This window comes from Artemia sp. Qi Xiang Cuo, chromosome 16, assembly GCF_049724085.1.
Source record: "Artemia sp. Qi Xiang Cuo chromosome 16, ASM4972408v1, whole genome shotgun sequence".
NCBI lineage: Eukaryota > Metazoa > Arthropoda > Branchiopoda > Anostraca > Artemiidae > Artemia > Artemia sp. Qi Xiang Cuo.
In genome coordinates, this window is record NC_142809.1 from 22,472,652 (window position 1) to 22,598,880 (window position 126,229).

The window sequence follows — 126,229 nt, forward strand, 5'->3', positions numbered from 1 at the left end:
TCCTTCCCATCACCTACATGTAGGCAGGGTTTATTTATTTTGTGATGTACTTTGTATGGTGTTTACATATTTTTTTTGGCTGACTTTTCATTATGTTTTGATTTTGTATGTTGATTTCTCCACGTCAAAGTGACCGCAATTGGGTGTCAGGGGGTGGCCACTTTAACCCAAAATGTTCCGCCCCCCCCCAATTTTAGTGAAATACATTTTTGGCATTTCATTGAAAACTGCCCGTCTTTTGTATTTCCATTGAAAAAGAAACTAAAATAACAAAATTACCCCCTTGATTAAAAAAAAAGTTTTTCGGTATATAATTGGAAAAATGACGGTCTCACTTAATTTAAAAATACTCTTTGCCTTCCCTCAATTTTGGGGAAATGACATCCCTCAAGGTCATCCACTAAATTTGATGCTCGCTAGAAGTGCACTGTACCTCTAGGTATATTAATTTTCTAGGTATTGTATGTTACTTTTCTTCCATTTGTTGATTTTTGTATTTTCGACGTAACACCTTTAAATTAGGTGCTGTTTTCTTAGACCACACTGGCGTTCTAAGACGAACAAATAAACTTTCAAATGGGGATAAATCTATTTATTTAGACAGGGAAAAAACAGGTACAAAAGTCCAGATATTTCGGTCACATATTTCCATCCAATCCATACAGCGACCGTCTTCAGTAGAAATACTAAAATAATAAAATTCAAACTAGCATATATGTGGATGCTCTGCTGCAAAACCCTGTTTAAGGACAAATTGCCACTTTCTACGTTTGATAAGCCAGATATGAAACAGCTTATTAAAAAAAAAAAAAAAACGGGGGGCTTGAAAGCACCATTTGGGGAACCGTCCATCGTCACATAGGTTTTGCTGCCAGAAAAAAAGAAGTTCAGAAGGCTGCTTTAAGATCTTCCACTCAGAGTAGCTTGACTTTTCACTGCTGGTCTGCAAAAGGATCTGACTTTATAGGTATCACTGCCTATTACCCCTGGAAGATGAAAAATGAGCAGAGGTTTTACCACTATCTTTCACATTTCAAGAAGCATAAGCATTCTCATACAGCTACTAACATCCTTTCAGCAATCCAAGTTGCAATCAGGAAGTTTTCAATGACAGATAAGATGTTCCGCGTTGTGACTGATTCTGGGAACAATGTCACCAAAGCCTGTAGGATATGAGCCCTTTTCTGAACTTCAGGCTTTAAAATTGTCTTCATTCATCTGTTGCACGCGTTCTTGGATTTTTGTCCACTCGAAGCTTAGCCGATGACATCCCTGAATAAGATTGCTTGGAATCCTTTGATGAAGTCAAAAATGTCGATCCAACTGTTGAAACGATTCAGAGGGTCTTTCTGTTTCTTGTTCAGAAAACTCCAGAAATGAAGATACGCTTGCGGAAAAATCTGAGTAAACCGATGCAGTGTCTAAAGAAGAGGGCGGTGAAAGTAATGGAGAAAAAGAGTGGGGAGCTGGGAGTCTGTCAAATAATGAGGTTGCAACACAGGCTATCCGATCCGAAGACACATTACACTTGCTCAAACATTGATAGTCGAGTTTGTCACTACCCCTTTTCCTTTGGGAATGGACCATGAAAACGTGCCTAAATAATCAAAAGTATGCCCACTCGTATTCTTAAAACAAAAGTTTGTTGTAGTAACACTTTCTATAATTAAGAGATGAGAATGCTTAAAGAAAGTATAGTATAGCAAAGGGTCTAAGTTTCTTTGAAATTCAGAATTTGAAAAACTTTATTTTACATAATTACTTAAGAATGAATTCTGTGGAGGGCCTAAAGCATTATTTTCTAGCGCAAAGCGCCGTAAAAATATACAAAGTACACTTAAACCATGAATTTTCCTTTTGATTTGTCTCTCACATACATTGGCTAGGAAATAATTAATCTTAAAAAGATATTTTAAGCTGCGAGGCAACGAAAATTTTTGACTTGGTGATAAGAAGTGTCATTTTCCCGTGCATTTTTCTTCTTTCATACATTGTTTCAGATGGCTTCCAAACATCAGGATGGGGGAAGGGGAAAGCATGGTCTGGAGGGGGAGACTGTCCACCGCCAAAGCAACTATGGGCTCTGCTTAAACACTAATGACTTTGAGCTGACTGTGCAATTTGACGACGAAAATTATTTTATTTTCAAAACGTCTCAAATAATTAGTATGCATTACCGCGAAATTCGAGGAAATTCTGTATAATCATAAAAGCGCATTTTTGGAAAAAGGAACGGGAAAATGGAAGAAAATACCCATAAAAAAGGGTGGCGATGTTGTATGCATAGACAGTTTTTCACCCCTTTATTGAAAAACTGTTCTTTTTGGCGGAAAATGCTGCAATAGTACTGATAATAAACCAAAACTTATCATTTACAATTTTTTTCTTTAAGCTTTAGGTGTTCGAAAAACAGCTGTTTAAACAGCTGTTTTTTTAACGAAAACAGCTGTTTTCAGTTTTTACCAAAAAACAGAAACAGAAACAGGTCATCTGTTTTTTTTGTTGACCTGTTCTGTTTCATTCAAGCCCTGTTTATTTTTTTCCTGTTTCTTCAGAAAAACAGAACAGTGCCCATGCTTGATCTGGACTTTTGTACCTGTTTTTTCACTGTCTAAATAAATGGATTTATCCCCATTTGAAAGTTCATTTATTGATTTTTGTGTATTTGTGCGTGTGGAAAAGTACATCGGATCGAAATTAACGAAAGTAAATTGAGGCATAGAGTCTCCAACAACCTATTTACCAATATCAGCTAATCTGTCTTTTGTCTATCAAGATAGATGTCAGTAGCAGGAATACAAAAAGTTCCAAAGCTGCCAGTAGCATAACTCGACAGAAGTCCAAAAGCTATGAACTGTTTAGATGAACAGCTTGTATTTTGACTGCTTGCTTTGAACAAAAAGTATTTTTATGGGTAAAATTTGTAAAACAGTAACAAATGTAACTTAGTATAGGTTACAGTTAGAAACATCAATAGCTTCCTGAATTATGTACTAGCCATAAAAATCATGCTCCATGTTGTTTAAATAAACTTTAACCTATATATTAAACAAAAAAATAACTGAATTAAAAATAAAAATAGATAAATAAAAATACAAAAATTAATAATAACAAATCCAGTTTCCATCGCTCTTCAATATTCAACTCCCCCTCCTCCACTCTTCCCTCTGAACCCCACATTACCTCCCACCCAAGCACCTTTAGCTTCCTAGCCCAACCTTACCTCCCCAGTTCACCCTCTCTCCCCTACACACCCTATCACCCATTATAAAATTTAGCAATATCTCGTTTTAATTGTCTCGTTTTCTTCCTTTTTCGCGATTTTATGTTTTAACAATATCCCCAAAATAATTGTTCAAATTCTTTTTAAACTGAGGTACATGTTCAACTGCTCTAATACCCAATGGTAGCTCATTTCATACAGAGGGACCAGGTGTTTCAGCAAAGATGAAGACCTGGCACCACGACAGAAATCAGCAACTATATTATCCCTTTGCATACTTCCATAATTATGCAGGTCACTATTAATTTGGTAAAAATTTTTTGGACATACCTACCAATTGTTCTAACAGATTTATTTTGTAGAATCTGCACTCTTCTTTAGTCACATAAGATGGTACTTCTCCATAAAAGGCAACCGTAGGAAATATAAATCAACAAATAATATATAGTTAAAAGCATTCTTTGAGGGAGAAAGTGCTGACGACGTTGAAGTGTGCAGAGCCTACGGGCAATATTTGATGCAATTGCGTCACTGTGACATTTCCATACCAGGTGGCAATCAAAATAAAACCACGGTAGTGGGGATGATCAACTTTTGAACGTGATGACGATATAAAGCTACCTGGCCAGACACATTTCTAGCGGTGTACCAGCTATACAGAACGTCACTAAAAATTTTCTGCGAATATTTACACACAACAGACTTAATAAAATGAAAATCTCCAGCCTTTTCAATTCAAGATTTTCTTTTCTTACAAGCTTCTTCACAAAACGGCATTATCAGCAAACGAAGCAAGACGCACATCTTTCAAGTAAAATGGCATGAGATCATCATAGATGAGGCAAAGCAGCGGGCATAACACTGACCCTTGTGGTGCTCCACACCTGACTAGAAATGTTGCTGAGCTCACATCATTCGACACTACTTTGCGATCTCCCTGTGTGATAGTTTTCAAACCACTTTAAGTACTTTCTGCAGACACCTAACGACTTCATCCGAATTCGTAACGTTTGAAAATCAACAGTATCGAATTTGTTGCGAATGTCTAATAAATATAGACAAAGGGGTTTCACCTCTCTCCATACAACTATTAATTGATTCCACAAGTTGTTACGAAGCGTTCATTGTCGAATACCCTTTGCAAAATCCGAATTGGGTCTCACTCAGCAAACTATTAGCTTGCTGAAAAAGCAATAGAAAACGCTGAAAAAGAAATAGAAGAATCGAAATCGGTCTCCAATCCTCAATTTCCTGTTTAGAGCCACCTTTATGAAGTGGCATCACTTTCGCAACTTTTAGCTGATCAAGGCAAATGCCCTTTTCAAAATCTTAATTAAAAAAAGAACTTTTCGAAAAAGAAGTTTTTTAAAGACTAGTAAACGCAACATTAAAATTAAGATAAAAAGAAATAGAAATGTACAATAATTCAAAATCAAAACGACCAGAAATTACTATTTAAAAATAAATGAAACCCAAAACGAATAAAAATGAAACAAACAATCATAGTAAAAATATACGATGGGAACTAATATAAATTAATAAGTAAATCTTAAAGAGAGTAAAGCTTATATAAAATATGAAAATCAAGCATAAAATGAACAAAAATATTTTGCTATTAAAGCATAAATGAAATCCACAGCGAGCGGAAATTAAATAAACAGTCGTAGCAAACTAACATATAATAGGTACTAGCATAAATGAATAAATATATCATGAAACGACTGAAACTGTTATTGAATAGGCAAATCAAGCTTGAAACGAACGAAAATCACTATAAAAAAGACTTTGGGTTTTACCTACTTCTCTCACCGCAAAAGTCATATACCTAATGCGTCCGTGACGATTTACTAAAGCGCGTAAAGTCTAAAACTGAAAGCTTTAATAGTCAAACATAAAAACTAAACTTTAAGAGATCCTTTTAAAATAGAGTTTCAAAACCAAAACTTAGAAACTAAAAGTTTAAAACTAATCTTTAAAAATAAAACTTTAAAACTACCAAAATTTACGACTAGAACTTTAAAACTAAAACTTCAAAACTAAAATCTTAAACCCAAAACTTAAAAAGAAAACTTAAATAACTATAACTTTGAAAATTTAGACTGAAACCTTAAAATTAAAACTTTAAAACTAAAAATTCAAGCCAAAGACCTCTAAAATTAAAACTTTAAAGCACTCATAAACATACACTGGAAACAAAATTGTTCTTATTTTGACGGGGAATCACTTCGGCAGGATAAGTCTTTAAACCGCTGAATAAAATTCTAGATATTTCTTGCTCTCTGAAAACAGGGTTCCCATGTTTTGAGAAAAATATTGGTACTCAAATGGAATTTTTGGCCCATATATATAAAATTTGGCTTTCAAATCAATCAAATAGGCCTACTGTTCTTTTGTTAGGTTAAGCCTATTATAGTGTTCCCTTGTGAAGTGTCAAAATTTGTAAGGATTACAAAGGCTATCCTGAACAAGGAGTTAGTGCAAATTGCGATGTTTAAAAACTCTGGTAAAATCATAGCTTTGAAGTTTTGTTATCTTGAAAAGGGTTTAGGTTAGGAAAATGCAACATTCAGGGATGGGTCTACAGACTAAAGTATGTCATAGGAAGGTGTTCTGAAGTATCTACCTCAACTGCTTCTCCCTCTAGAGGGCCCAGACCTTTAAAAATAGTTGTGTTATAAATAATAGATCTCCTTGCATATTAGATCTTCTGTTTAATTGAAGTACAACAAGTGTTCATAACTTTGTTCAATCCCAATTTCTGAGGTTTCAAAGATCTGCAAATACATTTCCTAAATTTAGAGGAAAAACACTGATATGGCTTAAAATTTTATTTAACCAGCAAAAATTTCATTTTGAGAGATAAAATAAGAGAAAAAGAAACCAATAGCTAAATGTTAAGGTAAAATGAGGTTTTGTCAAAGTTTCAATAGTTATAGACCTGTCAAGTATGCGAAATTCTAAGACTTAGAAATCAGAAGCTTAGTGATACATTTCCAGAATAATTTTTGGCCCTGGATTCAGTACTGTATGTTTCATTTTCCTAATCTAACCCCATTGCATGATATCAGAAAGTACCTAAACTAGAATTTGACCTTAAAATTTATCTAGGCTATAGCCCTGTAGGGTAATACCAAATTTCAAGCAAAAAGTAGCTAAACTAGAATTTTATCCTCTGTTTATGGTAGCTCAATAAGGCCAAAGTCATATCATTTAGAATTGTTTATAGATAAATTTGCTTTTACAGCATAAATACAAAATTTACTAAAGTCTTTACCTGAATAATTTAACTAAATATTCTTGTTCTAAAGATATTTATAATATTGACCACTGTATCTTAGGCTTGCTATGAATCTAATGAAAAAAGAAGGGTTTTATCACGTACATGTACCATTACAGGAAACTAGGGAGTTACAAAACTAGGTGACTAATTTAGTCATTTCCTATTTGTTGAAATATACCAGACTAGGTTCGATCATATCTCAATTTATCCTGACCCCAAATTAATATGAAATATGTCAAATCCAGAGGGAAATAAGCCACTGCTAAGTCATTCAATTATAGCAGAATGACAAATTCAACATTTTTGCAAATGTTTTAGGGGTAAAATTCTACTTAAGCTACTTTTGGCTATGTTGAAAAGGTTGCAAGTTATGCCCTGGGGGCATATGAGATTTTTTATAGATAGTGTTCTCGTAAAAACTTCATAAGGGGCTCATTCACTTGAAAATTGAGAGGGTTAGTGCCCTTTTTAATAATCGTAAGTGATTGGAGGGTAATTAACCCCCCTCTCAAGCCCGCCATTCCCCAAAATACATCCAATCAAAATTTTCAGATAGCCCTTTTATTCAACGTAGTGAAAAGTTCTGGAAATTAGGCCCTTGAGGATGGCAACCCCCCCCTTCCCAGCCCTAAGGGCAAGGGTTGTAAGTCATGCCCTGGGGGCATATAAGGTTTATATTGAAAGCGTTGTTGTAGAAACTTAAAAAGGGCTCATTTGATTGGAAATTGAAAAGGATGGTGTATTTTCTGATAGCGATTGGAGAGCAACTAGTGCCCCACTCACACCCACCATTTCCCCAAACACGTCCAATATCAATTTTGAAATAGCCATTTTGTTTAACGTAGTTGAAAGTTCTGGAAATTAGACCTTTGAGGATAACAACCTCACTCACAGGCCTTAGGGTAAGGGTTGTAATTTATGCCCTGGGGGCAATAAGGTGTTTATAGAAAGCGTTATCGTAGAAACTCAAAAAGGGTTCATTCGATTGGAAATCGAACGGCCTAGTGCTTTAATTAATAGTTGAAAGTGATTGGAAGGCTTGACATTTTTATAGTAAAGATCGATGTGGGTACAATGTATTTTTGTTTTTGTTTAGACCAGGGCACTTCGTATCAAAGGGGTTGTCGTAGGAACTTCGAAAAGGGCTCATTCGATTGAAAATAGAAAGGTCTGATGCTTTTTTTAATAGTCGAAAGCGATTGGAGGGCAACTAATCCCACCCCACTCTCCCATATGCCCATTATGTTCAAAAACTAAATGTTGTCTTAACATTAAATCAAAATGCACTGTGTTAATGCTAATTCCCAATAAAGCATCTCAGCAGTATCCCAAGAACGACTGAGGGTATTATGTTCAAGCTTTTGGGCCTACTTCTGCTCTTAATATTTAACCAAATCAAAATAATGTAAGTGTATCCAAGCTATCAAAGAAAGTAGATTTTTTTGCGAATGGTATCAAGTTTTCCATTTCAGGTCAAATAGAGGAGGTATGAAACTAAATTAGACACTACTATTGTGTCCAAATTTTTAAAAGAGTATATGTTGTTAAAATCTGCTGAAAATTTTTCTCCAGCATGCAAATAGCAGGCCAAACAGTAAAGTCTTAAAAAAACGAAAAGATTTAAAGTGTTATTTTCTTTCTCCCTGAAAAGAGTATGTCAATATAAAACGAACAGAGATTAATTAAAAAAACTTTTTCCACAAAATAATTTTTTCAAAGAAATGCCAAGAACTCAAATAAACCAACAATGAGAAAAATAAAATCAAATAATCTATCAAGAGTGAAACTACCCCAAATCCCCGTCGATAAATAAATGATACCCAAAAAGAACAGAAATTACAATAAATAACCGAGTCAAAATCAAAATGAGCAGAAATTAACATGAGCTGGGCTCAAAACCCCAATGCTTTCCCAAGACAAGAACATAATTTGCACTTTACTGAAAAAAATACAAATGAATGTGCATTGTCTGTTTAATATACATATGTTGATAATTAGTAATCAAACCGTTAATGTTATCTGATTTATTAAATTTATAAAGTAAAAACATTTACATTTTTTCAGTAAAGCGCAAATTATGTTCTGGCCTTGGGAAGGCTTAGGGGTTTTCAGCCCAACTCAAGTTAATTTCTGCTTGTTTTCAAATTGACTCAGATATTTACTGTAAAATCTGTTCGTTTTGGGTTTTATTTATTCATCGGTGCTGAGCTGTGGTAGCTTCACACTTGGTAGATTATTTGATTTCATTTTGGCTCATTTTTGGTTTAATGGAAATCTTTACTTTTCTTTGAAAAACTTATTTTGTGGACAATTTTTTTTTTTATTAATCTGAAAAAGAGCTTGACCTAGTATAAAAACATATCTATAGAAATGAATTAAATTTTTTGTACAGTGAGCAGAGCACGCTGAAGTTGAAATAGCCTTAAACTTTGACTTGAAACTTCATAACTCGACCACTTCTTCCAGAAAAGAAATTTGGAGAGTTATTCCGTGTCGATGAGAAAAGAGGGTGAAGGTGCAGTTTAGTTCTCCCTGTAGTGTAGGACACAGGGGCCCTATGGTAAAGGTGCAGATTAGTTATTCCTGATAAAAACAACTTATTTCAGCAGATACAAAGAAGAAGCTCATTTGTGGCATTCTGTGGGACTCCAAGGTCCAATGCTTGTATCAGATCCCGCAAGTGGCAGTTTACGCTCGTCAAGTTCTGGCTGTACCAGCTATAATTTCCCCAGCTAAACGGCTTTTTAGCACGACAGGACTGATATTGACTGCAAAAAAATCAATGCTGGCTCCAAGCAGAGTGAACAAACTCACTTTTGTCCATGACAACAATAAATTTGTTCAGAGTGTCATCTCTGAATTAAACTTCTTGTAACCGCTGATTTGAAATTTTTGGTGTTAGTAAGCCATGGTATCTGACTTGTAGGCAGTGTTTTTTCGCTGTTGTTATTTTTTTTTTCACTTCCTTTTCGTATGTTCCCTGAAGCCATTGCCACTGTCACTTGGGCGAAAGCGAGAGTCAAACCCGGTCTGCAGTAACCATGTTCATTTCTCGGATCGCCAATATTTACTAGATTATTTATATTTTTGTTTGTGTGATTTGTACATAGATTAGACCGAATAATATGACAGATCTTCAGCTGTCCCGTTCTGCGTTTGATTGTCTATAGTGTGATGTAACTAATAACACTATTCACTGCTTTATAAACATGACATGCGTTTTATCCAAATCTTGCTACATAAGAGGTCTTCACACCTTGAAAGCTAAATTGAGACTCGTTTTCCCTTGCTCTAGTGGCTAAAAATGAGAATTCTACTTGGTCTGATCGACGGTGAACTTAAACACTTTGCGCACGGCCCAACAAATTCCTGTCTTGTCATATTGTTCTTGTATGTTTTTAGTCAACCATTTAAAAATCCTTACTAAAATCAAGTTGATGTTAAACGTGCTTGTGGAATGGAATTATTATTATTATTTTCAATCAGGAAAATCGCTGGTCAGAAATCGGCGGCGCGCCGCTAAAAAATTTCGGTGCGTCTGGCGGCACGCCGCCGTCGATACTAAATCACACATTCGCCACCTTCATGTCGGCGCGGCGAGGCTTCAGGGACTAATCATGAAAGGTCTATAAGCCCCTATACTAAAATTTTACAAAAAAGTTTTGAATTTTTAAAGAGTTTAAAAGGGGTTCCTTCTTCAGAGGAATTACTGTAAACTAGGACCAGGAATTTATTTCCATATGTGATTGCAAATTAAAGGTAGTCAAAGCTTAGAATTTGGGCTGTTGAGAAGGAAACATTAAGAAAACAATTCTTGCTTCATAATATACAGAATAATTATAGTTAACACATTTTGACTGTTATTCATGTTAACCCAACCCCTTTAATAAGCAACAATATAGGCTAGTCTAGCCCAAAGTCTGTATTCCCAGTGTATTTTTTGTATCTTGATTTTGCCATGTTGATTCAATTTTAGGGCAGTGGGTTTTAAAATGTGTGGGAAATATGTAAGGTAGAATTCTAGACAGAAAAGACAAAGGATGTTCTTCAACTAAAATTGAAGAGCTGCTACATTAAATTAAAGATGAACAGAAATAAAGTCAAATAATTGTTCAAGTGCAAATTTTCTGTAAACTTACTTCTAATGATATATTTGTTAGAGTGGTAGCCAACTTTTTTTTTCCACAAAGGATGTTTTTCAACTAAAAGTAAAGAGCTGCAACATTAAATGAAAAATGAGCAAAAATAAAGTCGAATAATTGTTCAAGTGCAAGTTTTCTGTAACTTACTTCTAATGTATATTTATTAGAGTGGCAGTGACTTTTTTCCACAAAGGATGTTTTTTAACTAAAAGTAAAGAGCTGCTACATTAAATCAAAGATTAGCAGAAATAAAGTCGATTAATAGTAACTTACTTCTCATGATATATTTGTTAGAGTTGCAGAAACTTTTTTTTTCCACAAAGAATGTTTTCCACTAAAAGTAAAGAGCTGCTACATTAAATCAAAGATGATCAGAAATAAGTTTGAATAATTGTTCAAGCACACATTTTCTGTAAACTTACTTCTAATGATACATTTGCTAGACTGCGTAGAAACTTTTTTTCCACAAACGATGTTTTCACCTAAAAGTAAAGAACTGCTGCATTAAATCAAAAATGAGTAAAAATAAAGCCGAATAATTGTTCAAGTGCAAGTTTTCTATAAACTTACTTCTAATGATACATTTTTTAGAGTTTTCGAAACTTTTTTTTCCACAAAGGATGTTTTTCAACAAAAAGTATAGAACTGCTACATTAAATCATAGATTAGCAGAAATAAAGTCGAATAATTGTTCAAGCCCAAATTTTCTATAACTTACTTCTAATGTATATTTATTAGAGTGGCAGTGACTTTTTTCCACAAAGAATGTTTTTACACTAAAAGTAAAGAGTTGCTACATTAAGTCAAAGATGAGCAGAAATAAAGTCGATTAATAGTAACTTACTTCTCATGATATATTTGTTAGAGGGGCAGAAACTTTTTTTTTCACAAAGAATGTTTTCCACTAAAAGTAAAGAGCTGCTACATTAAATCAAAGATGATCAGAAATAAGTTCGAATAATTGTTCAAGCACACATTTTCTGTAAACTTACTTCTAATGATACATTTGTTAGACTGCGCAGAAACTTTTTTTCCACAAATGATGTTTTCAACTAAAAGTAAAGAACTGCTACATTATATAAAAAATGAGTAAAAATAAAGTCGAATAATTGTTCAAGTGCAAGTTTTCTGTAAACTTACTTCTAATGATATATTTGTTGGAGTGACAGAAACTTTTATCCACAAAGCATGTTTTTCAACTAAAAGTAAAGAGCTGCTACATTAAATCAAAGATGAAAAGAAATAAAGTTGAATAATTGTTCAAGCGCAAATTTTCTGTAAAGTTACTTCTAATGATATATTTGTTAGAGTAGCAAAAACTTTTTTTTCCACAAAGGATGTTTTTACACTAAAAGTAAGGAGCTGCTATATTAAATCAAAGATAAGCAGAAATAAAGTCGAATAATTGTTCAAACGCAAATGTTTTATAATCTTACTTCTAATGATATATTTGTTTGAGTGGCAGAAACATTTTTTCTACCAAAGCATGTTTTTCAACTAAAAGTAAAGAGTTGCTGCATTAAATCAAAGATGAGCAGAAATAAAGTTTAATAATAGCAACTTACTTCTCATGATATATCTGTTAGAGTGGCAAAAACTTTTTTTCCACAAAGGATGTTTTCCATTAAAAGTAAAGAGCTGCTACATTAAATCAAAGATGGTCAGAAATAAGTTCGAATAATTGTTCAAATACATATTTTCTGTAAACTTACTTCTAATGATACATTTGTTAGACCGCGAAGAAACTTTTTTTTTCCACAAACGATATTTTCAACTAAAAGTAAAGAACTGCTACACTAAATCAAAAATGAGTAAAAATAAAGTCGAATAATTGTTCAAGTGCAAGTTTTCTGTAAACTAACTTCTAATGATACATTTGTTGGAGTGGCAGAAACTTTTTTCCACAAAGCATGTTTTTCAACTAAAAGTAAAGAGCTGCTATATTAAATCAAAGATGATCAGAAATAAGTTCGAATAATTGTTCAAGCACATATTTTCTGTAAACTTACTTATGATGATACATTTGTTAGACTGCGCAGCAACTTTTTTCCCCAAACTATATTTTCAACTAAAAGTAAAGAACTGCTAAATTAAATCAAAAATGAGTAAAAATAAAGTCGAATAATTATTCAAGTGCAAGTTTTCTGTAACTTACTTCTAATGTATATTTATTAGAGTGGCAGTGACGTTTTTTCTACAAAGGATGTTTTTCAACTAAAAGTAAAGAGCTGCTACATTAAATCAAAGATGAAAGGAAATAAAGTTGAATAATTATTCAAGCGTAAATTTTCTGTAAAGTTACTTCTAATGATATATTTGTTAGAGTAGCAAAAAATTTTTTTCCCCAAAGGATGTTTTTACACTAAAAGTAAGGAGCTGCTATATTAAATCAACGATAAGCAGAAATAAAGTCGAATAATTGTTCAAACGCAAATGTTCTATAATCTTACTTCTAACGATATATTTGTTAGAGTGGCAGAAACATTTTTTCTACCAAAGCATGTTTTTCAACTAAAAGTAAAGAGTTGCTGCATTAAATCAAGGATGAGCAGAAATAAAGTCGAATAATAGTAACTTACTTCTCATGATATATCTGTTAGAGTGGCAAAAACTTTTTTTCCACAAAGGATGTTTTCCATTAAAAGTAAAGAGCTGCTACATTAAATCAAAGATGGTCAGAAATAAGTTCGAATAATTGTTCAAGCACATATTTTCTGTAAACTTACTTCTAATGATACATTTTTTAGACCGCGAAGAAACTTTTTTTTTCCACAAACGATATTTTCAACTAAAAGTAAAGAACTGCTACACTAAATCAAAAATGAGTAAAAATAAAGTCGAATGATTGTTCAAGTGCAAGTTTTCTGTAAACTTACTTCTAATGATACATTTGTTGGAGTGACAGAAACTTTTATCCACAAAGCATGTTTTTCAACTAAAAGTAAAGAGCTGCTACATTAAATCAAAGATGATCAGAAATAAGTTCGAATAATTGTTCAAGCACATATTTTCTGTAAACTTACTTATGATGATACATTTGTTAGACTGCGCAGAAACTTTTTTTCCCAAAACTATGTTTTCAACTAAGAGTAAAGAACTGCTAAATTAAATCAAAAATGAGTAAAAATAAAGTCAAATAATTGTTCAAGTGCAAGTTTTCTGTAACTTACTTCTAATGTATATTTATTAGAGTGGCAGTGACGATTTTTCTACAAAGGATGTTTTTTTACTAAAAGTAAAGAGCTGCTACATTAAATCAAAGATGAGCAGAAATAAAGTCGAATAATAGTAACTTACTTCTCATGATGTATTTGTTAGAGTGGCAGAAACTCTTTTTCCACAAAGGATGTTTTCCACTAAAAGTAAAGAGCTGCTACATTAAATCAAAGATGATCAGAAATAAGTTCGAATAATTGTTCAAGCACACATTTTCTGTAAACTTGCTTCTAATGATACATATGTTAGACTGCGCAGAAACTTTTTTCCCCAAACGATGTTATCAACTAAAAGTAAAGAACTGCTACATTAAATCAAAAATGAGTAAAAATAAAGTCGAATAATTTTTCAAGTGCAAGTTTTCTGTAACTTACTTCTAATGTATATTTATTAGAGTGGCAATGACTTTTTTTCCACAAAGGATGTTTTTTAACTAAAAGTAAAGAGCTGCTACATTAAATCAAAGATGACCAGAAATAAAGTCGAATAATAGTAACTTACTTCTCATGATGCATTTGTTAGAGTGGCAGAAACTCTTTTTCCACAAAGGATGTTTTCCACTAAAAGTAAAGAGCTGCTACATTAAATCAAAGATGATCAGAAATAAGTTCGAATAATTGTTCAAGCACACATTTTCTCTAAACTTGCTTCTAATGATACATTTGTTAGACTGCGCAAAAACTTTTTTTCCACAAACAATGTTTTCAACTAAAAGTAAAGAACTGCTACATTAAATCAAAAATGAGTAAAAATAAAGTCGAATAACTGTTCAAGTGCAAGTTTTCTGTAAACTTACTTCTAATGATATATTTGTTGGAATGGCAGAAACTTTTTTCCACAAAGCATGTTTTTCAACTAAAAATAAAGAGCTGCTACACCAAATGAAAGATGAAAAGAAATAAAGTTGAATAATTGTTCAAGCGCAGATTTTCTGTAAAGTTACTTCTAATGATATATTTGTTAGAGTAGCAGAAACTTTTTTTTCACAAAGGATGTATTTACACTAAAAGTAAAGAGCTGCTCTATTAAATCAAAGATAAGCAGAAATAAAGTCGAATAATTGTTCAAACGCAAATGTTCTGTAATCTTACTTGTAACAATATATTGGTTAGAGTGGAAAAAAGTTTTTTCTACAAAAGCATGTTTTTCAACTAAAAGTAAAGAGCTGCTGCATTAAATCAAAGATGAGCAGAAATAAAGTCGAATAATAGTAGCTTACTGCTCATGATATCTTTGTTAGTGGCAGAAACTTTTTTTCCGCAAAGGATGTTTTCCACTAAAAGTAAAGAGCTGCTACATTAAATCAAAGATGATCAGAAATGAGTTCAAATAATTGTTCTAGCATATATTTTCTGTAAACTTACTTCTCATGATACATTTATTAGACCGCGCAGAAACTTTTTTTTTCCACAAACGATGTTTTCAACTAAAAGTAAAGAACTGCTATAAATAAATCAAAAATTAGTAAAAATAAAGTCGAATGATTGTTCAAGTGCAAGTTTTCTGTAAACTTACTTCTAATGATATATTTGTTGGAGTGACAGAAACTTTTATCCACAAAGCATGTTTTTCAACTAAAAGTAAAGAGCTGCTACATTAAATCAAAGATGAAAAGAAATAAAGTTGAATAATTGTTCAAGCGCAAATTTTCTGTAAAGTTACTTCTAATGATATATTTGTTAGAGTAGCAAAAACTTTTTTTTCCACAAAGGATGTTTTTACACTAAAAGTAAGGAGCTGCTATATTAAATCAAAGATAAGCAGAAATAAAGTCGGATAATTCTTTAAACGCAAATGTTCTATAATCTTACTTCTAACGATATATTTGTTAGAGTGGCAGAAACTTTTTTTCTACAAAAGCATGTTTTTCAACTAAAAGTAAAGAGTTGCTGCATTAAATCAAAAATGAGCAGAAATAAAGTCGAATAATAGTAACTTACTTCTCATGATATATCTGTTAGAGTGGCAAAAATTTTTTTTTCCACAAAGGATGTTTTCCATTAAAAGTAAAGAGCTGCTACATTAAATCAAAGATAGTCAGAAATAAGTTCGAATAATTGTTCAAGCACATATTTTCTGTAAACTTAATTCTAATGACACATTTGTTAGACCGCGCAGAGACTTTTTTTTTCCACAAACGATATTTTCAACTAAAAGTAAAGAACTGCTACACTAAATCAAAAATGAGTAAAAATAAAGTCGAATAATTGTTCAAGTGCAAGTTTTCTGTAAACTTACTTCTATTGATACATTTGTTGGAGTGGCAGAATTTTTTTTCCACAAAGTATGTTTTTCAACTAAAAGTAAAGAGCTGCTACATTAAATCAAAGATGATCAGAAAAAAGTTCGAATAATTGTTCAAGCACACATTTTCTGTAAACTTGCTTCTAATGATACATTTGTTAGACTGCGCAGAAACTTTTTTTCCCCAAACGATGTTTTCAACTAAAAGTAAAGAACTGCTACGTTAAATCAAAAATGAGTAAAAATAAAGTCGAATAATTATTCAAGTGCAAGTTTTCTGTAACTTACTTCTAATGTATATTTATTAGAGTGGCAGTGACTTTTTTCCCACAAAGGATGTTTTTTAACTAAAAGTAAAGAGCTGCTACATTATCGAATGAGAAAATATCGAAGGGGAGCCTCGCTACCGGGACTCTTCCCATTGGGGGGTTAGCATAGCCTTGGGGGTTTTTTCTTAAGTTACACGCTTCACATGTACTTACAAATTCTTTCAGTTTTGTTAATGCCGACGGCACATATAAATACCGTTTTAATTTATGGAAGGTTTTCGTTATTCCTAAATGCCCACCTGTAAGTTTTGCGGTAATAAAGGTATTATTGAAGTTTGGTTTCTATTTGCCTCAGTAGTTACAATTCTGCATAATATTTCTTCATCAAGATCATAGTAAAAATTATCTATTTCTTTTCTAAGAGTCTTGAATTTATCTAGTAACGCATCGTCATTAAAAAAATAATTGATAAATGCTAGAGACATTTCATCCTTTTTTTATTTCTTTTTAGATTTTCCAAGGACAAGGGAAAATAATTATCCTTATTTCCTTTTACTCTATCTTTAACTTTGTTTTTCTTATATTCATGTTTACTCTTAGTATTGATAGCATTGATTTCGTTTTGTTCGGCTTCCGACGGCATATTTTCTGGGAATCTACTCAAGAAATCACAAGCTGCATTTTGTCTGCCTTTCAAATATTCAAATTCATAATATAGATCTTGGATTTTCAGAATCCATCTAGCTTGAATTCCACTGGGGTTTTTAAAAGTGCGATGGTACTGCAAGCTTTTATGGTCTGATCGTAGTATAAATTTTCTACCAATTAAATAGTGTCTAAATTTGTAACAATGGTGGATTTTAAACAATAATTCTAAGTTTGTGGCGGAATAACTACTTTCGCCTTTTGATAAAGTTCTACTCGAATAGCATATAACTTTTTCCCTTACTTTTTGTTTAGGTGTTCCCTCTATAGGATTAGGGTTTTCTACCTGGATTATTTGCGAAAGAATAGCACCAATGCCTTTTGAACTAGCATCGGGTGTGACCACAAATTGTCCGTTTTCGAAATCAGGCAACGATAATATTGGTTCAGAAGTGAGTGCCTTTTTGAGACTGTCTAGGGAAGTTTGAGCTTCCTGGGACCAGGTAATATTTTGGGAGTTTCCTTTAGTTAATTCCGTGAGGGGTTTCGGAATTTGGGCGTAATTGCGCACGAATTTTCTAAAGTAACCGGTAAGACCTAAAATTCCTCTTAACTCTTTCATAGTTCGAGGGGGTTTGAGGTTTGAATACATTTAATTTTATCTGAGTCTGGGGATATCTCTCCTTGCGTCACTACTACTCCTAAAAATTTAATTTTAGGCTGAAATAAATTTACTTTTTCAGGCCGGCATTCTAAATTGCCCTCTCTGAATTTCTCGAACACTTTAGGTAGTCTTGCTTAGTGTTGTTCAGTGTTTTCTTCTACACATATAACATCATCAACAAAATGAATGATATTCCTTAATCCTCTTAATAGATGCATTAAGGGTTTTCACAGTGCGTTTGAACTTGTCTTAAGTCCAAAAGGTACTCTTAAGTATTCATATGAACCACAGTCAGTTGTAGAAAATGCAGTTTTATATACGTCTTTTTCGGCTATTTTCATTTGGTGGTAGCCTTGGGTAAGATCTAAAGAAGTAAAAATTTTGTTTTTGCTTGAGATAGAGTCAAGGATTTTGTCTATTCTTGGCAGGGGAAATTTATCACTGACTACTTGTTTGTTAAGGGCTCTATAATCTACTACAAGTCTCAGGTCACCATTCTTTTTTGGGACTAAGATCACTGGTGCGGAATAAGGACTTATACTGGGGCGTATAATCTCATTTTTCTAATTCATGAATTTGTTTTTTAAACAGCTCTTTGTGCTTATACGGTATCCGATATGGCTGTTTCGCGACGGGATTACCGGTTGTTAAAGTTGAATATTCATAAAATGGTATCAGTCCGATGTCATCTTCGAATGCGGAAAATACATCTTTAAAATTCCATAATAATTCGCCTAGTTTTTTCTTGAGTTCCAGGTCAGTAATATGATCCATATTAAATTTGTTTAAGAATTACGATTTGATTAGTGGGTATTTGTTATTTGAGGTTTTAATGCCATTTTTAGGTTTCTTTTGGAATTTTCCCACCTATCTAACTCATTCTCCGATATAACTTGGATTTGAACTAAACGTGTTCCCTTTTTTATTGTAATTGTATCATCCAAATAAAACCTTCTCCTTTGTCGTAAGATATAATCTGTTCTTCGCATAACAGATTTTCAGAAATTTCATTCGACGGTGCGAGCCATATTTTGGATTTGCTATCCACTGGTCAAATCATCTGTGATATTTGAATTCTTTGCATCGTTTCGGGAGGGACTTTTGTTTTCTGTATTGCGAATCCATAATATTTTTCTTTATTTTCATTGTCTATTAAATTTAGACTGGCGCTATCCGCCAATAACATTGGTAGCGCCTGAACCGCATTGGGGCTCACTACTATGTTCCATAATTCCACTATTTCCTTGATTTCATTTGACCTATATCGTCGCACATCTCCTATTTTTATTTTTGCAGATTCATTCCACTTATTATCTAAATTTACTTCACTTCTCCGATATCGCTCGGAATAATAAAGCGAATTTCTGGTTATGCCACGTCCTTTTTGTAACGAGACATGAGGTTCAAATGATTGTGACATTATACCGCCAGAAATTTTATACACTGTTACATTCTCTTCGTAACCTCCGTTACGTTTTCTTAGAGTAGGGGAAGGGGTTTTTGCCGGGTACACAAGCCTTTCGTTCGCTACGTCTAATAATACTTTATTCGACCTTAAAACATTTGCGCCGATAATGGCTTCATACGGAAAATTGTTGCATATTATAAAGTTTGTCGGAAAAATTCTATTATCTCTTCTTACGTCTAGGCGAATGGAACATTTTGAATCCAATTTATGCCTTGTTATGCTAGTTAAACTGGGATTATTAAATTTTTTCCGTCGCCAAATATGCGGAGTCAACTTATTAATTACGTATGAGTTTGTGATATTAACCTTTGCACCAGAGTCAATTAGTGCGTTAAAGTAAACATTTGTCTCACTAAAATCATTAAATATAGGTAACTAATCATTACTATCACTACAAGAAGGTACTACTATTGGTTTGGACCTATAAAATATTCTGGGCCCCTTCTGGGTCCAATTTATTCTTCTGAGGGGCCTGACACACTTCCATGCGGATTTATTTCGTACGTCGGTGTTTACAATAGATATTCAGATATGCCCATGGAATCTCTAGCTAATTTATTTACATTTGTTTGCCGATTTGGCCACGTATTATTACGGTAGTTTGAATTTCTTGCGGTAGTGCCGGGTGCTGGCGTCGACTGCAAATGCCGTCGGCTTGAAAAATTTGCATTTCCCTTCGGCAAATTTTCGTGATTTCTATATACAATTCTTGTATTATATTGGCTTTGGCGAGTAAAGCTAGGACTTCCATAACCTATCTAATCCTAAAATATTTTTCATAAACAGAAATTCTGTTTTACGCTTACAAATCAGTTTTTTTGGCCAATGCCATAAAACAGTTAAAAAATTAGATTGATATAAGTTAATATAACAAAAGAGCCCAAGTTAAAAGTTAGAACGCCCAAACTATTTTGCAAAAAATAAAATAAAATCGTAAATAGATGAATTTTGCAAAAATAAGTAAAATTAATAACAAATTAATTTTAGAAACAAACAAAAAGATGAGGCTTAAGAATATCATTAGAATCCTCGTTGTTCCCACAGCAGCCCAAGATATTGTAAAACATGGAGTAATATTTAAGCATGAAAATTCACTCCTAGCCAGCCATAATGCATAATTTTTTTTTATGAAATTGGACCCCAAACCCTTCGAAACCTTGCTTCAACAAGTAACAAGACTAGAGAAAAATACGAATGAACTCAAAGAATCGATATTTCAATTCCTAAGGTTGGATAAAGGATTACAGACCAGTAAAATGATGCACAGTAAATATAATAAAGAGATCCACATTCCAGTTATCCCAAAACTAAAATCAAAATTCGTAATAGATGACTTTGAAAAGAAAATGGCAGAAATCGACATGGCACTAGGAACCAGTACCAAAGAAAACAGAAGGAAAAAATCAGCAAATAATATTGAATACTCGTCAAGGGATTTTACTACAATGAAATCTATGGAAAACCCTAAATTATTGGCTACGAAGAAAGAAAAACTTTATGATGGAAATTACGCAATGCTAAATGAACTACCAAGCCTATGGCATTTTCTCAAAGAATTGTGGCAAAGTCATACCGAGAAAAACGTCACGAAACATATATCATCCAAACTAAGGAAGGAAAGTGACAAAAGACAAGATTCTAACCTAAAGGAATTAGACAAATCAAGAAACAAATTCCCAAATACCCAACAAGATAATGAGTATATAAATCCTACAGAAAGAAAAGAAAAAGACATCACGACAACCACACCTACATATAAGACCCCAGTAAAAGAGATGCAATCTTCGATATCGGAAACAACGGCAAACACAGTGTCACATTTTATCGAACTTAGTAAAGAGAAACCTGAAAATTTAACTATATTTACTTCTCTAAAACCTACAACGTTTACAAAATGGACATGGTCAACGGGGCCCACGTTTCCGCATACCCAACCAATTGGGATATTCCGTATAAATGCAAGGGCAAGAATCCCGGTAAGACATAACAAAATACAAACGATAAGAGTACAAGGGATTAAGCCAGAAGAAAAGAAAAATAATGATAAGAAAGAGGAAGAGGATAATTACGCACATAAGAAATGTTGGAAAAAAGACAGTAAACGTACTTGTGCTAGATTAGCCATGGCTGACGAGCTGACAAAAGAAGGTATCGAACCATTACCTGATCTAAGCGAAAAAAACGCCCAGAAAGTGTCAACTCATCAAGCCTTCTTAATATTATACAGACAAAGATTACAAGCCTTATTTGAATGATTTAACACGGAAATAGAAAAATTGAAACAAAGCATAAGGACAATCTTTGAAGTATTCTTTCGAAGAAGTAAATACCGAAGGTCTACAAGCCTAATTCCCATCATTGGAGAACTCGCCTCCCGTCTTTTTGGTTTAACAACGAAGGAAGACTTAAACATCCCGAGGGAAAATGTAAAAAAATCGCATAACGCCATGAACTTTACGTTACACGTTCAGAAAATATAAGCAAGCATAGCAAACTACCAAAGAGATAAAGTCAAAATTATATCTAAGAAAATCTCAAAAACGGTAAATGTAATGAATTATTTGAGGAATGAAGTGGATCGTGTGGTGACAGACGCGAGCCTTACCATGGTATCACTCGATATAATTACAATGTCATTAATAAATCTAGCGACCGATGTTAGTATGTTCGAATTCACATTATTTGCCCTCACGGGAGGAACCTTGTCATACGACCTGGTAGACCCTTCTAACTTAAAAAGCATTTTAGATGAAATAAAAACACATCTAACGTTTGGTTTACACTTACCCATAGAACCAGAAGTATCAAATTTATTCTTTTATTATACAAAACTAAAAGTACACATCACGGAAATAAATGAACAATTATTCGCAGTAGTAACGATTCCATTGATAAACCAACAATCCATATATGACTTGTACAAAATGTCGACCTTCCCTGCTAATATAAAGAAGACGAATTCATTTATGACTATCACACCTGAGGCAGACTATTTACTTGTTGATCAAGGTAAAAGAAAATATGGACTAGCCAATCCACAAGACTTAAAAGAGTGCGTATCATTCAAAATCTAGTATGCCAGCTTACGTTACCCATTTATAACGTCAAATCTGGATCTTGTATGTTAGATATATTTTTGAAAGACACACAACAGGAAAAAATACCTAATTCGTGCGAAGCTTTGATAGGAAGTACTAAACGAGAAATATTCATACACTTTAGAAATGATCTTTGGTTATTTTCTGTTCCAAGAGAAACTGTTGGAACTTTGTCTTGTTATAATAATACAGAAAGAATTGATCTAAGTTATAGGACCGAATTACTATTACAAGACGTGGGTACGACAACCATAAAACAAGGATGTCGACTTGTAACTAAAGAGTCAACAGTTCAAACACCGTTAATTACCACGAGCACACAAATAATAAGTCCTAAAATAATCAATTTTAAGGCAATCAAACTGTCGTACACTATTCCCAATATAGGTAGTGAGGAGCTGAAAACCTCAATATGGTCCAAAATAGAAAAGAATAAAGGGACATTACCGCTTACAAAAATAAGAGAAGCATTAGACTCCCATATTCCCCTATTTACAAATGGAGACCAAAGATTAACATACGTGGATAATAGATACGGGTTATTCTCAACCAATTTATGGTGGAACATATGACTGACCGTATGTTTCGTATTCGCGATTTTCCTGACTATGAGAACCTTACTGACTCTCAATTATGGAAGAATTGTGAGACTAAGAAGGCAAAACCCAAAGGAAGAACACGGGGAAACGGCTGAAATGCAGAAGCTAAACCCGGAACCCCATGAAAACGTCTAAGCCAAAAAAGGGAAGACATTGAAAACGAATGGGTATAGAGGTCTCCACTCGTCTTTGCTATGTCTAGTTCCCTCATTGTAAGTGTCGTTTACGTGAAACCGTGCAGTTACGACGCTGCAATATGCGTTTCTTAAACAGCACGGACTTGCATGAATAATTAAGGCATGAAATTTGTAGTAAACTGAGACTTCTAATTTAATGATGTAGCGTAACTTATGTTTAAACGATTGTTTTAAATCTAACGGGGAATTAAATAAGTGTTGAAAGAAAATCAAATGTGTGTAATAGCGTATACTAAAGAGCATAATAACAGACCTTAATTAAAGTTAAAGGAATTAACCTCTTATATCGTCGTTTTTCTAAAACAGCTTATAATAAATTTCTATGTTTTAGATTTCCCAGTGGAAACTCTATATATTTGAAACCAACCTGGTAATAATTTAAATTTGTTAAAACTAATATAAGTGTAATAATGTCAGTGTATTTATCAATGTTGTTTGTAGCATAATATTCACCGTTAAATGTGCCCAATCGTATTACTTACTATCGCTTTGATGTATTATGACTCATCTGTATAAAGAACATGTGATTCTGCCGAGTTATTTTTGTTCCAGGAATTGAAACGACATATTAGAAACTAATCATGACAATACGTAGTCCAGTGCATTTACAACCTAGTAGCATCTATTTTCATCATCCCTCAACCAACGAAGAGTACTCACCATAAATTCCAGGCGAGGAAGCTAGGACGAAAATTACTGTTACCTTTTGATCGCTGTTTCCTCGATCGCAAACCATATTATGTATCAGGTAACACTATCTAATAAATCTCAGTATCCAGTGCATTATTGAACTATATAAACATAACAGTCCTGAGAACCCCATCGACCAGCACAAGATATAAGTGCATAAACATCACCCTTGATAAACCCTTAGGACTGATATACCATATAACTGCATAGTTATGATATTCGATGAGCCCAATTTATTTATATGCCGCAGATTCACGAGTCGAATCCCTTTCGACCATTTCTCGGAATCCATCCTATTGCGCCTATCAAATAATCAAAAAGTTCCTATCTCTGTAATCCCGTAAATGTTACAAGATAATTTCTGAAAAATGGACTTGGAAACCAACCATTGAATCATAGAAATTAAAATTAATTCCAGTGAATAACCCCTGAGCGACAATATACTCCTCCCAAAAGTTAAAGACAATATGTTGAAGGAGTCACTAAAGTTTGATGTCGACCCATTCCAAATCCAAACATCAATTCCCCTGTGATTAACCAAGGAATCACCGCAAAAGCTAATAGATACAAGCCATGCACGAACAATTTTATAAGAGAAATATAATCTCTAAGTGCACGAACGAACAATTTTATACGAGAAATACATTCTCTATGTGCTTCAAAATAGCCCAAGAATGAAATGCTAAGAAGAAAGTCAATCCATTTATTACCAACGCGATCCCAGTGTTCAACCCCTCAACGATAATAAACTATCCAAAAATAGCAGGTGAGAATGAACTCTAATATCAAAATTCCACACACCTGTACCTGGAAATATCATTTCCCGTTCGATAATTAGAGAGAGCACTTCTTCCAAGATGAACATAACCATGCTCGAACTATTCTGTGAAGAAACTATATTGTAGGGTTTTTAAGATTTTTTTTTGCACAAGACGAAAATAGTGAAGGACCATAATTTACAACAGAAGGAGTGAGTACGCTAAGAGACACGTAAGATAGTGAAGTAGGTGTGAAATTACATCACATTTTTATTAATTTTGAGAACCTAACAATTTCGATGACCTATCATTAATATTACATAACAAACAGTCCCAGTGAAAGTGTTTTAACGTCTACCAGTGAACGTGGTACACATAATATTGTGTGTTTTAAATCGTTCATATATGTATTGCTAATTGCTTAGATAGTGTTATGTGTAGTGTTATCGTATTATTCCATTAATTTAGAGTAGATAGGAAACACAATTATCCCATAGTTAGCGTAAAGTAAAAATTTATAAAAGGTGAATTTTCAAAAAAAAATCTTGTAGTAATAGTAGAATAATCCCAACCTTTCCAAACATTGTGGGAAATGCAGGAGTTTTCAGTGCTAGATGTAGAAAAAAAACAAAGAAAAATCTATTGTGTATTAGATAAGCTGTATCCATAGATAATCTTAGTCCGGTAGAGGAAGCTTAGAAAAGCACATATAATAAAATAAGAAAAGTAATACAGAAAATTTTTAAGAACTCCTGATTAAGCTTAAACAAGGTATAAAATAATGCAATATCAATTAAAATTTATAGGACAAACAGTAGATATATTTCGAAGTACTTTAAAACTCAAGGGCAAGCAAGTCCTAATGACGGGACGTCATTAAATAATGGGAAGGGTAATATGTACCGTGAATAAAATGTACTCAAAATATGAAAAATTTATTTTTTTATAAATATACTTCCGATGTAAATTAAACTCCCCCTAATTGAGTTCAAATTCCATTTCAAACTCTCGTCTAAATTCATAAACAGAAAAAAACCGCAAACTTTGTAATACACCGCTGAATTCCACATTCTTTGTATTACAGAACAATAGGGACTTGAACATTCCCAGACGCTATTGACAGATTTGAAAAGCAAAAAGCTACGGATTTTTTGCAAGTACAAAGCTAAGGAGATGGATTTGAATTTCGCCAAAGTATTCGATAAATATAGTGGGACATTGTTTGAAACTTAGTTTGGAATTTCTCTTAGGAATATGGGCATTTAATGATTTAAAAGAAATCATTCTTTTAAATATGCTGACGTAGTTTGTCAGCATAATGGTCTTATTTTTTCAGCATAAGAGTAAAGTGGGGAATCCTCCAACAGGAGTTGGGCCAATCGTGAAATAGTGATTAATGCTCAGAATCAGAACCTATGGTATAGAGGAGTAAAAAAGTATTTTTGTGGCATTATTATGTGATCGTTCGATGATTCGACATTCGGCATTACTGCTATTGACATTGCTTAAGTTTTGCTTATATGCGTATGTTGCTGTACACCTAAATATGTAAGTCTTATAAGCCTATTACTTTTCTATTTGTGTTTGTTTTACTTATATGCCTGTATCTTATCGCAGAGTAGATAACTAGTTCAATTGTCTCCATTGGAAACGCTCCTAAGGAATACGAAGTATGATTACGCTCCTGGATTGACGGCTCCCCAGCCTAATTAAGCACATCACAAGGAAATTCAAATTTATTATTTAATCTATTTTATTTTCTTCCATAGGAAGTGGCGCGGTTACCCAATTATCTTTCCCCCCCCCCCATTATAAGTGGCCTAATCTTTGGCGGCAAAAGGTAATCTTAACGGCACAAGTTTAAAATCGTAACGGCGTAATAAAACTTGACGAAACAAGTCGCGAAAAACCTTACATTACAACTAAACTGCACCTTTCCTGTACGAAATAAGTTGTTTTTATTATGGGGAACTAATCTGCAGCTTTACTCAAGACAGGAGCTAGGCTCCCTTTAGGCTTGGATTGCTTGAACCTGCAATGTCAAAAGATCACATAATAACCCAATTGCTTGAAGTTTTACCATCTGCCAAGAATATCTCATAGTTTTGATAATTCTCTGTTACTTGAATAAGGGATCTCAATGAGCAAACTTCATGGGCTGTAAATTCAGGATAGTTAGCCATTTTTGAATTTATCGCCAATGAAAAACTTGTGTTTGAACCTGGTATTTCTGTGGGTTCCAGATTCAAGGAACCAGGGTTCAAACATGGGGAGAACCTGGCAGATGAATACGCTAAGAAGCGGATTCGTGTTGAACCCACAACCCTAAAAACGCATGATACAGAAATCGATAGCAACCTGTTTTCGAACCCCGGTGCCTGAAAACAAGGCTTAAGGGCTGGGCCCACGTAGCTGATTTCAGGAACTGATTTCCAAATCAGCGCCGATTTTAAAGGAAATAGGCGTTGATTTGAGCTTGAAAAATTTTCAACAGATTTACAAAATCAGCGCTGATTTTCATCATGATCATCATCAAAAATAGGGATACAAATAAATAGTCAGCCAGGGGTATCTGTGGGGAAAGACCCGACTACTGAGCTCGAGAATTAAGCTGAGAACTAAGCTAAGATTAATCAAGTAACTATTAATAGACTCCAGTTGACTATTTGTATCCATGATTTTTTGTTTTGAAAATTTTTCACAATAAATTTTTCTTTCAACAAAATTTTTCTTACCGCTATCGTTTGTCCACTGATGCTGAAATCAGTTCCCGAAATCAGCTACGTGTGCCTAGCCCTTTATAGTATCAACTGAAAAGCCCGCCTGCTGTGAAATACGAGCTATAAGAAGAAAAAGAACTGTAAAACCGTCCTGTCCTCGAAACGGGGACGTCCTGCCCTGGAAACTGAAACTGGGACACACAGCAAATAAATGCAATGAAATTCTCCTAGCCTGTAGTAATTGTAAAGGGTCCCATCCTAAAGAGTTGACAACTTGCAACAACACTCAGCCCATATATATCAATTGTAAAGGCCCACATGAATCCACCAATAAATCACAATGCCTTGCATATAAGAAAAGAACACTAACACTCCAATAGCAACAGAGAAGGCCATTCCACACCCTTTTGCAGCAATGGAAGCAAATGCTGCCCAATCCCACCAAATAAAACCTATATTGAAATCAAATAAAACTCCCAAATCAAACACTCCCAATGCATCAAGTACTCCTTACAAAACACCATCCTTTAAGCCCCCTAGCTCACATCTCTATCAGAAAGAATTACCAAGCCAACAAGCCTCCTTGCCTAGTGAGATGAGGTTGGCCTGGCACCCCCTCCCAACAAGAAACAAACCAGCAACACTACCAGGAATTAATCCCTTAACTGACAAACCGGATGCACAACCAAACATGCAAACCCCAAATATATGCTTTTTCATTCTAAACTGCAATGCAGTTCAGGCCATGGATATACAACAACAACAGAAAACAAAAATCATTGCTAAATTGGCAAAAATCTACATCCCTAATCATATCCTCATTCAAGCGAAAGAAAAAGATCTTGCTTTACTATTAACAAAGCTGAAAATTGATACACAGTCATATGAAAAATAAATCAACAACACAACACATATCAATACTCCAGTGAAACGTAAGGTCATTTACAGAAAATAAGTTAAATGAACTAATATCTTTTATGAATAATAATTCCATCAATTTTGCTTGCCTCCAGGAAACTCATTTAACCCAAAATCAACAAATTAAGTCTATGGGATACACTATCCTGAGAAAGGATATATCATCAGAGAGAAAAGGAGGTGGAGTAGCTTTAATAGTTAAAAATAATATAAAATTCTGTGGCATCAACTTTCCAGATTTTGTAAATGATGTTGATGCAATTGGTATCAGCGTTTGGCTAAATAATACAAAAACTTACATAATAAGCTTTTATAACCCTAATGGCTAAACTACAGATGCCATGGATTTCTTCAGCTATATAAATAATTCCAATATGCTGAAAAATATCCTTATTTGTGGAGACTTTAATGCCCACAGCCTTTTGTGGGGGAATAAACCAGCAAATAAAGCTGGTAATTTCATTGAGCGTATGACTTCAAATAATAATGAATTAGCTGTTGCTACCCCTCCAAACCGGAATACATACTTCAACTCCAAAAGTGGCAGTTTCTCTACAATTGACCTACAAATTGTGTCTTTAAGTATTTTGAATAAAGTTTATATAAATAAAATTGATAGTCTATATACTGACCACTTTGCCATAGCTTGCTCCCTAAACGAACCTGCTGAAACCCTATCACATACCTCCAAATATATCAACACTAAAGCAAACTGGCCTATGTTCCAAAATAAGCTAAATGATGAAATTACAAGTTTCACCCAAAATTCATGCATTTCAAACGCAACAGCGGACACACATGCTGAAGTTTTGGCATCTTTACTAATAAATACCGCTAATCATGCTATCCCCAGGACAACACACAGGAAAACTTTCCCTAAACATATTCCCAAAGCATGGGGAAAATGAGTGCCAAAATAAATGGAGAACAAAAAAGATAGCTAGGAGAACATTCTTTAAAAAACCATCACCTACTACATATTTTAAAAAAATACAAGCAGAATCTAATCTAAAAAGGACCATAATAAATGCTAAATATAACTACTGGAATAATTTTGCAAATAATCTCTCCAGCAAAACACATGAGCCAATTATACATAAAGTCATAAGCCACATCTGTGGGAAAAAGACTTTCTCCAACCCACTCCTGTATGAGCTTATACATAATAATATCCATTATGACAATGATAATGAAAAAGCTAAGCTATTTGCCACTCTTTTTAATAATAAGCTAACATCAAATAATTGTAGTAAAATACCCCCAATTCCTATAAACCCAAGTTACCAACCTCGCCCAGGATCCGAGTATATAACCAGCCCATTTTCAATCCAGCAAATGAATAGTGCAATACATCATATTAAGACCAAGACTAGCGGCAGCTATGACAATATACACCCTACATGGATAAAGAATCTCACCCCTTCATACAAACAGGAACATCTAAATTGTTATAATCATGCTTGGGCTTCATCTATGTTCCCCAATATCTGGTAATGTTCGTCCCTCCTACCAATCCTAAAGACAAATAACCCTGAGTCTTATAGGCCCATAATGATTACTCCTGTGATGGGAAAAATAATGGAGAAAATGATATATTACCGACTCCTCTGGTTTGTTGACAAAAATAATATGATCCCTCACACTCAAACTGGCTTCAGGAAACACCTTTCCTCAACAGATGCTTTCATATTGTTAACAAATGCAATAAATGAATCAGTCTCAAATAATAATGTCCTAGTTGCAGCTTTCCTAGATTTTGAAGGGGCATATGACAATTTGAAGCATCAGATACTTTTAAATAAACTTGCAAACCTTGGAGTACCCCCCAAGCTAGCATCTTTTATAAAATCTTTCACACAATTGTGAAGTTTCATTGTTTTTGTAGGTTCAGCCTCTTCACCACAAAAGCCAATAACCAAAGGCCTTCCTCAGGGAGCAGTCCTAAGCTGCCTCCTTTTTGCCCTGTATGTATGGGATATGAATCTTCCCCACACGAATCTACAATATGCTGATGATCTGGTACTATGGTCATCTGGCAACACCTTTGAGATTGCACAGTCAAAGCTGCAAAAGTCACTTTTCCAATTTGAAAAATTCTCTCGACATTCAGATTTACCCATTGCACCTACCAAGTCAAAAATAATCCAATTTCACCGAAAGCAAAATCATGTTAATGCAAGACTAACTCTAAATAGAACAACTATTCCAGAATATAATTATATTAATTACCTATATCTCATGCTTGACAAAAAACTTAATTTCCACCTCGACATTTTAAACACAATAAAAAAATGTTATAGAAAAACAAATATACTAAAAAGACTTCTTTATACACCCTGGGGCTGTAAGGAGAAAGCCCTACTCTAGTTTTATAAATCACATATAAGACCCCATATTGACTATGGGCTCATCGTCTATGGTGCATGTGCAAAGATACAGATGCAAAACATCGAAACAATACAAAACGATATAATACGTCTCATATTTGGTCTTAGGAAACCCACAAGCACCAAGTTTTTGCTTATGGAGAATAGATTAACAAAAATAAGGGAGAGACGTAGCTTTCTCTTGATAAAACATCTTACAAAAACTGAATCAAATAGCTCACACACCCTACATAATTGGTTAAGAAATCCAGCCATGTATAGAGGCATTGCAGATGAGTACGCCAATATTCAGAAGAAGTTTCCTGTACCCGCAAAGTCTATTGCACCTACTTTCCCCTAATCCCCTCCATGGAATCGGTCAATCCCCATGATAAATACTGATTTCTCAAAGTGGACTAAAGGTTTAAACCCCATTGCTTTTGTCCAGAAAAAATTCGCTGACCTTAATACAATTACTTATAAAAACCATTTCCAAATATTTGTTGATGGGTCGAAAATGAATGAGAAGGTAACAAGTGGTGCCTTCCTTCCTCACCTGAAAATTGCAATGGGTGAGAGATTGTATATTAATGTATCTATAATGTCTCCAGAGTTAAATGCCATAATCATGTCATTAGAACATCTTATGGAAAATAAACCCTTGATTGCTAATTCAAATAATATTATAATTTATTCTGAATCTTTATCAAGCCTTGAGTTGCTCTCTTCAGCTCCTCAGTATAAGTTGGATATTGACACTTATCATTGTCTTAGTATTATAGACAATCTTGCTTCAAGTGGCATAAGAACTCATCTTCAGTATATTTCTATCCACTCTGGTATAAGTGGTAATCATCAAGTTGATGAAATAGCAAAAAATGCTATAAATATTGACCAGCCAAGTGGGAGACCAATCTCCATTAGTGATATTTACCGATGGAGACTAGGCCTATCAGATATTATGTTTAATAAGAAAAATCCTACTCTTTCCACCTTTCCCAATAAGTATTTTTCTAAAAATTTATCATAGAATTCGTTCTAGAACAAACTGACTAAACTTTCTTGCATTCTTGTATCAGTTTCCTAATTCAAATGGTTCAGTTTCCCTGTCCCCTCTTTGCAGGTATTGTATTATGAATAATGAAACAATTGACCACTGCCTATTTGAATGTAATATGCCGACGTCTGCACAGCATACCTTGCATTGTAAACTGTTAAAGTGCTTCAAACACTACAAAATCTCACTATCAGCCAAGAGCCTAACCGACTATTCCTGCACAAAGAGCACAGAAATCGATATCTATCATCTTATATTTGAACTCCTTGAGTCGAAAGATCTACTGAAAGATGTTTGAGAATATCTAATAAATAAGAGACGACCAAGCCAGTAGCTCTGTAGCCCACAGACTGAAGCAAAAGGAAAAGGGCTAAATAGTATCAACTGAAAAGCCCTCCTGCTGTGAAATAGAAGAAGAAGAAGAATCAATATATTGGAAATTGCATATTACTGGTATTGTGAATAGGCTGATAGTAATACTGATAGACTGGTATTGTCACTCACTAAGGCCAAAACTTGTGAATGGGCTCTTCTGAATAGCCTAACATAATAGGCCTATAGACTTAAGCACAGTAGGCTACTCGTCTATTTGACATTGCTTCCAAATAGGCATATAAAGGTTAGCCTACTATCATGACATCCCATCCCATTTGGGTAAAATTCTACTTTAGTTACTTTTGGCTATCTCGGAAAGGGGTTGGGTTAGGAAAATGAAACTTTCAGGGATGGATGTACATGCTAAGGTTTGTCCCGGGAAGGTACTTTGAAGTACCTACCTCCACTCATCCCCCCTCTATATAATGGTAAATTACTGCACATTACTAGTTGTTTTTAACTCATATTTCATCCTATATTACTATCATAAATATAAATCACTGCTTACCTTACACAACTTCTGCTTTTAACCTTGTTCATTAAAATATATTCCAAAATCCTATTTAAATCCTAAGCCATTTAATTTTCAACCCATGCCGACTTTCTGTATGGTATATGAAACCAGGTTTGTTGTGATGTCACACTTTCCTTATCAGAAACCCTTACCTTTAAGGGTAGCAGGCACATACCAAACAACTCTGTTGATAAGACCATTTAAACTGTATTAATTAGGGAAAGGATTTGAAAACACCAGAATCGACTTCAGAGGAAACGTTATATCATGGGAAGATGTTTTTGAAATCCCCTTCCCCCCAAACTCAAAATTTTCCAAAATTCTGCTTTAGAAGCTTTTTAAATATTTCTAAAGCGCTAATAGATAGAGTGCTAAAAACATCAGAATCGACTTCAGAGGACACGTTATATCACGGGAAGATGTTTTTAAAATCCTCCGTCCCCCCAAACTCAAAATTTTCCAAAATTCTACTTTAGAAGCTTTTTAAATATTTCTAAAGCACTAATAGATAGAGTGCTAAAAACATCAGAATCTACTTCAGAGGACACGTTATATCACGGGAAGATGTTTTTAAAATATCCCCCTACCCCCCACACTCAAAATTTTCCAAAATTCTACTTTAGAAGCTTTTTTAATATTTCTAAAGCATTAATAGATAGAGTGCTAAAAACATTAGAATCAACTTCAGAGGACACGTTATATCATGGGAAGAGGTTTTGAAAATCCCCCTTCCCCCCAAACTCAAAATTTCCAAAATTTTACTTTAGAAGCTTTTTTAAATATTTCTAAAGCACTAATAGATAGAGCACTACAAGTTTCAGAATCAACATCAGAGGAAACATTATATCACGAGAAGAGTTTTTCAAAATCCCCCTTCCCCCATAACTCAAAACTTTCCAAAACTTTATTTTAAAAGGATTTTAAAGAAGTATAATGCACTAATAGATACTGTTAAGAAAATCAGAAGCGACTTCAGAGGACACGTTACATCTCGGGAAGAGGTTTTTAAAATCCCCCTTCCCCCCAAACTCAAAATTTTCCAAATTTTTACTTTAGAAGCTTTTTAAAATATTTCTAAAGCACTTAGACATAGAGCGCTACAAACATCAGAATCATCTTTAGAGGACAAATTATATTATGGGAAGATGTTTTTGAAATTCCCCCAAACCCAAAATTTTTTAAATTTATACTTTAGAAGATTTTTCAATATTTCTAAATCGAAAATAGATAGAATGCTAAAAACATATTAATTAACTCCATAAAACAAATTTTCTTACACAACGATGTTTTTTAAATCCCCCTTCCCCCCAAACGAAAGATTTTCTAAATTTCTTCTGTAGGAGATTTTAAAATATTTCTAAAGCATAAAGACATAGAGCACTAAAAACATCAGAATCAACTTCAGAGGACACGTTATATGACGGGAAGAGGTTTTAAAAACCCTCTTCCCGTGATATAACGTGTCCTCTGAAGTCGATTCTGAAACTTGTAGCGCTCTATCTATTAGTGCTTTAGAAATATTTAAAAAAGCTTCTAAAGTAAAATTTTGGAAATTTTTGAGTTTGGGGGGAAGGGGGATTTTAAAAACCTCTTCCCATGATATAACGTGTCCTCTGAAGTCGATTCTCATGGTTTTAGCACTCTATCTGTTACTGCTTTAGAAATATTTAAAAAGCTTCTAAAGTAGAATTTTGGAAAATTTTGAGTTTGGGGGAAGGGGGTTTTTAAAAACCTCTTCCCGTGATATAACGTGTCCTCTGAAGTCGATTCTAATGTTTTTAGCACTCTATCTATTAGTGCTTTAGTAATATTTAAAAGCTTCTAAAGTAGAATTTTGGAAAATTTTGAGTTTGGGGGGAAGGAGGATTTAAAAAACATCTTCCCGTAATATAACGTGTACTGTGAAGTCGATTCTGATGTTTTTAGCTCTCTACCTATTAATGCTTTAGAAATATTAAAAAGCTTCTAAAGTATAATTGTGGAAAATTTTGAGTTTGGGGGGACTGTGGATATAAAAAACATACTAAATTGATATAAAGTGTCCTCTGAAGTCGATTCTGATGTTTTCAGCACTCTATCTATTAGTGCTTTAGAAATATTTTAAAAGCTTTTAAAGTATAATTTTGGAAAATTTTGAGTTTGGGGGGAAGGGGGATTTCAAGAACATCTTCCAGTGATATAACGTGTCCTCTGAAGTCGATTCTGATGTTTTCAAATCCTTTCTCTAATTAATACAGTTTAAATGATCTTATCAACAGAGTTGTTTGGCATGTGCCTGCTACCCTTAAGGGTAAGGGTTTCTGATAAGGAAAGTGTGACATCACAACAAACCTGGTTTCATATACCATAAAGAAAGTCGGCATGGGTTGAAAATTAAATGGCTTAGGATTTAAATAGGATTTTGGAATATATTTTAATGAACAAGGTTAAAAGCAGAAGTTGTGTAAGGTAAGCAGTGATTTATATTTATGATAGTAATATAGGATGAAATATGAGTTAAAAACAACTAGTAATGAGCAGAAATTTACCATTATATAGAGGGGGGGATGAGTGGAGGTAGGTACTTCAAAGTACCTTCCCGGAACAAACCTTAGCATGTACATCCATCCCTGAAAGTTTCATTTTCCTAACCCAACCCCTTTCCAAGTAGAATTTTACCCCCATTTGCCCTATAAAATAAAATTAGTTAATTTTTTGGTAAAATTCTACTTTAGCTACTTTTGGCTATCTTGGAAAGGAGTTAGGTTAGGAAAATAACACTTTCAGGGATGGGTCTACAGGCTAAAGTATGTCCCGGGAAGGTATTTTGAAGTACCTACCTCCACTCCTTCTCCCTCTAGAGGGTCCTGAAATTTGCCTACATGACAGGTCTATACCCATTGAAATTTTGACAAAACAACATTTTACCTTAATTTTCACTTATCAGTTTCTTTTTCTCTGGCTTTAGCTCTGAAAATGCAATTTCAGTTATTTGAGCTGAATTTTAAGACATATAAATAGTTTATTTTCAAAATTTAGGAAATGTATTTGCATATCTCTAAAACCTTATAAATTGGGATTGAGCAAAGTTGTGAAGCTGAAAACAATTTTGTTGTACTTCGTTTAAGCAGAAGATCTATTTTGCAGGGTTTCACTTCTATAACTCACATATTTTTAAAGGTCATCAAAGGTCGAGACCCTCTAGAGGGAGAAGGAGTGGAGGTGGGTACTTCAAAATATCTTCCCAGGACATACTTTAGCCTGTAGACCCATCCCTGAAAGTTTCATTTTCTTAACCTAACCGCTTTCCAAGATAGTCAAAAGTAACTAAAGTAGAATTTTACCGCCTTTTCTTAGTGCACTTTCAAATTTAATGATTTTGTATTAGTTTAGGATATAAATTTAGGACCAGTCCCCATCATAAGGAGACATGTTATTATCAGAAATATGGCTTTTTTCATAATTTTTTATTGCAAAGTCAGAAAAAGAAGGAAAAAAAAGGAAAGAAGTGAGGATAAAGGTTCACTCCCTGGAAAATATGTTAACTAGGATTATTATGCATCTTATGAAGTAAGAATTGTTTTCTTAACATGTCTCCTTATGATGAGTACTGGTCCTAAATTTATGCCTAGTTTAGTATAAAACAAGGTATAGATCTAGATTAGGGGCTACTGCTTCAGAATAATATGTAACCACTGTAGCTTTTAAGAGGCTATTCTAATCTTGGTTTGCAGGCTTATCTACATGTTCTTCCTGGACCATAATGTTATATATGGTGATAGTGAAAATATAGATCCTAAAGTGACATGTAACTTCTTATTTTTGGTACAAGAAATGGGTTGAGAAAAGTGGTTAAAAACATTCTAAACAATTAGAAATCAACTCTGTCAAATTCATATATTCAAAAGACATTGATTAAAAACAAAAAAATTTATTACACTTAACAACTAATAATTCTTCTAGGCAGGGGCAGATCCAGGATTTCTTTTTTTTGGGGGGGGGGGGAGCAAAACGGGTTGGTCAGATAAACTTGTGTTAGGAGCAATTTTAATTAACACAAACTTGAGTTAATTAAGTAAATTACACTACTTTAGACTATGCTATGGGGGGGGGAGTGTGCCTCCTGGATCTGCCACTGCTTCTAGGACCACCATTTTGGACAATATTGATGATGTTTTGTATTCTTTGTAAACAGGTATTTTTACCCATCAAAAATCAAAACATTAGACCTATATCTAATTGTAAAAGAATTTCAGATCTGTTGGATATTGAATATTATGTGAAAAATGATTCATAAATAAAGATAAAAATGAAAGTAAATATAATAATGTGATCTGTCAAAACATGCTCAGAGTCAGAATTTTGTTGTTTCAGTTTTTTTTTTTTTTTTTTTTTACTTTTGTGCAAAACTGTATACTAGGGCTATATTTAAGTCTAATAGAGGGCAGGGTTCATTTGCATAGAAAATGATTGTTACATTTGGAAAGACCATAAGAATACATGGAAGTAGTGTGTTCACCTTGCCTGTACCTCAATTGTGGAATCTTGTTTATGTTTACCATTTGTAATGTTTAGTAGATAAATCCTTATTTAAAACCCAGGCACCTATAATAAAGAACACTATAAGCAAAGCAAGCAAGTATAAAGCATCAAGGCAAATAAGCATGCAATAGCAAGCTGGTGCACAACCACAAGCATAAAGCAAGGTATCACATAATGCTACATCCCCCTTCAGCTATTTCCAAGATATGAGCTCCTTCTACCTCTAGGCATGGATGCGCTAGGCTTACTCTGCTAGCTGCCAATAACTTGGTAAATTATCACTCACTACAAGAAACAACAGAACACTACACCAGGAGGCGCAAGGCTCACTCCCATCAGCTGCCAATGGGTTTTGGTAGACCTACACTAGACACAAATGCTTCATTGTCACTTTGTTATTTGTAATAGGTTTAGTCTCTCTGGTGGCTTCACCACTCTGCCAGATCTTGTGGCCTGAACAGCTGTTGCTTGTGCTTGAATTGTGCTAGACAGTTCACTTGCTGGCAGGTGGGGCTCAGCTATGGCCATACTGGGCTTGGTGGTGGTAGTCAGGAATCTCTGCAATTATCTGTGCAGACTCATGCTTGTGGTAGTTTTTTGCAGAGATTCCCAACTACCACCACCAAGCCCGGTATGGGCATAGCTGAGCCCAACTGCTTCAATTATCAAAGAAATGAAGGTGCAACACAATGGAGCCCATTATTTCCTTTAAGGCAACATTGTGCTTTGGCTCCCAAACAATGTCTTTGTCTTGGCAGATGTCACAAAGGTCCTTGCATTTTGTTGATAGATTAGGGATGTACCTGGCTAAGTAATTTAGCATCCCCTGGAGGGTGGTCAGCTCTTCTTTGTTTGCTGGCTTTGGCATTGTGTTAATTGGATGTAGCTTCTCTGGATCAGGGTGCATCCCTTTTTTGCCAATCATGTGGCCAAAGTATGTTACCTCTTGTACACCAAATTTACATTTACTGAGGTTGAACCTCACCCCTTTTGCTCATGCCCTCTTTAAGAAAGCAACAAGATGTTGATTATGCTCTTCTAGGGTTGAACTGAAAACTAGCAGATCATCTAGGATGACTATAAAGCCAGTGAGACCTTCAAACACTTCTTCAGTGCACCTCTGGAATTTGTCCTGCACTGATATAATGCCAAACAGCATATGCTTGAAACTGTATCTTCCAAAGATAGTGTTTAGTGTAGTTAGGTCTGAGGATTCCTCATCAAGCAACAAAGACCAGTATCCTGAACTTGCGTCTAGCTTTGTGAAGTACTTTGCTCCATGCAAGTTGGATATAAAGTCTTCTAGCATTGGAATAGGGTAGTGGGGTCTTCTGATGGATTTATTAAGATCCACAGGGTCAATACAGAGGCAGAGAGTGCCATCTTTCTTTTGAACAGCCGCCATGGAGTTTACCCATTCAGTAGGGAGAGTCACCTTCTCAATGACACCACCATTCTCCATTTTATCAAGCTTTGCTTTAAGCTTGTTGCAAAGAGCTGATGGAATTTTCCTTACAGCACAAACCTTAGGGATGGCTCTGTCCTTCAAATAAAAATGGCACTTGCCATCCAGATTTCCTAGCCCTTCGAAGATATCATTAAACTCTTTAATAACCTCAAAAACAGAGTTGCAGATTGGTACTTCAGTGCTTGCAGCAGAGTTGACATTCATGATCAGTTTAATAAGGTTCAGATCCAAGCTTGATCTTAAGCCAATTATGGGAACAGAGTCTGCTTCTACAATGTAGAATTGCTAGTTGGAAGGCCTTGATTGTTCATAGGTACAGCTCAAAGTACATGTCCCTCAAACAAGAATCCTGCCACCACAGTAACTAGTAAGCTTCTGCCTAGCCTTGGTTATTTTTGGCTTTGGCTAGAGCATGTCAAAATACTTGATAGCAAGGATATTTGCTTTTGCTCCTGTGTCAACTTTGAAACCAACTGGCAACTGGGCGTTTATTTCGAGGGAAACTATGGCTTCTTCCTTGTTATTTGTTTCCGAGACTTCATGCAGAAATATCTTGTCCTCATCATCAGAGTTTTCAAGTGTGTTGTTGGTGCCTGAAACTACATTATGACCTTGTTGCTTCTGCAGACATGTGCTAAATGGTTGGGCTTGCAGCACTTTGTACATGTTTTTCCTTTTGCAGGACATGCATAATTAGGGCTGTAGCTGCCTCCACAGAAGTATCATTCTCTAGGTCTTGAAATCATTGTTTCTTCTGCTTGGGCGCTGATTGATTTTGTGAATAGAATCAACTTCTTTTTTATGCTACCTTCATCAAACGTTCTTAGCTGTGCCTGGGTAGTTTCAAACATGCGACATTTCTCTATAGTTGTTTCAAGGGTTAGGGCATCCCCTTCTACTAGCAGGCGCTCTGTGATATGTAGGTTCAATATTCCACAGACTATTCTGTCTTGTACCATTTCGTCTGCGTCCCTGTAGCTACAGGTCTTAACCAAGGTTTTCAACTCTATTATGTAGCTTTCTGTGTTTTCTCCCTCATGTTGGTCACGTTTCTGAAAGACATACCTTGCAAACATGCTGTTTATTTTAGGTGTTGCATAATCTTTGAATTTTGTCATGTATGGCTCAAGCTTGTCCTTTTCACTCTCACTGAAGTCAAAGGTATTAAATATCTCTCTTCCCTTGTCTCCTACCCAAATAGGTTGGTAGGCGCACATGATCTTCTCAGTTTTCCCAGATAAGGGGCCTGCAAAAGATGAGCTTGCTGCTCAAATCGTTTTCACTCATCTGGAAGACACAATGAGTCCCAACCGATACTTGGCTGGTTGGCATCCATTACTGGTCACTCACTTCTGACACCATGTAATGTTTGGTAGATAAATCTTTATTTAAAACCCATGCACCTATAATAAAGAACACTATAAGCAAAGCAAGCAAGCATCAAGGCAAATAAGCATAAGCATGCAATAGCAAGCTGGTGCACAACCCCAAGCATAAAATAAGGTATCACATAATGCTACACCATTTTTGGTTCTCTTGACCATTTTGCTTGACTAGCTAAAAGATGAGTGTAGCCTACCATTTGATTCACCTTCTAACACCTTTGGTAAAGGTTAAGACAGTATTCAGAATAGAAATTATGTTTTGAGGAGGAAACTCCCCCACAGCCCTCAGGGCAAGGGTTTTAAGTTATGCCCTGGGGGCATATATGGTTTTTACAGAAAGTATTGTTGTAGGAACTTCAAAAAGGCTCATTTGATTGGAAATTCCAAGGGCTAGTGCCCTTTTTAATAGTCAAAAGTGACTGGAGGGCAACTAACCCCCTCTCACGCCCACCTTTTCCTCAAACAAGTCCAATCAAAATTTTGAGATAGCCATTTTGTTCAACGTAGTTGAAAGTTCTGGAAATTAGGTCTTTGAGGTTGACAACCCCCCCCCCAGCCCTCAGGGCAAGGGTTGTAAGTTATGCACTGGGGGCAGAGTGCACTAAGGTTTGTATAGAAAGCAATGTTGTAGAAACTTCAAAAAGGGCTTATTCAATTGGAAATTGAAAGGGCTATTGCCCATATTAATTGTCAAAAGTGATTGATGGGCAACTGACCCCCCTCTCACACCCACAATTTCCCCAAACACATCTAATCAAAATTTTAAGATGTTCATTTTGTTCAATGTAGTTGAAAGTTCTGGAAATTAGGTCTTTTAGGATAATAACCCCCTCAGAGCCCTCAGTGCAAGGGTTGTAAGTTATGCCCTGGGGGCAAATAAGGTTTTTATTGAAATCCTTGTCATAGAAACTTGAAAAAGGGATCATATAGATAGCCATTTTATTCAACATAGTTGAAGGTTTCGGAACTTAGGTCTTTAGGGATGTCATCCTCTTCCCCCCGATGTCATCCTCTTCCCCCCACAGCCCTCAGGGCAAGGATTGTAAGTTATGCCCCGGGGGCATATAAAGTTTTTATAGAAAGCAATGTTATAGAAACTTCAAAAAGGGCTCATTCAATTAGAAATTGAAAGGACTAGTGCACTTTTTAATTGGCAAAAGTGATTGATGGGTAACTACTCCCCCTCTCATGCCCACCATTTCCCCAAACACATCATATCAAAATTTTGAGATATTCATTTTGTTCAGTGTAGTTGAAAGTGCTGGAAATTAGCTCTTTTAGGATGATAACCCCCTCAGAGCCCTCAGTGCAAGGGTTGTAAGTTACGCCCTGGGGGCATATAAGGTTTTTATAGAAAGTTGTTTTAGAAATTAAAAAAGGGCTCATTTGATTGGAAATTGAAATGGTTAGTGCCCTTTTTAATGCTCAAAAGCGAATGGAGAGCAACTAACACCCCTCTCACGCCCACCATTTCCCCAAACACATTCAATCAAAGTTTAGAGATAGCCATTTTGTTCAATGTAGTTGAAAGTTCTGGAAATTATGTATTTGAGGATGACAAACCTCCCAGAGCCCCCCAGGGCAAAGGTTGTTAGTTATACCCTGGGGGCATATAAGGTTTTATTGAAAGCGTTGTCATTGAAGCGCGAAACTTCAAAAGGGTTCATTTTATTGGAAATTGAAAGGGCTAGTGACTTTTTTAATAGTTGAAAGTGATGGGAGAGCAACTAACACCCCTCTCACGCCCACCATTCCCCAAACACATCCAATCAAAATTTTTACGTAGCCATTTTGTTTAATATAGTTGAAAGTTCTGGAAATTAAGTCTTTGAAGATGACACCCCCCTCACAGCCCTTAGAGTAAGGGTTGTAGTTTATGCCCTGGGGGCATATAAGGTGTTTATAGAAAGTGTTGTTGTAAAAACTCAAAAAGGGTCCGTTTAATTGGAAATTGAAAGGCCTAGTGCCCTTTTTAATAGTCGAAAGTGATTGGAAGGCTTGGCAATGTTATAGTAAAGATCAATGTGGTTACAATGTATTATTTTTTTTTGTTTAGACCAGGGCACTTCGTATTGAAGGAGTTGTCGTAAGAACTTCGAAAATGGCTCATTTAATTGAAAATAGAAAGGGCTGATGCCCTTTCGAATAGTCGAAAGTGATCGGAGGGCAACTAATCCCCCTCCCACGTCCACCCTCCCATTTATCCATTATATTTAAAAACTAAATGTTGCTTTAAGATCAAATCAAAATACAATGTGTTAATGCTAATTCCCAATAAGGCATCTCAGCAGTATCCCAAGAACGACTGAGGGTTGTTCAGACTTTCGAGGCTACTTCTGCTCTTAAGTTTGTACCAAATCAAAATAGCGTAAGTGTATCCAAGCTATCAAAGAAAGTAAACAGATTTTTTTGCAAATGATATCAAGTTTTCCATTTCAGGTCAACTAGAGGAGGTATGAAACTAAATTAAGCACTACTATTTGTGTCCAGATTTTTAAAAGGGTGTATGTTGTTAAAAATTGCTGAAAATTTTCTCCAGCATACTAATAGCAGGACAAACTATAAAGTCTTAAAAAACGATAACATTTAAAGTATTATTTACTTTTTCCCTGAGAAGACTATGTCAATATAAAACGAACATAAATTAATTAAAAAAACTTTTTCCTTAAAATCAGTTTTTCAAAGAAAAGTAAAGAACTCCATTAAACCGAAAATGAGCAAAAATAAAATCAAATAATCTACCAAGCGTGAAACTACCACAAATCAGCATCGATAAATAAATTAGACCCTAAACGAACAGAAATTACAACAAATAACCGAGTCAAACTCAAAACGAGCAGAAATTAACATGAGTTTGGCTCAAAAGCCCGATGCCTTCCCAAGGCCAGGACATAATTTGCACTTTACTGAAAAAAAATACAAATGAATATTTATTGTCATAAAAGGTTTTTATGAAAGGTTTTTTTAGAGCATGTAAGGTTTTTATTGAAAGCTATGTTGTAAAAACATCCAAAAGGGCTCATTCAATTGAAAATTGACAGGGCTATTGGCCTTTTAATAGTCGAAAGGGATTGAAGGGCAACTAACCCCCCTCTCACACCCACCATTTTCCCAAACACATCCAATCAAAATTTTAATATATCCATTTTGTCCAACGTATTCGAAAGTTCTGGAAATTAGGTCTTTTAGGATGATAACCCCATCAGAGCTTTCAGTGCAAGGGTTGTAAGTTATGCCCTGGGGGCATATAAGGTTTATAGAAAGTTACTAGATGAAAGTTACATAACTTGCACTTTACTAAAAAAAAAACGAATGAATGCGCATTGTTAGTTTAATATATGTATATACTGATATATAGTAATCAAAATGTTAATATTATTTGATTTATTAAAGTTAAACAAGTAAACACATTTATATTTTTTCAGTAAAGTGCAAATTTTGTTCTGGCCTTGGGAAGGCATCGGGGTTTTGACTCCAACTTATGTTAATTTCTGCTCGTTTTGAGTTTGACTCGGTTATTTGTTGTAATTTCTGTTTGTTTTGGGTCTCATTTATTTATCGATGCTGATTGAAACTGTAGGTGTAGTGAACAGTCTTGGAAAGAGGTAATAAAACTAAACTGAATTTGCGTATTTTTTGAATAAAATATTGTTAAAAAGTTTTTTGTGGAGGGGAGAGGTATGGAGGGTGAATCAGGGGCCACGTCCCATAGTTTTTGGATTAAAACATTTTTAGTTACTTGTTTTTTTGGGGAGGGGGATTTTGGGCCATGGAGGGAGGGCCAGGTGTCAGCTTGAATTATTTTTGGAATAACATATCGATTATAAGTTTTACTTTTGTGGGGGGGGGGGGCTGGGCCATGGTTGAGGGAGGGCCAGGGGGTCAGCTCCTGTGATTTGTGAAATAAAATATTGTTAATAAGTTTTTTAGGGGGATGGGCTATGGAGGGAGGGCCAGGGGTCAGCTCCCATGACTTATGGAATAAAATATTGTTAATAAGTTTTTGAGTGGGGGTGGGGGGGGGGAGGGCATATAATCTTTGAACTATTTTAAAACCCTTGCATTAAAACCGTATATGCCCCCAGGGCATAACTTACAAGAGAAATGTCCCCAGGTTTTGGGAAGTTGCATTGACCCTGGAATTTTTGTTTTCCGATTTTTGAACTTATTCTAACAAAACGGCCATCTCAAAGGTTTGATCATATTGATTTGGGGAAAAAGGGGGAGGGGGGCTAGTTGCCCTCCAGTCCCATTTGGCTCTTAAAAAGGTAACCAGAACTTTCAGTTTTAATCATGAGCCCCCTCTGAAGTTTATATGACCACCCTTACATTAAAACCTTATATGCCCCCAGGGCATAATTTACAGCACTCACCCCCTGGTTCTTTGGGCCTGTGTAAACCCCAGAGTTTTTGTTATGTGATCTTTGATCTATTTTAAACAAAAGGGCGATCTCAAAAATGTCTTTGGATACATTTGAGGAGAAGCGGATTGGTGGGGTTGGGGGGCTAGTTACCATCCAATCACTTTTGAGTCTTAAAAAGGGAACTAAAACTTTCAATTTCTTTTCATTTGACTCCCCTCTAAATTTATACAACCACTTCTTCCAATAGAACTTTATATGCCCTGGGGAATGAGTTACAACCCTTCCCCTGGGCTCATGGGCGTTATGTTGACCCCAAGGTTTTTGTGTTCTCTTTGTTGGACTATTTTGAACAAAATAGCTGTCTCAAAATTTTGATCAGATGCTTTGGGAAAAAAAGGTGTGTGGGGAGGGTAGATACCATCCAATCAATTTTGGCTCTTAAAAATGGAACTAGAACTTTTAATTTTTAATCATTTGAATCCTCTCTGAAGTTTATATGACCACCTCTTCCATAAAAACGTTATATACCCCTGAGGCATAAGTTAAAACCCTTCCCTCCAGGCTCTTGGAGATTATGTTGACCCCAAAGTTTTTGGTATCTGATTGTTGGACTATTTTGAACAAAATGACTATCTGAAAATTTTGATTGGATGCATTTGAGGAAAAGAGGGTTGGGGTTAGATACCATTTGATCACTTTTGACTCTTAAAAAGGGAACTAGAATTTTAAATTTCAAATCAAGTGGTTCTCTGAAGTTTATATGACCACCCCTTACCTAAGAATCTTATATGCCTCCAGGGCATAACTTACAAATTTACTCCTGGGCTCTGATGGATTGTGTCAACCCTGTAATTTATGTTATTTGATCTTTGAACTATTTTGAATAAAATATCTATCCCAAAATTTTGATTTGTTGCATTTGGGGGGAAAGGGCCTTGGGGGGAGGGTAGTTGTCCTCTGATCCCTTTTGACTCTTATAAAGGGCACTAGAACTTCGAATTTTCAATCAAATAAGCCCCCTCGGAAGTTTATATAATCATCCCTTCCATAAAAACCCAATAATTATGCCCCAGGGCATAATTTACAACACTTGTCCCTGGGTACTGTGGTGTTGTTTTGAACCCAGAGTTTTTGTTATCTGATCTTTGAATTATCAGAGGCAACGCTATAGCGTTGTTGTATAAACTTCAAAGGGGGCATATTCGATTGGAAATCAAGAGTTTTAGTGCCCTTTTAAGGGTCAAAAGTGATTGGAAGGTAACTAACACCCCTTCCACGCCGACCATTTCCCCAAACACATCCAATCAAAATTTTGAGATAGCCATTTTGTTCTACATAGTTGATTTTCAGATAGAAATTGTGTTTTTGAGGAGGACACTTCTCCCACAGCCATCAAGGCAAGGGGTGTAACTTGTAAGTTATGCCCTGGTGGCATATAAGGTTTTTATAGACGGTGTCGTTGTAGAAACTTTAAAAACAAGCTCATTTGATTGGAAATTTAAATGGCTATTGCCCTTTTTAATAGTCAAAAGTGATTGGAAGGCTCCTAACACCCCTTCCACGCCCACCATTTCTCCAAACACATCCAATCAAAATTTTGAGCTAGCCATTTTGTTCAACATAGTTGAAAGTTCTGGAAATTATATCTTTGAGCAGGACACTCCCCCCACAGTCTTCAGAGCAAGGGTTATAAATTATGCCCTTGGGGCATATGATTTTATGGAAGGAATGCTTGTATAAACTTCAGAGAATTGAATTGATTGGGAATTGAAAGTTCTAGTTCACTTTTTAAGCGTCGAAAGATATTAGAGGGTAAACAGCCCCCCATGCCGTTTTTTCCCATATACATCCGATAAAAATTTGAGATGGTTATTTTGTTAAAAATAGTTCAAAGATCATATAACAAAAACTCTGGTGTCAAAACAACCCCCCAGGGCCCGGGGGCAGGCATTGGAAGTTATGCCCTGGGGTCATATATGGTTCTTAAGAAAGGTATGCTCGTATAAACTTCAAAGAGGGCTCATTTGATTGGAAATTGAAAGTTCTAGTTCACTTTTTAAGAGTCAAAACAGATTGGAGGGCACCTAGCCCCCTCCACGCCTTTTTTCCTCAAACCCATCCAATAAGAACTTTGATATAGCCATTTTTTTTAAGTTCAAAGACCATATATCAAAAGCTCCGGGGTCAACACAGCCCCCCAGGGCCTGAAGGCAGGCATTGTAAGTTATGCCCTGGGGGAATATATTGTTCTTATGGAAGGGATGCTCATAAATACTTCAGAGAGAACTCATTTGATTGGAAATTGAAAGTTCTAGTTCACTTCTTAAGCGTCAAAAGATATTGGAGGATAAACAGCCCCCCCACGCCCTTTTTTCCCAAATACATCTGATAAAAATTTGAGATAGTTATTTTGTTAAAAATTATTCAAAGATCATATAACAACAACTCTGGTGTCAACACAACCTCCCCCCCAGGGCCCAGGGGCAGGCATTGTAAGTTATGCTCTGGTGCCATATATGGTTCTTAAGGAAGGGATGCTTGTATAAACTTCAAAGAGGACTCATTCGATTGGAAAGTGAAAGCTCTATTTCACTTTTTAAGAGTCAAAAGAGATAGGAGGGCACCTAGCCCTCCCTCCACGCCTTTTTTCCTCAAACCCATCCAATAAGAACTGAGATAGCCATTAAAAAAAATAGTTCAAAGACCATATAACAAAAACTCCGGGGTCAACACAGCCCCCCAGGGCCTGAGGGCAGGCGTTGTAAGTTATGCCCTGGGGGAATATATTGTTCTTATGGAAGGGATGCTCATAAATACTTCAGAGAGGGCTCATTTGATTGGAAATTGAAAGTTTCAGTTCTGTTTTTCAGAGTCAAAAGAGATTGGAGGGCAACTAGCCTCCCCCATGCCCTTTTTTCCCAAATACATCTGATAAAAATTTGAGATTGTTATTTTGTTAAAAATTGTTCAACGATCATATAACAAAAACTCTGGTGTCAACCCCCCCCCAGGACCCAGGGGCAGGCATTGTAAGTTATGCCCTGGGGCCATATATGGTTCTTATGGAAGGAATGCTTGTACAAACTTCAGAGAGGGCTCATTTGATTGGAAATTGAAAGTTCTAGTTCAGTTTTTCAGAGTCAAAAGAGATTGGAGGGCAACTAGCCCCCCATGTCCCCTTTTCCCCAAATGCTACTGATAAAATTTTGAGATAGCCATTAAGTTAAAAATTGTTCAAAAAATAGATAACAAAATTTCAGGTGTCAACACACCCCCCCAGGGCCCGGGGGCAGGCGTTGTAAGTTATGTGCTGGGGCATATATGGCTCTTATGAAAGGGATGCTTGTATAAACTTCAGAGAGGGCACACTTGACTGGAAATTGAAAGTTCCAGTTCACTTTTTAATAGTCAAAAGAGATCCAAGGGCAACTAGCCCCCCCCACGCCTTCTTTATCCAAACCCATCGGAAGAAAAGTTTGAAATAGACATTTTGTTAAAAATAGTTCAAATGTTGGATAAGAAAAACTCAGGAGTTAATACAACCCCCCAGGGCGCAGGGGAAGGTGCTCTAAGTTATGCCCTAAAGGCATGTATGGTTCTTATGAAAAGGATGCTTGTATAAACTTCATAGAGGGCTCATTTGATTGAAATTGAAAGTTATAGTTCACTTTTTAGAGTCAAGAGATTTAAGGGCAAATAGCCCCCCTCCCCACGCCCTTTTTTCCCAAAACCCATCTGCTACAAATTTTGAGATAGCCAGTTTTTAACTATTGTTCAAAAATTAGATAACAAAAACTGCGGTGTCAACACAAACCCCCAGGGCCTGGGGGATAGGCGTTGTAAGTGTTGTCCTGGGGGCCCATATGGCTCTTATAAAAGGAATGCTTGTATAAACTTCAGAGAGGGCTCATTTGATTAGAAATTGAAAGTTGTAGTTCTCTTTTTAAGAATTAAAAGATATCCGAGGACAACTACCCCTCCCCCCCCAACACACCCTTTTTTCCCCAAGCCCATCCAATAAAATTTTTAAAATATCCATTTCATTAAAAATAATTCAAAGGTCAGATAAGAAAAACTTCTGTGTCAACGCAACCCCCCAGGGCCTGGGGCAGGCATTGAAAGTATTGCTCTGGGGGCATATATTGTTCTTATGGAAAGTATGCTTGTATAAACTTTGGAGAGGGCTCATTTGATTGGAAATTGAAAGTTCTAGTTCACTTTTAAAGAGTCAAAAGATATCGGAGGGCAACTAGACCCCCCCCCTTCCATGCCCTTTTTTCCTCAAACCCATCCGATGAGAATTTTGAGATAGCCATTTTTTTTAAATTTTCAAAGGTTATATAATGAAAACTCCGGGGTTGACACAACCCCCAGGGCACGGAGGCAGGCGTTGTAAGTAATGCTCTGGGGGCATATATAGTTCTTATGGAAGGGATGATTGTATAAACTTCGGAGAGGGCTCATGTGATTGGAAATTGAAAGTTCCCGTTCACTTTTTAAGAGTCAAAAGAGATCGGAGGGCAACTAGCCTCCCCCCCCCTCTCCACGCCCTATTTCCTCAAACCCATCCGATAAGAACTCTGAGAGCCATTTTTTTCAAAATAGTTCAAAGATCATATAACGAAAACTTCGGGGTCAACACAATTCCTTCAGGACCCGGAATAGACGTTGTAAGTTATGCCTGGGGGACATATATAGCTGTTGTGGAAGGGATGCTCGTATAAACTTCAGAGAGGGCTCATATGATTGGAAATTGAAAGTTCTAGTTCGGTTTTTAAGAGTCAAAAGAGATCATAGGGCAACTATGCCCCCACGCCCCTTTTCCTCCAAATGCATCCAATAAAATTTTGTGATAGCCATTATGTTAAAAATAGTACATAGGTCAGATAAAAAAAACTCCGGTGTTGACACAACCACCCAGGGCATGGGGGCAGGCGTTGCAAGTTATGCTCTGGGGGCATATGGAAGTGATGCTGGTATAAACTTTAGAGAGGGCTGATTTGAATGGAAATTGAAAGTTCTAGTTCAATTTTTAAGAGTCAAAAGAGATTGATGGGCCCCTAGCCCCCACCCCTTTTTCCCCAAACCCATCCAATACAAATTTTTAGATAGCCATTATTTTAAAATAGCTCAAAGGTCAGATAACAAAAACTCCCGTGTCAATACACCCCCAGGGCTCGGGGGACAGGCATTGTAAGCTATTTCCTGAGGCCGTATATAGTTCTTAAGAAAGGGATGCTTGTATAAACTTCAGAGAAGGCTCAATTGAATGGAAGTTAAAAGTTCTAGATCATTTTCTCAGAGTAAAAGAAGATTGGAGGGCAACTAGTCCCTCCCGCCCTCCATGCTTTCGGATTTATCGGGTGGATAAACCCATCCGATAAAAATTTGAAGTAATCATTCTTTTAAAAATAAATCAAACATAAGATATTAAAATCCGAGGTCGACACAACCCCCCAGGGCCCAGGTACAGGCGTTGTAAGTTGTACTCTGGGGGTATATATGGTTTTTATAGAAGGGATGCTCGTATAAACTTCAAAGAGGGCTCATTTGATTGAAAATAGAAAGTTCTAGTTCACTTTCAAAGAGTCAAAAGAGATCGATGGGCAATTAGCCCCTCCCCACGCCCTTTTTTCCCCAAACCCATCCGATAAAAATTTTGAGATAGCCATTTTGTTAATAATAGTTTCCACAAAATAAGTTTTTCAAAGAAAAGTAAAGAACTCCATTAAACAAAAATGAGCAAAAAATAAAATCAAATTATCTACCAAGCGTGAAACTACCACAAGTCAGCATCGATAAATAAATAAAACCCAAAACGAGCAGAAATTACAATATATAACCGACTCAAACTCAAAACTATCAGAAACTAACACAATTTGGGCTCAAAACCCCTGTGCCTTCTAAAGGCCAGATCAAGATTTGTATTTTACTGAAAAAAATATAAATGTTTTTACTTTTATAACTTTAATAAATCAAATAATATTAAGATTTTGATTACTAAATATCAGTATATGTATATTAAACTGACAATGCACATTCATTTGTATTTTTTTCAGTAAAGTGCAAATTATGTTCTGGTGCAAATTACCTTATATGCCCCCAGGGCATAACTTACAACCCTTGCACTGAAAGCTCTGATGGGGTTATCATCCTAAAGGACCTAATTTCCAGAACTTTCGAATACGTTGAACAAAAGGGATCTCTCAAAATTTTGATTGGATGTGTTTGGGGAGATGGTGGGCGTGAGAGGGGGGTTAGTTGCCCTTCAATCACTTTCGACTATTAAAAGGGCAAAAGCCCTTTCAATTTTCAATTGAATGAGCCATTTTGGATGTTTTTACAACATAGCTTTCAATAAAAACCTTACATGCTCCCAGGGCATAACTTAAAACCCTTGCCTGAAGGTTGTGGGGGGGAGGGGTCGTCATCCTTAAAGACGTTATTTTCATAACTTTACCCAACATTGAATTGAAAGGTAATACAAAAATTTTGAAGCGTTTTGTTTGAGAGACAGGTATGCATTAGAAAAGAGTGAGTTTCTACCAAATCACTTTCGACTGTTAAACAGGGCACTAGCCCTTTGAATTTCCAATCGAATGAGCCCTTTTTTCAAGTTTCTACGACAAACGTTTCAATAAAAACCTTATATGCCCCCAGGGCTTAACTTATAACCCTTGCCCTGAAGACTATGGAGGGGAGTGTCCTGCTCCAAGGTATAATTTCCTGAACTTTAAACTGCGTGGAACAAAATGGCCATCTAAAATTTTTGATTGGATATGTTTGGGGAAATGGTGGGCGAAGAAGGGGTGTTAGTTGCCTTCCAATCACTTTCGACTATTAAAAAGGGCACTATCCATTTCAATTTCCAATTGAATGAGCCATTTTTGAAGTTTCTACGACGACGCGTTCAGTAAAAACCTTATATGCCCCCAGAGCATAACTTACAGTCCTTGCCCTAAGGGCCGTGGGGGAACTTTCTCCTAAAAAACATAATTTCTATCTGGAAATCCACAAAACTGAACAAAGTGGTTATCCCAAACTTTTGATTGGATGTGTTTGAGGAAAAGGTGGGCGATAGAGGGGGGCTAGTTGCCCTCAAATCACTATCGACTATTAAAAAGGGCACTAGACCTTAGAATTTCCAATCGACTGAGCCCTTTTTCAAGTTTTAACGATAAAGATTTCAATAAAAACTTATATGCCCCCAGGGCATAACTTATAACCCTTTCTCTGAAGACTTTGAGGGGAGTGTCCTGCTCAAAGGTATAATTTCCTGAACTTTAACTGCATTGAACAAAATGGCTATTTCAAAATTTTGATTGGATGTGTTTGGGGAAATTGTGGGCGTGGAAGGGATGGTAGTTGCCTTCGAATTACTTTCGGCTATTAAAAAGGGCACAAGCGATTTCAATTTCTAATCGAATGAGCCCTTTTTGAAGTTTCTACGACAACGCGTTCTGTAAAAACTTTATATACCCCCAGGCCATAAGTTACAATCCTTGTCCTGAGGGATGTGAGGGGGTTGTCATCCTCAAAGACCTAATTTTCAGAACTTTAAACTACGTTGAACAAAATGGCTATCTCAATCTTTTGATTGGATATATGTGGGGAAAAGGTTGACATGAGAGGGGGGTTACTTGTCGTTAAATCCCTTTCAACTGCTAAAAAAGGTACTAGCCCTTTGAGTTTGCAATCTAATGAGCCTTTTTGAAGTTTCTATGATGACACCTTCTTTAAAAATCTCATTTGCCCCCAGGGCATAACTTAAAACCCTTGCCCCAGGGGTTATGGGGAAGTGTCCTCATCAAAAGCATATTTTCTATAGGGAAATCAACTACGCTGAACAAAATGGCTATCTCAAAATTTTGATTGGATGTGTTTGGGGGAATGATGGGCGTGGGGGGGGGTAAGTTACCCTCCAATCACTTTCGACTATCAAAAAGGGCACTAACCCTTTGAATTTCCGATCGAATGAGCCTTTCTTGAAGTTTCTACGACAACGCCTTCTGTAAAAACCTTATATACCGCCCAGGGCATAACTTAAAACCCTTGCCCCGAGGGTTGTAGGGAAGTGTCCTCCTCTAGAACATATTTTCTATCTGGAAATCAACTACGCTGAAAAAAAAGGGCTATCTCAAAATTTAGATTGGATGTGTTTGGGGGAATGATGGGCGCGGGGGGGGGCTAGTTGCCCTCCAATCACTTTCGACTATTGAAACGGGCACTAGCCCTTTGAATTTCCAATCGAATGAGCCTTTTTTGAATTTTCTACGACAACGCCTTCTATAAAAACCTCATATGCCCCAGGGCATAACTTAAAACCCTTGCCCCGAGGGTTGTGGGGGAGTGTCCTCCTCAAAAACATACTTTATATCTGGAAATAAACTACGCTGAACAAAATGGCCATATTAAAATTTTGATTGGATGTGTTTGGGGGAATGATGGGCGTGGGGGGGGGCTAGTTGCCCTCCAATCACTTTCGACTATTAAAAGGGGCACTAGCCACTCCAATTTCCAATCGAATGAGCCCTTTTCGAACTTTCTATGACAACTCCTTCAATACGAAGTGCCCGGGTATGAAAAAAAACAAAACAAAAAAAAACATTATGCCCACATCGTTCTTTACTTAGGCAGCGCTGGCTCGCTGCCTATGATATTGTTACTTTGATACCAGTTTTGATACTTTGGTGAATATTTGATTTTTTAAAAATAGTTCGATTTTGAAATAAGGAATTTTTAAAAACTTGAAACTTTTTGTAACCAAAAACGAACAAAAATTAATCTAAAAAAACTTTCTGAAAAATAAGTTTTTCAAAGGAAAGTATAGGCCATTTTAAACTTATGCTCAGCAGATTCCAATAGCTGTTAAAATTCAAACTAAAAACGACCAGAAATTACCATTAAGGAATAAACGAAACCTAAAACGAAAAGAAATTAAATAAACAATCATAGCAAAAAACATACAACAAGTAATAATATAAATTAATAAATAGATCTTAAAGTGAGTAATGCTTAGATTGAATACGAAAATCAAGCTTAAAACGAAAAAAAAATATTTTGCTATTGAAGTATAAATGGAACTTAAAATTAAAAGAAATTAAATAAACAGTTAATGCAAACAAACATAAAATAGATATTATTGTGAATGAATAAATAAATCTTAAAACGAGAGAAACTTAAACTGAATATGCAAATCAAGTTAGAAACGAACAAAAATCACTACAAACAAGACTGTGATTATTGCCTCCTTCTCTCACTGTATAAGTCTAAAATCTACTGTGTCATTGGCGCTTTACTGAAACCTATATGTGTTTTGAACAGTCTTGGAAAGTATAAACAGGATCAAATTGAATACTTGATATATAATGATATTAATTGTTGAAAGATCCATCAGTTCAAGAATTTATTTCACTGTAATTTTATTTTTATTGTCAATACTGTAATAACTGGAAAAGAAAATATTTGTAATATGATTCGTTTTCAGTGAAGCGCCAATGACGCAGTAGACTTTTGGTTTTTATTTACAGTTAAGGAAGGGAACAGTATCCAAACTCTTGTTTGTAGTGAAACTATATTTGTCTTGAACAACTTTAGAAAGAACTAATAAATTAAACTGAATATTTGATGTATAATGATATTAATTACTGAAAGCTCATTAGTTCAAAATTTTACTATAATATTAATTATTTTTCAATATTAAGTACAAAAGAAAATATTTGTTATAAAACTGGTTTTCAGTAAAGCGCCAATGACGTAGTAGGTTTTAGACATTTACAATGAGAGAAGGAGGCTATACCCAAACTCTTGTTTGTGGTGATTTTTTTTCGTTTCAAGCTTGATTTGAACATTCAATTTAAGGTTCACTTGTTTTAAGATTTATTTAATAATTTACATGAATATGTATTGTATGTTTGTTTGCATTGATTGTTTATTTAATTTCTGTTCGTTTTTAGTTTCATTTATACTGCAATAGCAAAATATTTCTTTTCATTTTAAGCTTGCTTTTCATATTCAACCTAAGCATTACTCGCTTTAAGATCTATTTATTCATTTATATTATTACTTGTTGTATGTTTTTTGCTATGATTGTTTATTTAAATTCTGTTCGTTTTGGGTTTAATTTATTCTTTATTAGTAATTTCTGGTCATTTTGAGTTTGAATTTTAACAGGTATTTGTATCTGCTGATCTTAAGTTTAAAATGGTCTTTACTATTCTTTGAAAAACTTATTTTTCGGAAAGTTTTTTTTTAAATAGTTTTAACAAAATGGCCATCTCAAAATTTGTATGGGATGCATTTGGGGGAAAAGGTTGTGGGGTAGGGGGCAGTTGCAGTCCCAGCACTTTTGACTCTTACAAAGGGTGCTATAAAGGGTCCAATTTCCAATCGAATGAGCTCTCTCTAAAGTTTATATGACTACCCCTTCCATATGGAGTGCCTCTGAAAAAATGTGCCCCTTCCATATGGAGTGCCAATGCTATAGCATTCAGGGGCAATGCTATAGCATTGCCCCTGAAAGTAATTTAACACAAGTTCAAGTTGGATTTGAAGGTCAGCCTTTCCAAATTTATGAAGAGAGAGGAGTTCTACCTACTTGTAGGTATACTTGTGTGTATGGTCCCCAGCTTGGATTAGCCTAAAGCATTCTTACATTAGCCATTGCTCAATCTAGTTTCTTTTTATCACTCCTGGGGCTCCTATACATAACATATTATATATAATTCTAGAGCTGCTTTTAGTTACAATTTAACTATCTATTTTCTCTCAGTGTTTTCTATAATTTTCTTTGTATTCCTTGATCTTCTACCTTGTTAGATCTAAATGATTTTTTAAACTGTGATTAATGATATAGTCGCACCTGCACATGAGTAAGAGATGATTAACCAAGCAAAAAATAGGGAGGGGGGGCAATAATGTAATTTACACCTGCTCCATCCCTAAACTCAGACCTATTTTCCCTTATGATGACGTAATCTTTTTTAATAAGATCTAGTTTTGCACATGTATATTCTTGGGTTTTCAACAAAGATTTGTCCATTGGTTTGCTATCATTCTATGATTGTGTAATATATGTTCCAGGTATATAGGAACCAAATCTAGGGAGAAGAGTGGTATAAGAAAATAAAACCACTTTATATATTCTACTTTAAGTGGAATCCCCCTCCCCCCCTCCAAAAAAAAACTCTTGGAAGAATCTTCAGGATTCTTAAGCTTTTTGCTGCTAGGCCTATGACATTATAATATGATTAAGTTTAAATTAGTGATCTCTAGTCAGCCTTTGGCAAATAGAGGAGACACTTGAAAGAGAAGAAGAGACTAAATTTTCAAATATACCTAACGGTATTTTGACTAAAGGTGCCATGTGTTGTATTTTCAACAATATTATCCATAGTAAAAAGCATAAAATAAGATCATAGATGCAACCAGTAAAATAGCCAGGTTGATCTTCTATTGAAAACCCATTAAAAAACCATATGGAAGGTAATACCTTTTTGGTTAGGGGGCAGGGCAGAAACCCTAATTAGGGGGGTAGTTTGCTAAGGGGCAGGGGAACAACTGCCCATCCCAGACCTTGGTTTGCTTTCCTCCAGACCCTAATTTGCCTCCCCCCTCAGCCTAAGTTTATTTTGTTCATAAATCTTGTCTAAACTAAGACAAGTATGTATAATTCAATCATTCAGAGAAACGGATCAGTTTTCTTTAGTATATCCTTACCTTTATGGAACTATATTACTCATTTTTTTCTATTTATTTTTTAGTTTTCACTGTCATTTTCACTGTATTTTGGAAATTGGCTCCAACTGTACACCCTCCCCCCAGGATTTGACACAATTACACCACAAACCCTAAATGCCCCTCCCTCTAGATCCGTTCCGGGTCTAGAGGTGCTAAACCTCTTCCTTCCATATTAATCTGAAGAACCTCTCATGGAAAGTATGAAATTTTTGCGTCAATGCATGTACATTTTCGTCACTCCCACACTGCCCATAAAAATATTCATTAAAAGCTAATTAGTTTTTTTATCCCCTTTTTAAACTATTTTTATCACTTTGACTATTCCTATTTATGAGTCTTAATCCTTCACTGTCCCCCATGATTTCATAAAGCTCTCCCTCAAAATTCTATACCAAAGCATTAGTTTTCAGGAAGTTGGTAGAAATAGGGATAAGTGGTATCCTAGCCTAGGTAAATTTGGTGTAGGATAAGAAAACAGTAATGGCTACAGACTGTTGCAGCTCTGTAGTTATAGCAACTAACTTAAAATCAATATAGCGTTTGGTCATAAAATGGCCCATAATTCCGTCATATTCACATGATGGTAAAACATCAAACCTTAATTGATTATGTTAATGTAAACCAAAGACTGGCAGGATCAATATAAGATACTAGGGTATATAGAAGCGCTGTTTTTGATGTTAAAAGTAAAGATCACCACCTAGTAGTGTCTAGGGTGAATTTAAAGCTGAAATTTCGAAAGGGTAAATACTCCTGGGGAGTTATGATGTTGATAGACTCCAGGACGAAAATTTGGGAGAAACTGTCAAGGAACAGTTGAATACTAAATCTGAGAGTTTAAAATTTGACAATGTGGAAGATGGATGGAATAATTGTTTTAGGAAACCAATTTGTGAAGCTGTTGATGATGTCTTAGGGAAGAAAGTTAGGAGCACAGCTAGGAATACTAGTGAAAAAGATTTATGTTTAATATAGAGGAGAAGGGACTTGTACAAGAATTGTCTTAGTGGTAGATCATATGAAAACAAAAGGAATGTAAAGAAAGGGGATAAAGCATTAAAATATGAAACGAGGAGGCGTGAAGTGAAGGTTAATGATAACATTTCCAAGGATCTAGAATATGCAGCCAGACGGCGTAATAGTAAAGTATTGTATTGGCATGTTAATAAATTGAGAGAGATTAGTCAATCCGGACTTGTCCCAGTTAAAGATAGGAACAGGGCCACAATTAGTGATAAGGAAAGAGTTAGAGAGATGAGCAGAACATTTTTAGTTTATACTAAACCAAGATAGAGTTGCAGGAAAAGATATAGAGGAAAATGAAAAAATTTGTGATACCTATGACATGAAGAAAGATTTGTTTTGTGAGGAAGAATTAGTGACAGTACTAAAAAGATAAAAAAATAATAAGGCTCTAGGTGCTGACAGTGTGATAAATGAGTTTCTTAAATATGGTGGCTCTGAGGTTTGAAATAAGTTACTGAAGATTATGAATATGATTTTTGAAAAACTTAGTGATTAGTACTTATTAGTGACTTAGTACTTAGTGATTTTTGGAAAACCTTAATTACACCACTATATAAGAAATGTGATAAGAGTGAGTGTGATAATTATCAAGGCATTAGTCTGGTATCTGTAGGTAGCAAATTACTTAGTAACATGATGCTTTTTAGACTGAGAGATGCTGTAGACAAAGTTATAAGGGAAGAACAGTGCGGTTTTAGAAAAGGTAGAGGATGTGTTGACCAAATTTTAGGTTAATAATTGAGAAGTGTCCGAGTTATCAAACACCTTTGGTACTCAGTTTTATAGATTATGAGCAAGTGTTCGATTCTGTTGATAGAAGAGCTTTAGCAAAGGTTTTATCCTTGTATGGTATACCAAACAAAAATATGAAAGTGATTAGTGCTATGTACAAAAATAACACTGTTGTGGTTAAGGTAGGAAATGAGGTTAGCAGTTAGTTTTGTATTATATCAGGAGTTAAGCATGGTTGTGTTCTATCCCCCTTTATATGGATCATTTTAATGGATTTGGTCTTAAAGAGCAGAGGAAAGGCAATGCAAGACTACATAATAAAATGGGGAGGAAAAACTCTCCTGGACTTAGATTATGCTGATGATTAAGCATCCTAGATGAAAGTGAAAGCAAAATGAATGAACTTTTGGAGGTTTTGCGAGTTCAGGGAGCTAAAACAGGTTTAAAAATTAGTGTTAGGGAGACTAAGTCACTAAGGCTTGGAATAAGTGAAGATGAAAAGGAGACGCTGGGTAACAAAAAGATTGATCATGTGGACAGCATCACTTACCTTGGTAGTATTATTAGTAAAGACGGTAGGAGCAGTGAAGATGTTAAAAATAGAATAGCCAAAGCTCAGGGTGTTTTTCTCAGTTAAAAAAAGTTTGAAAGAATAGGAAGATGAGTCTGCAAACCCAGATTAGAATTTTGAAAGCTACAGTGATGACAGTGGTCAAATATGGCTCTGAAGCATGGGCGCTCCGCAAAGCAGATGAAGATTTACTAGATTTTTTGCAGAGAAATTGCCTACGGATTGTTCTGGGTACCTGGCTGACTGACCTTATTTCAAACACTAGGCTGTACGGAAAGTTTGGTTCAATCCTGCTTTCTAGGGCTATAATGAGAGAAAGGTTGAGATGGCTAGGGCACGGTTAGCGGATGAAGAATGACAGATTGCCAAAGATTGTCCTTTTTGGCCAACCATCTAGGGCTAAACGGAAAGCAGGTCACCTGTGGTTGGGGTGGGAGGGGGTCATAAAGAAAGATTTAAGGGAAATGGGAACTTCCTGGGAGGGTGTACAGAGGGCAGTTGAATAGATTGGGATGGAGGAGGAGCGTGTGTAGCTGTATTGGCCTCAGGTGGCTTGGTGAATTGTTAGCTGTTAGTAGCAATAGCAGTAGTAGTAATGTACTATATTGAACTTTAAAAAATAGATTATATTGTTCAGCAAACATGAAAAAAAGAAATATCCTTTTGAAATATTACATTGCATGCCTAAGTTATTAAAAGAGGTATTCTTACCTAAACCCAAAGATTAGAGGAAACTTATAAGAGTGGGAACTGACGCTAGTGTCAACAAAAAAAAACTCAACTCCATCAAGTGTAATAATAAGAATAAATAATTTAAGTAGTGTAACTGGTAAAATTAGGGTAGTAATAATTGTCTGATCTCAGCTCGTGGTGAAAAAACGACTGAGAGGCTTGAAAAAATTTCAAGTGTCGCAAACGGTAGATGGCGTTGATTTGTTTTTTGTTGACACTAGCACCAGTTTCCACTCTTATGTGTTACCCTTGGTATTTGACCTAAACCAGTAAATATAATAAGCTATCTACGATCTCTGAGATTTGAACTAATACTAGTAATCACTAGCTTGCTAAAAAGTTTCACTGAGTCAAACAAGTTGCTAAGATTTCCTATTACATATAAGAGTAACAAAAATGTTTAATAACACTTGCTTAAAACAAATATCGAAATTGTCTAATCTGCTGTAGAGACATTTAACAGTTTATAATAAACGATTTATTTTGAATGGATTGATATTTTTAGGGACACTTGTGTCACCAATTGGAAGCATTTCCTCTGAAACTGAAAGGTTACGAAATTAGCTTTGTGATAGTTCTAAACCAATTGACATTCTCAGAGATGTCGCTCAGTATTATTCTGGCCCTATTTGGATTGTACTTTTTGTTCTGCAAAACAACATGGCACAGATCAGCACTTTGCTGTGGTCAGATATATTTGTTGGTTTAAAAGGGTGTTAGAACTTCAATATTTTGTAAGGATTAGCCCTCTTTTGATATTCTATGACCATTAATTCGATACAATGTAAAACAGTTTTTTTTTTAAACTTCAAAAATTACACCATATTGGACATACTACAGCATATTGAAAAAAGCACTTGTTGGGTAGCAAATTCAGACCAGATTGAACCTTGTCACAAACTTTATCAAACTTCTTGGGGATTATGACTTTTTTTTTCCTGTAAGAGTCTCGCCAGTAGTTTAAAAGCGCTACTCAGCCCTTTTTATTTTTGCACCTCCGTCTAAATACATGTCTGCAAAAAGAAGAGAAGGGGGACCCTTCCTTATAGGAAGAGTAAAAAAAAAATGTTTCCCAAAGTATCAATTTTTTTGGCTTAGTATCAACCTTTACTTTTTAATTAATAAATAGTTGTTTTTTTTACTATTTGTGTTTGTTCTTAATTTCATAGTGACTATTATGCCAAAGTTGAGGAAGCTTCTGTTTCCTCAACTCCTGGTCCTTACACCAAAGTTTAACTTCCCTGTAAAAACTGTTTGAAAAAGCAAATAATGTTTTTTGTTAGGAACCAAATGAGACTAGAGTAAATTTGAAGAGCAAAATGTGGTTGAATACCTTGGAAGCTGAATATGCCAATTTTCAATTTTGCTTTTTAATTATTTTACTTAATGATTCAGTCCTCTATCAGTATAAGGGCCAACTGTAGGGTAAAGAAAAGAGAAAAAGTAGCTTTTGCAGCACAGGTTTGAGCACATTGCAGAAGAAGCAGAAAATATTTATCCCCATTACTCCAATCATAGCAGTAGTTGTAAATATGTATTCTACCAAATGAAGGAATGTGAAGGGGCAAATTGAATTGAATATTGAGCAGAAGAATCTCTAGTAAAAATTTGGCCATGAAAAGTGCCCTCATTGAGGCCTAATGCCCTCCTTCCGCCCAAAAGAAGGTCCAATGACCCTTATAGTCTGTTAATCTCTCCCATGATTAGTTTGCACCTGTGCAATACTGTATAAATGTTAGTAATAATTCTTAAGTTCTCAAAATAAAAACCGTTAGGCCTAATTCTGTTTGTACTAGGCTACATTTATGTTTAGGGATTATTTCGCCACTGCGTGGCAGTATGACCCCCAAAACTGGAAGACTGTGAATATAGCTTTTCAATGGTTCTAAACTAATTAGCTATTTCAGAAATTACGGTTGTAAACGTAATTGACTATAGTTTGGCCAAGAGTTTATTTGGTGACACAAAATAGCAGAAATTGGCGCTTTTCTGTGACCAAATCTGAAACTTTTTGGCTGTGTCTATAGCTTGAGATAGCTCTAAACTATTTGTTTTCCTGTACAAAACGATAGAAATAGCCACGTTTCTTTTGTAAAGTCCATTTGTTACTTTAAAAGTAATCTAAAACTCGAAATTTTTGGGGTGAGTCATCTCCCAATATTTAGTTACTAATGGTTTAACACACACCCCAGGGGCGAGGAAAAAAAAACAGACATGCATCTGTAATAAACCTTCTTGGAGTAAAAAATGTTAAATATCATGTTTTTGCATATATTAATATAAAATAACTTTTGGCTGTGTCTATAGCTTGAGATAGCTCTAAACTATTTGTTTTCCTGTACAAAACGATAGAAATAGCCACGTTTCTTTTGTAAAGTCCATTTGTTACTTTAAAAGTAATCTAAAACTCGAAATTTTTGGGGTGAGTCATCTCCCAATATTTAGTTACTAATGGTTTAACACACACCCCAGGGGCGAGGAAAAAAAAACAGACATGCATCTGTAATAAACCTTCTTGGAGTAAAAAATGTTAAATATCATGTTTTTGCATATATTAATATAAAATAACTTTTCTGGGCTCATAGACGTCCTTGAATTTAATGGTGCAATTTTTATCAAGATTATTCTCGTTTTGACCGGTTTTTCTCCTTGTTCTGTCTTATCCTGACAACTTTTATTGGGTGACTTTAAATCCAAACAATAAAACAAGTCAAATGTATAGGCTACTATTCACTTCTGCTAATCTTTATTTATGCAGACCTGATGGGGTAATTATTGTAAATTTGGCTTGTTCAATTTTTTTTATTAGTTTTAGAAGGGGGGGGGTCCTATTTGTACATCTGGTCGTTTTTGGTCCTCATGCACGGTGAAGTCGCCTTTTTTTATATATATATATACAAAACACTTTGTATCATTTTCCCTTCTTTCCACAGATCCTAAACTAGTTTGTTGGCTTTATTTATTTTATTTTTTTCGTCATGGTTTGTCAGTTTTACTTTGAATCTTTATATATGTACTTTTTCTTACAGATACAAAAGAATGGATGAACAAAGTGGTAGCAAGGGACCAATCCCATTGATGTCCTTGGACTTGGCTCCTTGTCAAACTGCAGACTCTATCCCTCCGCTACCATGCAAAACTGAGGCTAGCAGTTGTTTGCCCCCAAAGACGAAATCAGTCCGATCCCGTAATGATGTTAAGAAATCTAAGCGAAATTCTGAAAGTACCCCGAGTAGAGTATCATCCAAATCAAGAAGTTGCGATGCCTGGATTGAAAATTTGAGCAATAGTAGGAAAAACTATAGTCGTTTTCTGGAGAGGAATTCTGATGAAATGATGAACTTGCTTGAAGATTTGTCAAGTCTCTCAGTTGAAGAAATTATCAGCCAAGAAACCAAAACATGGACTCGAACCTGTCCTGCTGATTTGTACTACGAACGTATGTCTGGTCGTACAATGGTTGCTACACAGAAGTTAAAAGATCTCTGCAGTCGTTTCTATTCAGAAAAAAATGCACCTGGTGTTGTAGCAAGGAAGGCGTGGCCTTCAAAACCAAAACCTTTTACTAAAATAAGAAAATGCACGGCTAGCTGTAAAGGTGACAAGCATGATCATAGTAGTGATTCTAGTGACACAGAATCGGAGGATGGGGAATTCGTAGATGAAAAAGATAAAGTTATTAATGAATTAAATACGAAACGAAATCATCCGTTTAGACTTCACCCCGAGTTGTGGCATAACGAAGCAGGGGAAACTAATGAAGGACTTATTTGCAAATGTAGCTTGAAATCGCGTCGCACTGGTATTCGACACAATATTTATGTGGGGGAAACCCCAATTCCTAAATGTGACCCGTTTAGTAACTGTATTGACAAACTCTATCAATATAGAGTCACTTTGTCGCCACCAACTAATTTTTTGGTAAGTTGATATCACTGTACACTGTAGCGGCTTCTTTTTCCAAACATGAAACACATTTGATACCGCGCGTACTGACCCTGGGAATATACGTCAGAACCTTAGTTTAGTTGCTGGTGGTCGGACAAAAAAACAGGTTTTTCCATAGGTTTCTCGTGATGTGTACATCGGTATCGCGCGTGCGCGAAGGCGGAGTATGAATCTAGTGTGGTTTTAAACATGTTTCTCATTTTTTTAACGGTGAATATAGCCTTTGTCGATACTGTATATTCTGTCTACTGTGGTTGATATCAACGCCTGTATTTAATAAGTCTCAAAGTTTAAACCTCCGCTAATATCGTTTTACAAGGATTGTAAGTTTTAATTTTTGTTTTTACGCATTATTAAAATGTGGGCTTACAACTTGATGAAAATTTGCATGTTGTGATTTGTTGAAGAATCCGCTTTCCTTCTAATGCAAATTGTTTTGTATTGGCTGGTCTATAGTTGATCCACCTCTTTTTCAGCTATTTTTATTTTTATTTATTATAAGTTTCACATATTCATTCATAGTATTTCAGGTCTTTTTATATTTGATTTATTGCTTGAATTTGTTTTTGTCCCTCTAATATGACTGGACAAGCTTCCAACATTCTTTAATTGACTTATATGTACCCATCAAATATACCCATAATTTGACCATATATATGTTCTGTTACTGCCGAAACCACAGTTTATAGCCGTTCACATAAACAGCTGTCCTCGGCTTTCTTGCATTCCTTGCACAAACTGGAGGTTCTACTATTTACTTATATACCGTGGAATGTATGTCTGTCCTGTATGCATTAGTACATTGTTCATCCGATCGCCAAGAAACTTTAAGAACTTGCTAAGTAAAGTCTTGTGACGGTTTTAGGTATAAATACTTTACGCGGTGACTGAAATTAGAGACACCCGAATACAAATATTTTACGGCATCTTCCATCCAAATGACACATTGTTCACATTTTTTGGATATTAATAATCCACCAACGCCCAATGGATCAGTCAATGATACTAATTCAATTTTTGAAATACTTTTGAATTTAAAAATATGATCATTATTTTACAATTAGGGGAAATTTTCCACAGAGGGGAGGGGGTCTGTGGAGGAGTTTTCTGCAGGGGTACAATTTTCTGGTGTGTGGTGGGGATGAATTATCCACGGGGCAATTTTCCAGTGTGGGGGAGATAATTTTACTTGAATTCTCTTCTTTTGAGATCGCAGCAACGCGCGACGGGCTAGCTAGTTCTTTATAAATCCTTTTTCCCTTTCCTCAGTAGGAAGTAAATTTTTGATTTTATATGATGTTTGCCAAACAATTTTTTTTTTGGGGGGGGGGGGGGGTAGAAAAGAATCGTTTAGCAGATCAAAATATTTAATATAATACTTGACTTAGCATACGCAAAGACGTATTAATTTATCATAAATTACATGTAGCATGTGGTTTGCGAGCTCTTTGGGATTTTTCTTCCATGCCTACAGCAATAGTATCCAAAGGTGTTTGAAGCAGTCCAAACCAATTATTTTGGTCTGCTTCTCCAAACCAAATAATTGATTACATTAATTGCCACCATTTTGTTAGGTCTGTGTTTGATTTTTTGAAATGCCCTGCTCAAAAGCACCAGGTAATAGAAAAGTTATACGTATATATATGTGTTATGGTCAGGTTAGGTTAGGTTAGGTGCACATTTGTCTCAATTGCTGGATTAGGACTACAGTTTTTTTTTTTTTTTTTTTTTTTTTTTTTTTTTTTTTTTTTTTTTTTTGCCAAGTAATTACCTCTTAAACATAATATAACCTTTGAAATAATGTACGTTCCCTTCCCTGGTGGTCTCTGTCTGATAATAATAATTTTCTTGTTGCCTTGTTCTTGTTGATTTTTCTGTCTGGCTCTATGAATTTGGCAATACGACTTCCAGGCTATTTTTTCACCTCTTAATCCAGGCGCGAATTTCCTTTCCTCTCCTCCTATCTCTGTTAGGTATTAACTTAAAAAATTGACAACTGTTCAATAGTTAACACTGAATAACCTGAATAGTGTGCCAACACTGAATAGCGCGCCGGATGGCACGCTGTGTTGGGAATGCTTTGTCCGAGGGGTACGAGTTCGATAACTGGTGTGACCGGTTATTTGGTTTGGGACGGGGGTCAGTGGTGTGATTCTGTAAGCTCAACCAGAGTCGACCCAGCGCTAAATGGGTACCTAGAGAAATCTGGGGAAGGTGAACAGGAAGGGTGTGTGAAAGCACAGGATGGTTGTCCCCCAACCCCCCATTGCACCTCCTGGCTGAAGGGCCACGAAACGGAGATCAGCACCGCCGGCTTGGACCTTGAGGGTCTAGTGTCGTCGTACTTTGTTACTCACTGAATAACCTATTGTTTTTGGAAACATTTTAAAAAATAAATTGGAAATGTAAAACATGTTTTAATATATTTGAATCCCAAGGGCTCGTAATGACCCTAATCATTTTTTTGGGGAATAGCAGGGTCCCCGAAATTACCTTCCTTCGGAAATTAGAAACTATACACCCTTTTGCCTTTTTGAATTGTGACCCTCCGCACCCATGCTTGAGTTTGTATCTTAACATCTCGAAAAACCTATATCCGCTTTTTTTCTGTTTATACGTTATCTTTTTTTTAAGGTGAAGTATCCAACGATTATCAGCCACGACAGCCATGAGTTTATTTTCGAAGGATTTTCGTTACTATCACACTTCCCAATACCTCAACTACCAACGTGCAAAGTAATTCGATTTAATATTGAATACACAATAATCTACTTAGAAGAAAAACTTCCAGAGAACTACACAATAAGAGAATTGGACCTTGTTTCTGAGTTTCTATTCAAAGAAATCTTGGAGCTTTATGATTTCGACCTGTTTGGCATTGGTGAAAATAAAGGGTGCCCACAGTTTCATATAATGCCAAGATTTGTTCGAGACTTGGAAGGTATTTAGTTTTTCATTCCACTTTGTTTCTATATCTATTCCGCTCTCACCTTTTCATCCTATCTTTAAACTAACGACTTTTCATTGGTATTATTCAGGCTTGGCACATGCACTTACAGGGGGGGGGGGGCAGTCCAGCCCCTCTTCCAAGATCCTCTTCACGTGTTATTTTCTTCTTTCGCTGTTTCAGAGGGTTCGTCATGTCATACAAAATACGCAACCCTCCAAAATAGATCAGAATAGAAATAGTGCTTAGAATAGAAATGATACCCTCTTTGCGTAAAAATACTTACTTTAAACGGCCGAGGCTTGGAAGGTATTTAGTTTCCCTTCTCATTTCACTTTCTTTCTATAACTTGTCTCATTTTTCATCCTATCGCTCCTATGACGATTTTTTGTGTGTATTGTCTAGGATGAGGGATAAAAGGCTGAGGGATAAAATGCTAAAAGGCTAAAAGGCTGAGGGATAAAAGGCTAAAAGGCTGAGGGATAATTTGATCGCAACCATTATTCCAACATCCTCTGTCACCCAAAATCACTCTTTCATTTTTGTTTTCTTTTTTATTTGCTGTGTCGAAGATTTTGTTCTGTCGTATAGAATATCTAACATCCGAAATAAATCTTCGAATGGGATCCAAAATATCCACAACAGAGATGATATTATGTTTATTAAGAATGTGTAATTAATACGCAGTCTGAATATAAATATTGCTTTTGGCTATATAGAATATAGATTGCAGTCAGTTCTTCCACTTTAAGGAACGTTGTTTTTTATTTTGAAAACGGTTTTTATTTTGAAAACGATATTCAAAAATAAAAGGTAACACAAAGTTCTATTTATAAAATATTTATAGGATAAATTGAAACATCTAGAGCACAAAAGTATGTTTCGTCCCTTAGGAAAAATTTGCTTGATACTAGCCTACATATATCATTTATATTAACATTGTGGGTTTAATAGCTAAAAAGAAACTAAAGAAAATAATTTAATAAAAATTGAAACTAGCTATAAAGATAAAATAATATCAGATTTGATTAAAAAAAACTTTGAGGTATTTATCTCTGCACGAGTGCAAGTACCAGAGCTTCCGCAGGACTTTTGTGCCTATGAGGGGATTAGGGATTTTAAGGAATAATTGAAGCGAGTTTTATGTTTTAAATTTTCGTCATAATTCCTATATGAAATTCGCTTTATTTGTCTTACTTCCTCTTTGGTGACTGAATTTTACATGGGGAGATGTTCCGGTGGAAATTTTCAGCAGGGTTGGAATTGTCTAGGGGATTTTTGTGACGGGGGGGATTTTCTATGGGAGAAATTCTCCGTGGGGGATTTTTCCGCGGAAGAAACTTCCCATTTGAGGGAGGGGGGTCCGGAGAAAATTTTATACGGAGGGGGGGAGGGGTTCCGGCAGGATTTGACAAACGATGAGAACATACATAAAATAAATCTTTTTTCAAATGAAAGTAGGCTAAGGAGAATTTTCTAGGCGAAATTTCGCCACAAGAAATTTCGCGGGAGCGATTTTCAGCGAGAATGGAATGCTCCGGGCAAATTTTCTAGTAGGGATTTTACACGGGAGGAATTTACGTAGGGAGGGGGCATTTTCCATGGAGGAGTGAGGCAGATTTCCCAGCATTATTTGAATAATGACCAGAAAAAAATAAAAGGCTTTTTCGACTGAAAGTAAGAAGTAAAATTAAAACCTAAACCGAACAGAAATTATCCCGTACATAAAGACTGGTTCCCCCTCCTCAATTTATCTCTTTATGCTCAACTTTTTTTTAGCACTTTAAGAAAGCTTCTTATTCCAATTAATTCTGTGTCAGGGGTGGTTCTTGAAGGATTCGTAAAAAAAAGTAAAACTTTAGTATAAAAGAGTGAGGGACTGAGGAGGCGGAAGCTCCCCTCGTATACGAAGTCAGGTCTGGTCGAGTTTTGATATTTCTCCTCTTTTTCAGTTGAAAAAACCTGTTTTTTTTTATTTAATAACAATGCAAAGACAGTGACATGTTCGTAAAATAGTGCAGGTTATGATTGTAAATTCTGAATCACCGACAACCTGTTTGCAAATGAAACATCAACACACTATGATGTACAACAAAACACATGACAAATATTTGGAAACAAATGTTAAAAAATAAATTGAAAGAAAGCTCTGTTTTAAAACTAAAATGAATTAACTGAGCATTTATTAACATTCAGGCAGGTAGTGTGCAATCTTTTTTATTCTGTAGCTTTCCATTCAGTATCTTTTTATTCTGCAGCTTTTGTTTTACTCAATAAATTTTATCTAGTAACTTGTATTCAATAATTTCTATTCAGTAAACCTTAAGGCTTGTTTTCGCTATCCAAATTGTTGCTTTTTTTTCTCAAGGACAAGATTTCAAATTGTACTTTTATTCTTCAAATTCTGAATGTCATTCCTAAAATCCATCGGTATCGTTTTTTCAATATGGTCATGAATTGTCTGTGAATGTCAGTAACAATTGTTGTTGACATTTTCCCGCTTGCTCTCGGAGACTGTCAACATTGTCTTTTGTTTGGACGGTAGATACTGGGCTGTAGCAGGCTGATTAAATTACTCAATTTTATATTAAGGTCAGTTTTAATAAAAATATAAATCAGATTAGCTATGGCAATCTTCAATGTTTTTTTTTTCAGTATATAGCATATGTCGGTCAGAAAATGAACAAGCTTTTAAAGGAAGAAATTGATCAAATTCGGAAACAAAAAAAAGGTACTGCAATAAAAAGTAAATATGAAGATTTCAGACAAGTATCCAAAAGTAAAAAATAAGCTTGTTGACGGGTAGTAGCAGTGAAATGGTAGTCTGCTGGTAACCGGCACATTACCTTAGCTAGTTCGAATTGTTATTAAAAAATACTGTCAAAACAATCTTCGACAAATTTTTTCTTGTCTCAATAGAATTATAAAAGTGATGGTTTCTCTATCTTTGTAGAATTTTTTTGGAAAATATAGGAAGCTACAAAAGATATTTTTGACCCTTGCTGAGGAATGAAAACATTTTATTGTGATCATAATTTCCGCACATGTATTAAATGCTGTATATTGTGACCAGACAGCACACTAACTACAATGCCTAAAAAATAATTTCCCGCTTATGTCCAGTAAAAGAATATTACTTTATATAATTGGGAAATGTTCAATGATGTAAAAAGCTAGCCTGAAAACAATGATGTAATGCTGTTGCCTGAAGTACTCTGGAGAGCTTTTACAACCAATCATGGTTCATTTACACATTGCGGAAATCCATGTGGAAATTCTTCCGTATCTTTTCAGACGATGGCCCAGAAAACGCTAGTTTTAAGGCAAAATTTTCAAATAAATGCATCAGCGTGTTAAAAAGAACAATTCATGCTTCATAATTCGCAGAATAATTGAACAGCTAACACATTTTACATGCAGCCCTGTTTTGTTTAATGTTAAAAGATCGTGAAGTTTTTGATGATCCATAGTCAATGTTTTGTTTCATTTATATCTTGTCAGGAATCCTTCCTGATTTGACCAAATCGTTTTGGAAAGCTAGTGAGTTTTTCAAGCACGAAAACGGACGGAATCCCCGCACGGATTGCCAAATCCGGACGGATTTCCGCAATGTGTAAATGCACTACTAGCTGGTTTCTGGTTATCAGATGGATTATATTTTTCTTTTCTGTTTATGCCTGACTCCAAGTGAGTATTTCATACGCTTCAAAGAGATTACAAGTAGTTGTTATCTTCTATTTAAAGGCGACAAGTTTTATGTATAGTTGTGTGTGTATGCCTTGTTCGGGGATCGAGGCCTAGCTTTCAGCAAAAGATTTACGGGGGGGGGGGGGGCGGACTTAGAATTTGCTTTTGGGGGAAGGAGCGTACCATTTTTTTCCGATTTTCACAAAATAATAAACACTATGGTTTTGTTTTTATGGCTGTAGTACAAAAAATATTTGCCTAGTTAGAAATAGTGAATTACAAATCAAAATACCCAGTGAAGGAGTTAAATAAGTGTCCTTAATGATAAGTCTTACCACTGTGACCAAGGTTATATCACAAACAGTGGAGAAAATTCAAAACGAGGATTCTTGGCTGTTTTCAACTTTAGTAACTTAATTATACAATATTGTTATTGGAAAAATTATATTGTATTCGATGCCTAAAAAGTATTTGGTGATTTTGTTTTATTTAAATTAAGTAAATGATTTGCTCCATATTTATGCCCCATTGGGGTTCGAGAGCAAATAGCTCGTGGTATGAAACATGATGATTACATATTTTAATGATGATTTTCCCGGTATTCAAATGAAATAGGTTCACTTTTAGGACTGTAGTTGGGGTATGCTACTATCAAGAAGTTAAAAGCGTCTTAAACTATTTTGCGATGTAAAGAAAAAGTAAATTAAAGAATCAACACAGTTAACAAGGAAGTAAAATAATATTTTGACAAATCCAATAGAATGGTGACAAAAAGGGCCAGTGGCCTATTTAATATATTTTTCGTAACAAAGTTAAGACTGACTTCTGACCTTTATAATAAGTATAATAATTCCTACTCTGTGGGAGAAACGTGGATGGATATTCTGCTTGGCAAGACGGGGCCGAGGAAACGATTCCCACTGCCACCAGGCTGGGTTACAGGCTTCCGTCTTGCGCCTGTAAAAAAAGACTATGCAAATGAAGCGTCTCCAGGGATGGAGATGAACATGGAATCCCTTTTCTAATACCTGTTTCAGACCGCAGATTAATTCATGAAAGTTTCTTCGCCATCAAACGGGAATGCAACTTTCAAAGTACAAACTTTTTCCCATTGATAGTACCAAATCTGTGGCCTTGTCTCCAATACCAAAGAAAACTGTGAAGATAATGTTATGCATAGATTACATTACCTTTTTTGGTTGTCATTTTTTCAATGAAATAGTCAGTAAAATTACTTCAACTATATCATAATTGATTTGACTTTAGATAACAGTTGTTTGAGCCGTCCTATCCAAGTGGTTAGCGCACTAGACTTGAAATTCTGAGGATAAGGTTCAAGTCTTGGGTGTCGGTGGCTATTTGGTTTGGAGCGGGGGTCAATGAAGTGACTGTAAGCTCAGCTACAGTCGACCCAGCTCTAAATGAGCATTGGGAGAAATCTGGGGGAGAAACACGGGAAGTATTGAATGATTTTCACCCAATCACGCATTGCACTCCCGGCCGAAGGCAGATAATCAGAGGTCGGCACCTGCGCTATGCAGACCATTGGTCAGCAAGCGAGTAAGTAAAGTTTATTTTTTAGATAACGGTAAAGAAATTCTATCAATGAACAAAGTCCTCTCTCATTTCATTCGCTCGAGAAGCTTATTGGTTGAACCAGAAAGGCTACAGGAATATCTTGCTATGTCGCGAAAAAACTGGCAACGGTATGCAGAAGAATTTAAAGAAATGATCGCCACGAAACCAGGAATGCGACCCAGTGCGATCAGAATTGATCAATTAGATAGAGACCAATTAGAACCTGGGAAAACTACATTTCCTGGTAAGTGTTTTTACTAACCCTTTTAACTTTTTCAAGAATGTGGTAAAAAAAAGAGAGCGAAAAAAGAGAATATACGACTTCACAAAATAAAAAGCTGAAATAAGATAAAGGGGGGCGGACATCGTCTACTACTTCTTGTATTGGTATTTAGAATAGTGTGTAGAAAAAATAAACGCAAAAGCTTGGTGTGCAAATGTGGAAATTGGGAGACTTGGGGGGGGGGGGGGAGGGGGGTAACCCAAAACAGGGGATGGCTACTTTTCCTTGATAATTGTTTCTTTTTATAATGGATTTTTTTTGGTAGTGACACTTTTCTCAATAACTAAAAATATTAACGACTGACACCACTTGTTAAATTGAAATTCCTGAAAGGTAAGTAGCCAATGGCTTCCCTTAAGATTAGTAAACATCAAAAACAAGAAGAACAATAGGGAAATCTTTTCACAAGACAGTGAGGATCATTTTAATGAATACTTCGGCCCTATGTCCAAGGGCCGTCCTCGGCAAGGCAAATGTATATAAAAGAAAGAAAACTCACGACAACATGCGACAGATAAAACTAAAGTATAAAATTTTTCAAAATAGTCCAGGCATCCTGACTCCAGCGAAGTTCAACCAGGACTCTTGTGAAAAGATTTCCCTATTGTTCTTCTTATTTTTGATGTTAATGATGGAGAGGCAGTGTGGTCTTCGTCGTTATTTACTTAAGATTAGTCTCTAAGGACTTCTTCACGATAAGTAGCAAACATTAGTGACCTTCAATCCGTACCTAATTTTCGTACCCCTTCCCTTAAAAATAAGTATATTTGGGCCTAAAACGCACTTTAGTGCAAATGCGGTATCAGAGTGATTTGAACTCATGACCACAGATTAAGATTATCACCTTTGATATTATAGTTGCCACCTTTTATATTCCAATTTGACATTGCCACCTGTCATACTAGAAGGTTGCCACCTTCCAATTACGCAAGTGTTAAAACTTATTTTTCTGTGTTATCTTAATAGCGTATTCCTCGGAAAGTATTCCCGTCTTTGACCCTTGACTTTGTGAGTCTATAGAAGTAAATGGATTCTGCCTGAGAATCAAAACCCTAAAGACCAAAAAAAGGAAAAATACATATATAAAAAAGGAAAAAAAGAAGAAAATGTGTATACTCTACAAGTGGACCTTCAAAAAAAATAAAAGAAAAAGAAAAATTAGCTAAATTTTAAACAGTTCCCACTTCCCGCATAACAAAGCTAGTTCAGAAATGTGCTATGAAGTAGAAAACGTTACTGTTTCTTCTTGTCAAATAGCCAACATTTTATAAAGAGATTAGAATTTTTTTTCATGGCTTGTAAAAATATTTAATTTGTATTCTTTGTTTTGATAAATTGGGCCTTGAGACAAATCCTTAAAGAGAAGAAAATTTTCTTTTTCTTCTGTACGTAGGTATGAAGCCCCTGAGGCATTGAAAAATTTCAGCACGCATGCTTGAAAGACGTATCGATTTTAAAACATTATGTTAGAAATTAGTTTCTTTAAAATATATTGATATTTTTTAACTTTAAGTAATTTAAAAAAAAAACACGACGGATAACATTTCACTCATATTTTCATTTTTCGTTTCATTGTTTCAAATGGCATTGATGTTTGTTTTAAAAATCCTGACTCCACTTTGTTATCTGAAAGTTCGGGTTGCTTTCAACTTTTATTTTTATCAGCATTCTCACTTGAGGGCCGGACAGACGTAGCTTTTTTCGGAACCGACTTGCAAAGAAAACGACAGCGATTTGAGGTTGAAAAATTTTCGAGTTTTCGGTGCCGATATAATAAAACGGCAACGAATTTCATCATAATCATAAAAAAAAACAAAATAATGCTTAAAAAAAATTATCTTCCTGAGGTGGTTCAATCCTCAATCGTTTCCTTCCCTTCAGAAGGAAAATCAAAAGAACTCCGTTGAGATCAATCTTGCAACTAATGATAAACTGCAGTCGACTATTGGTGTCTATGATGTTTAGTTTTGAAAATCTCGCGGAAAGGGTGCTGTTTTTGTACCCCTTTCGTTTGCCCAATTAGCTATTGAAATTGATGCCGAGAAAGGTTACGTGTGCGCAGCCCTTTAATGTTGCTTTGACGAGAAACTCCAGGGCAACAGGGGAAATATTGTTTCGGAACACCGCTCATGTTTCATCCTCATAAGTAAACTAGCAAACTTTTAGTTTGAAAAAAAAAAAAAATAGTTTCTGGTTTTATGCCTTTAAAAACGTTTTTAAATCGATTGAAATTTTGTTATTTTCTGTTTTAAAACCTCTTACGTAGAGGAACTCACTGGCTATACTCAATTTGAGTTGTGATTATAACCACAGGGAGATATTGATGCAAACAATGTACGACAAATATAGTAGTATTGTTTAATTTGTGTCCCATATTTCTAGCTATTGTGCATTTTGGCCTCCGTCCACCTCAATTAAGTTATGCCGGAAATCCGGACTATCAAAAAACATGGCGGGAGTATGTCAAATACCGCCACCTTCTAGCAAATATGCCAAAACCTCTTCAAAAAGACAAGGAGAAACTCAATGATATTGAGAAGAAATTAGTGGCGTTAAGGTCAGCTAGCTCAATGAAAAGAGATGTTACTATTGCCGTTTCTGCTGAAGGATTCTATACGACAGGAATCATGACTGATATGATACAGGTATGTGATAATAGACAAGTAAATTATGAATATAATGAATTTTTTTTAATTGATTCGAAAATGCCTACACATTAATTTATCCCGTATTAATCCGCTGATTCCAGCGAACGATAACACTTTTTGGTTTTTGTATTGGATTATTATTATGTTGGATTGGATTATAATGGGTCTTTTTAACCCACATAACAATATATAAGCGGATCCAAAGCGAAAACAAAACAAGCAAAAAAACAAAAGTTATACAACACAGTAAATGCAAATACAATTTTAATTACCTAATAAAACGTTATACCCATACAACGTTATACAATATAACAACAAAAGATAATATTTTACAATACATTAAATGCAAATATAATTTTAATTACCTAATAAAACGTTATACCCATACAACGTTATACAATATAACAACAAAAGATAATATTTTACAATACATTAAATGCAAATACAATTTTAATTACCTAATAAAACGTTATACCCATACAACGTTATACAATATAACAACAAAAGATAATATTTTACAATACATTAAATGCAAATATAATTTTAATTACCTAACAACGCAACCAAGCGCTAAGTAGACGGGTCTAGCGTTCCAACGGGGTACAGTTGTACCGTTTTTTGCGCAATTCAGTAATACTGGTAAAATGCGGTACATTCGGACATTTATATTCCAAAAATTTCTGGTACAGTTTGGTATGCTTTGCCTTTATTTGTGAGGTCAAGTTTTGCTCTTTAGAACTCCTCCGGTCAGGTCTTAGGATGATAAGCAGGAGAAAAAGGATTTTTCGTTGAACGCAAACTCAACACAAAAATAAATCTGGGAATTTCAAACTGACCATCACATGAGGAAATAGGGCTTAAATTAGAATAAGAAAGATTCCGACAAGCTTTATTGAGCATAGAATATTCAATTAAAATACCAAAATTTATGTTTGTTATGAATTGTCGGTGCGAACCTCTTGGTCTGAATATTCTTCATAGTAACTATCAATCTATGATGATCAATAGGATACTTCGTCTGATATTTTTTTTTATATAGGCAACGTGTTTGCCAATTCTAATTGTCCTCAACTACTATCTATTATAAATTCCTATTCTTTTAGAATGCCTAACTTAAACATTAGATTGTGTACGCCTCTAATTGCTTCTCTCATTCCAACCACTTGCAATATTTTGGGTTTTCAGAAGAATTTTACCCTAAAGTACCAAGGACATCAAAATAAAAACATTTTTTTCCCCTATGGACTTATCTTAGGTTCAAGGTCGTATCCAGGGGGGACTAGGGTTTTAACCCCCCCCCCCTCCTCGTAATTTCTTTGTGGCTCGTAAAAACGTAACACCTTAAAGTTGGTATCTTTTTCCCAGGCGACACTGTCTTTCTGTGACGAAAAAATAAACGTTTAAATGAGGTTAAGTTCATTTATTTAGACAATGAAGACAGGGTCTTAGGATGATAAGCAAGAGAAAAAAGGTTTTTTCGTCGAACGCAAACTCAACACGGAAATTAATCTGGGAATTTCAAACTGACCATCACATGAGGAAATAGGGCTTAAATTAAAATAAGTAAGATTCCTGCAAGCTTTATTGAGAATAGAATATTCAATTAAAATACCAAAATTTATGTTTGTTATGAATTGTCGGTCCAAATCTTTTGGTCTTGAACTACTTGCAATATTTTGGGTTTTCAGAAGAATTTTAGCCTAAAGTACCCAGGACATACAAATAAAAGCATTTTTGGTCCCCCATGGAGTTATCTTAGGTTCAAGGTCGTATCCAGGGGGGACTAGGGGTTGAACCGCCCACCCTCCCCTTAATGTCTTTCCGACTCATAAAAACGTGACACAAATGCAAATAAACTCATTTTTGATGCGTTTTTTAAGTTTTCGACGTAACACCTTAAATCTGGTATCTTTTTCCTAGACCATGCTGTCTTTCTGTGACAAAAAAATAAATGTTTAAATGGGGTTAGGTCCATTTATTTTTACAATGAAAACAGGTACAAAAGTCTAGATATTTTGACCAAATATACAGCAATCGTTCTCAGTAAACATACTATAGAATCAAAATTAAAACTAACATATTTATGCAGACAAAATAATTAACTTTCAGGTCATTCAATAGTTTTTTTTTTGGAGAGAGTTCAATAACAAGGTTCATTCAAAGTCTTGAAATGTAAATTTTTTTCTTTAATCTTGTCTAAATGTAAAATAAATTTCCAATGAAGGTGGCAAAGTCTTCTAACTGCAAACGAGATGTTTCGACATTTCGTTTGACTCAAGACTTTGAATGAACCTTGTTATTGAACTCTCCGAAAAAAATCTAGTGAATAATCTGTAAATTAATTATTTTGTGTATGATCCGTAAATGAATTATTTTATTTTGTATAAATATGTTAGTTTAAATTTTAATATTTTAGTATTTCTACTGATGACGATCGCTGCATATGTGATCGAAATATCAAAACATTTGTACTTGTTTTCCTTGTCTAAATTAAAATCCTCCCCTCCCCCCTTCGCCTCTCGAACAAAAAAAAGAGGATACGGCCCTGCTTATGTCTATTCATAATTTAAAACCGCAATTTTCTAAAACATTTGGTTTTTTGTTTGTTTCAAAATTATGAAGTTTTTAGGGCAGTATCATACTTTGTGAGTTGTGAGTTTGTCGAGACGCGAAGTTAAATAAGCAAAACTGGTTACTTAAATTTGATTATGTTTTTCTTTCTTAAAAATTCGAACATTACAAATCTGACAACTCAACCTTCAAAGGAAAGCTATGTTTTCTTGAGCTGGTTAATGCTTCATGTTTTTAGCTTGGTTTTTACTGATTTTTCGCCCGCTTTTTTTTATTTAGTGCCCGTTTCTACCATAAAAGTGCATAACTGCATATGGAAGTCTTTTTTGTTAAAAAATTAAATTTCCGATTTATCCTCAGACCTTGAATACATTATCTAGTAACTATCAATATATATATTAACTAACCTCCTTCCCACGCCCTTTTCCCCCTAACGTCGCTCGATCAAGTCATTTTGTTCAGCATAGTTGAAAGATCCAGTAACTATCCCATTGAGGATGACAGGATCTCACAGTCCCCAGGGAAGGTGATCAAATTATAACGTTTGCCCATTGTTTGCGTATAGAAAAACGTATCGGAAAGTCTAAATATATTTTTCTGGGGGGGGGGGGGGAATTTCTATGGGGAGAATTTTTCGCTAGGAGGGAAGTTTCTGGTGGGAATTTTACTTTTCAGGGTAAATTTTACACGGAGGGGGGGGGGGAATTCGGCAGAAATCATATAGGTAACTAGCTTTATTTGTCTTGCTTTTTCTTTGGGGACTCCATTTTACACGAAGAAATGTTCTGGGGGAACTGTCCAGGAAAAATTTTCAGCGGAGTTTGAATTTTCTGGTGGGTTTTTCCATGGGGAGAGTTCATCCATAGGGGAGCTATTACCGGGAGAAATTTTCCGTAGAGAAATTCTTTGCGGAAGAAACTTTCTATTGGGGGGAAGGATTTCCGGAATATTTTTTCCATATAGGGGGAATTCCCGCCATGATCTGAAAAAGGATCAGAAACTATATAAAAACTAGTCCTTTTTTCAAATGAAAGTGCGCTAAGGAGAATTTTCCTGGTAGAATCGTCCGCAAAAAATTTTTGGGGGTAATTTGCATTGAGGGTGGAAATACCCGGGGGTAATTCCCCAATGGGGATGGATTTTTTATGGGAGGAACTTTCCATGGAGGATTTTTTTTTGGGGGGGGGGGATTTTCCAAGGAGGGAGAGGTGGATTTCCCAGCATTGTTTCGAAAACGATCAAAAGTTAAATAAAAAAGCGGTTATGTTCAACTGAAAGTAAGGAGCAACAATAAAACTTAAAATGAACAGAAATTGTTCTGTATAAGAGGGGGGTGCCCCTTCCCCCCTCTTTATGCTAAAGTTTGTTCAATATCCCCCTCTTTGCGCTAAAGTTCTATTTTCTATACCAATTCTGTAGGAACGACTCCTGAAACACAAAGACCGTTTCATTAGAATCAGAAGTTTTTTTTTTTAAAGTACTAAAAAGCTTCAGCCATTTAATCATTTAATTCTTTGACAAGAAAACAATCTTTATTTCTAGCTATGTGTTTTTATTCTCATAACTTCGGAAAAATAAAACTAAAAAAAAATCACCATCGTAACCAACATGGGTGCCCGCAGGGGGGCTGCCCCCCTGGAAATCGGGGATTATGTAATAATTATGAGGAAATCAAAAGAAAGAGAGCAGAGTAGGAGAATGATGGAAAAATCTGTGGCGGCCCATGGATGACTGCCTGCCATTAGGTTTTCTACATTTTGTAGATTGGAGCTTGAAACCCCTACAGCAGGGTTTTCTGACATGATGAGTCCAATAAAGTGATTTTCTTTAGAATTGCTTCCTTTTACGATCACCCCTAGGAAAAAACAAATAAACATGCATCAACCATCTTTCTTCTGCAAGAAAAAAAAATTATAGAGTGGAGCTCGAAACCTCTGCGGTAACTCTGATATGATGGATCTAAAAAAGCGATTTTCACTGAAACCACGTGCTTCTTGGGAGTGTTTCCCCTTTATTCGAAAATTAGGCAAATTTTCTCCGATGTCTAGCTTTTGGTGGGTGATAATAAACTGAATGAATTTTATATATTTAGAAACAACATAAAAAGCCAATTCTGTTAATATGTCGATTGTCTTTATTTTCCGTTTTTAGTTTTTATAGATATAAGGGATTTCAGATCGACGGGGAGTATTGTCCCGTTGTGAAAAAAGTATATTTTACATGGCCATTATTAAATCAAAACCTGGTTTCTATTCTGACAGGTGAAGTTTTGTAGTATGGCCTTTACAAATGTGAAGATCTTGGCAAATAGGGGCTTTCTAGATCTTAGAAATATGTTGATCTAGTGCGAATAAATGAAGCTTCCAGGGATTAAATCAGAGTCTAAGATATCCTCATAGAAGGTAATACATTCTAAGACCACACTCGCTAAACATGACGTATGAAACTAAAAGAGGAAAGGAAATAAGAAATGAAAAATAAAATCAAATAGGTGAGAAAAAGAGGATTATTTGTTCTTCGTCTTCATATTTTGCCACTGGCTGACAAAATCCTCGTTTTCTCACCTATTTGATTTGATTCTTCATTTATTATTTCCTTTCCTCTCTTAGTTTTAGACGCCTTAGAAGGTATTTTTAAGATACTTTCTCTAGGGTTTAAGAATTTGTAAAGACAAGTCTACACCTGTTATAATCTTGGGAAACAATAAATCTATCCGTAATTTCGGTTTGAGAGTGATTTTGTTTTACTCTAGGTTTTTAACGAAATGAATTAGACTAAATGCACAATAATTAGATTTATTATACGTTAAGTGAACTAATCCCTTCGCCAGGAACCTTAGCCGTTTAACATTTGCTGAGTTTTGTTTCATTTTGGATGCAAAGTTAGTTACTCTTTTTGTTTTAATTTTTTTCTTATCTATTTAAAAATTAATTATTCCTAAAAATGGATCTTAAAATGTATTCCCGCGCCCTCCACGTATCCCTGCCATTCTGGTGTCTGCCCCCCTAGAAAATTTTCTGGGGGCACCCTTGGTAACCAAGCTTAGGAAAAAAAAATAAATGAAAATGGACTGACAGTTTCATATACATGCTGATATTCATTCGTGAAAGTCTTAATAATTTTCGATTTGATAAAGTTATAAACAATAAGTAGAACAACAGGGAAATTTTTATACAAGACAGTGGAACGCAACTTTAAATGAATATTTCGACCCTATATCCAAGGGCCGTCCTTAGCAAAACAAACGAAGAGAATAAAAAACAATATAAAACAAACTTATAATAAAATTCAATCATTAAAACTGAAAAGATTTTTTTTTTTTTTTTTTTTTTTAAACAGCCCTAATAGCATTACTTCAAGGAAGTTCAACAAGGAGTGGTACACCAAGCGAAGTGGACAGAGAACAATTCATTCAAATGGAATAAAAATACTTAGAGACAAAATTTTAAAGCTAATCTCGCCTTCTTGGCAGCCAGCCTAGATGGTCTGGTCGTAACAGGTTGAGTGGAGTTATTTACTGTTTTTTTAATATAATTAGTTAAATCATTTTTAATTAAGTTTGTGTATAGGGCATTAAGCGAATGTTCCCCCAAATCTCTATTTAAAGAAATATTACTGTTTATTTTGATTTTAATTTTAATTGCCTCTCGAACAACCCGTTTTATGCCTAAATCATTGCTAATAAGGCAAGTTTCTTCAAAAAGTATTTTATGATTAGGGTTATGATATATGTGACTGCTTAAAGCAGAATTAAAGGAAATATTTGTACTATTAGAATTCAACAACACAAAGATGACATAACTAAAGCTTTAAATTCTAATGGTACAAATATTTCGTTTAATTCTGTTTTTAATTCTGTTCGTTTAATTCGGTTAATATAGCATTTAGAAATATAGCATTTGGAAATTAATTTATGCGGAGAACGAAAAATTTGTTAAAAAGTTATAAATTTACCACAGTTTTCTAGTAGCTCATATACAATATGGGATCACAAATAACTGCGCAAAGGGTTAACCCTTTCAGGATTTACACAATTATAAACTTTTTCGTATTTTTTTTTTATGTTTTTGCTTTGACTTTTCTCTCTACCTATCAAGGTTTTAGATTTCTTGCAAACTTTTCCTTCTCTATTGAAGAATAAATGGAAGCTTGCTTTTGAATATGTTTAAAGAAAGTTTTATTTCTATGCCACCGAAATCTCCTTATATAGCATTTGGGAGGTATTGATTGCGTTGCAATCTTTTCCTTCTCTATTGAACAATAAATGGAAGATTGCTTTTGAATATGTTTAAAGAAAGTTTTATTTCTATGCCACTGAAATCTCCTTATATAGCATTTGGGAGGTATTGATTGCGTTGCAATCTTTTCCTTCTCTATTGAAGAATAAATGGAAGACTGCTTTTGAATATGTTTAAAGAAAGTTTTATTTCTATGCCACCGAAATCTCCTTATTTGGGAGGTATTGATTGCGTTGCAAACTTTTCTTTCTCTATTGAAGAATAATTGGAAGATTGCTTTTGAATATATTTAAAGAAAGTTTTATTTCTATGCCACTGAAACCTCCTTATATAGCATTTGGGAGGTATTGGTTGCGTTGCAAACTTGTCCTTCTCTATTGAAGAATAAATGGAAGATTGCTTTTGAATATGTTTAAAGAAAGTTTTATTTCTATGCCACTGAAATCTCCTTATATAGCATTTGGGAGGTATTGATTGCGTTGCAAACTTTTCCTTCTCTATTGAAGAATAAATGGAAGATTGCTTTTGAATATGTTTTAAGAAAGTTTTATTTCTATGCCACTGAAACCTGCTTATATAGCATTTGGGAGGTATTGATTGCGTTGCAAACTTTTGCGGAATCCAAAGCAGATTATTGCGTCGTTTCTAAATCTTTGGGTCAAATATAAGATTTTGATATTGACGGCCAAGTCAAAATAACTTTTTGTTAGTTTTGCAGAAAAACTAGCTTTGATGATCTCAATGCAAAAGAATATATAGGAATTACTATGTCACCTTCGAGTAAGTAATACTGATGTGGCTTTGATCTCGTAAATAGCAGAGAAAAAAGCGAAAGATACTGAAATGATTCTGGTCACAATAACTGTCAATCTCTCTTACTGTTTCCAAAGGCCCGGTCCTCCTTTTTCGAAAAATGTGTCAGACATGCATTTTGGGTTTATGTCACGGCTCTATGAAAAGCAAAATTATTTATTAGGTACAGAAAACATCATTGATTAAAGACCGATCTTATATTATTTTTCCTTCTAGCATGCTTTATTATTACCAGTACTGATCGGACACTTTAGAATTCATCGATCTTTGGGGCATTTAGAAGATTCTATCGGCTATAAATTCCAAAACAGGGCTTTGCTGCAATTAGCCTTGACGCATCCATCGTATAGGGAAAACTATGGAACTAATCCAGATCATGCTAGGAATTCACTTACCAACTGCGGTATAAGGCAACCACAGTATGGAGATAGAAAAATTCATTACCAGAACATGAGGAAAAGAGGTAAGTTCGCAATACTGCACACTCATTTTCCAGATCTTTTTTATGGTTATGGAGGAGTGCGAAAAACGAGCTTAATTTTCTTATTACGGTATTAGAGATAATTTTCTGATATCTATATTTAGCATTTGTTGAATAGGAAAATATATGCAAGTAGAGTTTGCATATGAAGTAGCCCTTATGTTCCTTATATTAACCCTTATGTTCCTTTGAAGCAGCCCTTATGTACCTTATATTAGACTGCGTGTATCAAATAGAAGTCTGCCATTCACATAATTGATGCTACATTGTGAGGACAGAAAGATGGACATACACGATGGGAGTGACGTACATATGAAGCAAAGGGGAAGAATCTGATAAATTAGGAGGGTACCTTCAATAAACAGTTAAACGAAGGGACAAGTTGAAAACTTTAAAAAAAGCATCAGATATTTCTTTATGCATTTTTGTTATGTTTTTGCGAGCTCGACAATTTTTGGGGAGGGAGAGGGGTTCAAAACCCCTAGCCCTTCTGGATATGCCCCGGCCTCGTATCTCGTTTTTATTTTGCCGCGAAAAACACTTTAATGATTTTTTTATAGATCAGTTTCAAGATACATATTTTGATTAAGCAGTCACTGCCATGGACATCGCAGGTCCAAATTTATCGCCCTCTTCTAACCTTATATGCTGTATGTTTACATTTATTTTTGAATTTTTGCCGCTTTCCTGAACAGTTGGGTAAATTCAAGGTTTTGGCTGTCCACCAATGATACCAATCATTCATAATAATAATATAATGCAAAAACGTAGGCCAGAGCATCTTACAAAGGGCCAACCATTCTTAGAACAAATTTTTGGCAGACAAAAAAAGAAGAATTACTAAAGGTAATTTTGTGCTTCGGTTTCCTAAAGTAATGTTTTTTTTAGGTATAAACACACTCATCCACATAATGGCTCGCTTTGGAAAGCATGAAGCAACTGAATCACGAGTGACTCATAACGAAAGGCTGGAATTTTTGGGTGATGCAGTTGTTGAATTCGTCTCTTCTATTCATCTTTTCTTTATGTTCCCCGACATCGAAGAGGGAGGACTAGCTACATACAGGTAGGCCGGATGAAAAGAAAGAAGCGAACTGTAAGCTCTTAAAAATTTCAATTATGTTTTACTGACGAAGTAAAGAATCAGCTTCAGTTATTTGATTGGCTGTAGAAGTTTGAGGCTTTAAGGTTAGGCATGCCTGAAGTAGTCTAATTCAAAATAATTACAAAACTGGAGGGGGCAGTAGGGCATCCACAATGCTTTAATTATGTCTGGAGATGAATTCACCCTAAATTACAAAGTGAAGCAAAATTTAGAGAAAAACTGCACTTTGCGAAGTTGATGACCGTTTTTGCTTAAAACAAAAAAATCTTCAGGTGTAAAACATGGCAGGCGTTTAAATAGTGTCAATATTAGTTAATCTTCAGGCAGGTCTCCTTGCAATTGTCAGATGAAAAGAAGTGAGATCCTTTGGAAAGAATATCGTAAAGCTTGCTAAGGGAGCCTAACTCTTTCTGTGAAATTAAATCCTAGTTTTAGAATTTTCTAGATTATATCCCTTAGTATTAAAATTTATATTTGAAATGGTAACCACCAGGTCCTTTCATCACATCAAGTTTGCTAGTGACGAGCGTATAAAAATAGTAGTGAGAAATTAAATAGCATGATGCTATATTTTCTAGACATTTTAACCCTTATCATTTGGATGCTAGACTTCTAGCATTCTAGCTCTTAAAGTTCACATGATTTACGAGTTTCACCTTCTTTTAACTAAGCACATTTTGTGGGAACTGTTAGCCACAACATATTAAAAGACAAATTATAAATCAGAGTATATGTTAGCAGGCAATATAGAAAACGTGATTCAGAGCACTTTAAGCAACTAGAAAATTGATGACCCCCTCCCCTCCTGAAAACCAGGCTACAATTGTGTTAAAATAAAAATTAGAAACTCCTTTTGTTTTATAGTTTTATTTAAAGGTATAAGAGAGATTTTCTAAATCTAGAATCTAAACCTTTCTATTCAGCTAGAGCCTTTCTCTTGCCAGCTAAATTAACCTTAAATGGTTTTGCGAGATTTGTTTTTTATAGGTTACATTTAATTATGATGTATCATGCTATTGCTATAAATTAAATTTTTCATAAGAAGAAAACAACGCATTTAATATGTATTTGTCTTTAGTATCTTTTGTCTTTAGTGTCTTTAGTAAAGAATATCAGGCAGGGAATTGGTAGGGAGTTGGAAAAACAACTTGTGGTTCCGTTATTTCATTCCACCTTGATCAGACAGACGACGAAAACTCTATTTGGTTTGGCTCTCCTGCATAGGAAAATTTGTCGTCATTATAGCTGCCAAATATTTGCCTTATAGTTCAATTATTTGAAAAAAACTACGTTTTCTAAAGAGTTAAAGATGCTGAGTCACAAGTTCAAACCTTACAACGTACAGGGATTAGGAGGTGCTGTTGGGGGGCTACCCCCCCCCAAGCCCCTGCTTCTGTATGTGAAAGGGGCTGTGCCCTCCGTAACGCCTCGCTCTTTACGCTAAAGTTTGACTTTCTCACAACTCTTTTTTTAAACAATAAAAACTTTAGCTTAAAGAGCGAGGCGTTGAGGAGGGCACAGCCCCTTTCATATACGGAAGCGGGGGTTTGGGGGGGCGGCAGCCCCCCAACTGCACCTCCTAATCCCTGTACGTTTTAAGGTTCGAACTTGTGACTCAGCATCTTTAACTCTTTAGAAAACGTAGTTTTTTTCAAATAATTTCTGCACGTTTTTGTACAGTTTATAACTTATTATTGCTTGACTAACTGTTAGCTGATCTTTTGAGGAGTTAAAGATGGGGGACGGCCGCCTCCCAAACCCCCCGCTTTTGAAGATTCTTGTGTTAAGGCTTTTAATTCCTGAATACTCAAATCAAATGTACAGTAAGATTTTTATCAGCCGCCCCAGGCCCCATGTTATCAAAGCAGTGGAGACTTACCTGTAACCTGAACGCCGACTTTGATATTTTTCGGGAGACGCTTGTTGAGCCAAAGGATTTAACAGATTGGATTTAAAAAAGAAACTGTGCTTCTTTTTTAAACTTTAAATTCAGTCCATAAAAAATTTCTCTGACGGAGAATCGAACTCAGATCTTTCGCCTGACAGTCAGGAATTGTGACCTCTGTACCACAGAGACATTACATTATTTTTATTCTGTGCGATGTATTTTTGACGCAAGCAAATCCCCACAAAACTTGATATTTGGTTTTTGAAAAACAGGGAAGGAGTGATCGGATTGAGCTGAAATTTTAAGGATAAGCTCCCAGGCCCCAGAAAAGCTTATCCTCTAAATTTCAGCCCGATCAGACAATGTTAAAGGGGGACTGTGGTGGGAAAAGTTAACATGGGCTCTTATAGGAAAACGAGGTTTTTCGTAAATGTAAATTTGGGGGATAATTTTTTCGGTCTGAAAATATCAAAAGGCCCTAACGGGTCGAATTTCGCTTCGAATGAGTCCTCATTCACCTGGATCCGTTGCCAAATGTGGCCTTTGGGCGTGGCTGATAAAAAAAAGAGAAATGACCATTAAGTTGCTCTATTTGTTTTTCGGAAAACAGGGAAGGAGTTATCGGATCGAGATGAAATTTCGAGGATAAGCTTCCGGGCCCGAGGAAAGCTTAACCTCTAAATTTCAGCCCAATCGGACAACATTAAAGGGGGGTTGTGGTCGGAGGGTCGAAACTTCCGGCCCACTTTTACCCATGAAGATAAAGTCGGAGGGGGTGAAATTTTGCACGTTTCTTAGTTGGAGCTTGGGCTACAAAATGCGATCACCGCTGTCGCTCTGCGACCGCTAGGACCGGAAATCGCTTAACATTGTGGTGGGTCGCCTCTTTATAGAGGCACAAGTGTGCCTCCTTGATATTTAGTTGACAGTGGCAACCTTTAGTTTTGGCAAGAAATAAAGACTTTCCAAAAGTTGGTGCTCTTAACATTTCATTTTTATAATTTTGACAAAAAAATGTCAATTTTTTTCAACAATTCGAAAGACTGCTTCGAAAAATATATACTGAAAAATGATTGAATTTCTTTGCAAAAAGGTAAACCTGTGTATTCTTTTCCCATATCTTCTAGAAAGTGAGTAAATGGTCAGTGTTTAAGGTTGGGTTCGAAGAATGTGAGAAATTAATAAGAGCGGACATTCGAGCTGGTCTCTGAAAAAAAAGAAGAAAAAAGCGCCATCTAATGTTACCTAGCCAAATCACTAACCTGTCTATCCCTTTTTAACCTTTACTCTGTGCTATCAATAACAACCAGTAATACACTGCTGCTTTTGAAGCTTTTGTCATAAGACTTCTTTATTCGGTTGACACTTCTGTGGGTCTAGGAGTTTTAATTTCAATTATTGTTAAAGTGTAAAGGTGTATTTCTGTTCATTTTTTCAGTTTCTTTGGTTATGGGAATGAAGATATTCTTGGAAGTAACAAATACGTGCAAGCATAATCTAAATGTACTGCATTTTGCAAGCGTATATACAGACTTCACGTTTGCAATACAAACATAATGGTGCTTTACATTCGTGATGGTGTTTTTTACAGTTTTAATGAAAAGCGGAACTTCTGAAAAATTACCGATTTGATTTATTTATGATTAAAAAACAGAAAAAGAAATGGTTTCTCGCAAAATGGTTTTTGTACTCCAGGGTTTTTTTTTGTACCCCGCCTGAGGGACTCCTGATTCAAATAATTGCTTATGCTATCTTGTATTCACAGAGCTGCAATAGTTCAAAATCAGCATTTGGCAGTGCTGGCCAGGAAAATGGCACTAGATCATTTCATGCTGTATGCTCACGGATCAGATTTGTGCCATGATTTGGAACTCCGCCACGCAATGGCAAATTGTTTTGAAGCGCTTATGGGCGCTCTTTTTCTAGACGGTGGCTGGGAGGTTTGTTATCTTTCGTCTATTTTGTATCGTAGCCAAAACAGCAAGGCGTTTCTCATTTTATAATTTTACAAGAGATGATTTATTTCTTTTATTTATGGCAGGAAAAGTTTTTTTTTAGAACTCAAAATAGAAACAAAAACCTGAACATCATAGTATCTAGGTCGGGGTCGGGCAACCCACGAGCTGTATATAGCCCCTCTTGAACATTTTTGCAGCCCGCAAGATTCATTGCGTTTTTTTCAATATGTAAAGGTAAAAGAAAATAATATGTTAAAACAAACATTATTCATACAAATTATTGTAAATTATTTATGCGTTAATACATTACTTATGTATTTATGCGAAAATAAATTATTTATGTGTCCGTGTATATAAATTTAGCTGTCGAAATTTTGAGAAAAAGGTAACTTGAAATTTTAAACGCCTTCTTGAAACAAGGGAATCAAAAATAGATTTTTAAAACACTTAGTTCACCAAAAAAGAAAATTTACAGTTTGAGAAGTCTGGCACAAATTCGCGCAATTTGGTACAAATCCGGCACAATTTGGCAAAAAACAATTTGTTAGCACTTTTGATTCAACTTGCACCTGCAGACGGTGTTTTTTTTTTCTAAATGTTAATTGACCAAACCCAAAACAAATTCAAACATAACGAACGCTAACCAGCAACCCTAATAACGCTGTGCCAATACCCAAATTGAGATTAATTTGCAAAATCTAAGTCAAAGAATGGAGATACAAATACTGCACTAAGAACATGAATATTTTTTAATAATTTTGTTTTTGATTTGTTTATATATTTGTGTTTAATTTTTAGCGGTAAATGTTTCTTTACAGTGTGCGTTTAGTATCAAATCATTATCTCTTTTATATTCACATGTAAGGATAATAGTATATATAACGACAATAACTAATTACGTTTCAATTTTTCTTTCCATATAACATCTTTAGGGGGTTTGTTCCATGGGAACAAATTTTTAACATGCAGCCCGAGGAGCTATGATCTATTTCAAGATTCATTTACTTAAAACAACTTTCATAGTTTTGGCAAAAACCTCTACTAAAATACGCTATCTCTTACAATACAGGGAAAAAAGAAGAAAAAACTAAGCGTGATTAATGACACTAATATCAAACGGAAAGAAAGAATTGCTGAATCGATTCGTTCTGTATCTTATTGGCTCGAACTTGTTCGTGTGTCGAGTTTTTGCTTTGGGGGCAATCAGAGGAGACAACAACGTACTGTGTTTTTTACTGGCGAGGGGTGACTGTCCAAATTTGCATATGAGATGGAATCTCCGTTCTCTCAGCGTTGGTATTTTCAACGTTGCAGTTGCATACGTGTCATATTTTGGGCCCATTAGGATTTTTGTCGCCCGTTCTTGAACAGCCTCGAGATCGTCACTTAAGTAGTCAATGTTGTGCACCTGTGGTCCCCAAACAGAGCAGGTGTATTCTAGCAGGGGACGTATATAGTAGATATACGCTAGTCGTAACTGATTCACTGGGAAACCTAGTCGTCGGAGTGTAATCAGTGATCGAAAAGCATAGTTGCCCTTTTTCACAAGGTTAGAAATATGGTAGCTGACAGAATAGTCAGTACTGAAAATTACACCAAGAATAATTGCAATTAAAGTTGAACCGTACACAAAATTGTTAGGTTGTCTTTTGACAGTAGTACTCAAATATTTTATTTAATTTCAGTCAGTTGTCCCTACCTCTTATGAGGTAACGCGATTTAAACGCAAACGCCATTGGAAATGTGATTTAAGGAGAAAGGCCCCATAGAGAGATCTGTCTCACTTTCAAGTCATTTTGTGAAAAGTGTTAATATACAGTTTTCGTTTTGAGAATGACTTTGTTTTAATTTTAACTTTAGAATTTCAAAATTTTTGACCGTAGCTGATGCAGAATAACCGGGGGGGGGGGGGGGTAAAAAAAATTCTTTCTTTTTGTAGGTTATAAGCAGTATTATTCACAAAAGTTAAGTACTCTACTGTCTTCCATTTTAAGTCTAGAGTGATAAGTTTGGCTCTATGGAGCCACAGTTTTTCTGAATAGATCTTAGGAACTGAGAAACTAGTACTAACGGTGCTTGTTGCTGCAGAAAATGTCGTGCACCTGTGGTCCCCAAACAGGACACGTGTATTCTAAGGAGTGTTGATGGTAGAAAACTGATGTAAAAACGTATTTGAATTCCAATGATTAGCCGATTTTAATGACAAATTTTAAGGCATGTGGAATCTGTTGTGCTAATCAGTTCTGTGCATTTTAGGTCGAGGAAACCCTATAAAAATGCATGACGGGGTCATGACACTTCCTGTGTTATAAGTCATAAATAAATGCCATTTGGACGTAAAAGAATAAATATTCCAGGTCATGATTGCTTACTTTGTAGGCGCATTTGCAGTAAGACACATAAGCATCTCTCCTGGCACTAAGAGGTTGACAAATTTTCTTGCCACGAAGATATATCTGCAGTCATGCGAGTAACCACGCCGGGTCGAGCTTTCTGGTTTCATGGAATGGTGTCCCTTGCTTGTATGCCATATTCGGGTTAGAAACTCTGCACTTCTAAAAATGCTTACTCAAATATATAATTTCTTTAACGACTTGAAAAAAAATACATAATTTGTAATATTTTTTTTACGTTTTAAAGAGGATATGTAAGAGGTTGGAACCTGAAGTTTGAGCTAGTGCCATATTAAACATCCATTGACGAGAGTATAGCTTTTATTTGTCAGGTCTTTTATAATGATTTGTTGATGATGTTATTAATTTTATTTCTTAACGGTATTTCTTAGGTTGCTGATAGGGTGTTTGCCAAGGTTTTTCACATGGATAACCCACGTCTTTACTCGGTTTGGACAAACCTTCTGCCACACCCTCTTCAAGAGCAAGAGCCACAAGGTGACAGGCATTTGATTAGCTCTTATCCAGTTCTGCAGACGCTCGTGGAATTTGAAGAAGCCACTGGTATTCGGTTTAAGCATATTAGGTTATTAGCCAGAGCCTTCACAGATCGGAGTATTGGTAAGCTAGACGCTTTTCTTTAAATCGAATGTTAAACGCTGTATCCGCTACTAAATCACAAATTTTCTACTCTAAATAAAAATGACAAAAATAAATAAATAAAAATTGAGTGTGTAGTAGAGTCAAGTCTGCTTATCTTTTCTTATCCTATTGATTTGTTTTTAATCTCTGCTTATAACTTTGACTTCTCCTTCAACTGTATACCATATTTAATCCTTGTTTTTCTGTGGTTTCTCTTTCATGAAAAAAGGGACTAGACTTTTGAGTTTTAATAGTCTTGAAAATGAAATAGCTCTGCACTCTGTTGGTCCTGGTTGCTCTTTGAGTGGCTCTTCTACTTGGTGCTTTGTATTGCGGTGATTTGTCTTATCTATAGAAGTGCGTATGCTCCTATCCTGAGATTGTTCTGTTTGAAAATCGTAATATTTTACAGGCTAAAAGGCACATTAATGCACGTTCAGACACGTTGGATTTTGATACAAACCTTCAAGTGTTATGCTGGTGTTTTCAACCTATATTTTTTTTTCTATAATATCCTATAAAGAAGTCCTATAGGATATCCTGTAAGAAAATTTAAAAGTGTTTCGAGCCTTCCAGGAATTCTTGAAAAAAAAATTAAGCGGAAAACATTGGCAAAATCTGCTTAGGAATTTGGCAAAATCTGATGTGTCCAAACTTAGCATACCATAACACAAAATTTAGCCCGTTATACGATCTTAGTATAGGGTGCATGTGCATCATTTTCGAACAATTTCACGGAATTAGGACATACAAATAGGAGGGGTGTGTAAAAAAGAAGCTGCATAGTTAAAAAAAGAAAAGGCAATGTAGAACTTATCACATTTATCATTCGTTCTGAGGAATGGTGCACATGCACGTAATAACAAGCACATTTTCAGTTTTATGGTACTGAAACTAGTTTCCCTATTTTCATTAATGTGGCATTAATGCATACCTGCGTTCGTACCTGTGTTGGCTAATTGTAGACAGAGAAAAGCCAAGACAGATAGTCCAAGTAATTGAGAGCAAATGTTTAAATGGCTGGGGCACGGGTAAATCGCAGGAGTAATGCATGACTCTCTTATTGGACACATACTTGTTTGTTAGTTTTTGGAAAGACATGCCTGCCTAGAGTCTCAGGCATGTTGACCAAGAATTTAAAATTGACATAGGACCGTTGGATTGCCTGGAATGAGAGGCGAACAAGGCACGCCCGCCTTTGGTCTTAAGAAGGTTGACCAAGAATTTAGTATTGACATGGGACCATTATTTGCTTGAAATAACAGGCAATTGTTGAATAACAACCTTTTATCGTTGGCCAATATCAGAATTACTTTAAGCGCTATTCAACATCTACATACTTACATCATGCATCTATATATTTACTTACATCTGCATACATACTCTACATACATCTACTTTCTGAGATTGGGAAAAAGAGAAAATTCATAAGATAGAAAAGCAGAAAGTTTTTGATGGCTTCCGTATCTTGAGTGCGCGATATGTTGCTTGTCCTTTGCCCATTTTAGTTACTTAGTTGTTTGCAACTGTTGAAACTTTGATTGAACGAGTAAACAGATGGCTTTGACAGAATCTTCCCCCTCGGGGAAAACATTTTGGGTAGACGTCTATCCGAAATCGTGTTTTGTTGTGGGAAATTGCGGCAAACAAACAGTTGCTTTAGTTGCTGTTTCTTTGGTGCCTCTACATTCAGATAGGGCTAGCTTGTTGCCAAAGTCTCCCAAGCAAGTATGAATTTTACGTTTAGTCTTCTAGATAGTTTCTTGTGCACATGGGCGTTTCTATGGAAGCAACTATCTCTCTCAGACAAGAAAAAACGAAACATTGTAAAGAAAAAAAAAGTGAAAAGTAGAACATTTCTTCAATAATGGGTATGAAGAAGATTCTCAGACAGTTTTTACGCTTCCCTTCCCCTAAGAGAGACTATGGCTCTTTTATATCCCCCTCCCCCAATCGAAATCACAAATATCTCCATAATAACAGTATTGTTTATAGACCCCGGCGCCGTGCCGATGAGGGAAGACCGGCAGCGGCAAGGCCAAAAACAGCGCGCCGCGCCGCCGGTGCGATCAATGTTGACCGCAAATATTAATGTTTACATCAGTCTTTCTCAAATCACAGCTTAAATTTACAACAGATTCGAGCCTATTCATGAGTTCAAAACTTCACAAGTCGCTGGCTGGAAACTGGTCTTCTTTGTTATTCATCAAGAGAAGTAGAAATCTCGTAGAAACGAAATGGCTGTCGCATTTCAGAACCCTTGCATAATAGTTGAAGTATCTATTAGCTATGTATTCTTAACATAAATAATTATCAAAATTAGTAGTTTTTTCATCGAGCATTAAGCCTTCTTCATACAAAACTTCAAATACCGTATCACAAAATACGTCAGTTATCTGGGTAAAAACTTTGAATATAAGTTTGAACTTAGAAGCTTAATTTTTTTATAATGCCCTTTGCCAATAACTGCTTTGTCACCTTTAAAACAGTTGAAATGGGCGACTTTGATATTGAGAGTTTTTTTTTTGCTCTTTTGGATTCCTAAAAAGCCTTCCTTGTATTAAAAGCGGGTTTTAATAACAATTTAAAAAAAATACATCAAGTAAAACTCACGAAAATCTTGTTAGTTTTTAAATTATCATAGGGGTTGGACAAATATATTGTACGGAGTATTTTTGCTTGGCTTCTTCCTTCTATAATTTACATGTGTTGATTCATATTTCAAAGCATTCAACGTAACCTTGTATGATTCGAATATGTTTCTCAATTATAATCAAACTAAAATGAAAACATTATGACGTTAAAAACTTTTAACTAAAACAGTGAACGTTTAGAAATTTTCCTTAGGGGTATTCTCATTGAATTTCCTTTCTTTTAAGATCGTGGCAACGCGTCACGGGTAAGCTGGTATACTAATGAAAGTCCAAATATTAGTATGTGTAAAAAAAAGGTATATTTCAAAATAGTGAAGAGGGACAAAAATCTAGGGGTCAATTGGTCGTAAAAAATTCCTTCAGTCAAAATTGAAGTCTATTGTAACTGCGGGATGTGGCTATAATTGTCATGAATAAAAATCAACCTATCCACTTTGTGTGGACTGAGGCTGCTTTCAATAAGAAAATTCAAGATATTATTATTTGAATATAATATATTCCCTACCCCCCCCCCCTCTAGACACCACCTTGATAGGATACTGTCTCTGCTTCAAATTAAAAAAAAATAACTTTTTGGCATCCCTACTTTCCAAAAAAAAAGTACTATCACTTAAATATAATAACTCCCTAAGCCCCCAACTCTGGATACCGTCTTGATAGGATACCGTCTCTACTTTAAATTAAAAAAATAGCTCTTTGGCATCCCTGCTTTAAATAAAAAAATTCAAGATATTATCATTTAAATATAATACTTCCCTAACCCCCCCCCTGGATACCATGCACCTTGATAGGGTACCTTCTCTGCTTTAAATTAAAAAAAAAAATTAACTTTTTGGCATCCCTGCTTAAAAAAAAAAAAAATTTGACATACTATCATTTAAATATAATACCTCCCTACCCCCCCCCCTCTGAATACCACTTTGATAGAATACCGTCTCCACTTTAATTTAAAAAAAATAACTCTTTGGCATCCCTGCTTTCAATAAAAAAATCAAGGTACTATCCCATCACTTAAATATAATAACTCCCTATGCCCGCCCCCCCCCCTCTTGATACCATCATCTTGATAGGATACCGTCTCTGCTTTAAATAAAAAAAAAATAATTAACTTATTGGCACCCCTGCTTTCAAAAAAAAATTCGAGGTATTATCATTTAAATATGATAGCTCCCACACCCCCCCCCCCTGTATAACACTTTAATAGGATGCCGTCTCTGCTTTAAATTAAAAAAATAACTTTTTTTAATTCCTGCTTTCTTAAAAAAAACTTTCAAGATATTATCATTTAAATGTAATACCTCCCTACCCTACCCCCCCCCCTCTGGATACCACCTTGCTAAGATACCGTCTCAGCTTTACATTAAAAAATTATTTATTTAATAATTAACTGGGTCACTATATGGTTCAAACAAACACGCGAAATAACGTTAGACAGCTTAGTGTTCCCTTAAAAAAAAACTGAGGGTATGAGTAAAGGGGTACAAATACAACAACAAAAAAGGCGAAATTATTCAGATATACCTCAAACTATTTGAAAACTGAGTCATAGATTCGCCGTGGCATTCAATAAGATCCAAAGAATCTAATTAAAAGAGAGCACACACAAAAGCCAAATTAGGCCAGTAGCCTATGACAAATCGCAAAATACCCAAGACAATGAACAAGTCCCAATGGGGGGCCATGGGTCTATCAAAATATTTCAATGGTTTCCCATGGAATTTGATAGTATTTTCTTCCATCTCCACTTTAAATTAAAAAAAAAAAAAAAAATCTTTTTGGCATCCCTGCTTTCAATATAAAAAATGAGGTATTATAATTAAAAAATGATGACCCCCTATCCCCCCCCCCCAATAGGCAACAATTTACAATTTTTTATGAATTATATTTTTGGGGTAACTTCCGTTTCAATCTTTAATTCCCCAACCTTGTACATAGCTTAGTCTATAGCTAAATTTTGTCTCAGTAGAAGGTTTTTTTTTGGGGGGGGGGGGGGTAAAAATTTTTCAGACAGAAGATTGTATTTTATTTTTAATCTATCAGGCGTTCAACGATTGAGTATTAAACATTAAGAAAATCTCATCTAAAAACAGCAAAAGAAAAAAAATTCTGCAAACTTACAATTCAGCTGTAGAAGCGATCTTTCTGCTATCAATTTCAAAACCAAACTGTAGTGAATGTTGCGTTCTATAATTCTATTCAACTTGAAAATAAAATTCTTGACTACGAGTGATGTAAGGAATTACAATTGGGAAACTGGATTCGAAATGATTTAAACTCATTTCATAAAGACGATACTTTTTTTGTCAACATATGAAGAACTGTGTATATTGCAATATTTCAATGCAATTGCATATTGCATCTGTCATGGTTTTTATGCAAAGTAACAAGAGACGAATATTAACGAACCAGAGAGTAGTGAAGAACTATGGTATGCAAAGTAATATTTGGCAGGGAAAGTCACCTGTGATAAATCGCTAGGGGTGGCACCGTGATTGCGTGATTTTCGGGGAACCAAATTTTTTTTCGGGGTGACGCATAGATTTTCGGGGAAATACTCGAAAATTCGGGGATAGTGCAAGCCCTGCTTGATTTTTAATCAGGAAAATCGAAATACTAAACCACACGAGAAGGAAAAGCTCAGACTTTGCGGTTGACGCAATAAAGAATTGCCGCAAAATTAACTTAAATTCGACCGAACGCCGACGCCTTTTGTGGCGGCGGCGCGCCTACGGCGCGCCGGTGGCGTTCGACTGGACCTCTTGTCGGCGGCGTTCGGTCGATCCGCCGGCGCAGCGCCGGGGTCTAATTGTTTAGAATATTTTGTTCGTACTTTGTGGTTATTGTTAGCTTCAGGTTTACACGAATGATGAAATCCTGTCAGATTCAGTAAGATAAATAGTTGCAGGGATTTGATGTTAGATAAACAATAAAATGTCTCCGGGCCCTTTCCTTCGCTTATTGCAAGAAGAAAATTCAATTGCACTATTTCACAATTCCTAAAAAGAAAGTCTCTTGTCAAACTGCATTCCGTTTTTACAGACCACTCCGTTCTGTTTCTTTCCACACTTCACCCCATTTTTCTTTCTTTAAATGCCAGTTCAGTTCGTTCATACTACTTCTGGCTTCCCAGTTTTTTACTATACAGTGTTGAATAGCATACACTTTTTATATACTAAACTATAAAGTAAATATATATACTGTACTATACAGTTTTTTACTGTATAGTATTGTTTTTTAATGTTCTATATTACTAAAATTGAGACCTCCTATCTGTTTACGGACTCGTGGAAATTTGTTTTAAACTTACTGAACTTGGTGGCAAACTACACCAGTCTCCATATAAGCATGTCTACTCACCCATGGTGGCCTTTACTGTTCGATGTAGTTTTTTTCTGTTTCTTTTATTGTTATTCCGCTTTAATTTTTGTTGCGGGTCGGAAATAAATATCTATATATTCCTAGGTATTAATAACTTAACCCTGGGGTCGAATCAGCGAATGGAGTTCTTGGGAGATACCGTCCTCCAGCTCATTGCTTCAGAGTATCTTTATAAGCATTTTCCTGATCACCACGAAGGCCATTTGTCATTACTTCGTAGTTCGCTGGTAAATAATCGGACCCAGTCAGTAGTCTGTGATGATCTGGGATTGACAAAATATGCGCAGTACAAGATTCCAAAAACTGAGGTGAAAGTCAAAGATAAGGCTGATTTACTTGAATCCTTACTGGGTGCCATTTTTGTTGACCAGGTAAGGTTGCAGCTTTCTCTGTTTTATAGGTCATAATGATTTAAGTATCATAATCATATAACGAGATAATCGTCTAAAAGTAAAGCAACTACATCAGTCTAATCGGATTTGCACCTTTTGGTTAGTCTTGGTAAGTAGATAGTTACATGGTTGCTCGCATCAACACCATCTTTTGAAGCTATCTGCAAGAAATATAATCTCAGTCCATCCGTCACAAACGACATGCATCCTCTATGGAACAGCAGTCTTATTTATACCCAAGTTCAATTTCCAAAGGTCGGCGAATGTTCTTTCAGAGCCTCTTCCCCCAAAGAGGTATATTGAGTTCTTCAAAGCTTCTGTTGCAGCTCTTGAGTTTTTTAACTCTTTGCTTAGGCAGTGCTTTAACACTGCCTTGTGGTATTAATTCATAGGATACGTAACAGTCAATTACAATAGTTGGATATTCGCTTATTCTTCTCTCGAGTAAGAGAATTTGCTACTGTAGAGAGTCTCACGACCTAGGATATTCTCAGAAGCTCAGCTTGTGGGTATCTTTGGCGAAAAATAAAAAAAATATGTGGCGATTCTCCTTTTTGCCATCAGTAATTGTTTATTTTTTTCTCGAGTAAGAGAATTTGCTACTGTAGAGAGTCTCACGACCTAGGATATTCTCAGAAGCTCAGCATGTGGGTATCTTTATCCTCCTACTTTGCTTTATTAGGTCAGCAATTTATTGGGACTACTTGATAGCAAGTAGTCTAGGAAATGCATTTTAATTAATGTTTTATTCTTGTTAGCACAATTTTGTTTTCAGAAGCGTTAAGTAGGAAAAAATTATGTATAGTTAACTACTAATTGATAATTAGTAGTTAATTTGTTGAATTAGTGGTAAAATATATAGTTAATTGATAATTTATATGTTTCAGAGTTTATATAAAATCCTGAAATCTAAATAAAAACTTTGCCGACATTAATATGCTCACTACTATGTTGGTGCGTACGCATTGTTTCATTTCATGGGAACCTACTAGTTCCAACATAAACTAGAGAATAGCCAGGTTAAATTGAAAATATTAGAAAATAGACACTTTTTCTAGAAATACCGACGTTTCTGAGAGAAGGAAGGGGAGAGGGGCGTGGAAGCAGACGATAGATAGCCTCTCCCACTGTGTAAATATCTGGTCATGTTCTTCCATATTTTTTTTTTTTTTTTATAATCTGATTAGTCAAAATTCTAGCTGTCATTCGCTTTCAGTAAAGACCTATCTGTTACAATACGAATAAAAGTTTCAGCTGTAACAGGTTGCTCTTTATTCCGGACGGTCTCTGTGCGTTTTGAATTTATATTTGTTTTTTTTTCAGTTGATAAGGAAGTCTTCAAATAATACATATTTGAAAAGGCATGTAGTTCTTCTTTAAAGCACATGTTTAACTTAATCGTAAAGATAGAATAAGGTTAAGTTCTATTATCGAAATGGCTATCACAAGCAACCAACGGAGAACTCGTATTTCTTGTCAAATAAATCAAAAAAGAAAAAAAATGTTATTGGAATACAAATAAAAAGTAAAAAAAAAAAAAAAAATGCACCCACTCAGAAGGAACAAAGGAGCTCAAAACGTATGTAAATTAAAATCATTATGAAAGAACAGGGTGTAAAAGGGGTAATACCGGACTTCATATTTAGGATGGTTTCTATTCCCTTTTAGTTTCAATTCACTTGCATAGTAAAGACTTGATTCAGTCGTCAAGTTAGACGTACTTTTTGCTTGATGCTCGGACCCATGTTTCTTAAAAAAAAAGGGACGAACCCAAAATAAAAGGCAAGATGTTCTAAGACAGCGATTCAACGAAATAATATATTACTTAGTTGCTAAAAAAACCTGGTGGGAATGGGATACTATGGCTGTAGCATACACAGCTTAAACGTAGGTAAAATTGTTAATGTGTCCAAAGATATTTTCTTTGTCACAAGATATATCAGTCAGGAAGTTCTTGTCCCAGTCCCTGCTTTCCACCCAGCCTTAAATCATGTTGTCAATATTCCTTGCTGCGTTTGTAACTTCCCTCCCTGAGACAACTTCCGCTACTTCAAAATTATTTTCCCAAAATTATTCTATTTACCTTCTACATTACCAAATGCTAAACTCTCTAGTGTCGTATCCAACTTTTACTTGGAAAGTTTCAAGTTTTCATCCTGAAATCTGTCACCATCCCAACTAACAAAGGTAGTTGTCTTCCTAAATTTCAGCTTCGTGTTAACCGTGGGAACTATTAGATGGTGGTCTTTACATTTAACATCAAAACCGGCACTCTTGTTGCTTCTAGTTCTTTGTATCGATGCTTCTAGTTCTTTGTATCGATTCACTTTTGATATACATTAACACAAACAGTAAGGCTTGACATTCTAATATCATATAAGTATTATGGTGATTATGGTCCATTTTAAGATCAAATTCACCTACAAAATTCATCTAAGGTGTTAAGAATTGTTATTTATGCTTTAAAAGAAATGCCGACAGGTATTCACTACCAGGTAGCAATACTAGGGGTATATCTTATCTAGTTATTTTGGCACCGAAATTAGTGACATAAAAAAATTCAATTAATATTAACTTTGATTTTAGATCTGATTTTAAAAAAAGGATTATAAGTTAAAGTTAATAAACTTTTCTATTTTTAAGACCGATTTTTTCTTAAAACCGATCTTTTGAAGATTAAAAAAATAAATTTTAGCTGTCTGTTTTTTTTCTAATTTATTTTGGGCTATTAAAAGAACAAGAAGCAAAAGTAGACAAAAACATTCCAGGAATTCATAATTAAGCGATAAATAACAGTTCGAATAGGTATAAAATATCGTCTTGGAAAGGCACTGTTGTCTTCGATATTACCCATTTCTTAGCATTTCCAATGCTCCCTCCCTTCTTTTTAATTTATTCGATATGTGTCATATCGATACGATGTGAGTCATCATTTATGCTTCACTATTATAGAATTTTGCATCAGCAGAAAATCGATATCTTGAAAATAATTTGAAAATAAAAAAGAGTATTTATTTGAAGCATAATTGGGCAGTTCTTTTGTGTAAAAGGTCGATTGCTCTTAGTTTAAAAAACCTAGCTCAATGAATTTGGGTTTGCTTCTCTTACCATTTCATAAACGCTTCTCTTACAGGGTCTTGAAAGTTGTATTGTATTCTGTAACGTTTGTTTCTTTCCACGATTGCAAAGCTTTATTCTAAATCAAGAATGGAATGATCCCAAGTCGAAGCTTCAACAGTGTTGCCTAACTCTAAGAACAATTGGGGCTGGGGAGCCTGATATTCCTCAATACAAGTAAGTTGTTTTGGTGATTGCCGTTGAAAAAGGGAATAAGTTCATTTAAAATTATGAACATTAGCAGAGGAAATAGTATTGCTTTGCTTTAGCAAAATTACGTCGATAACTGAATGCCCTTTTTCATTACCATGATTTCCTGTATTCAGCATTTTATTTGAACTTATCACTAGGAATGTAATTACCACTTTGTTTTTGGAATTTATGGATATTGTAGTTCCTTTTTTTGTGTTGATTTTCGCAGTTACTTCAACTTATTAAGCCGGTTTGATACGTTAAACTGTTTAAGTTGAACAAGTCCATCTTTTTTTATTATTTTTGTGGAAATAGCCGAAAATGTCTTAAAATCAATATTTTTTTATGCGCGCGTGAACTAAATTATGATTGTTTAATATTAAATAGCTCAGCTTTTTCAGAGGTAACTATTGCCATTCGTTATATTCAAAATTAAATTAAAATGAAATAAAAGTATTGAAAACTGGTAAAACATTTAATGAGACAGCCAACTTTGACAAAAAAAAAACAAAAAAACCATACTTTTCAACAAATAATTAAGAGCCTGAACATCTTGGCCTTACCTTCGAAATCCTTTATCAACGGGAAAAAAGAAAGAAAAATATGAAAAAAAACTTATACAAACTGAAGCAAATTAACACATACATAAAAAGATGAGAAAAAACCGAGTGCAAAACAAAATAATCGAAAGAAACTCACATCTGACACATTTTAGTTATTGATTTTAAACAAGTCCAATGTGATATGCACAATCACAAGGCAGGGTGACTGTTATATACTATTGTGTATGTCCAAATTGTGTTTTATATCATTTACATAAATCTGTAAATTTTTCTTTCATACTTCCTAATCTACGTGTCTAATCCCCTATATCTTTTGAAGCGTTTTGCTTGTCTCTCAGTATTTTATCCACTGTATCAGGTGTTGTGGAGTTGACTACCTCATATAGACCGACTTATTTCTCTGTAATTGGAACGCGATGATGTTTCACCTTTCTTATACAAAGTTACGACCAATTTTATCATAAAATTCTCCGGCAACCTCAGTCGCTCTTCAGAAACTGAAAGCAGAAATGTAGAGATAACCCAATCTATCAAAATAAAAGCAAGAGAGAAATGAAGGAGAGGGAGGGAAATTACAGAGGAAAGAAAACAGATATTGAGAAAAAGAAAACTTACCAAGGCACAGCAATTAAGAAGAGGAAAAGAGAAGAAATGATAGAGAGAGACTGGGAGGGGAGAGACCAGAACCAACTCACCAATTTGTAAAGATTAATGTAAAGAGTAATGCTCAATAATGATAAATCCTAAATCCGATGAAGTAGATTCAATTTTAAATTCTTGGTCAATCTCCCCGAGACTCTAGGCAGGCGTGCCTTTCCAAAAACTAACACACAAGTATTTGTCCAATAAAAGAGTCATACTTACTCCCGCCATTTACCCGAGCCATTTAAACATTTTTGCCTCTGAATTACTCGGACTATCTGTCTTGGCTTTTTTCTACAATTTGCCATGTCTTGATGTCTACTGCAAATTACTTGATTTTTAATTCAAATCATCAAGTTCATTAAAATAAAATTCAATTCAAATTTTTTGGTTATGAGATAAAATGAAAGACAGTACCTTTAGATAAAATTTTAGTAATAAAGAAAAAAGGTTATTAATCAGCACTCCAAAAATAATATTTTTTTAGCAAAAAAAGAAATTGTTTGACAATTTTAAATTTTTACAACTTTTTTCATAACGAATTTGCAAAATTAACAAATATAATTTCATATTTTAAGCCAGCTTAAATTTAGTCTTAATGTCTTAATGTTCTTAATTATTAGTCTTAATGTTCTGACTAAATTCGGATTGACGATTATATAATGCTTGAAGATGTGACTATGAAGGTCAAACTATAGGTATCCTGCTGAAGGGCATTTTTGGGGAAAAGTGATCCCTCTATTTATTTTAGGGTAATCGAAACCAAAGGACCAACAAACACCCGTATTTACATTGTGGCTGTATATTTCCGAGGTCGTCGACTGTCAAAGGCATCTGGGTTGAGTATACAAAGTGCAGAGATGCAGGCAGCTAGTTTGGCACTTGAAAATTGCGAAGAATTACTTCCACAGTTGCAGTACCAGAAGAAAGTGATGAATAAGAGTCTTAAAGTTCAGAAAATAAACAAGGATGAAGTGCTTTTGGATTATGACACTGAGCGTAAGTCTTTTTATTAGAATTTGGAAATTAAATGTTCTAAATTTCGTAATTATGTTACTGAGTTTGCTTGTTTGTTGCTGTTGTTGTTGTTTCGTTAAAGTTTGTCAATCCTCATATATGTGCAATCCTCTGTTAAATCTTGGACTTTGAGTGAGGCCACAACACTTTGAAAGTCACACAAATGAAAATATGGCGCAGGCCACAGCAACACTTAAAATGTCATGGGTTTGCACACAATGTTCTTGCTTGAATCACTGGCATTCTTCGGCATTTGGAATTGGTCACATCACTATTCTTGTGTGGTCACAGGTCGTATCTAAAAAGCATGAACTAAAATTTTAAAAACAGTTTATATATATATATATATATATATATATATATATATATATATATATATATATATATATATATATATATATATATATATATATATATATATATATATATATATATATATATATATATATATATATATATATATATATATATATATATATATATATATATATATATATATATATATATATATATATAACCGGGAGTCTGAAGGCTTCGTCGCTGGGCTCCGGCACTCGCCACGTAGCATGCTTCTTTGTATATATTCTCATTGTCGCTTGTCTTCTAACCGCAGACTAATTAAGCCTTTTCTTGGTGTCATGACGTCACCACAGTTTCGATACAGCCACCCTGTGAAAAATGCGAATTCTTTTTAAAGTCCTAACCTATTTAGACCTATTAACCTATTTTTGTGGCCAGTAATCGCTGTTCCTTGTTTTCAAACCGTAGATTTTTTGTCCATTTTTGTTATTCTTTACCTCAGAAAGGTTTTTTGTTCTTGCTGTTGTTTTGTTCCACTGCTTTGTTTAAATTAGACCCGTTTTTTCTCTCTGAATTTTTTGTAAGTGGATAAGCAGTGTCGTCTAGGAAATTATTCTTCATACTTCGACAAAAAAAAACTACCCCCGTCCCTTAGAATTTGACAAATATATTTTGCCTCCCCCACCCCCCAATTTCTGTGAATTAACGCGAGTGCACAAAGAAAGGTAATTATATTTGCTCAAAATCCACCCTGAACAAGAAATGGTCAGTGAGCTCTTTATCCCCAGAAAGAAAGAAAATTTTATGTCCAAAAGAGGCACTTTTTTGGTATTTCCAATTCCCTCTCCTCTCCATAAAAAAACTCTCCCGAAAACTATGACTATGTGGTCTTATGATGGCAATGTTAATCATATGAACACTTCCCCGAGAGACACAAAAGTCAATGTCTAATAATTGAGTGTGGCAACAGTATCATTAAACACGAATTCTGACCAAAAAATTGAATCGCGAATTAAAGCAGAAGTTTATCTCTAATAATAAAAATATATCAGTAAAATGTAAACTGTTATTATCCTAATGAATCATTCCTTTATATTCCTTTCCCTTTATAAACAGAAATATCACTATTTTTCATATCAGAAATATCACAGAAAATTCCAAACCAAGGTCTGATAAGAATGTATTTTGCATTAGGTTGCAGAGATTCAAAAAGATGGATTAAATGATATAATTTTAACCATAAATTTAGCAAATTCTGGTCATGTAATTGCAGTGTGTGCTGATTTCTCTTGTGTATCTTATGTTTTTTTGTGTATTTTAAGGTTTATGCTGCCTGTGCAATTCTTTGTGTCTTGTTTTCCTGTTCACCTACGTTTTAATAGGTCAATAAAAGAAGACAATTTCATTTTCATTATATAGCAGTGATTCAGCTCTATCCATTGTCCCGTCGCATTTGAAATTTAATACGGTTTTAATCCATCATCATCAGACTGAAAATTCGCTGAATATTAGTTGAAATTGTTGAAGAAAAGAAAATTTTCCTATTTTATAAGTGAATTTGGATCCTTTTCCAAGAAAAAGCCTAAATAATATCATAATTCTGACTCGGCGAGTGGATAGATCTGACATTAACAAATCTAGTGATGTAAATATCTTGTCCTTTTCGTACATGTTACAGCTGCACGCTTGTTGTAAAACAGTTTGTTTTTTTTAGTGAAAACATATATCTCAAGGGTTTGATCTTAAGCAAACCTTAAGCGAAAAGAAAAGAGGACAATTTTACTTTCATTATGTAGCAGTGATTCAGCTGTATCCATTGCCCCGTCACATTTGAAATTTATCTACACGGTTTTAATCCATCATCATCAGACTGAAAATTTGTTGAATATTAGTTGAAATTGTTGAAAAAAAAAATTCCTACTTTATAAGCGATAATATATAATCGCTAATTGAAACTGCCAGGCTTGTATATTGAAACGCTTGTAAAATTGGAACTGGCCGAGCCTTAGATTTGCAAAGGCTGTCTTTAGGATTTTGGAATAGATTCTGCGGCGCTGCCATCGTTTTATCCAGTTAGATATCAAGAAAAATTGGTTCTTAATCTTCCAAATTAGCCTGTTAAAGGCTAACTACCCATATTGCTGGTAATTATCTAATCACCGAGTACTACGGCTTACTAACAAACAATTGAAGGTGACACAGATCTGAGCTTGAAAATAGAGGGAAAGAAAAGAAATCTAAAACTGTTTTTACACCTTTAAGTATCTTCTTACGATCAGCTATTTGCCGTAATAAATAAAGACAAGTCCTCTTTGGGCTTAGGATGATCAGACGTTATTTGGCAATAACTAAGAAATAAAAAAGAAATGCATGTAAACCCATTTTCGGGTGTTAAGTGTTAAGCTCGTGGTAGCAGGGTACATGATTTTGTGGTCATGCTCTGTTTTTTAAACCCCGTTTGATGTTAATGTTAAGTATAATTTTTTTTTTTTGTAGATTTGTTTGATTATCCCTCCTCCATGCTATGCTGTGGTATTTGGAGGGAACATGTTTATGTTAAATTTTTTGGTTAAAACTTTATATTAAATAAATAAAATATCTACTTTTTTCTTGATGTAGGTGTCCATTATAAAGGGGTTGTGGAAGATGAAGACTCTGAAAACGATTTTTTCAATGACAGAACAGATGTCGATGATAGAAGTTATGGAAGAGTAAGTAAAGACCGAAGAACAGCCCGTCTCGATGATAAAAAAACAAAACGGGCCGGAATTCTTGATCATACGGATAAATCTGCTAAGAAATTTGTAGGACAGAAGGACAAAAACCGATCTCCTCACCGGCGTCAGCTTCTTGACTCCAGCCAAAGCAGAGGGAGGAAACGAAGAAGGCGCACCGATACTTCTGATAGTAACGATGAAGTATTATCTGTTTTACAAGGGGTCTCTAGGGTAAGTATGGACCAGAAAGATGTCTGTACTATAAAAATCCCTCGGGGAAATATTGATTCCGAAGTTTCCTTAGGCCAAAGCAAGGAATGTCCTGATTCTGGTGATGTTATATTCATAGAGGAGAAACAATTTATCCGAAGAGGAGAAAATGCGAGTAAAGATATTGCCAGTTGTATATCTGAATACAGAAGCAAGTCTTTATCCAGAACAGAGTCACCATCTAAACTTGTTCAATACTCTGACTCTGAGTTTGAACTGTCACCTGTGTCTGATAATGAGCTTGATTCAGTGCAATTAGAAAGTAGTGATTGCAGAGGTGCAGAGAAAGATGAACCCAATCAAAGCTTAGGTTCTTTGAAAAAAAAGGCTCATCGTGATCTTGGTAGAAAATTTCGGAGAAATGAACACATTTATTCCGATCTTAGTGATGGTGAAATAAAGGAGGACTCAACTTCCGCTGAAAATTCTTCAGACTTCAGGCCGTGTGTATATATGAGTGATTTGTCAGAGGGAGAAATTCTTGACTAAGCGACCAGACAACTTTTTTTTTATTTTTACTATTCTTTTCTGACTTGTGTTTCCTGTCATAAATTGTGGTACATTATGTAATAAACTGCTTATTATTGTTGATATTTCACTTAAACTTCTATTCTTAATGATGAAGGACATAAACGCAGATTCAGCATACTGTCATACCAGAGTCCATGCGTGCACAGGTGAAACTAAATGAAAAGGCACTATGTGCATCAAGTTTATCAAAAAAGTGTATCTACAGTATTTTAAGAATGACTGAGGTATTAACTTGAAACTTTCAGAGAATTTTGAGAGGATGCTCAGAAAGGTTAGATGGCAACCATCCCCCTCCCATGCCCATTTTAGCTGGACTTATGATTAGGAAACGGGGGAGTGTTTGATCCTGGGTGCGTCCGAAAATGCTAAGGGCATTGAGGTGAACCTTCGGAGAATGTGAGGGGCATGTTGAGCTATATCGAAAGAAACTGTGTGCTTTCAGGTTATCAAAAACGCATATCTGCTATGTCTTAGGAACGGGTAAGGATAATAACTTGAAACTTTCAGGTTCACTACTCCTACGCCTACTAGTGATTGCGACTAAGATTTCTTGCGACGGTGATTACTTGCAATTGTGACCAGTTTTAGTTGCAACTACTTTAAAAATATGCTATGGGAATATTGAACTAAACCAAATAGACTACGTGTATGCCGATTGCCAAAAGGGCATATCTGCGATATTTCAGGAACGGCAAAGGGTATTCAGCTGAAACTTCCAAGACTTGTCTAGGGGTATGCTTGAAAGTGCTTGATGGTCAGCTGGCCCCTCTCCCCCCATTGTTGATTTAGATGCCCCTCTCCAAAGTTGATTCAAACTTTGAAAACAAATATTTTGTTCAAAATAGTCTATAAAGGTCTAATGACCATGCCCTCAGGGGTGCTAAGCCTCCCTACAGCCCCGGGCAAGGGGTGTAAATCAATGCAATTTTCCCATTATTTACATAGGCTACAGGATTTCTGTTATTGGGAAATGGGGAATTTGCAAAGCTAATGGTGTTAAAATGAAGCTTCGGGGAATGTTGAGGGAGGTGTTGAACTAAATCAAAAGACACTGTGCATTTAGATTAGCAATAGGAATAATCTACAATAGGCTAAGGATATTAACTTGAAACTTGTAAGGCCACTTTCACTGCGACTGGTTGCAACTTGTGAATATGGCTGCGACTACTTCTATTGTGACTACTTTTAGGAAATGTTGAGCGGGATGTGGAACAAAAATTTACATGCATGATTGCATATACATGATTTATCATTGGGAAAGAAGGGGAACATTTGATCCTGGGTGTGTAAGAAAAGGCTAAGGGTATTAAGGGTAATTGTCTTTATTGTTCCCGCTCAATTTTCGAAACTGGTCTTACAGATCTTGGTAACGCCACTGCTTGTATCTCGTCGATAGCAAACCCGGTATGAGACTATTGCAGAAACATAATTAGTCTTCGACACCTGGGTTCTTTTTTGTTAATCCAGTTTAACGCAGGAGAAAAAACAAAACTAGAAGCACGTTAGATTCTATGAAGATCAAATTAGATGAGCAGGTTAGGATATGTAGAAGAAAATATAACCACTGCTGAACTAAAAATTGTATTTTTTTGCATATGAAATTAATCTTGGTTGGGTCACTTTGGGAAAAAAAAGTGCGTGGGAGGGGGCCAAGTTGCCCTCCAATTTTTTTGGTCACTTAAAAAGAGCACTAGAACTTTTAATTTCCGTTCAAATGAGCCCTCTTACGATATTCTAGGACTACTGGATCGATACGATCACCCCTGGGGAAAAAAAACAAATAAACACGCATCCATGATCTTTCTTCTGACAAAAAATACAAAATTCCACATTCTTGCAGATAGCAGCTTGAAACCTCTATAGCATAGTTCTTTGATACACTGAATATGATGGTATGATTTTCATTTGAGTTCTACGACTTTAGGGGTTGTTTCCCCCTTTTTTCTAAAATAAGTAAAATTTTCTCAGACACGTAACTTTTGATATATATTTGAAATCAGCACAAAAATCTGATTCTTCTGATGCATCTATTGGTATCAAAATTCTGTTTTTTAGAGTTTCGGTTACTATTGAGCCGGGTCGCTCCTTACTTACAGTTCGTTACCACGAACTGTCTGACAATGGGTAAAGTTCATAACTTCCAGCCCTTCCCACGGGAACTGTGGGGGATTAAGTCATTCTAAAAGACATATTTATTAGATTTTCGACTATGCTGAACAAAATTGCTATCTCAAAATTTTGATTGGGTGACTTTAGGAAAAAAATGAGCGTGGGAGGGGGCCAAATTGCCCTCCAATTTTTTGGTCAATTAAAAAGGGCACTAGAAATTTTAATTTCCGTTCAAATGAGCCCTCTTACTATATTCTAGGACTACTGGATCGATACGATCACCACTGGGGAAATAAAAAAAAAGAAACAAAAAAAAAAAACAACAAATAAACACTCATCCGTGACCTTTCTTCTGACAAAAATACAAAATTCCGCATTTTTGCAGATAGGAGATTGAAACTTCCACAATACGGTTTTCTGATACGCTGAATCCGATGGTGTTATTTTCATTAGAGGTCTATGACTTTTTGTGCGTTTTCCCCTTTTTTTTCGAAAATAAGGCAAATTTTCTCAGGCACGTAGCTTTTGATGAACATAACTAAACTTAATAAAACTTATATATTTGAAATCAGCATAAAAATTTGATTTTATTGATGTATCTATGGGCATCAAAATTTCGGTTTTTAGAGTTTTGGTTACTATTGAGCCGGGTCGCTCCTTACTTACAGTTCGTTACCACGAACTGTTTGATATCAAAAGAATCGGCTTATTATGCTGATTACAAATATAAAGTTTTATTAAGTTTTGTGTTACCTACCAAAGGCTACAAGCCTGAGAAAAACTGCCTGATTTTCGAAAAAGAGGGAAAATAGCCCCTAAAAGTCAAAGAATCCTATTGAAAATCACACCATCAGATTCAGCGTATTAGAGGATCCTACTGTAAAGGTTTCAAGCAGGGTGCTACCACTTTGAATAACCGTCATAAGCACCAAAAGTCATAACATCCAAAAGGAAAATCCGTCAGAACCACCAACCGTCAAAACATCCAAAAAAATTTATAATTATATAAGAGAAATAATTATATAATATTTTCGAAAGAAATTGCGGATCTATAGTTGCACATCAGGGGGTGGGGGTAAAGCATAGCATATAATAAATACTTAACCCAACCTAACCGAGGTACCTTTTCCCCCCTAAACCCCCAAAAGGTCTGGTTTAAAATTTTGGATGTTGTGACGGTTGGTGGTTCTGACGGAGTATTTTGTCAAGGTTATGAGGGATTTTGTGCATGTTATGGCGTTGGATGTCCTGACGATTGGATGTTATTTCGCCTTTCCGTTTCAAACTCCTGTCTGAAAAAATGTGGAATTTCGTATTTTTTTTTACCAGAAGAATGATCACAGATGCCTGTTGGTTTTTTTTCCAGGGGTGATCGTATCGACCCAGTGATTCTAGAATGTCGGGAGAGAGGTCACTCGAACAGAAATTAAAAGTTCTAGTGCCCTTTTTAAGTTACCAAGAAGATTGGAGAGCAACTAGACCCCTCACACGCCCATTTTATTCTAAAACCGGCGATTCAATATTAGAGAGCGCCATTTTGTTCAGCATAGTTGAAAGGCCCAATAAATATCCTTTGCAGTTAACATAACCCCCGCAGCCCCTGGGGAAAGGTCTTTAAGTTAAAAATTTTGCCCAGTGTTTACGTATAGTATTTGTTGCTGGGACGTATGTATACATTTTTAGGATGGGGGAGGGGAGAATTTTCTGCTGGAATAACTTTCCAAGGGTAGAATTTTCCATGTGGAAGGAAGTTCGGGGGGGGGGGTGCACGTTAAAGGGGAAATTTTATCATGGGGGACTTTCCCGTAATTCATGTACGAAATTATTTTTATATGTCTTGTTTTAGCTTTACCGACTCAATTTTACCCACGGAGATGTTGAGGGTAATTGTCCTGGTTAAATTTTCACCGGGATTTAATTGTCTATAGGATATTTTCGTGGGGAGGGGATTTTTCCGTGTAGATTTAGCCAGATTTTCTGGCATTATTTAAAAAATGATCAGAAATTAAGTAAAAAAATAAATATTCATTTATTTATTTGTTTATGCATGTATGTATTTGTAAATTTTTCCCCCACAACGGCTCCATATTTTTGTTTTAAAATTGGCAACCTGGGATATATTGCCTGAAAAAAAAACCATCTAGATGGGTCACAAGTTTGAGAAATTTTTTAAGAGCCCTAATTTCAAAAAAGAATTCATATGAGTAACGTCATATCTATGAACATATTTCAAAAGCACAAATACGTCATTTCCGCGTCAGGAGCTGTTCTTTCATTTTTATTATCTATGGCGCATGTAAAAATACACAAAAACATGGCTAAGTATAAAATATCAAATGTAATGATTCTATTTATAAAAGATATTTCCAGCAGTTTGATAATATCTCAAGGACATAAACATAAATTAACTATTGCTCAAAATGAACAAACTAGAGCATCAAATGAGACAAGATCAAGAGGACGACCTTAAAAAACGTAAATCCGCAATCGGTGAAAATGAACATTCTAGACCATCAAATGTGACATGACTAATCCAAGCAGCTAAGGCAAAGGGTATTGAAAAAAAATATGTGATGTATTGATAAAGAAAATGAATAAAAAAAATATGTCGTTAGAATACTGGCGAAAAAGACAATTATGAGTCTAAAACTAAATTTAAGAAAAAACAAATACGCTTTAATAGTTAAACGGCAGCGAAAATTACAACGACTCAAAAACGAAACTGAAATATAAAGAAATGCGTGGTTAAAAGATAAGCAGCAGGGGAAATTGCAACGAGTCAATAACGAAAGTGATGCGGTCACTGAAAAAAATTGTAAAGTAAAGATGAACGAAATTGAAGAACAAAGACTTATGCGGTTAAAAGATACGCGGCAGCGAGACTTACAGCGAGGGAAAAAAGTGAAGTACAAAAAATGCGGTTACAAGACACACTACAATGGAAATCAGGACGAATCAAAAATTAAATGTAAGAACAAAGAAATATGTGGCTAAAAGATAAGTAACAGTGGAGATATTGGAAGAAATATTGCGAAACACAAAAAACTATGCCAAAGGTTACATGAAAATGTCCAGGATAATGTAAATCAGCCTGCTGCTTCACTGTAGCAGCAGCCTTGGATACGAGACAAGTGACAATGAAAATCGATATATATATAAAAGCCTGTCTATCACATCACAAATAAATAATTGTGAAACACATGCAAAAAGTCAAGGATGATGTAAATCAACCTCCTGCTTCACTGTAGCAACAGCATCGGATATGAGACAAGTGACGATGAAAATGGTGGAAAGAAAAAGATGGAATATCGAGTGGCTTTCCACTCTCTGAAATCATGTACACCAGGCAGTGCTTACCAAGCGTGGTGGGAGTGTGCAAAGAACGGCGGACCTGTGAGAGCTATACCAAGAGTGTTGGAACTATGCCAAGCACGGTGGATATGGGACAAGCCTGGTAAAAGGACGCGACTTTGATCATCACAGCAAGCTGGGAATGTACATTATACACTTACTAATTAAAATTAAAGAGCCGTAATAATCACATCACTGTCACATCACATCAAAAATACAAGTACATCAAAATACATCACATAAAATACATCAAACACAAAGATTCATTTATTCCAAATCAGACCAAATTCTGTCTTCAAAACCGCTGTTTTCATGCGCTGAATGACTGGTAGATTCTTCGTTGTCTCCCGATCCCTTCTCTGTATTTTCTTGTTGTCCACGTCAACCAGACTTGACCTTCTTTTCTTCCCTCTTTCGGTTTCTTGAGACGAGCTTGGCTCTCTGGTGTTCATATCCTCTGAGACCATAGGCTCTCTGATTTCCATATTCCTTACCAACCTCGAGTCTAAAATTTCAGGTAGTAAGGATTCATTCCAGAAAGCTTCAAGTTTTGAAAATATTTTCGCCCAGGATTCTTTCGACCGGTGAACTGTAATTATTTCCCAGTCATCAATGGAGTTAAAAACTATTAAGTGCCATATCTTTCTATCTAGTATCTCGAGTTGGCCTTGTATCTGGGAAAAATACCTATGATTTTTTTTAACTGAAGACCTTTACTGGATAATCCAATAAAAAATCCTTTGACTAGATTTTTGGACTGAGCAGCATCAAAAATAGTTTTGAATTCTGGTATATTATGTACAGTTTTTATCTCTATAGGTGTGCCATCAGAGAGCAATCCATCTACAGATGCACCAAGATATTGATGCTGTGGATGCACACTAAGTGCTATTTCATCTCCCTTTATGACATTTAAGCTGAATTTCTTTTCATACGCTTCTAGAGCAACTACTTCTAAATCCAAACCCTTTTTCATAAGGGCAGAGCAGAATCTAGGTCCCAAATTTCGAATTTGCTTAACAATTGGGGCAACTCTAGTGCTATTTTTTCTAGTTGCAATTCTATGAAAATAACTGCTCGTTATTCTCCTAGATCTCTCTTCAACCCAGTTCTCATTTTTGATTGCCCCTTGGTATTATAAAACAAACGGCTAATACTGACACTATCCAATTTTAAATATTGCTTAGTATATTTTTGTCTGGCTGAGCTTATTTCATCAGAAGTCATATCTGGCTTATTGCAGTTTGGTTCATATTCCCGATCGCCAAAGTTATTATTTCTGTTGTTTAACTTTGCTAAATGTTTTCCTCCAAGAGAACTATAATAACTTGTCAAATTACGTTTAGATCTTAAGCGATGTTCTGCTGTTTTTTTGCAATACTTTTTCGTCAAGCAAGAAGGACTGGACCTAAAAATATTTTTCCAAGCTAATTGATGCCATTTCGGACCTGAATTATAAGCAAGGCTGGCTCCATCTACTCTTGCTGGGTATGAACCTCCCTTAGACCGGCTTATTTGCTTTCCCCCGATGAACTTTGCAACAACTGACATGTAGCTTTCAGCTAAGTTTGTAGTTGTGTCATTTCGGAGCTGCTCTGATTTTCGACACACAACCTCTACCCCTGTCATAACATCCTCAAACACGTGCATGGGCAGAGTATTCCACCGACTTTCTATTTTGTCATTAATGAATTTAGGGCAACCGGAATCGCATTTTGTGTGGTTTCCAAAAACATGGTACGGACCTCTTTTTAACAGGCTCTGCAATTCTTCCGCTGTTTCATTATTTTCGGAATTTATTTTGATCAAACCCCTTAAATTTTTGGTCAATTGCTGGATAATTCCTCTGGGAAGAAATTTGGTGTACAAACCTTTCTTATTTTGCACAAGTTATATAGATGCGTTGTATAGTTCTTTGTGACGTGATTGGCACATTCATCTTTCCGTTTGTTTGAACAGTAATAGACACACTGTTTTAGCTTATAAAAAACACTTGAATCACCGTCACCAATAAACTCTAAAAACTGTAATCCATGCATCTCTTCACTGGAACGAAAGCCTTCAACTAGAATGTCTGTTTCCATGCTCTTCGAATTTTCGTTGTAGTTCAGAAAGCAGAAATGGTCTTTAGGACTTACTTTAGAGTTTGCAGAAGAAAAACATATATAACAGCATTTATTTTTTATGGCAACATATAACAGTTTTTTCGTAAATGCATCTATGATAACTGCAATACATCCTTTGGCTGAATAATCATGCCCTTTGCTACGCTTATTCCACCCTCCATCACATATCACTTTTGTCAAGTATGAGTCCTCTTTATACCTATCTTCATGAATGGCTAATTTTAAGGCCTCTCGTCCATTTTCTCGCAAAATTTCCGACAAACTATTCATCCAAGCACTACCCAGCTGTCTTTCAATACGAGAATAAACTATTTGCGACATTGGCTTCACTCCAAGCACTCCGAAGAGTTCACACAGTGTAGAATATCCACCTCAAGTGCCCATGGCTCCCCAAACGGCCTTCAAATTCAAGCAACCTTTTAAAATTTAGTCTTTTTTGAGAAAGTAACCTGTTTACTTTCTGTAGTAAAGCTTGAAAGATATTCTTTTACACTTGTTACTGGACATTCTGGTTCATTTTTAATCCTCTTTTCCCAGTTACACTTTTTACATTTAACTTTCAGTTCAGTTTGCAGGCCTTTCTTTTCTAATTGTTTTATTATCAAATTATCATATGATAGTCTACAACTAATCTTGTGTGTGAATACAGAAGCTACTTCACTGAGGAAATGTCTTAGATTTACAATGCAATTTCCATCTGAAATTCCAGATAAGTCAATATCGGTAAGTGTTACTGACCCATCGATACCTGAAGAACCTCCACCGCTTCCCAAGTTCTGTGCTTCGTTTAGTTTAGGATTTACTGAAAGTTCTTCTGTAATTTCAGATGAGGTTGAAAAATCATCTTTTTGTTCTCCAAGCTGTATCTTTCTAAAAATAAAAAATGAAACAAAAAAAGGAATGCTGGTTGATAAACCCATCATTCACAACATATATACACACAAGGGAAGTAATTATTGATGCATTGGAAACATTACTACTACTAACAACTCACCGCAGCACTAAGTCACCTGAGGCCAACACAGCTACACACGCTCCCAACCCATCTTATTCTATTCAAAGCCCCCTTTTTACACCCTACTTGGAAGTTCCCATTTCCCTTGAATCTTTCTTTATGACATCATTCCACTCCAACCACAGACGACCTGCTTTCCGTTTAGCCCTAGGTGGTTGGCCGAAAAGAAAAATCTTCAGCAGTCTGTCATCTCTCATCCGCAGAACGTGCCCTAGCCATCTCAAACTTTCTCTTATTATAGTCTTAGAAAGGGGGATTGGACCACACTGGGACAAATCCGGATTGGCTACTCCCTCTTAATTTATTAACATGTCAATACAACAGTTTATTATCATGCCGTCTAGCTGCATCTTCCAGATCCTCGGCAATTTTATCCAAGGTCTCCACTTCACAACTCCTGAGTTCATATTTAATGCTTTCTCCACTTTCATTATATTTCTTTTATTTTCATATGATCTATTGGAAGTGCTATGTTTTATACAGCTCATAAGGATGGACATAACTTTACAAATCTCAGGTTTAGCTCAGGGATAGATTTTTGTTTTTTCCGTATAGAAACTACTATAAAAAAAAGCCGAAGTAACGCATATTGCATATCATTATGTACCAGAACTCCAGTGTCAAGGCCCTGGGATGTCTTCTTCCTAGCTTCACAAGTCTGATAGCTGGAAACCAGGCGCTAGAAAGGCCCCCTACTCCCCCTCCTCGCCCAAGAAACAAAGCTAAAAAACTTTCAAGCAAGTTTGCTTCCTCTATTGGATATCCTGGAGGCAAGTAGTTAATCTTCCTCCAAATCATAAAACATCCTTTCACCTGAAACAGAAATTTTTATTGTGTGTTTAGAGCTGGTAAGATTTTTCTGCATCCTCCTCCATAAAATTACATTGTACGTGCCTGGGAAGCCTAATGTGAACTTGTCTCCTAACCATTGTACATATAAAAAAAAAGTTTTTTTCCATAAATTTTAGATTGAAGGGGATGTAAAACCAGAACCCATCGGAAGCAATTTTAAAAGCTTCTTCACTGGATGGAATGAACATAGCATATGTAATATTTACTTGCCGGTATTTTAAATTCAGCCACCTTCTGTTTATATTTTTCTTCCTCATGGCTAAAAGGTCTTTTTGACAGTTTCTATCCGAAAGTCATAATGATATACAGAACAGAGTCCAATCAAAATTGCGGGTTTTCTTCCAATTGGCTGACGAAATAACGCTACCAAGTGGGAAACAGTGGGAAAATAAAGTAAAAATCGAGCAATTTTTTTATTTGTATTTTTTTGCTTTTGTATTTAATTTAGTTTGTGATAGACATCAGACACTCTGTAATCTTTGTAGATTATAAAATCTGCATACTGTCCAAAATTCTAGTCTTTGGAGCAGATTTCATGCCTTATAGCAAGAAAATAATGAAAACTAAAAATAATTTTTTTCACAAAAAAAAAAAAAAAAAAATCTGTAACCAACATTTTTTTTTTTAAATACCAGTAGAATCAACTGCAAAACTATCTACTTTCATTTCCCATCTACTAAATTTTTATTCAACAAACTAAAATAACTTGTTTTCTTTTTTTCGACAAAAGATAACAAATATATAGAACAAGTGAAACCAACATTATTTTACTTTCTAACTCGGGAGTCTTCAAAAAAAAAATCAGCGCAAAATCACTTATATCGCAGCAGTTATTCCCGATTTCCTAGCATAGGGAAAATAGCATTAGCCACTAATAAAGACGATTAGCCTTAAGGTGAAACTTCAGAGAATCTTGAGGAAGATCTTAAACTAATTCAGAAGACACTGTTTGCATCCAGGTTTTCAAAAGGGTATATCTGAAATCTTTCAAGAGTAGCTAATGGTATTTACTTGAAACATTTAGGACCCTTATTGCAGCAACTGTGACTGTTACTGCAATTTGGACTACTTGTGACTATGATCATTTGTGACTGTGACTATGATTACTTGAAACTTCCACCTTGACTAATTGCGACCGGGATTGTGACTACTTGTGGCTGTGAGTGCTTGCGACGGCTACTCTGACTACTTGTGACTGCATCTATGACCGCTTGTGTCGGCTACTGCGACTACTTGCGAATTTGACACCAAATAAGGCTGCTTGCGATTGCGACTATAAGTACTTGTGATAAGAACTGCTTGTGACAGTGACTTTTTGCGACTACGACAACTTGCAACCATGACGATTTGCGACTGCGACTAAAACTGCTTGTGACTGCCAGTATCAATGCAAATCGACTGCTACTACGGCTTTTGCGGCTTCGATTACTTGCAACTGCGACTACAAATTCGACAAATTGTGAATGCAGCTGCTACTATTTGCGACTGTGGCAACTACTGTTGATGTTGCTACTACTACTGTGATTGTAACTGTGACTGTAAGTACTACTGCAACCTCTACTATTCCAACTAGTACTATTGAAGTAAATGAAAAAAGTTTAACTGGATCCTACTGGTCAAAATAGCGTATTCCATTTAGGTTGCCAAAAGGGCTTATCTGCAATACCTCACGAATGGCTAAGGTTATTTGGTTGTCAAAATTACGTGTCTGCAATATCTCAGGAATAGTTAAGGGTATTAAGTTGAAACTTTCAGGTATTAAGTTGAAAATGTCGAGGAGAATGTTGAACTTAATCAAAGTACAACTAATGTGCATTCCAGTTGTCAAAAAGACGTAAGCACAATATCTCAGGATCGGCTTATGGTATTTAGTTAAAAGTTTCAAAGGATGTTGAATTAAACCAAAAGATACTATGTAAGCCCAGCTTGTTAAAATGGTGGTCGCAATATCTCAGGATTTGGATATTTTAGTTCTAACCTAAACCTGGTTAGGTTGGGGGGGTTAGGGGGTTTGAACCCCCCCCCCCCTCCCTCCTCCCCCGAAATGCTTTTTTTTACTCGTAAAAACATAACAAAAATGAATATAAGCGAATTTTGTATGTGTTTTTTGAGATTTTTTTGCGTAAACAAAAAAACCCTCAAAAATGGTAATTATGTAGTATGTAGGTCTACTTAGTGCGAAACCAAAAATAGTAAAAGTTGTTACCGACAAATAGTTTGCCAGTGATTGCTTAGGTTAGGTTAGGCAAGGGTTAGGAACACGTGAAAAACCGGAGAAATATTACTTATATTAAATATTAATAGAACTTTGACGATCAAAAATGAACAGAAATTAATTTATAAAAAGCTTTCAAAAAAAGTTTTCTATAGAAATGGGAAGAACCATATTTAATTTAGGACCAACAGAAGCAAGTTCCATAATAATTCAAGCTTAAAGCGATCAGAATTTACTATTAAAGAATAAATGACACCTAAAACGAAGAGCAATTAAGGTAAATGATCATATCCAACATAAATATAACCGATATTGATAAAGATTAATAATTACATCTTAAAACGAACAAATTCTACTGCAAACACGAATTTGGCTACTGTCCCTTCCCTATCCCCTAACCGTAAAAGTTCGAAAACGCATTTCATCAGCTTTTCAGCTTTACAGAAAACAAAAATATATTATGTCAGAACTTTTTTTTCTTTTTGACATTGAAAATGTAAAAAAACTTATTTTTTATTTTTCTTGGGTTTTTACTAGAGTTTATGAACATGTCCCAGATTAAAGATTGTTTTCAAAAAATATTTCTCATGACATCGGTAAAGAGTCGGATTTGTTTTTTATTTCACATATTGGAGATGAAAACTAAGAAGCAAAGTTAATATGGTATAAAATATTCAAAAAACGCAAATCACTTTTACTCGTGTTCATAATATCTATTTATTTTTTATTTTTCTTTGATTTTTTCAAAAGGTTAACTACACTTCCCAAATTAAGTAAAGTTTTAAATAATATTTCTAGTCAGCTCTATCATTGTAGTGATTTCTTTTTTATTTCACTTAGATTCTTTGAAAAACTAAAGTACACTTAACAAAACCCGTACAATTTTCAAAAAATACAAATCTCCTGTCATCTTGGTCATTATAGTGATTTATTTTTTATTTTATTGGATGTTTTCAAAAGGTTAAGAACATTGTACAAAATACATACAGTTTTAAAAAATACTTCCAATCAGCTTGATCATTTTAGTGATTTATTTTTATTTTTCTTGGATGTTTTCAAAAACTAAAGTACACTTTTCAAAATGAATGAAAATATCAAGAAACGCAAATATCCTGTCATGGTGGTCTTTTTATGGATTTATTTTTTATTTTTCTGGAGAAATTTCTAGTGTTTTAATAAATGTATGCAAAAGAATCAGGTTTAAAAAAAAATATTTCCTATCAACGCAGCAATTGTATGGATGTGTTTTTTATTTCATGTTTAATGTTTGAACAAATATAAAGAAATGTTCATAATGCACGCAAGTATAAAGAAACGGAAATTTCTTGCCAATTTCGTTGTGATATCTATTTATTTTTTATTTTTCTTGGATGTTTACAAATGTTTAAGTACATGGTTCAAAATAAATACAGTTTTCAAAAATATTTCTAATCACATTGATAATTATAATTATTTGTTGTTAATTTAATTTAGATGCTTTGAAAAACTAAAGTATACTTTTCAAAATGCATACAATTTTCAAAAAACGCAAATTTCCTGTCATCTTGGTCATTATAGTGACTTTTTTTTATGTTCTTGGATGTTTTCAAAAGTTAAAGTACACGTTTAAAAATGAATACAGTTTTAAAAAAATGTTTACTGTCAGCTTGGTAATTATAGTGATTTGTATTTAAGTTAACATAGAGTATTTTAAAAAATAAAGAAAAATTTTAATTATGCATGCAAATTTCAAAAAAATGAAATCTCATGTCATCGTGGTCATTAGAGTGATTTATTTTGTATTTTTCTTGTATGTTTTCAAAAAGTAAAGTAACTTTTCAAAATACATACAGTTTTCAAAAATATTTCCAGTCAGCTTGATCATTATACTGATTTGTTTTTTATTTCACGTTGATGCTTTGAAAAACTAAAGTACACTTTTAAAAATGCATACAATTTTCAGAAAAATCAAATGTCCTTTAATCTAGGTAATGATAGTGACTTATTTTTTATTTTTCTTGGATTTTTTAAAGAGGTTAAGTACATGGTACCGATTACATACATTTTCCCAAAAATATTTCCAGTCAGCTTGATCATTATAGTTATTTTTTTTTATTTCACGTAGATGACTTGAAAAACTAAAATAAACTTTTTAAAATGCTTAAAATTTTCAAAAAACGCAAATTTCCTTTCATCTTTGTCATTATAGGGATTTATTATTTTTTTCTTGGATATTTTCAAAAGGTTAATTACACTGTACAAAATACATACAGTTTAAAAAAAATATTTCCAGTCAGCTTGATCATTATAGTGTTTTATTTTTATTTCACGTAGATGCTTTGAAAAACTAAAATACACTTTTCAAAATGCATACAATTTTCAAAAAAAAAATTTCATGTCATCTCTTTAATGATTGTTATTTATTTTTATTTTTCTTGGATGTTTTCATGATGTAAAGTACAATGTTCAGAATACATACAGTTTTACACAAGTATATACTGTCATCTTGATAATTATATTGAATTGTTTTTTATTTGACTTAAATTCTTTTAAGAAATAAATAAAGATTTTGATAATGTATAAAATTATAAAAAAAAGCAAATTTAATTTAATATTTGTCATTATAGTGATTTATTTTTTATTTTTCTTGGATGTTTTCAAGAGGTAAATTACACTGTTCAAAATATGTACAGTTTAAAAAAAACTATTTCCAGTCAGCTTGATCATTATAGTGATGTTTTTTATTTTACGTTGATGCTTTGAAAAACTAAAGTGCACTTTTCAAAATGCATAAAATTTTTCTAAAAACGCAAATTTCCTGTCATCTTGGTCATTATAGTGATTTATTTTTTATTTGTCTTGGATGTTTTCAAAAGTTTAAATACACGGATCAAAATGCATACGGTTTAAAAAAAAATATTTCTGGTCAGATTGAAAATTGTATGGATTTGTTTTTTATTTCAATCATATACTTTGATAAAATAAGATGCACTTTTCAAAAATAATAAAATTATAAAAAACAGAAAATTTCAATTCAGCTTGGTCTTTATATTTATTTATTTTTTATTTTTCTTTGATGTTTTCAAAAAGTTAAGTACACTGTCCAAAATACATACATTAAAAAAAAATATTTCCGGTCAGCTTGATCATTATAGTGATTTGTTTTTTATTTCACGTAGATGATTTGAAAAACTAAATTACACTTCAAAATGCATACAATTTTCAAAAAACACAAATATCATGTGATCTTTGTCATTATAGTTATTTATTTTTTATTTTATTGGAATTTTTGAAGAAGTAAATTACATGTTACAAAATATATAAATTTTAAAAAAATACTTAAAATCAGCTTGGTCATGATAGTGATTTATTTTTATTTTTCTTGTATTTTTTAAAGATTTAAAGTAAACTTCAAAAAATACATACAATTTTACAAAAACGCAAATTTAACGTCATATTGGTAATTTTATTGATTTGTTTTTTATTTCAATTATATTCTTTGAACAACTAAATTAAAATATTAAACTTACATTCAATAATAAAAAAACTAACAGTTACTGTCATCTTGGTAATAATAGTGATTTATTTTTATTTTTCTTGGATGCTTTATAGTGGTAAAGTACACTGTTCAAAATACATACAGTTTAAGAAAAACATTTCCAGTCAGCTTAATAATTATAGTGAGTTGTTTTTTATTTCATGTTGATGATTTGAAAAACTAAATTACACTTTTAAAAATGCATAAAGTTTTCATAAACCTCAAAATTTTTTTAAAATTTGTCTTTTATTTTCTTATTTTTTATTTTTCTTGGATTTTTTCAAGAAGTTAACTGCATTGTTCAAATTAAATACAGTTTTCAAAAAATATTTCCAGTCAGCTTGATCATTATAGTGATTTGTTTTTTATTTAACGTAGATGCTTTGAAAAACTAAAATACACTTTTCAAAATGCATACAATTTTCAAAAAACGCAAATTTCCTGTCATCTTTGTCATTATATTGATTTATTTTTTATTTTTCTTTGATGTTTTAAAAATTTAAAGTACACGGTTCAAAATAAATACATATTCAAAAAAATATTTGTAATGAAATTGATATTTATTTGTATTTTTTTTTCGTGCATAGAAGATGAAAAACAAAAATGAACTTTTCAAAATTCGTAAATAAATTGAGAAACGAATCTTTACTGTAATCGTGTTCATGTGCTCTATTTATTTTTTATTTTTCTTTGATTTGTTGGAAAATTTAAGTAAAAGGACCATAATGAAATCAGTGTAAAAAAAAATATTTCCGGAAATATTTACCATTATATTGATTTTTTTTTTAGTTATCTTTTATGCTTTTAAATTATAAAGTGCACTTCACAATTCATAAACTTTTAAAAAAACTCACATATCCTGTCATCTTGGTCATTATAGAGACTTATTTTTTATGTTCTTGGGAGTTTTCAAAAGGTAAAGTACACTGTTGAAAATGAATACAGTTTAAAAAAAATATTTCCAGTCAGCTTGATCATTATAGTAATTTGTTTATTATTTCGCGTTGATGCTTTGAAAAACTAAATTACACTTTTCAAAATGCATACAATTATAAAAAAACGCAAATTTCCTGACATCTTTGTTATTATATTGATTTATTTTATATTTTTATTGGATGTTTTCAAAATGTAAAGTACACTGTTCAAAATAAATAAAGTTTCAAAAAAATATTTCTAGTCAGCTTAATAATTATAGTGATTTGTTTTTTATTTCATATATATTATTTGATAAAAAAAATTGAAATTTTAAAAATGAAAAAAATATTAAAAAAAATCAAATTTACTTTCAACTTGGTCATTATAGTGATTTATTTTTATTTTTCTTGGATATTTTATAGAGGTAAAGTACATTGTACAAATTAAATACATTTTTCAAAAATATTTCCAGTGAGCTCGATCATTATACTTATTTCTGTTTTATTTAGTGTATATGCCTTGAAAAACAAAAATGCACTTTTCAAAATGCATGAATTATTAAAAAAAGTAACATTTCCTTTCAGATTGGTCTTTATAGGTATTTATTTTATATTTCTTGGATGTTTTGATAAGGTTAAGTACACTGTCCAAAATACATCCAGCTCAAAAAAAATATTTACTGTGAACTTGATAATTATAGGGATTCGTTTTTTATTTAACGTTGATGCTTTTAAAAACTAAAGAAAACTTTTCAAATTTCATACAATTTTAAAAACACTAAATTTCAATACAGTTCTATCTTTATATTTACGAATTTTTTATTTTTCTTGTGTTCTTTATTGAAGTTAAGAGACCTGTTCAGAATGAGTAAAGTTTTCGTGACACACATATCTCCATTACTTGTGGCCTTTATATCGATTTATTTTTTATTTTTCTTGAGATTACACTAAAGTTTAAGTACCTGGCCGGTTTTGAGTAAAGTTTAAGTAAAACATTTCAGAAGAAATTACCAATTATTGGGATTTGTTTTTTATTTCGTGTATATGAGTAGAAAAACTTTGAAGAGCTTCATTAGGCATACTATAAACATGAAAAGAACATTTTCTTCAATTGTGATTTGTTGATCGATTTATTTTTTATTTTTCTTTGGGTTTTAAAAGAATCTTTGAACCTGCCCCGATTTACAGATAGTTTTCAAAAAATATATACCGTAAGCTTGATCAGTATATGGAGATGATATTTATTTAATGTAGATGATTTGAAAAACTAAAGTACACTTTTCAAAACGCATGCAATTTTCAAAAAATGCAAATTTCCTTTCATCTTTATCATTATAGGGATTTTGTTTTTATTTTTCTTGTATGATTTCAATAAGTTAAGTACACGGCACAAAATATATACAGTTTAAAAAAAATATTTCAAATAAGCTTGATCATTATAGTGATTTCTTTTTTATTTCACGTAGATGCTTTGAAAAACTAAAGTACACTTTTCAAAATGCATACAATTTTCATAAAAATCAAATTTCCTGTCATCTTTATCATTATAGTGATTTATTTTTTATTTTTCTTGGATGTTTTCAAAAGTTAAAGTGCATTGTTCAAATTAAATACATTTTCACAAAAACTATTTGTGGTCAGATTGACATTTATATTTATTTTTTTTTCGTTCATTTGAGATGAAAAACTAAAATGAGCTTTTCAAAAGTCATGCAATTATTGAGAACCGAACATATGCTGTAATCTGGGTCATTTTATTGATTTATTTTTAATTTTTCTTGGATTTTTTCAAAAAGAAAAGTACATGGTTCAAAATAAATACAGTTTAAAAAAAATATTTCTGGTCATATTGATCATTATAGGGAGTCGTTGTTGATTTCGTATTGATGACTATAACATATTAAAACAGCTTTAAAATGCATACAATAATAATGAAACGCAAAGTTACTTCAAATGTTTTCTTGTAGTGATTTATTTTTTATGTTCTTGGATGCTTTCTAAAAGTTAAGTAACCTGTCGAAAATAAATACAGTTTAAAAAAAATATTTCCAGTCAGCTTGATAATTATAGTAATTTGTTGTTTATTTCACGTTGATGCTTTGAAAACTATAGTACACTTTTCAAAATGAATACAATTTTCTAAAAACCCAAATTTTATTTCATCTTTGTCATAATAGCAATTTATTTTCTATTTTTATTGGATTCTTTCAAAAAGTTAAGTACACTGTCCAAAATACATACATTTTCAAAGAAACATTTCTAGTCAGCTTGATCATTATAGGGAGTTGTTTTTTATTTCATGTATAAGATTTTAACAAATAAAGTAAACTTTTCAAAATGCATAAAAATTTCAAAAAAAGCAAATATAGTGTCATCTTGGTCGTTATATTGATTTATTTTTTATTTTTCTTGGATTTTTTCAAGATTTAAAGTACACTGTTCAAAATAAATAAAGTTTAAAAAAAAACATTTCCATTCAGCGTAATCAATATAGCGATTTGTTGTTTATTTCGTGTTGAAGCTTTTAAAAAATATATTAAGATGTTAAAAATTGATATACTTATAATAAATAGCAATGTTAAGTAAAATGGTGTAATGATAGATACTTATTTAGTATGTTATTTGGTTTTTAATGAAGTTTAATTGCACGTTAACAATTGAATTAAATGTTACAAAAACGCAAGTATGCTGTCATATTTGCCATTATAGTTATTTGTTGTTTATTTCATATTTAATACTTGAAAAACTATAAAGAGATTTTCATATTTAGTGCAGTAATCAAGAAACCAAAATTTCCTGTCATTTTGGTCATGATATCTATTTATTTTTATTTTTCTTGGATTTTTACAAAAGTTTAAGTGCATGTTTCAAAATGAATACAATTTTCCAAAATATTTACCGTCAGCTTGATAATTCTAGTGATTTGTTGTTTAGTTAACTTATATGATTTGAAAACTAAAATGAACTGTTCCTACTGCGTGAAGGAATAGAGAAATGCAAATTTCTAGAAAGTTGGGTCATGAGATTGATTTATTTTTTATTTTTCTTGGGTTTTCACACAAGTATATTAGAACGGTAAAAAATAATGACATTTTCACAAATATTTTTGCAATAACATCGATAAGTCTATTGATTTGTTGTTTATTTAGATTATATGATTTGAAAAACAAAAGTGAAATTATCAAAATGCGTACAATTTTCAATAAATTAACATTTAATGTCATCTTGGTCATTATAGTGATTTATTTTTTATTTTTCTTGGATTATTTGAAATGGTTAAGTACACTGTACAAAATACATACAGCTCAAAAAAAATATTTTTAGTAAGCTTGATCATTATAGTGATTTATTTTTTATTTCACGTAGATGCTTTGAAAAACTAAAGTAAGCTTTTCAAAATGAACACAATTTTCAAAAAACAAAATTTCATGTCATCTTGGTTATTTTAATTATTTATTTTTATTTTTCTTGGATTTTTTCAAGAGGTTAATTACACTGCTCAGAATAGATACAGTTTTCAAAAAATATTTCCAATCAGCTTGATCAGTATAGGGAATTGGTTTTTATTTGATGTAAATGCTTTGAAAAACTAAAGTGAAATGTTCCAACTGAATAAAATTAACAAAAAACGCAAATCTGCTTCCAGCTTGGCCGTAATAGTGTTTTTTTTTATTTTTGCTTTGAGTGTTCTATAGATATATAGTAAACTCTTAAAAATGAAGAAAGTTTAAAAAAAACAACATAATATGAAATTAATAATTATTTTTATTTGTTTTTTTATTTCAAGTATATGATATGAAAAAATAAGGTAAAATTTTCAAAATGTATACAATTTTCAAAAAACGCAAATTTCCTGTCATCTTGGTCATTATAGTGATTTATTTTTTATTTTTCTTGGATGTTTTCAAAAAGTTAAATACACTGTCCAAAATACATACGTTTAAAAAAAAAATTTCCAGTCAGCTTGATCATTATAGGGTTTTTTTTTTATTTCACGTAGATGCTTTGAAAAACTAAAATACACTTTTCAAAATAAATGCAATTTTAAAGAAACACATATTTCAAGCCAGCTTCATCATTATAGGTATTAATTTTTATTTTTCTTGGATTTTTTATAAAGGTTAAGTACACGGTACAAAATACATACAGTTTAAAAAAAATATTTCCAATCAGCTTGATCATTATAGTGATTTATT

At 34.6% G+C, this 126,229-nt stretch overlaps 1 protein-coding gene and 1 pseudogene across 2 annotated transcripts; one reads left to right on the top strand and one right to left on the bottom strand.

Annotated features, from left to right (window-relative positions):
* The first annotated feature begins 32,025 nt into the window (after positions 1–32,025).
* drosha (ribonuclease 3 drosha) lies at positions 32,026–105,988 on the top strand. Of its 2 annotated transcripts, none has more exons than XM_089102823.1 (13): positions 32,026–32,044; positions 62,011–62,902; positions 65,564–65,870; positions 71,146–71,385; positions 73,807–74,069; positions 81,911–82,157; positions 83,064–83,241; positions 86,934–87,108; positions 89,912–90,140; positions 96,278–96,564; positions 99,719–99,879; positions 101,851–102,098; positions 105,036–105,988. In XM_089102823.1, the coding sequence occupies exons 2-13, from the start codon at positions 62,021–62,023 to the stop codon at positions 105,890–105,892; spliced, it is 4,074 nt and encodes a 1,357-aa protein (XP_088958949.1). In that variant the 5' UTR covers positions 32,026–32,044; positions 62,011–62,020; the 3' UTR covers positions 105,893–105,988. The 2 variants fall into 2 exon arrangements, with proteins under 2 accessions (XP_088958949.1, XP_088958948.1); XM_089102822.1 differs by having other exon boundaries at positions 32,040–32,173.
* Positions 105,989–112,022: 6,034 nt separating this feature from the next.
* LOC148942681 (uncharacterized) lies at positions 112,023–113,904 on the bottom strand (annotated as a pseudogene).
* Between the last annotated feature and the right edge of the window lie 12,325 nt (positions 113,905–126,229).

Excerpts from the sequence above, each read along its gene's own strand:
- drosha (XM_089102823.1), top strand. The coding sequence starts at position 62,021 with ATGGATGAACAAAGTGGTAGCAAGGGACCAATCCCATTGATGTCCTTG. Across the intron at positions 87,109-89,911 it reads TTCTAGACGGTGGCTGGGAG|GTTGCTGATAGGGTGTTTGC; the intron begins GTTTGTTATCTT and ends GGTATTTCTTAG. Across the intron at positions 90,141-96,277 it reads CTTCACAGATCGGAGTATTG|GTATTAATAACTTAACCCTG; the intron begins GTAAGCTAGACG and ends ATATATTCCTAG.